Below are 118297 nucleotides of genomic sequence, written 5' to 3'. Positions count from 1 at the left end.
CAGCAGCCAGGACACAATATAACGTGCAGACAAGAGAAACAGATACTTAAGAGAAGTGATCGATTAGTTGAAGAATTCTACTCTATTCCTTTCCTATAGTAGTTGCTCACTATGCCTAAAATACACCACGCATGTACCATTTACCTGCCCTGTTTCAAAGGAGATACAATCAATGCAATGAGTGAAATACAAGCATTTTACATGTTATTTGTGCTGCTTTCTCACTGGCAATCATGTTATCAAGCAGTAAAGGTTGGATTAGACGCAGTGAAGGCTGCTTCATGTTATCAGTCGGTAGTGATTGTGGACTATTGTGGTGCTACTGTATTACCACAACATTATATATTACTGTTGTGGTTATCTGCATCTGAAGACTAATTTGAAGTCTAATTTAAATGCTAATTATATGTGATGTGTTCTAATCGGAGCACAAGGGTAAATTATAAACGAACCAATAAAAAGATTTAAGGCCATTTTGGAATGACCTTTCGTGCGCTAGGGTTATTAGTGTTATTAGGGATTCAGTTGCTCATTCTCAATAATGAACTGAAATTTTAAACACCTTTAGTTTAGTATGGGGTGGTGTAAGACATTTTTATTGTGTAATTGTGGTGCAAACATTTGCCAGATGTGGGAGAAGTTTTCTTTTGCTGTTGCAGTTGTTGATCTGGTTTAGCGCTGTGAAGAAACCAAAAGTTCAAAAAGTGAAAACCAATTAGGCTATTTGATAAAAAAAAAAAAGTACTTTCCTTAATTCAATTATAAGAATGACAGTATTATCAAGTAGTACAGAACACAACCTTATGTTGACCTTATGGTGATGTCTTCAAAAGGAATCAGTTCTCAATAGAAGATCAACAGATTTGTACAAAAGCAACATGTCATTCTGGTTGTAAGTGTAACGGATGCACACCAGCATCCAATCACCCATGCACATCAGTTGGTGTCAAAAGAGAGATTTTATTTCTGTGGGAACACAGCAGGGTACAGTCAGTGGCTAACGATCACACGCGTCACGGCCCTCCTCTCATCCCCTCTCTGCTCCCGCAGCACACTGAGGTAACTGCCCGTCAATACAACTTGTAAAATATGATTAAATAAAAAACCAAAAAATAAATAAATAAACCCACCACATGAATTCAACCAGTAACTCAGTCATTAAATGACATATATTAAACTATTTACAGGTGAGCCAACAGTGACATTAAACAACAGTAAAACAACAGTAAAATACAAAAATACAATTTAAAAAAAGAAAATGACGATCGTATAGTGGCTACGTTACATACATTTCACATTTAACATACCTGTGGGAACACAGCAGGGTACAGTCAGTGGCTAACGATCACACGCGTCACGGCCCTCCTCTCATCCTACGAAACACATGCTTCTGCTAACACGTGGCGGCAAATAAAATTTCTTTTTTTTCTTTTTTAGAACCGCGCGTGTGGCACAACGCCGCACGCGCTTATAATACACAGCATAATACCAACAACATGACATAACTTTAATAACTTTAATACACCTATATACAACACATGATATGGAGAACACTGCACGCGCGTCTCACCCCTCTCTGCTCCCGCAGCACACTGAGGTAACTGCACGTGAACGTGAGCTATAGAGTGCGCCATTAATGTAACCCTGACCACACAAACAATGTGGAACCAAAATTTTCGTTCCCACCCACAAATACACAGAAAAAAACACATGAACACCGTAACTTACAATTACAATAAGTTTTGTTGGAGTTCACGACATACATACAATTATCTTACATAACATCCCGGCCACATAAGCAGTAGGAAGCTTTGGACAAATTGATTTAATAAAATGAACAGTATGAAGGTCTAAAGAATCCCTTGTCAGTGTAAAAACATTGTTGCTTTGAATGTAATGTGCTGTAAAAGTAAAACAGTTAAAAACACAAAAATAATGAATGCCCTTTGACCTTTAGCTCTGGCCAAATTGAACCCTTCAACAAAAAGTGGAAGAAGTGCAGGCCTATTTGGCCGTCAAAAACTTAAAAGGGGGTCTTCCGTCCTGACTTGTTGCAGAGGGGTCAGCCGTGCCAACGCACAATCTCCGTGTCATCCAATAGAGGGTGGTGTTTAGTTTCCTAGGGCTGGACTAACGCGATTAGCCTTCCCTGAAATGGAGACGCCGACTGTCTGCCTGGAGCGGCTGATACGAGGCGCGGGGATTTTTCATGGCCCTCTGCGCCCTTCGGCGCGAGCCCGCACCGCTGCTTCTTCGGCGAAGTCATTTTAAATGAAGTTTAGGAATGAAGAGTATTGGAGTCACAGACTGGCTTTGGTCTCATTGTATTGATTCGTTCAGTACTTTTAATTAAAGAGACTGATAAGGCAGAGTGGGCCTTTTTTTCACCTTCTTTATTTTTATTTTTATGATGTTATATTATCTCAACCAAAAGAGACTTTTGAGTTAAATCATGTCCACCATTAGAACATACAACCATTTAACAGTCAGGGACTGGGATAAGGTTGCAGACATGGGTTACAAATTGATGTAACAAATGGTGTTAACGCACTAATAAAAACAAAATAGAATCTTCTACAACTAGCAGATAGACAAAGACGTCATCACCATCTTCAACTCTTAGCCACGCCCTTGCTTGCCATGGAAACAGAAATGAAGGATTAACCCATCAAATGTGAGAGTTGGCCAGTGGTGGCCTAGCGGTTAAGGAAGCGGCTTCATAATCAGAAGGGCGCCGGATCGAATCACAATCCGCCGAGGTGCCACTGAACAAAAGCACCGTCCCCACACACTGCTCCCCGGGCACCTGTCATGGCCACCCACTGCTCACCGAGGGTGATGGTTAAAAGCAGAGGACACATTTCGTTGTGTCACCGTGTGCTGTGCTGTGTATCACAATAACAAGCACTTCATTTATTCACTTTTTCGTAAGGCATCTTGGTGCTGTTAGCACGGGTGTGTGGCATGTTTGTCCAAATGAAACGATTACCAATTGTAACTAATTAATCTGACATGAAATGAATTCATCAGAAAAATCCACACAAACAACATGGATTAGCACGCGAGATGTCTGCATGCCAGACTGGTCTCAGATCAGAACAGTTGCCTGGTTTCTGGGTCAATGTCAAGTTTTATTGTCCAGGCAAACAGGGGACTGTTGGACGCCATGTACTATCCGTAAAGAAACCAGACGGGGTGGGACGTCTAGTTTTGAGCCAGCGCACGCTAATGGTTACGGGGTGGGCCTGTGCGGGATCTCGGGCCCCGGGGTTCGTTGTATTCCGACTGCTGCGGGGGTGAGAAGTGGCGCCGTTCTCACATAACTGTTGTTTGAACTGCCACTAACCTGTCAGACTGGCATCAAACGTGAGAGTGGGCGTCGAGTTTCCTCTACCCGCCCGTCATTATGTGGACATTACGAGCGAAAAATCCGTCCCTGCCGTGTACCTTTCCCACTTTTTTGAACATGAAAGACAGACACACACGGCGGCGCTGCTAGACGAAGCGATAGGAAAATGATCGCTTTCGTGTCGTAAATCAGGACGACACCTGTTCTCGCTGTGTTAGCGGGTGACGGGGAGTAAACAAGGAGGCCGACTCGTAGACGTGCCCGTCCGGCTCTCCGGCCCAATCCCAGCTGAACTCACGCCCACGAACCTGAACCGTCTTCAAAGTCTCGCAGGCTCCTGGACGGCTCCCGTGTTTTACGCGCATATTTTCAGCAGCCGTGCCCACAGCCATGACTCTTTCGACGTGCTTCAACAGTCCCTGAGACGCCAGAGCCGGCTAATTGTTGAGTGAGTGAGTGGCGTCATCAGGCCCACCGTAAAAAAGAAACAACAAGGTCACTTGAGCAATTTAAAGCCTGAACTGTTTATATCCGACAGGGCCACATTACTTTTTTTTTTTTTTTTACACCTTTTGATCTTATCAACTTCAAGATCTGGCACCTGTTTTACACAGGTTTACATGACATAATTTTTAAAAAACTTTTTTACCTTCACCCCCTACCTGTTACACATATTTTATGTTATGTTATTTGGTTATGTTTGCAATATTTGCATGTTGGTTCATTGTGTACTTGCAATATTTGCAATACTGCGGTCTGTAGCGGTCGCTAAAGCATTTCACTGTGTATCATACCGTGTATGACTGTGCATGTGACAAATAAAATTAGAATTTGAGTTAAAAAAAAACATTGAAAAGGAGAACTGAGCACAGGCGAGTGAACGGCAGATGTGGCCCGCCATTTGTCACATGCGTAGTTATAGCAGTGAAATACATCGGCGTGGCAGTTCTGGCAGGTCTTTTGTTGATGTTCCTGAAAACATAGCCATTCTAAAGCCACATTTTATTTTTATTATCGCTATTATATTACTATTATGGTTGTTAGTGAAATATTGTGCTCCTACACATGATCATCCAAGAAGCAGTATAATGAACTGCTATAATGAAAAATTTGATTTCCTTTCCTTTGTGTTTACTTCCCTTCTCGTTTTTATTGGCGTGAAAAAGGTTAAATGCTCTTGTGATTCCTAGCTTCATCAACACCTCTGTTGCAAAAGCAATCAGAGAATGTAGAATAGTTTGGGCTGTTGTTGTGTCACAGTTAGCACTGGGGGAGGAGAAGCAGAAGAGAGAAAAATCGCCTGCAGAAAGGCATCTGACGGGACGGTTTTATGACCGTCAGGATCTACAAAGTTACGAAACCCTATGTGTCATGGAACGTTGGCTGGAATTCACAGTGGGAGGATCATGCTCTGTAAATTATATTTTTCGACTGAAGCGGCGATGAGGCTGCGTGGTCCTCGTGGTAACGTCCAGTCCTGGTAGTGTTGCGATGACTGTTATTTGAAGCTGTTGTTGCTACTGCATGGTGAGAATTATCGAGAATTAGGCTGTTGTGTTCAACGTGGCTGTTTGCAAATGCTCAGACGTTGCGTGAAGGGAAGCGCAAGACAATTTTGTTTTATTACCAGCGTCTCGAGGGCTAAGACAGAACTTACATGCACAAGCAACACTCGCACAAGCTTCACCTTGTGGAGACAGGATATAAGCCAGGCTTATATACACAGGAACACAGGAAATCGCTGAAGACAGGGGTGACCGTCATCTTGCTATTTATCTGAAGAAGGAGATACAGGCATGATGAAATTAAAACGTCATTTTGGGTTTGTGACCACAGATAAATATAGATACGATTAAAATGCATAAGGAAAGTGCTTGAGTATTTCTAGGCATGTGTTACCTAACGGTTTACCCCAAGTAGATTCAGAAAAGCGTGGCAGCATTTGAAGTAATGCACGGATTTCAATGACAGAGTTGGCTACGTAGGTTGCAGCCTCCCTGAGAGCCTGATGAAGTGCGTATAATTGACTGTAGAAGCTCCTGGGGTCCTGGCTCTTCCACACAGCCTCCGCGGTTAATAACAGTTTAGGGCTGATGTTTCCACGGTGAAGGCTTTTAGTGAGCATTTCGTGCAAGAGGAAGGCCGCACTTTGCACCAGGCCGTAAAGAAGTGTGAATAAAGACCCTTTTGTGCCATTTCATCACTGAAAGCCAGCGTTTGCGGCCAAAAAAGCTCAGCCAGGCTGTTTGCTGAGGCAGAGCTTGTTAGGCTGGCAAGGCAGCAGTGCTGTTGGAGAAAAACATCAGGAGCGTGTTGTGTCTGGGTTTGGAAATGGCCAGCAAGAACCAGACCATACAAGCAAACATCCCCTCAAATATCCAAGTTAACAGCACCCGTGGGTTTCTATCATACAATCAGCTTGACATGGCGAAAGCCAGGCATACCAGGGCACAGGCCATCCTGCCCACAGTAATGTTGTTGTACTCGTATAATTCAGAGTTAATGAAAACATCCACTAGTGCACAATGGCTGTAATTACATTAGAAATAATGGATTTTTAATAGTACTTTGTCCCTTGAACCTGTATCCTGCCTGGTACACTACAGCAAAACAATCCCAAAGGAAACTACATCATGCTGAGTCTACTAAGAAATTTGCTGTGCGAAATATTCTTCTTAATGTATGTTTACATATAGGGTACTACTTTAAAAGTGGTGCAGTGTTAAATGTGCGGCTTGTTTGCTAGTCAAAGGTGTCCTCGGGATTTACCAAAAAGTACACAAAAAACAAGAATCTTTGATCTTTAATGATGGTTCATCAAGATGCCGATATTTATTTTTGTAAATCATGAAGACGCCTTTAAGTGAAGTGATTGAACACAGCAGCACATCACACGGTGACACAACGAACCGTGTCCTCTGCTTTTAACCATCACCCAGGGAGCAGTGTGTGGGGATGGTGCTTTGCTCAGTGGCACCTCAGTGTCATCTTGGCAGACCGGGATTTAAACCAGCAACCTTCTGATTATTGGTCAGTTTCCTTATCTGCTAGGCCACCACTGCCTTTAGCTTGCCCAAGCAATCAAGCCCCCACACATACTGGCATTTTTAAAATAGTTCCCATTGGGTCGGAGACAAAATGATGGGTGACCATCTAAAGGAGATACATGATTACATAATGCATAACAGAATAGTTAGGGTTGAGACCACAAAGTCAGATTTTTACTACAATGACAACACATAGAAACAGAAAAAAATATATATAAGTTCATAACAAAAGGTTCTTAAGTATTTCTAGGCATGTGTTACCAAAGACTAACCGCAAGATTCAGAAAAGCATGGTAGCATTTGAAGTAATGCACATCTGTCACACTGGTTTGACATGGCAAGGCAGTAGATCTGGAACAATGGCTGGACATGGCGATGAAGAAGGACTCATACGCACAACGTCACGAAACAGGGTTTTAATACATGGTGAACATCCAGTAACAAGTAACAATGACCCGACGGCAAACAGACACGAACAGGGCAGCTTTATACAATCACATACAGGTGAACACGACCAGGAAACTTTACACAGGACCAACATAAAGTAACCCTTTCCGGAGTAACCCTTTCTATGCATCCTTCTTAAATGATTGCCATGTCACATGGGAAGTGCTTACAAGCGGGTGTACTATCCAGTCAATTTTAGTAAACTGTCATGCCCTTCTCTCACTTAATCACACATAAACATCTCACCCCCAGAGATGGCACTCAATGCATTATCGATCTCAGCCCATTCACAAGCAATGACGGGTTCTTCATTGCCGTGCGCAGGGGGCATTCAGGAGCACGGGAGGTATATGGTAAATCAATGAGGGCTAAAGACGGTGCCTAGTGTGGGATTTAGAATAGGCAGAGGCTCTTCAAATCAGCATTTAACCCTTTTGCTGACTCCCCTGCTCTGCTGGAAGCTTCACGTTATCTCCCATGGGAGACACTGTTTCTTCTGACTGTCAATAAACCTACTCTGTTGTCTACATTGTTTTGAGTGAAATACTATGGAATGCACCAACCCCCACATCAGGTTTGTTGTTTGTTCGGCTGGATTTGCCTGAATTTTGTGGCACTTTCTGGCCCATGTCGAGAAGTCAATTTTCTGAATCGGCAGGTTGACTGAAGAGGATAATTAGCAGCAACGTTTGTCTTCTTGGTGGATGGTAGCTCTTTTCTTTCACGCTTTTGCTTGTTTTTGCCATGGAATATTGGAACGTTATGTGAAAACAGGACCCTGTTTGCTCATTGTAAAGAATCAGACATGTAAACCTTTCTTGGATTAACATTTGAATTCTCCTTTTGAATAGAGGCCTGGTATCAGTCCCGCCCGGCATCAGTCAAGTTAAGGACCTGCAATAAATTTAACAAGACATTAAAGCAGCCATTGTGAATATGTTAAAAGACCATCAATGGCATGACACACAGGCAATGTTTGGAAGATCACAAACATTTGAAAGCATGCTGAAAGTCAGTTCATCTGAACTCTGGCATTAAAGCAGAAGTGCCGTCTTTGTTGTCCCACATATTATTGTAAATTGCCAGTTGCAATTTATGAATATTGCCAAAGATGCTCAATTTTGACCAGATATCTAGCCTGCTGTGGCAGTCAATTTCTTGACCCATATTAGCTTATTAGCAACAGATCAGTTGAGGGTGTAGAATCGTGTAGTGTATGAACCTCGCCATCACCAAACAGTAGTGTAATATGAACCCTCTTAAAATTGACCAAATACTTATTTTATGCACCATTATAGCAATAAATTCTTTAAAAGTCATACTGATGTGATTCCCTGGATTCTGTATCTCACAGTTGAAGTGTACCTATGATGAAGTGTACCTCTCTCATCTTATTAAAATTGGACAACTTGCACAATTGGCCCACTTTGTTTTGCCCCACTGTATAGGTTTAAAAGGATCTCTGCCATCTCTTCTGTTTCTGGTCTTCCCAAAGGAACTCATATCGCACCCCTCTGAAAGAGGCTGGTCTTTTGATGGTGGCTGCTTCAGTATTCTTTTTCTGCATTGAGGCCTTGCTGGTGGGGGGGTGCTTGTGCTCCTGGTTGGAGGAATAGTTCGAACCCTGCGGCAAAAGAGAGAGAGTGAAGACAGTGGAGGCGGCCCAGGAGGTGCTGCTAGAAGCATCTGCTGAAACCTCAAACCTTCTCACCCTCACGTCAGATCTATCACAACACCACCCCAGGCACAGATGCTTGGCTCATATTAAAAATCTCTTAAATCAGTCATCTTTTTCCCTTTAAAGCTAAATATTTGAACAGTAAGCCATGTTCATCACTGTGGTCAATGGTGAACGGAAGATCTGAAACGCACACGGGCAGCAAATGAGCTGTGGCCCAGTAAAGTTCATATGCATTAGAGGTCCCATATAGGGGGTCTCCTTTATGTGAGCACCCTGGTGAGAATCACGGAACACTCCCCGCCCCCACAATGCACTAAAGGGAGGGCTCTGACCAGCCATGAGTTAATGCTCTTCCAAGCAGTAAACTACGCCAGCAGGGAGGACCTTTGACCTTAACATGTCTATGCGAAGTTCAAGGGTCAAATAGCTACGGAGTGCAATTGATGTTCCTGGGGCTTCTTCTCGTTATTTATTTATTTGCTGCTGCAGTAAACCTGGAGGTCTTTTATTTCTGAAGCTGAATGTGATATTGGACTAAAATCCATCTTTTGCAAAGAGCAGATTCAACCTTACTGGAGGCAAGCGGATGATGATGGTTATGTGGAATATGAAATGGAGAGGCACATGTTAATGTATTTATTGATTATTGCACATGGACTCCTGTTTGCAAAGAGCTCAGATTTCAGACCTATAAAGTCACTTGATGATTATAATATTCTGATTCTAGAATGCGTTGTAATGTGGAACCGTGACCATTCATTTCTGTTTGTGAGCACTGACAAATTTTAGAACGGACCACTGCACTTATCTTTTTTTTTTTAATACCACGCAATCATTATAATATTGTGTAGTGTTGTAAATATGTTGCAATGAGCTGCTAGAGGCTTCAAAAGGTGTATTTTCCCAGTTCCCTGGTGGTTCACAACACTCAAGTCCACATTTCCAAGTCTTTTAAGAACATAATGTCTATTGCTACTGATCTTGAGCTCTTCTGCACCCCTTCCAAGAAAACTGGCTTGTTGTGCGGTGGATAGCACGGTTGCAACACACTGGAAAAGAATCTGTTCCAGTGCCGACACATCCCTCTGATTCCCTTCCAGCCGTGTCCTTTCTTGCCTCTTTTTCCCATTTCCCTCCAGCCCTGTCCCTGCTTGGCCTCCATGAATCTCCCAGAGCTCCTCTGCGTGGGCGTTGGCAGCCGAAGGGTCCAGCTCGGGGTCGTCCGAAAGCCCAGGGGAACACGAGTGGAGCGAGGCGAGCAGCACCAGCTACGCTTTTCTGCTTGGACATGAGCAGGGTCAGAGAAACTGTTGAGTTTGGCTTTTTTATTGCCAGAGCTAAGTGCTCCGTGCGATGATGGAGCGGCGTCTGCACATGACCTCCCAGTTCGTTTACGAGTTAGGAACTGGGATGTTTTTTTTTTTTTTTCCTATTCAAGTCGTGCCAAGCAAACAGTTTATTAGCTGCAGCTCCGCTTTACTGCGGTGCAATGATGCTTCATGGAACAGCAATAAAGCAAACAGGGAAAATTGGATGGATAACGTCTGCAAGGCAGTGCCGTTTCCAAACGAACATACAAGCAAAGAATAAACGAATGAAAACACAATATGAGCCCATCCCTTCCAATACATTCATGCGAGCGGGGAAAGGAGCCTGCTCGTTACTAAAATAATGGGGAAATGTGCTACTTCGTGGTGAAATGTGTTTGTCAGTTAGTAAGTTTGCTCAATTTTACGTCACTGTGCACATTCCCTGATGGACAACACAATGATTTTATTTCCGCTCTGAGCTTACGAGGGCCCTACTTTTAAGGTGATTGAAATGTGGCTCTATAATAGAGACACGCTGGCTTAAGTATATTGAAATGCCAGCAACCTGTAATTCATGGGTCGGCAGTCCTTTCATGTAGTTATTTGACTAATACTTTACGATTCTGATGCACATATTTAGCACATTTAATCAAGTAAATGTGCATTTTTAAAAATGATTTCTACTGTCCATCTTATTTATGTCTGCTGGCACTGGTGCAAATTTCCCAGATTTCCCTTCCATTCCACTGAGAGCCAGTAAAAACTGAGCCACAGGTTAAATGCAGTTGTTGAAACCTGAAAAATTCTGTTAAAATATACTTTATTTAGCATCATGGGATGTCATGGGATGTATGTGCGTTAGCTGCACAAGAAATATACATGTTTATACACGTTTTCCTGGGTAGGTGGTACAGACACGGGTTCAAGTGAATTTTCTCCGTGTGTAGCTATGGGCATCCTTTCACCCCCTGATGTTCCAAAGAACAGGGTATGATGGTGGGTCGTGTGCATGTGTTCAAAGATGATGGCCCTTCAATACAATGCAATTTAATTCCATATTAGTATGTAAAGCAGGGGCTCTTCAGTATAATATGTAGTATATAAGTTGGCCTCTGTTAAACAGAGAGTTGTTCATTTAAATCTAGCTACAGAGGTATGAAGGTCCGATATGGTCTACAGAGCACCGATGTGCATCTCTCTGGCCGGAGATGTAAATCAAGGGGAAAAAAACAGTGGGTGGTGCTGAGACTTTTGCTCTGTTTCCTTTGCCCTAAGTCAAGGTTGGAATCACAGTTCTGTTCATGTAAATGAGAGAAAGGAGGTCAGTCAAAGTGTGAGTCAAGCACTATTAAAGCAGTCACCGGGACAAGGTCATTACAAGGTGTCACTCTCCAGATCCGTGTTCTCTGGTGTTGTCTGATGTCTGCCCAAATTGTTCTCGCTTGTGTCTAAGGAGTCCTATCTAGTCCTGCCTAGTTGCCACCGAGTCATTGAATGTTTTTATGTCTGTAGATGTATTTGCCCGCTGAGCTGTATGCTGTGCTTTTGTTAAAAGTAAATGTGTCCGTTCCCTGCCATGGCCGTCACCTTCCTGACACAAGGACTCAGACAGAGTCTGGGATGTCCTATAGATCCTGCTGGAAAAATGCCATTTTAAGATGGGAAGGGACTCGGATGTTCTGATGTCCGGAGGAAGTTGGTTCCACTACTGAGGACTGCATTAGACAGGACAGAAAGGAAGAGTTTAATTTCATAAAAAAACAAAGCCAAGCGTGTGATTCACTTTAACTTCCCCATAAGAAGAGCGACAAGGAGAGTTCCCTCCGTCCCCACCCTCTTTTTTTTTGTTTGCCATGGTGTTATCTGGCATTAAACGAGTGTGTACGCAGGATTGAGCATGGACATAAATCACCGCGGCGCTGCTTTCAGCCAGGCCCACAAAGGAGCAATCAATTACCTCCGAGCGGACGGGGAGGACGCGTCTAAGCAGCGCATCCCTACCTTCTCTTCTACTATAATTATTCCGCTCTGCAGCGCCGACTGAAGAAGCCACGTACAGGTGCCGGGTCACCAAGACGACTGAGAGTATCGGGCTAGCAGCCTATGTGTTATAAATGGTTTTTTACCCTATTCCAGGTTCCGCTACCATTCACAAATCTACAGCACTGCCACAGCAACATCGTCATTTTCACTCTTTTCTCAACGGCTGGACATGTCTGAGATTGAGGTCTCTCAAATCTTTGCATGTTTGGTGAGATCTGGCTTATCGGATCATCTAATTAACTAATAATTAATAAGGAATGGCTGTCAAAGAAATAGAAACAAAGCTTTTTCATTTAGGCTGTTTTCATTTTTAGTATTCATATTTCTAATGAGCTCTAGACAGTTTTGGGATCATTTATACTAAAATATACACCAATGCACAAATTCACAGATTTGTACCTTGAAGTCCGAATGTCATGTGTAGAATAAATGTGTAACTAAGTATGTCACACAACTGTCTAAGCCTTGAACCAACCTTACCCCTAAATGTTAACCTCGGTATCCAAAAAGTAAATGTTTGCCTTTTTTATCCATTATCCTTAATGAGGACCAACAAATTGCCTCATTTTCATTTGTTTGTGAGAAACAGATACTGTTGTGAGGATGGAAGAATTTGCTTCCTTCTGTCCTAACTTTGGCTAAATATTGGCTACAAATCGTACTCTAGATTTTTATATATAATTTAATGACTTTGCAAGGTGCTCCGTTTACATGTTGGCTGTTGACTGTGTGTGCACCTAATGTTAAGTGTATAAATGTAGCCTCCTTCAATTGTGACATTTAAGTACTTCAGAATTATATGACAGCATGGTGTGCGATGCTTTTTACTAGGGATGCCCTGCCATCCACGAATCCATCCAGTGGGTTTAAAGCTCAAAATCACAAATCAATGCAGATTTTATAAGTACTGAGTTTTTTTTTATGTTGGATGGTAGATCCTGAGGAACAGAGATGGATGCCCCTGCTGTCCACCTTAAAATTTCACATCATAGCCAGAGTGACCCACAATGATGTGTGGCAGAAAGCAATCGCTGCACCTCGGTTTTATGGGTTTCTGAGACCTTCTCAAGTGTGAGATCACATGACATGCTTCGACCCCGGCGACCTGTCACACTTGAATTGGGAGCGATGAGAAGAAGCCAAGGGTCAGCGTTAGTAACCTCTGGGTCAAGTGGTCAGTGGAGTGCTGATGGTACCAACCCAGACCTCCAGCAGAAAGGAGACTCCATTATGGCTTTGTTAAACACTGCTCACTGCTCACACCAATGCAGTCAAAACACAAATTGTGCATTTAAAGGTGTAGATGAACAGATGCCTCTTAAACGTCATAGCCAGTTACTGGAACTTTCTTCCAGTAATGTCCACTGGTTTACTCACCTGCGGTTTTGCACTGTCGTATGCTGTATGTTTTCGCTATGTGTATTCGGGGTCATCGTATCCTTGCAGTTTCTTTTCTCTGTGTACCTGCATCTATCTGAGATGACAAAGTTCCCGAGACATAATTAGCTGTTAAAGGAGCCTTCTGCTGCCTTAACGCTTCAGCCTACCAATATCTACAGCAAGATCCAGGATGAGGTCTGCTCAATGTCATTAGCAAGCTACCGATATTGTGCAGGTATTGGCACCAGTTGACTGGAAGGACGCAGGCGAGCGTGAACTGACCCACGAGAGCAGCGGAGCATTGCTGCTTGCAGCATGCCTGGGCTAAGCCACACATTTATCTGCATGTACGACGCCTTCAGCAACTCATCAAAGAGTGAGGTTGAAAGGAAGGGTGGCGGAAAATAGGGGGGAATGGGGCAGTGGTGGTCTAGAGGTTAAGTAAGCGGCCCCGTAATCAGAAGGTTGCCGGTTCGAATCCCGAACCGCCAAGGTGCCACTGAGCAAAGCACCGTCCCCACACACTGCTCCCCGGGCGCCTGTCATGGCTGCCCACTGCTCACCAAGGGCGATGGTTAAAAGCAGAGGACACATTTCGTTGTGTGCACCATGTGCTGTGCTGTGTATCACAATGACAATCACTTCAATTAATGAAAAAAAGAGTAGACCACAGAGCAGAAGGAAATCGGTGAGAAAAACGCAGAACCTCACAGAACAATGGAAAACACTGACTTAACCAGTACATCCGGGCTACTTTACCTCATTTAACTGGGAAAGTGGGAATAAAAAGACTTCAGATGGGATTACTTTTATTACGTGTAATTAGGATATTAGACAAATGGCAATTTTCTGAAGGGACCCATCTGTAAAGTGCAAGCATTAGCATTGTTCACCAAACGGAAACACGATTGCGCTTGTATAAAGTGATTTGCCAAAAGGTGTTACCTAATACACACAACACATTAGTCATTCATCCGACCTGAAGCAAAAGAATTAGCCAAATGGCGCGAGGATCTTAGCAGCTCGTTTCAAAACGGAGCCGCCACCTCTAAGTCGGCAGCCAGACGCCCCGACAGAATCCATAATGAAGTGATGAAATCTACGACGCAATGCAGGAAACAGGCCAAGGAAAACACGCAAGCCAAGATTTTGAAAGCTCATCAAATATAAAACAATAATTTATTATTTCTTTCATTTTACAAGACATCAAATTCCGTTTTCTAGCTAAAGATTCGTTAGGCTCGTGTTACTCCTACAAAGTCCTACAAAGACTCGCTGGCTATAATGAACAATAATAACCCAGATTTTAGACGCGGGAGACGTTCATCCTCTCTATCCAAAAAAAAAAAAAAAGATCTGAGCGGCAGTTGGTGTTTGTACATGGACAGAAAATATCCAAAAGGTAGCACCATGTCATTTATTTATGTCGTTTTTCTTTATTGCAGTAAATCCAACGGAATTACCAGAGCCGATGAAAAAGGGTCGTATGCTGTTGATGAAGCAGTTGTACAGTTTTGCACTTCGTTTTAATAGGTAAAATGTACGTACCAACAGTAATATACCGATAAAAGTTATTTGTAGAAAAATAAACCAAAAAAACCCATAAATGTTTGTAACTGTTAAGTTAGGACACACGGATTCGTCTTTTAAAAAATGGAGCGATGGTGTAAAGCCCGGCGGTGAAAGTCAAGCGGAATTATTCAGCGGCGGAACACGCGTAGAGGTGAAGGGTGGTGGTGGGCCGATGGGTGGAGGTGGCTGTACGCCCACCCTCCTGAAAACGTTCAGTGGGACGCTCGCTAAGGCCGTCCTCCGTCCTCCGACTGGGGACTCTCACGTTCCTTCGAGGTAAAAAAAAAAAAAAGTCTCATCTTATCTACAAAAAGTTGCCGCATTGAACGAGGCAGGAATCCGGACCCCGACCGGTAGCGTCTTATTTACACCGTGGTGACGGACAGCAGGGAGTTGTAGACGCGCGTGCCGTCGGGCGACTTGGTGCCGTGCGTCAGCAGTTCCTGGATGGTCATCCAGTTGTCGAAGATCTTCTTGTTGCGCTTCTTCATCATCTTCTTGTGGCTGAGCTCCAGGATGTTGGGCTCCTTCCTCTCGTCGCCGCTGGCGACGGCCGCCTGCTCCTTCAGGCAGTCCATCCGGCTCTGCTTCATGAACTCGCGGCGCTGCCGCTGCTCCTTGGCGCGCACGGCGTGCTGCTTGCGCTCCTCCTTGCTCCAGTAGCGTCCCATCTTCATCTCGCTGACGGCGTCGTCGTCGGTGGTCATGCCGCTGCGCTCCTCGCGGATGCGCATGGCGCGCTCCTTCAGCAGCTTGTCGCGGACGGGCCGCTTGGTGATGTAGCGCGTGCCGTCGCTGCGGATCTTCACCTTCCACTCCATCTTGGGCCCCTGGTCGGCCGCGGTGGAGGAAGGGGGCACCGGGTCGCGGCACATGCTGACCAGGCTCATCTGGCTCTGCGCGTACTCCACGGCCGACTTCTGCTGGATCAGCTGCATGTAGCTCTGGTAGTGCTGGGCGTGGGCCGGGATGTGGGCGTGTTTATACGGCGAGCGGGGGCCCCGGCCGGCTTTGCCGGGGGCCTCCGGCTTCTGCTCCTGTCCGTCCGTGGGCGCGGCGCATTCCGGAGATCTTCCGGGCCCGCAGGCCTCCTGCGCCGGCGACGGCAGGGGCTTCGGCGGCCGCGGCGCGCCGGCCTGGCCCTGGGGCTCCGCCCCCCGGCGGAGGGAGTTGTCCGGGGAGAGCTCCAGCGTGAGCGGGGTGCTGCGGCAGCTCTCGCCCGTGTTGTAGGCGCTGGAGCTGTCCTTGTCGGACTTCTCGGGCAGCTCGGTGATGTCGGAGAGCTCGTGGCGGCGCGCGTCGATGCTGGTGTTGTAGTTGCGGAAGCCGCTGTTGTGCAGCATCCAGGACTCGCGGTACTGCTCGCGCAGCTGCTGCATCTTGTGCGCCCGCACGATGCTCAGGCACTCCAGCTCGATGCTCCGCAACTCGTCGTTCAACAGCTCCAGCTCTTGATCGACTCCGCCCTCATCGGCCGCGGCGGCGCTGGGGCAGTAAAGGCCTCCGGTGCTGCGCACCTGGCACTTCAGCTCCAGCAGTTCGCGGAAACGCTCGCACTCGTCGGCTGGGATGCCCAGAAAGTCGACGTCCGCGCAGTCGGCCGAGATGAAGGACTCGCTGCTGAAGGGCAGGTCCCCGCTGCCGAGGGTGTCCTGGCTGTAGGTCAGCTTTCGCCGGCTCCCCAGCGTGTTGGAGAAGCTGGTGGTCTGGTCGTCGGCCAGGTTCTCCTGCTCCGAGCTCTCGTCGTTGCGCGTGCTGTCGTCGGTGCGACCCACCCCACTGTCCTTCTCGTGGTGGTTAGACAGGAGTGTGGCCGTGTCTGTGGTCCCACCATCTTCCTCAAGCTTCTTCTGCAGAGGCCAAAACAGAGATGCTCATTTACTTTATGAAGAAAAAAAAAAAAGTTAAGAACATTTTTTTTCCAGCATTTGAATCTATTAAAAACACTTATTAAGAACCTGAATGCTGAACTGTCCCTATAAATACACATTTTTATATGGTTAAATGTATTTGCGGCTACAGAACTATCGTTTCATTCAAGCGGCCCTGTAGGACACTTGGTACGCCAGTGAGGGACGGAGGTACCTGATGCAGCATGCTGGCAGTGAACTGCATGGCCTGGTGATGCTGCTGCTCCAGCATATCCATGTGCAGGTCGTCCAGGAAATCATTCCTGTCATCGTCCATCCAGCCCTCATCCAGCTGCAAAAACAAGGCAGGAGAAGCAATCAATCTCTGACCATTACCGCGAGAGTGTCTCCTTCCACACTGGCCTCACACGTGATATAAGACCAGATGGGGGAGATTGCATCAACCAGGACTGCTGCACTATATACAACCTCAGTAAAAAGCCATACTGACAAATCAGATCAGTGGGAAAGCCTAACCCATACACGCGTAACAGTAACACAAAGAGAAAGACATGTTGGAGGTGGATGAAGAGGGAGGGGCTTGAATGAAGGTCAAAATGTTCAAGTGCCTTAGAAGGCACTGTTACCGTAGGGCTGAGTGTATTAGAAAGTGGAATGGTCCAACGGCCAAAGGTGCCTTTCAGCTGGTTAAAAACAGCCCGATGATAAAAGGCAGAACAGACAGATACGTGGAGGTCAAGGGAAGGGCAATATATTGCTGAATATTGTTAATTCTATGCCCATTCATATTATCATCATGCTGATTAATGCAATGTGATACTGTGGAGATACAAAAGTTTCTCATGAAATTAAGACTGCAATGACATTACCCCAGTTTTCTGAATGCAAATCAGGGTTTGAGATCATTTTAGCTTAACATTTTCTTTGAACTACATACATAAATGCATAATACATGCATTATGCATTTGTCATGCATTATGTTGTGAATGCATATATAATTATTTATGTACATAAAATAATGTGAAAACAGCCTTGTTAAAGAAACAATAATGAAGTGAAACACTATAATTCAGATTTTACTCAAATTGAGTAACCCGTACCTGGATCTCAGGGCGGGCCACAAGCAGGCAGACATTCTGGTTCTCCTCACTGGTTAACAGGGCCACGGCCTCCTCTCGGTTCTGGATCTCAACACCATTTATCTCCACCACACAACATTAAACGTTTAGTCACTTATTCTTCAACAGGAGAAGGTGGTCTTTATGAATTTCATATCCCAGTACCTGGATTATTCTGTCTCCCTCTCGGATCCTGCCATCCTTTGCTGCAATGCTGTTTGGATCAATCTAGAGCCACAACATTTAATGCCATTTTAGTTTATGTTCCGTGACATCACAAGCCATCTGATATCCCACTTCAATTACCATTAGTAGTCGCTAAATTACAATAACTGTCATAAAACAATTGAGAGGAGAAAGAATATCAAATAACATTCATCCAAAAGATGAATTTAGAAACAGAACAGGGGTGGTAATAATTTATGGTTATGGTATATTCAATGTTATGTATATAGATGACTATCATTCTCAAATACACTCACCTCGCTGACATAGATTCCAGTTTCATCCTCATCATCAGTCCTGTAGCAGACAGTCAGTCCCAGTTTGTCCTGAATGTTGCTCCTGTACAAATCCACTTCCTGAAGAAAATGATATTATATATCTGGTGAAATGACCACAGCAGTGAGTAAAGTTCAATAAACTACATCACATGAGCAACTTGTAATTTGACACTACATTAGGAAAGTTGGGAGAACTGAAATTGTATCTTGTTAACGCTGACAATTACAGTCAGGAAGCATATTTCCCATGTACTCAAAACAAGGGTGAACCTGAGTGTGTCGGCACACGTGTGCGCATTTTTGTTTGTGTCTGTGTGTGTGTTTGTGTGTGCCTCAGGGGCTGCTGAGACTGTTAACCCTTCCTTAATCCAATGGATTCCGTCTCCAGTAGCTGTATGCTGAAATCTCACTTAATCTCTCACAGCCCCAAACATGCCTTGGGTTGTAATGGGGTCTCTGAAAGGGCACTTTCAAAAAACGAAAATGTTAAACGCCTGAAAATGTTAAACTTCCCGTGAACCAGCATCCTGGCTGGTTCACGCCTTTGTTGAGGAACTGCACTGTAAGGAGTTTATTATGTAACATTATTAAGAGATTGTGCTTTTAGCTGGAATGTTGAAATGGATTCTGGGCAGAAACGTCAGTGTGAAGTCTGATATTTCGATAGGTATTTTTGAACATTACGATAATTTGCGATAAAACTTTTAATTTTACTTTAATTAACTTTTTTTCTTAATCAGTCAAAGACCTACATAACACATTCAGACAGGTTTAATCCACAAAAAGGAAGATGCCCCTTTGTCTCCTTACCTGGAATTCTCATCAATTCCCACCCCTATATAGGAGGCCACTTCAGCATACTTGAGCAATGTTAAAATAAAATTCATTCCCATTTAGCTTTTAATTTTTAATTCATGCTGATCCCAACACCCCACAATTATCAAAATGGCTGAGAAGAGGTCCCATGGAATGCTTTTTTCAGGAGTTCACTGTTGTTTGATTGTGTGTTAATGTATTATAATGTATAATACATTGCTGATGGCTTGAAAATTAAATGAAGAAATGTCTGCTCTAGTTGTTACGGGCACCTAAAGCGAGAATGTCCAGACGGTCTGTCCTATTGTCCTTGCGGCCGGGAAGATAAACATTAATCAGTATAAACAGAGCCAGCATCCAGGGGTGACTGCGGTATTGTCTGGGGCTGATCATTGATCTCCGTCTCTTTCGGGGCAGGTTGGAGGCAGAAGCTCTGGTTTAAAGTGGAGGTCAAGGAGGTGGTGGTTGTGTACATCTGTCCTAGTGCTAGATGCTAATGCTGAAAATGCTTAGATCAGGCATCCAAATGTAATTTTTTGAAGAGGCAGTGAACAAGCATTGAGAACTTCACCTTTCTACAGGTCTCGCTCTCTTTCTTTCCCCTCACACGTTTCTGGTAAGTCATTAATGCAGGGAAGCACCCTGCAACCCCCTGGCTCCTATCTCCTCCCTGCACACTCTGGCCCATCCATCATTACACCACCCATCACTCTTCCGCCATCATCCCTCCCATCTCATTTCTTTCCTCTCCCCTTATCTTTCTGTTTCCCTTCTTTCGTGATTCGTCTCCCCCAAACCCCCCAAGGGCCAAGAGAGAGAGGGAAGTCGCCACTGTCCCAAATAAATAATGATGTCGCCGTCTGGCGTCTGCTCAGTGCATGGAAGAAACGTGCTGCCCGGTAATGGCCTGGCCAGCGCTGTGGTCGAGCAGAAGGTGACGCCGTATTGGCGCTCTGGGTTTACCTCGTACTCCAGCTCCTCACGGTCCATCTCTTGCTGCATGCCCTCCAGAAACTCTGTAGGGTCGAAGTACTCATGTCCAGGGGAATGCCTACACACACACACACGCACACCACCCAATTAGAAACGTTCATCATGTTCACTGCAAATAAAGGGATCAACGTGCAAGATGTTGGCACCACAGGATTTACAGGCTAAAATATATTTTAAAAAGTGCATCCTCTTCCTTTAAGCTTATGTGAGTTAAAGTGTGTCCAAAAAGCAATCTACCTCCTGCAATTGAACATGCCTGTGGTTAACTGTGAACTTGACTGCTACTTTTAATTTAGAAATTAACATTATCAGCCGTTATGACCATTAAAAGCAAAAGCTGTCACTGTGTGCCCAAGCAGGCCCTCGGCATCACAGAAATGAATTCTGCTCCCTGCCCCAGGCCTTACTTGTCCTTAATTAAAAGGTGATTTCAAACCAGACCAGACCAGTGGGCTCAGCATATTGTATTATTTGATATACAGCAATTAATGCAATAATGCCATATGTAACACTCTACACAACGTACACAACCTTTTATCATAACATATATTTCCTGTGGTCTCCAAGTGGTCTCCAAGGCTCCAAGGATGCAATGAATGGCATCCTAGAGCCACACAGGATGATTTGGGCCCTTGTTAAAATACATAATTTTTTAACTTTGGCCATATGGTTAGAATACATACATCCGGTTAGACTTTAACACAATGCAACTTCACGGTACTGGAAGAGTGTGTGGGCACGGGTATGCGGCCGGGGTAAATGATTGACCGTCTGCTTTCACTGCACGCAAGTTTGTTGAGAGCAAAACAACCCCAGATATGAGGTCCTATAGGAGGTCAACAGGTTCAAGGTAAGGAACCCAGTAAGGTGCTCATGGGCTTCATTCCTTCCAACCTTCCTTGAGAATATCACACCTTTAACATACTTTTACACAAACTATCTTCTATTCGGTTCTGTTTTGCTCTCTTCTATTATGATGCATGCATTATATCAAAACATACATTTTTAAATACGGTTAAATATGAGTCTTTCAATTTTAAAGCATTTTATGTCATGTTCAGGCAATGACACAAAATTCTGTTTACCATCTATCTCTTTATAGTTATTTATATGTAAAGAGTTGTATAATAGCCAAACTCTAACACCCACCTCCATTTCATGTCAATAGATTAGTTCAATGGCAACACGTTGAGGTGATTTTCAGAAAAAAATGACAGTGTCTAGTTGCTTACGGGTCATTTTTGTATTTACCGCTGAAGTGAAATTATGAGCGGTACTGTAACTCATTCACGTTCAGGGCTGTAATACGTAATGCATTAGACTTCGCAGTAATGACCTGCATATGTTACAGTTCAAGGAGTGAAGTGTGTTTATTACCCATAAGTGACCCACATTGCTCCACACAGCACTTCCACCCAGTCTAGGCTCTTATGAAAATCACGCCATTCCACATCAACTAGGACATGAGACACTCACTCATCTGGCAGGAGGTACTGCTCCAGCACTTCCACTGGCGGAGTGGAGGCCGGCAGCTTGCTGAGAGCCATAATGTGCTGGAAGGTGATGTCCGTCTGGGTGCTGATGTCCACGACCTGGGCATCTCCGGGCGCTCTGACGGGTTTGGGACGCGGAGCCCTGCGCAGGACCTGCACCACGATGGGCTCCTTGGCGGTGCGGAAGGCCTCCACTGCTTGCTCATGAGTGGCTTTTGACAGGTCCTTCCCATTGACCTACGCAAAGAAGGACAAGTGATTGTTAAGTTTAACTTGTCTGCAGATCAATTAACGGCCAGCCCTGAATTCACTGGGCCTTGTGTTAGATGCCCTTTACAATGACCATAATTATACATGATTTATAATAATAAATAGTTGCACTGGGCCCATATTTCAGAAAATGCTTTACAAGAACATTAAAACTGAAAATATAGAAAGTAACAGGCCAACATGCACCAGTTTCTAAAAATAAATACCCAACAGGGTGCAATTAGAGAGCTTTGATTAAAACAGTGGCAGCATTCTGGTCCGGCCTTTTTGAGTTTTGCTGAATAGGCAAGACGAATATCTGGGGGCCCACAGAACCATCATGAATAGACCCACACATGCACACACACGAACACACACACACACACACACACACACACACACACACTCTGTCTCCTCGCAAACTTGGCATCACTAGTGTTTTACAAATGGCCTGGTCAATGAACAAGTAAATCAGCACCTGTCTATTTTCATTGGCAGCTGGGGAAGATGTGTGTGTGTGTGTGTGTGCACGCATGCAAGTGCTGCTCCTCTTCCAGCTCAATGAGCAACTCCCCTTCAGATACTGACAGATCAACAAACGGCTCTGCTGCGCTTACGTGAGCCTCTTCCCTGGGGAGTCCCTGCTCATAACAGGAGCATTTATCACCCCACTGAAGGGGAAAAACGGGACTTTCAACAGAACATGCTGTTTTAAAAAAACAAGCCCCCGTCCCAACCCCCCCCAGCTTCTAACGTCTGATAGCTTATTAACGTCTGAATGATTAAACGGGGGGTCAGAGCCCTGTTCAGCAGAACGAGGGACGTTAATTAGAATGAGCCCCCCTGTTAATTAATCAGGCTCGTTAGGCAGGCTGGATCCAGTTTCTCTTGTTTAGCTAAATAAATCATATCATGGTGAAGAATAGACCCTCTCTGTCGGAGATGATCGCAGCCCGATCATCTTTTTCGAGTGTGGTGTGGTGATGGGGGTCCTTTTCCGATTCCTCTCATCATGAATAGCAATTAGAGATGTTATGATTATTCAAGGAAGCACAATGAGTGTAAGCAGATTCTCACTGCATGAGCCACTACGTTGGGGTGGAGGCCCCCCAACATTTAGAAAAAAAGAACCTGAGAAGTAAAAGCACTTCTTCAGCTCTCCGACTCTTTTCTGTTACCTAAGGTATACTCTGCAAACCAGGTTCTTCAGCTCTGGACCTCAAATACAAATGCAAACCTTATCTTCAGCTCTCCCAGGTAGCTACTGACTTCACACCTGACTCACTAATATAGGACGGTTTGAAGCCCTGCTCTACAAGAATCACCCATACCCTGTCTGTGGAGCCTTTGATTCTATTTAGTAAAAAAGTACTATATATTATTAAGAGTAACCCAAAACTGATAACCAGAAATTGATAAGATTATATAACATTAATACGAGTTCCTCTAGCCTGTCTATGGTCCTTCAGTGGCTAGAAATGGCGATATGTAGAAAGAGTCCTTTGGCCATTTTACTTCACCATTCAGAGAGAAGCAGCTCAGATATGACATCATAAGGGGAAAGGTGACCTCCCGTTTCTCATGTTTTTTCCATCCAGAGAATTTCCCACCGCTCCCCTAAAAAAGTAACTCCATCAACCATCACGGCTTCCAAATGTGTGATGCATTGCATTTGCTCAGTGATTGGATGTAAAAAGAGCACAAATGTATTTCTGTGGGAGAAAAAAGTATTTCCTGGATTTGGATTCAAGGTCCAGAATTAAGCAAAATTAATATTAAGCAACAAAGGAGGACGCATACGTACGACGTCATGAGACAGGGGATTTATTACATGGAGCACGCGACAGGGGAAACATCACCTGACGGTGAACAGAAACCAAAAGGGCAGCTTTATACAGGCAGATACAGGTGAGAACATTCAGGAAACAAAAAATCATAGGACAACCACAAAACTCTGGTCCAGAAGGGCTGAAAATGTGAAGTTCCTCAGATCTCTACCACATAGTCAATGCATTCAGCAACATTTAATGTGCTTTCCTTAAACCACAGTGTTTTCCTTAATGTCTCCATGTGTGCTCAGAGCATTTCTAATTTGTGTGTCTGTAACTCCCTGCCTTAAGTAATCTCTGGAATCATATTTAGACAGAAAGAAGCCAGACAAGGAAGATGAGAAACTGTACGGCTCGGTTCCTCACTAATAACAGAAAAGGATTACTCCTAATCCGCACCCCCAAGGATAATTGGATCATCTAAAATGAGCTTGACTTCCACTTTTGAACCATCAAAACTCTGAAGAGGCATAGTAGCTCGTAAGATTTAAGAAATTTGCATCAAGTAATTGGAACATTTGGGAGGGGAGCGTCGGTAGCACCACAATCCCTTCAGAAACGCTGCTAAATGGGACGTTCAAATAAAGTTAGCTGAAGTCAAAAGAACACTTCATGTCGTCTCAGAGGACAGGGGTTTTTCCTCTATATTGTTTCAAGCTCAACTGATCATTTGGTGGAGTCATGAAGTGAATATCTTCTCTACTTTTAGACCTTCTAGATTGTCTCTGGTATTTATTAATCATTGTGAAGGCTCACCATTTCTCCATCAGACGGGACAGTGACTTATGTGTTCCCCTCCGCCTCCGAATTTCTCAGACTTCATTGGGGGAAAAGTGCCGGTTGTGCTTTTCTGCCTCTGTCTCCCTCATTCACTCAGCCCCAGCCCCCACAACGTCCAGAGAGTTCCAGCTCAGTGCGTTCCGCCGGGGGTCCAGCGCGCCCCCATTCAACCCGCTCACCTCTGACATCGCGCGAGAGCTATGACCACTGCGCTTTCACAGCGGGACGTCACCCTCCACCGGACCCTGCAAAAAACCCACCCGGCAGGAGTGGGGCTTACCAAAGAATCGCCTTTCTCTGCAGCCAGAGATGGGAAATCTTTAAGACAAGAGTTTCTTTCAAAGAACGCGACAATAACGGTGACATCAACATTTGGTGCGCTGTCAATGGGATGTGTTATTTCTGCCGTAGAAGCGGCAGGCTTCTAGCCAGGACAGCCCAGGGCCTGTGAAGCAGTGCGTCAAAATGGGTTCAGTTCACCCAGGGCTTTATCCTGCAGATCCTGTAATAGAGACGCGGCATGCACGCCTCATTACGTCTACGTCAGGCCCTGAATCCCGTCCTTCTGAAGACCCGTGCATGAACCGTCCTGACAGATGGCAACAAGGCTGAGAACTTAATAAAGAAAAAACAAACATGCATGCTCACACACACACAGAAATTAATCCATCACCTAAGCTCCTTCTCAAGCCTGTGCATGAAAACAGGTCCAGATTGAACTGTCCAGGGCACAAGTGTTATGTGACCTCCAGCCAAAGAAGCTTAGCTGCCAGGTTCAGCGGAACAGTCTTTTTTTTTTTTTTTTTAATACATATGATGCAGAGTTGCAGAGTTCAGCCGTGGGACAGCGTTCCCAAGCGATGCCCTGTCTGGGGACCCTGGAAATCAGCAGGACCGAAGGCTGCTCAATGATTTTAAATCAATGGCTCGAATTAAATAAAAGTGAACACATCAGGAGAGACTGAGTGGAGGGAAAAAAAAAGGAGTGAAAGTGCATCCCTTTCATTTGTGGATCGGCTGGGGAATCCTGGGGATAAAAAAAAACAGTCTACAAATGTCCATTCTGCAGGCCGCAAATGTGACAGGCCGGACTCTGCCGTCCCTTCTTGCTTTATGGTCCAGTGCACTTCTTAAAGCTTATTCTTCAAAGAGTTCCTCTTTTAAACTGGAGGAGAATGGAGGTGGAAGAGTGAAAAGCCCCTCGGCAGCTCGAGTCGGCGGAAGCTTGAAGGCTTATTTCCAGGCGGCTGAGTGGTAGAACTGTGCTCCTGAATGTGGGTAGGAGCGGTATGGCTAATCTGCCTTTTATTTTCGCATTTACCAGCTTCTCCGGCGGACTCTGTGCATGCCGCTTTTCCGTTCCGATTTTCACGAGGATCACCTATTCAGAATCAGGATGAAGAGGCTCCTCGATTGACTTGAGGTGCGAGACCCACAGGCGCTCACTGCTACACTGCCTCATCCGGGGTTGCAGGGCGTTGAGGGGAAATGTGGCTGCAGGAGATGCTTCCGCTCACATTAGCATAATCTCCTCTGAGCGTTGTGCGCCTGGGTGTTCATGAAAAGTCAATAAAAACGGCTCATTCTGCTCAAAGCGCTTCATTAAGGTTTGTTTTAACGAGAACGCCTTCAGATGTCTGTCTACGCAGAGGCCTTCACTTTCCCACAGTTAATATCGGGAAGAAGGGCTGTATTATGAGAGAGTGGTATCAGATAAGGAGTCAAACTAGAAGACACTGGGGGCTTTGTTTTCATTCAAAATGTTGCCAGTTAGTCAGTACATTTATACAACGTCAGACAAAATGTTAGACAAATTTGAACTCTAACTAACTATCCCATTCACTGAAAGTGAAAAGTGAAGTGATTGTCATTGTGAAACACAGTAAACAACATTGTGAAACATGGTGCACACAACAAAATGTGTCCTCTGCTTTTAACCCATCACCCTTGGGCAGCTATGAACCCAGGGAGTAGAGTTTGGGGGACGGTGCTTTGCTCAGTGGCACCTCGGAGGTTCGGGATTCGAACCGGCAACCTTCTGATTACGGGTCCGTTTCCTTACCCGCTAGGCCACCGCTGCCCCAACTGTCCTGACTGTGAGTCAAGCATCTCGTGCATGTATACACTCAGTTGGACCCAAACAGGCTTGGGTGCTCTGCACAGGCTCATATAAAAAATGTACAGAACTGCACAGTTCAGCTTGTCATCATACAAATCTCATAAATAGGTTGTCTAATGTTCTGGCCTTTGATGTGAAAAAGTGCTAACTTGCTGAAAGGGGGCATAATAACCACATATTGTAGCACAGCCATATTTACATCTGTCAATCAATCAGTTTGTACATGGACAGTAATCCGATTCAATGGCCTGACTGAGGTGTAAGTGGTTGAATAAAATGTCCATGGAATAATATTGAGTGTATTGCCCACTTGTTACGTACAATTATGAGTTCAGGAAACTTATAGCCAAAGAATAATGGATAATGGGTCTCGCATAATGTTAATGTCCCATTTTAATAGTTTGTTGATTTGCAGAGTCCCAGTATTTCTCACCAACCTGCTCGACTTGCACAGGCTTGTTCATGCTAAGGGAACTTCTGGTCACATCTGGGCTACGTGGATCTAAATTGGTGAAAATGATGCACTTCCTTTATCCTGAGTGAAGAACGCCGGTAACTCTAGCCCGGATCAGACCGGGCCATACAAAACAAAGTGACTTCAATATCACAAGACTCTTCACAAGGCAGATTCATTTACATTTACAGCATTTATCAGACGCCCTTATCCAGAGCGACTTACAATCAGTAGTTACAGGGACACTCAAGGTTAAGTGTCTTGCTCAGGGACACAATGGTAGTAAGCGGGATTTGAACCCGGGTCTTCTGGTTCATAGGCGAGTGTGTTACCCACTAGGCTACTACCACCCCTATTCAATATTTCATCAGGACAGAAATCCAATGAACTTTGGAAAAAAAAAACAGTCCTCTCAGCCCTGTCACCATGACGCACGTGTATATCATGCAGACGGAAGACTGCTAGCAACTGTACGTCGGTTCTGATGACTCACTGACACGGAAAACCTGTCGTCTTGTTATCGTATTTCAAACTCGTGCCCACAAACCCATCCTTCACTTGCAAGGACACGTCGGGCATGATTTACTCACAGGGCCCCATTGCATGTCGCAACGGCAACATCTGCTGTGCATGTTCCACGCCACGCTGCGTTGCCTCAATATGTCTCTAGTCAGGGAACAAAGGGGGCCAGTCAAACGGACACCGTAATGCCGCCAAGGGAGAGGAACTGCCAGGGGACTTCATGCAAAAAGCTGAGTGACACCGGGCGACCCCGGGGCAGACAGCAGGGACACCTGGTACCGGTCATTACGGAGCACGCCTCAGCACCGGCATCGTCCCCTCACGCTGTGCAGGGTTACGGCGGGGGGCGATAACGAGAGGTAATGACTCCGCGTCAGGACGGGCCTGTGGCGTCGCAGAGCTCTAATACGAGGCCATGCTTTGTTCATGCACAGCATTCACAGGGAACATGTCATGTAATAGGAATCACCCAAACCTTTCAGTAGGGGGACATTTTAGAGTCGACCTGCAATAGACATTTATGCAGTTTAAAAAATAAAAAGAAGCACACGGTGCGACTAATGCTGCTCTTCATCATCCTTAAAGCTCCGGGGTCTGTGAAGGACGACGCAGGCTGCATCGTCCGTGTGGGGACACCTGCGCCTAACTGTCACATCTGCCACATCAGTTTCCACGAACACCGTTCAGAGACCTTTGGAAATGATGAAATCACTGAGCTCTTCTGAAATTACATATTCAACATCTACGTTTGATAAGACCCTGTTTTAGAACAGACCAATTCACAATATCCATACTGACCACAATGAAGAAAATATATAGTTTCAACTGAAGAAAATATTTAGTACGATATGCTTTTTTTTTTGTGCAAATAGACCACAGCAACACAGGAAAAGCGTGAGAGCATTTAAGTGTCTGTGCACAACATTTGTTGAGCTGGGCCTGCACACTGCAGTGTGTTCTGGTCGTGTTCACTTGCTACACGTTGAATTACGGTGTTTGGTCTATTGTGACGGTGGTGTTGTGTCTGTGCGCCCGTTATGTGGCGTCTGGGTAAGTGTTGTATAAACGGTGGTGAATGGCTCCCTTGTGGCCGCTCACCACCTGCTCTGGAGTTGAACAGATGTGCTGCCGCACCAGGATGAACCTGGATCTTAATAGACCAGTGCCCTCCTTGCCTCGACCGCAAGCTGCTTTGTTTTGTACACCACGCCTCTGTCAAACCTCATTAGGGGGTCAAAGTCAAAGCGGAGGGTTCCCACTTCTGAGATCTAGGAATAGAACCATTTAAAGGAGCAAAATTGTTGGTCTCCATCACATGAATCGAGCCCTTTACTTGACAACCCGACTGTCAAATCACAAACCATAATTATAAATTAGGGTTTATGATGCTTTTTATAGTCAAATCATCCCTGTGGTGATTAATGCACTTCCTACTTTGACCCTTTGAACCACCTGTGGTATAAATGCACTTGGGCACATTAAAAATGCATCCCGTTAACTTGCCATTTACACAGTAACTTTATTAACTTTACAAACTCTGGCAGCCCAAATACATACACAGAGGTGAAAATCATGCAGGCACCTACACAGCTTCACTGGGTCAAAGTCGAAAGTGGGATATTCATGTGAAGTCATTATAACTCATTGCATTAATATGTTATTACAGTGTTTACTATATTATTGTGGTAGCACTGACATCCCTCTTATTCTTTCATCCCCTAATGCAAAATCAAATGATCTCTTATCATTTATGTTTTAAACCATTTATGACATTGTGTAACAAACTTCAATAGCCTTCAATAAACTACTTTAATGAAGCAAATGGTCTTTGCGGAGGCAGAGACAGGCGCCACAGTCATTATCGGTGGGACTTGAGGAGAGATTAGGAGCCTAAGGACCGTCAAACCGTGTTCCCAGCACTCCACCTACGCCGCCGCGAACAAAGCCAGAGGAGCCCGCCTCGCAGCGTGGTGCATACCTTCCTGCCTTTGAAGCGCGGTCCGCACCGTTCAGGCCAGCCAGGCGGGTCAGGTTTACACGGGATACTGAAACGGTCGTGCTGTGCACCTTCGCTGGGATTTATCAGGGCAAATGGAGGGGAAAAAGTGGCTTTCTCCCGTGTAAAAGCTTACTGCGGTGCTGTGTATAAGCTTTCCCTACGAGTGGCTTTTAGAAAGGGTTCCTGTCCCTGGAAAACGCCTAAACAGACGCTTTGAGGAGAAAGGCTGGTCCATTTATACACAAAACAGAAGTGTCTGTAATGAGGGAACAGAATGATAATGAGAAATGCTCAAGGTTGTTCAAGTGAAGAGTTGAGACTGCACCTGTTCGTAATACAGCAGGCACGTGCACGACGCCTATGGCCCCCGAAATGTACCTTTCTGACCCCTCCTAATCAGCCGTGTGTGTAGCCGCACCATGTCCGGCCCTGAGCGCGTGAACACACTCAGATGCACTCTACTCACACACACTAGGCAGGGGAATTGGCCCGAAACCTGGGATCTAAGAGGCTTGGACAAGTCGAGCCAGCGGATTACGTTCACGCGTCAAAATGGACCCCCCTCCGATCAGTTCATTAAAACCCAGGCGCCACGACACGGCAAGACCTGCTTTAATTGGATGTGACCCCAGTGCTGGTTGAATGGAAGCTCATTGTCCCTTCCTCTCTCACTCTCTGGAAGCAAAATAAAGCTGGCTGAAGCCTGTACTGCAACAACATGCAACATGCTCACGTTCAACAAGCCACCCTCTCAATCCAACATTTCTGCAATACTTTGTTGATAACATCACAGAAATACTGAGCACATAATTTACAATGGTCAAATAGAGAAAAATTGCTTTTTTGAACGAATTAAGCGTATTTTCAAGTCACATTTTCACAGATTATAAGTTAATAGAACCATTAGAAATCACTCAAAGAATCCTGTACACAGTCATATTTTTAATTGGTTGAGAGAAAACCAACCTCATAGCTCTGTCAGAAGACATCAGGTGAATGACACAAGATCAGAGCCCCTGCTGGATTGTACGGAATAGGAACTATTTATTTAGTAAAATTCGGTGGTTAATACGAGTTTGATGTTTAACAAGCTGGACCATTTTTGTCTGGTCAGGTAATACTCCTGTTTGGTCTAATAGGCAGTGGTCACAACGCGCACACTGCGGGTCCATCATCCAGCCAGCCTGCCAATCAGCGTTGGGTACCAGGCAGCATGACAAACTTCAAGTGGCTGAACAAAGGCCTCCGCTGGCGGCCTCCATTGTCCGGAATGCATCAGACAGACAGACAGCGTTTAGCATCTGACACACACGCTTGCTTCCCTCAACAGAAACGTCCCTCGCATGATCAAAGGCTGGTCCTCAGCAGACACGATGGCGCAAGTGTCCTGTCATCATGGGCTAATGTAATGTGGGGAAAGAGCTCTGCTGCCGTAATGAGGAGGACGGACGGCGTCTGCTCATTAGCTTTGCTTTAAGTCAGACGGCACCAGTAATGGCTGGCTCTGTGGGCACAGCACCGGGCTGCTGGTGCCTTTCATGGCTGGCAAAAGGAAGAAAGGCAAACATCTTCAAGTCCTTCCTTTCATCTGGGAGAGTACAAAAAAAAAAAAAAAAAAAAAAAGGAGACACAAATTCGTTCCTCCGCCAGACAGACGAGATCAACAGCAATTTCATCTCATTAAAACAAGAACGGCCCGCGCTGGTTAATCCATTCACATTAAAGAAGATAATGCAGATGCTTTTGAGCAATGAATGAGTAAGGAATGAGCAGCGGTTGAGAAAAATCTTACTCTCACGATCTCCTGGCAGCCCTCTTTTGGATTGGAACCCATAAATATACCGCAAACCCCTGAAAATATGCCCATCGGTGTATGGTCCGTTACTACTAATACATTCGTAACTGATTATGATCTGACCTCAAATAAAACCCACTTTTACAGATGCAAAAACGACCCCAGCGTGAGGTTCACCTGAGGACACGGCAGAAGGAGATTTAAGGAAACGCATCTGCAGGCACTTCAGACTGCGCAAGTTTCACTGTGTAAAAAACAGAGACTGAAATCGACCTGCCTCTGCAAACGCAGCTCCAAGAAGACCAAAGAAGAGGGACTACACATACACGTATAAGAGTGTAACTAGGAACTAGGAAAAGTCTGTCAGATGGCCATCAATGTACCACGCGACAATTCATTAGAGTCGTTTGCGAAAACAACATGTGTCGGGTTCACTCAACACGTGTCCATCCATCTATTCTCTCTACTCCACAGAACGCGTCTAAACGTGGCACAGGACAGATCGCCGGCAGAAAACACAGCTAGTGATGGTACCTGGCACACTTCGTAGAGCAGTTTGTACTGTTCCTCGGGCTTCTGCAGAGTACAGAGGCTGCACCCCATGGTGCAGAAGTCTCAGCATCCAGTCTTTCCCTCAGGACAGTCAGAGGAAGGAAGGAAGGAAGGAACGTAGGAAGAAGAAGAACAAAAAAAACCCTCCTTCCTTGCGATGTCTTCACCTCTCTAGCTCACATGTAGTTACTTTGGACAGTGCATAGAGCTCGTCCACTTATGGGTTTATCTCAGTGGATTTACAGCCCTCCTCTCTCTGTGTGTGTGTGTGTGTGTGTGTGCACTCCTACTTTCTCTTCTCCTCCCTCAGACAAGCTACCTTCTCCCAGCTCAAGCTGCCCGAGCCAGCCACACTGCGGGCTTATATACGCTCGCTCGAGCACATTAAGCACGCCTTCCCCCTGCTGAATATTCATGAGGGGGATTCCTCATAGGCACGAGGGAGAGGGAGCATGAGAGAGAGAAATAAATCAATTCCCCAATCACCCCATTGTGACTTCTGTCCACTGACAGAATAATAAAATAATAAAAGGAAACTACAAGAAGATGTGCTGACGCCTCAGGGGAGACGGTGTATACCTTGACTCACCGAAAAAAAGGCTAAACACGTTCTTAATGGCTGGTCTTCTGATGATTTAAATGCAACCAAGCCAAGCCAAGACAGAGCCTCACGACCCAGGCGAGCCAAGTGGGTGATGGGAACTGACGTGGAATTCTCTGACATGTTGTCCTCGCAGCATCCCTGACCCCCAGTCAGAAGATGCGCCTTTCCAGCACCACGCTCGACAGGCAAAGACCTGGCATCAGACGGCCGTCCACTCTGGTGCCACGCAGCCAACCAAACATAAATGGCAATTAGTACAGGCAAAGGCCGGGTGGCCTTCCTTATTATGCTCAGAAATGACAAAGCATTGTTTCCAAAATAGCACGCACCAAACTGTGTCACTGTCCCCGACCATGCTCTTCTCAGACTGACACAATCACTCAAATCAAGTGTCACAAGATCAGAAGGTGAGAGACTGAAAGCGTCTATGACCTCAACAACAGCAATTGAGGTAACACCATATCCTAGCAGGGGTTTCATGACTGCTTTCCAATTCATTCAGATGGCCTTTAAGACTAATTTCACAAACAAAATTTCAAATTTGGCAACATCTACATCAGTATAGACCTTTTTGGAGACTATTTAAGCAAACAAAGTCTTATGCGCTCACATTACGACTCATTTGCATGTTAAAAATCCGGCAGTCTAGTGGTGTTTAGTTACAGGACACTAAATACAAACCAATAAGCCTTCGTAGCTGAGAGTTGGACTTTGTTGAAGTGTATTTATGTCTATTTGTGAAAAAAAGGCCATTGACCACACAGCTACTTCATACTAGTATATGGTACTAGTATGTGGTTCAATATCTGAACATGGATCACAGATGCATATAAGTAAGTATGTTGTCCACAATAACGAAGATTGCATAATTCTGCAGATAATGCAACACTCTGTCTACAATATTACCACGTGGAAAAAGCCCTCGAAAAATCCCTCAGATCCTCCCTTTCTTTTCCCTACACACAGGTGTAAGCATTGACACATCGCTCAATTGCTTTTAATGCATATGTCAGTGTGGCAATTCAAGCAAAGTGAAAGACCAGCGAGTCTGGGTGATAATCTATGGATGATCCACGATACTTCAGAATATCAAACCTAGTATTAATATATTGAGCAACTCTCCCAACTCTCTAGCATGGCAAACTGATCACTACAATTCCAACGACGCTGACCCCTGCCGACCTGACCTCCACACATGGCTGCTAAAGTCATCATCATTTGGTTCCAACTGCCGAATGGGTTAATCACTTGAGGAAATATTATTTGTGATGCTTGGTTTAAGGATCGTCTGGTCTCTCAGACAGGGTTGGGAGGGAAGTCTGGACTACCTGTATGCGTGCACTGCCTGATGGTTCCCATGGGTGCAGGTCTGTTGGTGGCAGACTAGAGTGAGTCGTCCTCCCTCGACCAGATGTTTCCACATTGATTTTTATCTGTGGTGAGCTTTCCGCCATGACAGGAAACGAGGAAATTATAATCTGCTTTGCCGGAGCCCTACTAATCCTCGATTTTTCACAATTTTCTCTTAAAATCCATCACACAAAGGAGTTTTATGAGACCTGTGAACCCTGGTGTCATATACTGTGGTAAAAGCAGCAAGCAGAATATCTAATTACAGTCAGGATATGGAAATATAGGTGTTTGCTGTGCCAACAGAAATTCCACTTCAGGTTAAATGCAGCCCAGACCTGGCAAGATCAGAGGTCTCTACTCACATCATGGAGATTACCCCAACAGACCCATATGTTCAATAGGATTTCATCTAATCTGATATTTAAAAAAGTCTGCATGTGTGTCTAGACTATAATAAAATATTACTGCACAGACACACACCACATGCACATGAATGCATTATATGTACATAAAGTGTATTGAGTTATCTTTTCAGGAGACGTTCACCCTATGCTTTTGAGAAAATAATTAGATGTATGAATATACAAAATTGAGATTTGAAATATGGTGTGTCTTGACGTTCTACATGCAAAAAAATGATAACTGCATCACTGGCTCAAAAAATGAAAGACAAATCAGTTAAATATACATTAACACACACAGTGTCTTGCATATGCGCCTGGCTTTTTTTTATATTATAAAACAAATCTGAAGACACAGAACACAACAATAAAACCAAATAAAATAGCAAATGATGCAAACAGTTGAACATTTGAGTCGCTCCAAAGCAGGAGGCTTTTGCTGTGATGGCGGCTTTTCACATTCTTTGCTTCTCTCCAAAACCACTCTCTCCACAATGGGGATGGTTTCCTACAGTCCTGAATGTTTATGCTGAACACTTTAGCTGAAGTCATATTAAAGATTAATTAGGTGCAGGTCCTGGCCTTCATTATCAAACGGAGCTCTAAGCATCCATTCAGATCAGCATGTTATTCATATTCACCCAGTTATGTACCCACATGACATGATTTAACACAAACTTCTGCAGGACTAGCAGTTCCCTCTCTCTCCAAGAAGCCAAGGTTCTTCACCACACAGAAGCCAGAACAGAGATTGTATTTAAAACTCCAAACTGTGCTGAACATCACTGGAACCAGATGAAGAGGGTGAAAGGGGACATTTCTGTTTGTCCCAAAGACAAAAAAAAGCCACAAGAAGAAAGTGTATCTCTTCGACATTCTGGCTGACCTGGGGTCGGTCTTGGTGAGGCTCATTGTTAATAGAGGGGTGACCCTGGGCTTTCAGTGGGCTGCTGGTGAAAATGTCACAGCCTCGGTCTCTCCCGTGGAGTCAGAGGCCACTAGCAAGCTGGACACAAGAGTACTGGCCTGGTTATGCTGGGGCAAACAAAGAGGTGATGACAGGAAGGCACTGAAGAGGATACGGCCGACCGACTGGATGATAAAATCAGAAATTGGCTGATGATGGCTTTTTCATTAAAACTTATTGCTGTATAAAATACCTCAATCAAAAGTTAGCTACTGAGGATTGTGAGAATGCTTACATACCTGCCTGTGTGTGTATGTACAATGCATTAGGAAAGTATTCTAAATTTTGTTAAGTTGTAGACAATATAGATTAAATTAATTCCACACACAACAAGAACTACATGAAAAAAAGTTTACTTGAGATTTTGGCAAATTAATTAAAAATGAAAAGCTGAGGAATCACATGCACAAGTATTCACAGCCTTTGTCATGAAGCTCAAAATCGAGCTAAAGTACATCCTGATTCTACTGATCATCCTTGAGATGTTTCTGCAGCTTAATTGGAGTCAACCTATGGAAAAACCAGTTGATTGACGCCCCTATATATGGTCCCACAGTTGACAGTTCATTTCAGAGCACAAACCAAACAAAAATTCAAAGAAATGGTCTGTAGATCTCCAGGACAGTAATATCTCAAAAATCTGGGGAAGGTTACAGAAAATATTCTGCTGCTTTAAAGGTCCTACAGAGTACAGTGGAATCCATTATCCATAAGTGGAAGTTCAAAACCACCAGGATTCCAAGAGTTGGCTGGCCACCTAGACTGAGGGAATCAGGGAAGAAGGACCTTATTCAGGAAGATTACCAAGAACCTGATGGCCACTCTATCAGAGCTCCAGAGGTCCTCTGTGGACCGAGGAGAACCATCTCTGCAGCAATCCACCAAGTCAGGTCTGTACGGCAGAGTGGTCAGACAGACGCCACTCCTTAGTAAAAGGCACATGGCGTTTGCCAAAGAGCACCTGAAGAACTTTCAGACCATGAGAAACAAAAATCTCTGGTCTGATGAGACAAAAATTTTACTCTTTGGTGTGGAGAGTGGGGGGAAAATGGGGGGAAAATATATATATAGATTATCTGCATTATCATCAAGCACACAGGCAGTCTAAAAATGTTCATCCAGGTCAATACGGGGGAAAAGTTTTTCCATCTGCGGTGCTTGACACGCTACTCTCTGACACAGGAAGCGGATCCCTCTGACCTCTCCAGCCAATACCTGAAGAGTTTACGTACCGGTTTGATCACTACCAGTCCAACCTACAGAGGAAAGAATTAGACGAGGATCAGGGGCTAGAGAGGCAGACAGCGACACAAGATGCTAAAAATGGGACCCCTGCCTCCATCCCCACACCTCCACCACAGAGCCCTGTGTTCACAGGAACACAATTCACTGCATAATTTATCAGGACAGCTGTCAGATACAAGGCAGTGTTTATCTGCATGTACTGACACCCTGTAACACCCCCACACAGGGCCGGCAAAGAGACGCCCACAAAGAACGTCTTCATTATCTCTTTTTAAAACCGGCTCTAATGAGCCTGTCGGTGTGTACAACTCCATTTAGACCCCGTAGTGGATAATCACACATGTGCATTTATAACAGCGATTCAATTCACGGAAATCAGAACGCCACGCCACGGAGGGGGGTGGGGTGGAGATGAGACCCAAGGGGTTTAGCAGAGGGCACTGTGGCACAGAAATGTAAATATATATATAGAAATAGAGACAGAAACATGAATATGTTCCTTTTTTAACGATAACAGATGATCACTATAATTCACAAATATCATGTCCTCAAAATTATACAGGTCGCAATCATAAAATTTCAGACGACAATTAATTTTCACAAAATATTTTTCCCATCCGTTTTCCATTCAAGCCATTTTCCTCTTTTTCTCCATTTATTTGATCAGTCTATTCAAAGTTTAATAATAAACACATGGGCCTATTCATTTCTTAAAACCGATGAAATACAAACATTTTTTTTGTAAAATTGTGTTAAAATGATAAAAAATTGTGTTAATTATAATAAAACTGTCTGCCTTTCTGCTCTGCTAACAAATCATGGTACAGGGTAAAATCCCCCAGTATGCTGCAAAACCACAGCTGATCATGCTTCTAACATTTTTCATTTGGAACTGTGGCCTTTGCAAGTTCAGCACATTTGGTGGGCGAATTTATTTATTTATTTTTTGTAGATTTGTTATATTAGCTCTTTTAACCAACACATTACGTCCACAAATTCTCCAAATCGGTCCCTCCAAGTTATTAAGCTCTAATAACTTTTTTTTAAAAAAAGGGGATCTGACTGACATATATAATCACCTTGGGTCGTGGGCCCTCTGTTTGTGGATGAACGAAGCAAGGAGGGCACTCAAGTGGAGACCTAACCTTTGCTTGGCCATTGGTGCACCGAGCGAACGCACGCAGGCAGGCATAATAAAAATCTATTTACAGTTAATTAGTCAAATGCCACTGCATTCCAGTGGCAGGTTACTCACCGGCTTGTCAACGCTGTTATTAGGTGGGATAATGAGGTGGCTCGGGTTTCAACAGGGGGGGCATGTTTTATGAGTTGGGAAGAAATAGGCAGGGGTGGACCACATAATTAATGATGGAGTAGAGATGATATCTCCTGGCTGACCACAAGCCACACACACACATACACACGCACAACACATCTATAAAGTAATATTTCTTTAGGTAAGGATGGGAAAAATATTTCAAAAACAGAAAAATGTGAGATATGAAGTTGCTTAGGAATAGTTGGATTGAATACACTTCAGCTTGCAATGTGGCCTTTGAGTCTCCTGTCTCCACACTAGGTGGATTGGTGACAATGAATTTTTCTTCTGTGTGAAAGTATAATGAAATTGTATGTGTGTGCACCCTGTGGTGGGTGTAGGACTAAACTGTCATATAAAAAAGTGAGGGTGTCAGGATTGCCTGCAGCTGGGCTCCACACCGGAAGCCAATCCTGACGCCCCATAAATGCCGGAAGTTTCTGCCCGTTCGGGGTCGCTGGCATTTTCGTGAACTTTAGTTGGTAACACTGTTCGTAATTTGAGTTCTGGCAATCGCCACACGCCTACGGGTTAGTTTCAGTTCCTTATTTAAGTTAAATCGTTTTCGGCCACCGCGCCAGTCTTTATTTGTGTTTCTTTATTGTTTATTTGTTAATAAAACCCCCTTCCCAACATGTCAAACCTCTGCGCTTCCTTCCCCCGTAAGTCCGTAGTCGTGACAGAATGCCAGCGACCCCCCCAAAAGCGCAGAGGTGGAAAGCAGAGGAGAAGAAACGCCGCGAAGGACGCAGCCCGGCGCGGCGAACGCGGACGGCAGGGGAGAGACGCGCCGCCCGTTCTGGTGGAGCGTTTTCTCCCCGAGAAGCCGTGGTACGCGGCGCCGCGTGATGACGTCACCCCCGGGAAACTCCGCGAAACCCGGAAGCGACAACGTCGGCGGGTGAGTGGGCGGAGCGAGGACGTTGGCGTCGGCAGCAGCGAGGAAGTGACGTGGGCAGCGAGCGCAGAAGATGCGACCCCCACGATCTTCGGCATGTCGAGCCAAGAACTCTGCGCTCTGCTGGCAAGGCTCCCCGTGGACTGGGACGACACGGACGACGACGAGAGCACGGGAGACGAGAGTTGGGCTCCGCCCATCGCGCCAGTCTGCGATCGTCGCAAGGTCCGTGGGGACCCACGTCACTTCCAGGGGGGTGAGAAGCGGCAACAACAACGGCGGCGTTCCTCCAGCGAGGAGGTGGGCAGCCTCCAGCCCGAATGGCCAGAGTACTGCCCATGGGAGCTTATCGCGCCATGGGTCCAGGATGTCCGCAGGGTGGACGACCCTTGGAGTCACCGGTGGGAGGACACGGATGACGAAAGCGATGATGACGTGGATTTTCGGTGGGCGGTCGTTGCCGGGATGGCTCCGCCCAGCGTGCGCGTCCGAGATCATCGCGGCGTCCGTGATGACCCATGTGACTTCCGGGGGTACGAGGTGGACACGGACGACGACCAGGATGACGCCGTTTGGGCAGTCGGTGCCGGGATGGCTCCGCCCATCGCGCCCATCCAGGATCGTCACGAGGTCCGTGGAAACCCACGTCCCTCCCAGCAGTGTGAGGAAAGCTGGTGGAAGAGGGCGACGGGAGGTCGCCAGCCAGCAACTGCGCTGCCGGGACTGCCTCGCAGGGAATCCTCCATTCCTGCTCCAGTCGCCGACCCGCCTTCCCTCTGCCCGGACGTTCCCCAGCGAAATGGCAGCGCAGCACCAGCGCCCACACCTGCTGGAGAAGACGTCCACCCCCCTCCACACCACACACCTACCACCATCTCCAGCGACGTGCCCAGCCCCGTGTGGGACAGCCCAATTGTCCCGGGACCCTTCAGTGGGGCAGCAGACACTGATAAGACCACCACCATCCTATCGTGTCTGCTTGGGTCAGCATGGGGCTGGAGCGCAGCCCTCTGGCAGCAGGGAGAGACAGACAGCAGTTTTCGGGACTTCCAGCAGAGACTGAGGGCGGAGTTTGATCGGCCTGAGCCAGGGATCGAACTCTGCCCCTCCACCACATCCAGCGCCAGTCAGGATCCGGGGCAAGAAGACCAAGCACTGGCGGGCGACGAGAAGGTCGCGCCTCCCGAGATCCTGGCTGTGCCCCCTGAGGAGGTCCCGGAGTGCTCAGAGAGGGAACTAGACGACCCTCTCTTCTGTCTGTCTCTGTCTGTGTGTGTCTGTGTGGCATATGTGTCCGTATGTCGCCCCCACTTCCCCTCTTTGTGTCCACCAGATGGCGACCCAGCCGCGAAGCCGAACCCCAGGGAGGAGGTTCCTGACCCGAATGTGCTGGTCCAAGGTGAGGTGGACAAGCCCCAAGGTACCCCTAAGTCCAGCCGGGGGGGGTGCTCCCCCAAAGAATTTTTTGGGGGGGTGCAGTTCGGGTTGGGGACTCCTCCTGAGGGGAGGGGAGGTGGGGAAGCGATGGAGCTGGGTCCTCCGGTAGCCAGTGAGGAGGGCGGGCCAGGCATGGGCCTGCGTCTGCCTCCAGAGGGGTGGAGCGCCATAGAGCCCCCGGGTAGGCATGAGGACCCAGCTGGGACAGGCAGGAAGAGGGCCTGCTTGTCCCAACGGACGCAGAAGGGGCTAGCCGGATGGTCTGGCAATGCCCCCCCCTTGGCACCAGGGCCGTGCAGCGAGAGGGGCTGCATAGTCCCAGAAGGCACCAGCCTGGGGTGCCTGGAACAGTCGCCGGAGGCTCTGGGACAATCTCCCTGCGCGGTGCAGGGGGTGACACAAGACGTGTCAGAGGGGACATGTGGAGACAGGGCCCACACGTACCCAGATGGATCGGCCCTGATTATTGTGTGCAGGTACGGGAGTCCGGGGCCGCCATGCGGGACCACGCCGGGGAGCCAGGCCGAGGGTCCGGGGCCGCCATGCGGGACCACGCCGGGGAGCCAGGCCGAGGGTCCGGGGCCGCCATGCGGGACCACGCCGGGGAGCCAGGCCGAGGGTCCGGGGCCACCAAGCGGGACCACGCCGGGGAGCCAGGCCGAGGGTCCGGGGCCGCCAAGCGGGACCACGCCGGGGAGCCAGGCCGAGGGTCCGGGGCCGCCAAGCGGGACCACGCCGGGGAGCCAGGCCGAGGGTCCGGGGCCGCCAAGCGGGACCACGCCGGGGAGCCAGCCCGAGGCACCGGGGCCGCCACGCCGGACCACGCCGGGGAGCCAGCCCGAGGCACCGGGGCCGCCACGCCTGACCACGCCGGGGAGCCAGCCCGAGGGACCGGGGCCGCCACGCCTGACCACGCCGGGGAGCCAGCCCGAGGGACCGGGTCCTCCAAGGGGAGGATGCAGCAGGGCAGGAGCCCTGTGGTTGCCGCCGTCCGCCCCGCCGCCTCCACTGATGGTACTGTTGGGGCTCCGAGGACGTAGCCCTTGGAGGGGGGGCTCTGTCAGCGACCCCGTTCGGGGTCGCTGGCATTTTCGTGAACTTTAGTTGGTAACACTGTTCGTAATTTGAGTTCTGGCAATCGCCACACGCCTACGGGTTAGTTTCAGTTCCTTATTTAAGTTAAATCGTTTTCGGCCACCGCGCCAGTCTTTATTTGTGTTTCTTTATTGTTTATTTGTTAATAAAAACCCCTTCCCAACATGTCAAACCTTTGCGCTTCCTTCCCCCGTAAGTCCGTAGTCGTGACAGAGGGAGTAATAATGTCTTTTAATGTTTATTAATGCCAACAATGGAATTACTGTGTAAGTAACATCACAATTTAAATCAACGGTGCAAGAATAACGGTACATAATGTATATTACACCTGTCAGAATATTTATAGTGCTGATGATTAAGCAATGCTAATATATAAAATATATCTCCCAGCACATCGTTCGCAGTTGAATTTTTTTTTGTACATTTTTTTTTTGTCAAAATCTCTGCTTCTTGTTAGCATTTGATTTTGCTTCTACAATATTCTGCATTATTACTATGGGCATAATATACAATAGAAATCCCTGCAAGTGTGAGCGATACTGGTGAGGCAGGTTGTGACTGTGTGGCCGGCAGCTTTGTGTATATGTGGATGTAGGTGAAAGGCGGGTAAAACCCAGGTTATACCAGTTTCTACACAATTTTACATTTTCAGTTTTTCTACCTCCTATGTAAACAATGCTGCGTAAATTGGACCACAGGGAACATTCTGACACGAGTAATTGACTTAATATGAGCCAGAACAGCAAACAGCAAGGCATGAAAGGATCAACTGAAATCAGGTCTACACACAGAAGGTTAAAAACAAATCTCATCTTTGTCAGAACATTGGATTGCAAGCTCAGAGGCAGGTGGAGGAAAAAAATCTGTTTACTCCTCAAATCATTTATTCATGGTTTGGCCTCCAGATATGTAAAACCATCAAAGTTGCATTGATGTGTCTCGTACTGGAGGCGCTCTGTGGATTACCAATGACATGGCACTTACATCCCCCTGCTGTGATTACACAGATATTGGATTATGAAGAGCAGGGCAATGCCCTGCAACATTCCATCAATCATACCGGCAAAATATTTTACTTGTGAATTTCTACAGGAATTCTATCAAACCCACCTTTCATCTGATGACCATGGGTTAAAAAAGGCACCTTGAATATGAACATTTTGGTATTGTTTAAAATGCATAAACACATACTGCATAAATACAAAATGCAAAGTACAAGAGATTTCTGAGTTGGACAAGACAGATTTTGACAGATTCACATTTTAGTCCGTATTTAATCTGACGTCCTGCTTGGCCATCATAAATGATATTGCTGAAAACTTGTCTATTATTTGTAAGTCATATGGTTTAGTTAGTAAAAAGTTAAATATACATAAACAAATATTTACAAAAGATTTTCACAAATGGGTCACATAATAGCCGGATTTTTGTTGTAATAAGACAAAAGTTTCATTTAATAGCATGTGCAACATTTTAATAATGCTCTAACCACCTATAATTGCCTGTCTCTAATAACCACAGGCTATTATTGGAATTCTGGGTACTTTTAGGATGTTTATATAGCTGCTCTTAACATGGTTGTTAAGAGTCGAGCTTCTCTAATGTTCCATTAGCAACATCTCTTTAACGGGACTTGACTATCCCTCCCCTCCCCAAAAAAAAGCCCCCATCTGCTGAGGACAATGCAAACCTCATTAAGAGATAAGCAAAATTCAATCAGTGCTGTTCCACGCATCAAAGTCCAATTCATCACCTCCTCACGCTCCCTGCCAGCGTCCTGCTCGCCTACATAAAAGGTTTCTGCTTTTTAGCCTGGAGAGGCTAATCTTGTTAGTGCATATGAGAAATACATTTGTCACAGTTGGCTGTATTGAGCCGCCCAATCTCCACCCTGGAAATGCCTTTGGTCAGTCTGTCAGTCAGGCCAATCAGATCAATGTGAGCTGGGCTCCAGGGAACCAAAACGAGCATTTTAATGGTTTCAAGTGTTTGGTTATTATCAGAGCCAATAATACTATGAATATGTCATTTTTGTGCTATGTTAATATTAAATGGTCAAGTGGCATTTTAAAACTCAAATAAGACATTTTACAACTCAAAAATTGGATGACATGTTTTGCCTGTGCAGCAGCGCTCGCTGTGAACATTTAAAAGCACCTTTGGGAACAAAATGGCAGCAGAGTGCAGGTTCCGCCATTAGGAAGCCATTGAGTTCCGCTCTCCCTGTGCTATTAGCAGGAATTCAGTAGCCTGAGAGCTCGTTCTCTGTTGCCGAACAGCTAAGTGTTTGTTTGAAGATCACGTTCCCCTCATTTCTCTTGTGCCCCCCAACCCACCCCTCCAGATGGAGAGTAGGAAAATGGGGGCCTGTCATTTTCATCCAAATTCAAACTTCATTTGCACCGAGCTACTCAGCAAATGCTGTCATTATGGAGCACAATGCAATGGCATAATGACAAGGATCTGAGTCCATTAGCAGTGAGGGGATTGAGAGAGAGTAGAAGAGGGGGATATTTACCCTTAAACAAAAGGAAAAAGACACATAATAATGGCTTATTTTCAGACAGAGTATTTTGTTTCTATAGTGCGAATCCCAGAGAAAATAAAATACATACTACGAACCTTTTGTGGGCCGGTGTGTAATGTGCAATACACCAAAACACTATTGCTTCAAAAACAGGGTCACAACGGAAGAAGTGGAACAAGTGTGTATAAGCACCGATAAAACTATATGTCACGGTTCTGACTGTGGCGGGCGCTCCGGTTCCGTGTGCCGGTCTAGAGTTTCATGGTCCCGATTTCCTGATTGTCTGCACCTGACGTTCAGTGCATAAATACTGCCTCATGTCATCTAGTCTGCGTTGGTTCGTTATACGTATGTTTGTAGCGTTTTTTAAAGTAAATCCACTGTCTGTTTCAAAGTCCCGCCATGCTTCACCATGGAATCCACGTTCTGCAGGTGAAATCAAAATGTTACATGCAACAGAAATAATAATTCTGGCATTTTTGTTAAAAAAAACACAACACTTTCAGGACCAGGGGCGGTCCTGTGCCAGCCAGGTGTCGCCCAGTCACATTTATGCTGCTAGTTAGGTAGGTCATTTCATTGCGGCATTTATTACAATCAATCACTCTTTCCCAATATGTTGAGTGGTTGCACTGCTCCCTTCACTACCCACCGTGGCATGACACCACTACTGAGACAATGTTTTAAGCCAACTTTTTGGGGAGAAAACAAAAAAGCACAATTGAAGTACACAAAGGTAATGGTCATTCACCTACTAACCTGGTAAAAGGCTTAAAAGGCCCAGAGTTACCCGGACGTTTCCAACAGAGGCTCCCTGTGGGCCGCCAGCAGGGTCTCAGCCGTGCTCTCCCACTGTTTACCCTAAAGTCCCATGTTTTCCATCACTCCCCAAGGAGCTGCCATGGCCAAACACTGCTGTAATTCAATAAAGACACAAAGGAAGAGTTGTGGGCGTGGACCATTGTTGCAGGGCCTGATGAGTGACAGCAGAGACTGGCCATCTCCCTATGGGACCCATGAACGGCCAATGTTTTATTTTGTAGCCGTCACTCAAAGGCTGACAGTGGGACCCTACAGGCACTGGGGCCGATGTGGGAGGGGATCCCAGTAAGGTGAGGGGTCCCAGACACATATACAGCAAGGCAAACCTCAACAACATCCCAGTTATGTTTCCTAAATTGTTAAATGAACAAACGAGCAATTAAATTACGCTGCACACACACACACACACACACACACACAATACAAAGAACAACAAGATCACCAATATCAAACATACCAAAATCTAAATTAAAGAGAATATTGGATTAGAGAAAATAATGCCTTGCATCTTGCATCATTCAATATAAAGCATACTGTTTACATACAAATATTTCAAGGAACCTCAAAATACTCCCAATTATAATAAATATGTGCAATGACTGGACTTGCTGAATGCATCAAAAGCAGAAAGGTACAAAATATCTCAGTTCACCATGTCCCAGTGGTGTTGAGCCAAAATGGCATTCTTTCAACAATTCATCAATTCTACCTGTCACTTGCCTACTCTTCATCTCCAAGCTTAGGAAGGTTAAGGGAGGCTTACACCAGATTGGCATCACCAATCAGGTCAGGACCGCAGATCCTGTACCATCTGTGCTTCCTGTCACCACACTCTCCAGGGAACTATGAACTTCTTGGGCAATGAGATCAAACGTATGAGGCTTATTATGGTTCCGAAATAGCATCATAAGTTCAATTTTACCATGTGGTTCAACCAAACACAGTTACAGTATGAAATGTAAGTTGTTCTGGGTTCTGTGCGTTCTGTGCACAGTATAAGGCTTTCTGATGAATAACTGCCTAATGAAACTGAAGAGAAATGTCCAGTATCACCCAAAGCCCATGAGAGTAAATGAGGACTTTAATGGCACTGCAAAGATATAAAACTGAAAAATTACTGTAGGCAAAACAAGACAATCAAGCTCGCATCATAAACATCTCCTTTAGGCCCATGTAGCACTTGGAGGTTCCACAAGGTTCCACCTATGCTCCAAATCAGATACTAAGTTAAATAACTGAAAAATTCTACTAGTAATCATATAGCTTTTATGTGAATAAACAGCAGCAGAATAGGAGGATGAGCAATATTGGTGTCTAAGCTTAACTAAAATTTTTTTTACAGCTGCTTGAGTATGAGTCTGCTCTAAGATGAACTATGGGCAGAAGGCATTAGACGACTGGGGGGCTCTGACGCAGTGAAGGAGAAAACTGCAAGCAGGCCTCAATAGGCACAGACTATTTAAATCCTAGCAAAGGGAATCAATAGGTTATGTCAACGGTACCATTCAATACTCTTTGTACTTTTTAAAACTGCAAAAAAAAAAGGGTTCCCTCTGTAGAACATGCTGTACACACATTGATTTACAATTTGTGTGGTCGTAAGGCTAAAAGTCTTTGAACCAGGCGTGTGTGTGTGTGTGTGTGTGTATGAGCAGAGAATGGCATCCCACCATGAGTTAGTCACATGTCTTCAGATGGTGAGCAGGAATGAAGTGAGGAGAAACTTTGCTTTAGGATGAGCAACTGTCTCTCTCTTTAGGTGTGAAACGGTCTGTGTTGACCCCAGGGGTGTCATTATGCCTCTGGGTGGAGGGGGGAGAAAGTCAGGCTCATGCCCGATCTCCTGTAATTGTAAGAGCCCCGGTCTGATGGGGTCTTATTACTGCTGGCTCCTCAGTGCTTCGATGCGTAGGCGGACGCTGGACTCAATTATGTCCCGACCACATCGTCTGAGCTACGCATTCATGGACAGTAACGCTCTGCTAATAATCAGACAACGGCAATAAAACAAAACAAAGATCTGAATCTTGATTGGCGACTCTAAAATGACTGTAGGTGTGAGTGATAGGTGTGTAAGCGCACTGTGGTGGGTTTGTGGTCCATGGCCCCGACTAGAGTGACAGAACTAAGCGGTTAAGGACAATGAGAAAGTGGGGTGGAACCTGAAGTGATCAATTAAAACTGAAAATTTTTAGTCTACAATAGTCCTCAATGGAAACTAATGGCTTTATAAAGTATAATAAAGTATAGCTACCTTTCAAGATTACATAGGGGAAGCGCTTTTTTGACTAAATGTAATGTAGTTACTGTGTTTTTATAACTGTATGACTTCTGAGTCAGTCATCTTGTCCATATGAGCCCTCTGCATAGGGAACATTTCCATTACAAAGACCGTAATGTTGCATTGCTATGGTTCCACAGTAATATGCTGCGTTTTTGCTTGAAGTGGCAGCTTGACACCAGCACTGGCGGAATGTAGCTGAGATACCTGTCGTCTACCTTGGACATTTAAATGGTTGCAATCTGCAGCACCATGAGATGTTACCAGCTGCATCTCTTCAAGAGATTCAGTGGGTACTTTGTTGAGCAGAGAGAATGAGAGAAATCACAAACAAAAAAATTGGCTAAACTTGCTATCACTAGTGTCTGGGTTAGATAAGTTATGAAAAATAAAGATTGAGGTAATTGAGGAACTGAGGATATCACCTTCCAACATCTGTGATGATCACACTCGTTTGTAACGATGTCGTATGTAAAGAGGTCCGAAAATGTTAACCAGGCTATCACCCTGGACAGTTGCCTTGGAAACATATGCGGCCATTGTCTTGTTTCTATGGCACCCGGTATTCCCCATCTTACTTAAGATTTTTGCCTTCATTCAGGGCAAAATAAAATCTTTCAAAACTTTATAAAAGGTCAATGTTGAGAGATGCTGAAAGAATTTTTAAGAAGATTTTAAGAGGCTCTTGGATTTAAGGGAATAAATACCTGGATTGAGGCCAGAAACATCTCCAGCAGATCTGTAAATGCTGTTTGCTGCTGCCCTAAATCATGTAGGATTTGATAGGTCCTCTATGTGTGACATCCATCTGTCCTCAGTTCAGAAACATCCAAGCTGAGTGTTATAACTTGCAGATGGGCAGCTGTAATGGTCTAGCGGGAGATGTGGATGCGTAAAAAGAAGATGCAGTTTAGCGCAAACAAGAAGCTGTTCCAAATGTTTCCTGCTACAGAGCTTCCATCTGAAGAGTCACGGCTGAGTCATGGCCGCCACTGCTGAATTACGTAGTGAGCTGCGTGAAGTTTAGGAGGCCTGTGAGATAAGGGTTGTGCTGGAGGACATGGAGAAAGGACAGCAGTTAGTGGACAGTCACTGCATAACCCGGCAAGCACACACATACTCAGAAAACAAACTCTCTCTCTCAAAAAAGGCTGGACCCTCACTTTAAACATGGTTCCTTCTACAATGGTCACTTTACAATTACACTCACTTTAAATGACCTTTTGTACATGTGCTGGAATGTAAACAGTTAAATGTGTGTGTTAAAACTACAGGCAACCGTCCGAAATGATAGAATATGAACCAAGTGTGTAGAACCACTGTGCCAATAAGTGAAGTGATTGTCACATGTGATACACAGCAGCACAGCACACGGTGCACACTGTGAAATTTGTCCTTTGCATTTATCCCATCACCCTGAGTGAGCAGTGGGCAGCCATGACAGGCGCCCGGGGAGCAGTGTGTGGGGACGGTGCTTTGCTCAGTGGCACCTCAGTGGCACCTCGAACCGGCAACCTCCTGATTATAGGGCCGTTTCCTTAACCTCTAGGCCACCACTGCCCCAATGGCTACAAAGTGACAGATGTGCTTCTTTGCCACATTTTAAAGACGTATTAAAACTCTTCAAAAGGGGGTGAGGATATGCACCAGTAAAGCAATGCTTCTTATAGGCTGGTAGTAGCCTAGAAGACCCAGGTTCAAATCCCCCTTACTACCATTGTGTCCCTGAGCAAGACACTTAACCCTAAGTTGCTCCAGGGATGGACTGTCCCTGTAACTACTGATTGTAAGTCCCTCTGGATAAGGGCGTCTGGTAAATGCCGTAAATGTATGTTTTCTTCCTCCTCTTGAAAATACAGCCAAGTGTTTGTAAAATGACATATGGCATTTTGAAAAATATTAACCAGATAAATATGATGTGCTGGAGAAAAGAGGGATGTTCTCCGAAGGCCCGGGCTTCCGCATCATTAACCGATTTGTGAGGAGGCAGTGCCACCTACTGTTGAAATGAAACGAAATCTAATAAAACAATGCAGAACACCGGCATGCATCGAGTAATGTCATCGTGACCGACTTGTCGATTTCATACAAGATAGAGGTAAACCTTAAAAAGTAAACCCAAAGATGCGCGTTGCATTGCCACTATCATATCGGACACCTGCGAGTTTGCATCAAAGTGTCACCTGTGTGAGCAAAGCAAACACGGCGAAATCGCACGAAATCCCGCAGACTTGTGTGCATGTGCTTGTGTAGAGGGGGCGGGAGGAGAGGCGCAGGCCCCCCGGGAGTTTGTAGCGAACCTCCAATCTCTGCAAACAGACTGAAGGGGAGGTTAATCCCCGGCCAGTGTGCCGTGTCGGAGCGCGGGCCCGGCTGCTGTTTGCCTGCTACATTCTTTGGCAGCTCATAAATCTGCCCACATGCATCTCCGTACGCCGGAGTGACGAAAAAGGCGACAGTGATATTTGATCTTTTTTTTTTTTTTTTTTTTTTTTTTTTAACAACGCAAGCCAGTTCAATAAGACCTAAACTCCCCATTTAACAACTCATCCATCATTCCAAGCCGTTCAGGTAGCGCAAGGTCCCCGGGGAATCTGGAGCCTATACCAACAATCTATGACTGTCAGACAGGAACAACCCCGTCCACATACACACACGAACACACGCACACACCCACAGAGAACATACAAATGCCATGCAGGGAGTCTCCTTGACAACAGTGCTACCCGCTGTGCCACAGCGTCTGCAGAAACAAAATCTCTCTAATAAATGCACCTTCAGGAAAATGAATTGGGAGAGACGCTAGGTTGTGAAAGGTCAGAGACAAACGGCCCGAAAGGTCATATACAATTTTGGGAAATTCTGACATTTCACATCACCAAATTTTTCGGTTGAAAATACGGAGCCATTTTAATGCTGCCAAGCAACAGTGATTTAATGAAGTCACCCCGCTAGTTTGTGTTGAAACGGCCACCTCCTTCTGTCTTGTCTCACTTCTGTGAGCCCAGCCGGTCTGGACGGAAAGCAGCTGAGTGTGTGCACGCGAGCTGTACGGGGATCTGACTCAGGCTGTGTGCATCTGTACCCGGGGGGGAACAGCAGGGTTCTGTTGTTATGCATTCAGACACTCGCCCCCTCTGTTAGCCACCATGAGCGGATTTGCCGTGATTCTTCTCCAGTGTGGAGTGTGGGTTGGACTTTCTGACAATCTGTTGGGTGACCTGGGCCGTGCACAAGGGATCTTGAAGGGAGATTTGCATGGAAATGTGGGAAATATTGCCCAGATATTCCTTTAAGGGTCTGCACACTTATTTTATTCCTCATGATTAATCTGACTTATAACCTGTACAATTAAACCGAAAAAAAAAAAAAATGCAATAAGGTGGTTGACTTTTTTAACAGCTTTTTATATACCCTGCTGCTTGATTCATGTATCGACCTGAATGGTGTGAATAGCAGATACATTATGCAGAGGTGTGTGAATCCGACGGCGAGTGCATGCAGGGCCAGCGCTGCTGGATCCAGCGTGTTCGCAGCCCCGGGGGGAGGCAGCACCTGTTCAAACAGCCACATCGATCCCAAGGAAATGAGAACTTCCATCCTCGGCCGGCCCCAGCACCCCAAATCCTGCTCCCGCTGCCTGGCAAGATAACGGGAGACGGGCAAGCGCGGTCCTCCTAACAAGGGTATTTGCCTTCTCAGTGTTGCGTGAACTGCTATCTACAGCTCCCTAAAACCTCATTCCATTCTTTGGCTTTCCAGAAACTCGTGTTTGGAGCTCATGTTGACAGGCATACTGATTCACAAGGTTCAAAATTTCTAGGACTGTGGACCAGCAGGAAAATCTTAAAATTGCCAGTCAAATGTCTAGATGCACCTACTCATTAATTATGGATCAAATCTACTAAATATGTCCTCAAAACTGCCACAGAGTAGGTAGTTGTATTTTTAAGAGGTTTAGTCAAGGAGCCATGTTTATTTGAAGTAATTAAAAATGTGTAAGACATATCAGACATCTGATATCAGGCATCTGATTTGCCTGTATTATCTCTTAAATGTGTGAAAGCATTAAATTTTTAAAGGCATTGGAGAAAATGGAGCTCCATCACACATGGCGTCTATCCACCACACTTGTTGCTGTCACGGTGTTGAAAAATGCAATATATCAAGGTTTAGTCTTAATTCATTCAAATTAATTTGTTGCAAAATGTGCGGTTAGTCAAACATTTTTAAACGATTGGCAGGCCCAGTTAAAAATGTAACCTAATAGGCAGGTTAAGGTCATGCACTAAAGAAAATGCAGACAGATAATGAATAAGAGGCACTTTAAGCCTGCCCTAAAGGCAATAGACAGGGCTAACAAAGAGGCCATGCTTGCATCTGGAGTCTCAGACCTTCTGCTCTACATCTGACAGAAATGACAAACCTGCTCAGGCACTCTGCAGACCAAACATTCAGACCAAAAAAAAATTTTAAATTAAAAATGCTTCAGAAATCTCAGAAAGTCAGTCAGTGAGAAGCCATCTGGACCTCCTGGAGGAGCGACTTAAACCACTGACTGTAAAATAACCCCTGTCCATCCTCCATTGCCATGGCGATAACCCCTGGAGGCCCAGCGTTAACGTTGAAAACTGCTGGGCATAAAATTGCGCTGGCCCCGGGCGGCTGGTACGAAGAGGCTGACACGATAATGCATCTTTCTATCAGTCTTTAACCCGGTGGTTGTGCGCATCAACATGCGTCAAGCCACAGTTTACACTTCATCTCTCTCTCTTTTCCCCCAAGACAGCGCAAAGGCAGACGGAAGGAGGGAAAGCGGTGGGAGGCGTGATGCTAATGAACACATCTGCTCTCACATCACCATTGTTCTGCACTTCATGCTGATGGAGTTGTGATGCATTGCAACATGGGCGCCACAGTGAAACCTTCTGGCCGTCAGCGTGATGGGGCAGATAGGGAGGTGGGGTACTGAATTAGATAAGGCTTTCCATTTTTTTCCTTTCATCTTAAAGTGTAAGAACTTTAAGAATAGCTCCATGTGATGAGATATGTGATACCAAATGGTAATTGGAGTTCTACTGAGACCACATTTTTGCTGAAAATCTCTGAATGGAAGCTGTAGTTCAAATGATGAACTACAGCATATTTATATACTGTCATATTAGGTACTGTTGCAGACAATATAGATAAAGTTATGGGCTGTAGCCTTAATTGCTATGAACTACAGCATATAAAAAAATATATATACTTTTATATACTTATATATAATTATCATATATATACTTTTCAGAAACTGGGATTTTTTTTAGCGTGGAGGTCTCCCCTTTACAGAAATTTGCACATAATGTGCAGTTTTTAATGCGCAATATTCTTATGTCTGAAAGATTAGCAGTCAGTGTAATACATGTCCAGCACCCACAGCCAGCATCAGAAATGGATGCCTGAAGACATAAACTGACCATTTGTCCTACGATTCCTCATCTGCACCCATACAATGCATTTCTCAACGTGCAGTGTCTCTAATTAAATGGCCAGTCACGTGCATTAATGACCCATAGTAGGAACCCCAACAGCTATGCAGTCCCTGTAGCATCCGCTAGGAGGCGCTGGACCCCACCGCTTGCTCCCCCGCATTTTTCATCTTTTTAAAGCCCTTGCTTTTCCTCACTGCCTACATCTGGCCAGCGTGTTGGCAGGAGATAGAAACCCAAGCCTCGGCTCTAGCAGGTCAACTAAATGCTTTACCAACGCCTCAAAAATCGCAGGATTCTCAGATCCAATATACTTTAAAGAGCCACCACAGCTGCCTAAGCTAAGAAAAATAAAGTTCACATCGTTCGGCTGTGGAAATGTTTGTCCTGGAGACGCCTGCAGTGGACTGATAGGCTGGACGAGGCTGTCGCGGGCAGAAACTCCGGGAAGAGCAGACCAAGCCAAAAGGAGCAGAGGGACATGCAGCCAGTACCACGCTTGTCATGCATCAGTTTCTCCTTACCATCATGTCACGGCAACGCTGGGGTGGGAGCGGGAGGCCACAGGCAAAACACAGCAGAACAAAATCAAACTAACGAACGTCCTCCTCCGCCCGCTACAACCCTCAATGGCCAATTTAAACAGGCAAAAGGGAATAAGAACGAGAGAGAAAGTGAGAGAGAGAGAATGTGTGTAATTGTATGTATGTATGTATGCATGTGTGTGTGTGAGAACCATATTGGGGGGGGGTTGTGCAGCAGCAGCATCATCTAGGCCGGCATCATCTCCACAGCTGAGTGGACCAATCACGGGTCTACTCAGCCTCAGCCGAACTATACAGACAGGAAGCACCTGGGCCCTGGGGGCTTTCAACCTACACAGGACACACTCTGCTGCCTGTTCGGCTGGACTGAGCGCGAGTGTGTGAGTCCCGCCGCCGCTGCTTGAGGGTGTGTGCGTGTGTGTGTGTGTGTGGTTACACATAAACATTCTTTCCACACCCCTAGCACAGAGCAGCACTGTGAACATTTTTATCAGCCTGCAGTTGCTAGGAGTATGAGATGGGCTTACATTTCATATGCCTACACAGACACACACAAACTCCATTATAAATTGAGATTTCCTTGTGTGTGTGTGTGTGTGTGTGTGTTTGTGTGTGTGTACAACAGATCCTACATGTGTTTTTGCTGTAATGTCTTGGGTGTTCGGCATGTGTGTTTTTTTGTACAGTGCATCCAGAAAGTATTCACTTCATTTTTTCCACATTTTATCTTGTTACGGCCTTATTCCAAAATGGATTCAATTAAATTCTACTCCATAATGACAAAGTGTCCTTCTTTGTCCTTCACAGCCTTTGCCAGGGCTGTTGGCATGGGTTTCCTCTAGGTTCTCCAGTTTCCTCCTGCCTACCAAAGTCCTGCACACATGTCGGTGAGGGTAGAAGGAAAGATGAATGTACAGCAATGTACAGACATATCTTTGATGATAACCAGCTCTGGACGTCAGACTGGTTCATCTTCAACAGGACCACTACCCTAAGCACACAGTCAAGATAACTAGGGAGTGGCTTTGGGACAACTCTCCAAATGTCCTCAAGCGCCCCAGCAAGAGCACAGACGTGAACTTGACGGAACATCTGAGAGATCCAATGCTCCCCATCCAACCTGATGAAGCTTGAGAGATTCCGAGAAGAAGAATGGGAGAAACTGTCCAAAAATAAGTGTGCCAATGTGTGGCGCTGCCAAAAGTGCTTCTACAAAGTATTGAGAAAAGGCTGCAAATACTTATGTATTTATGTTTCATTTTCAATAAACTTTCAAGCAAACCGTAACATGACAAAATGGAAAAGAGCTATGAATATTTTCCAGACCGGCTTTACATGTCTGGCCGGCTGTCCCCACTGGACGCTGCTGGGACTGCAATGAGTCCAGAGCGAACGCGAGAAAAGTAAACGGCTTGTTTTTGGAGTACTGCATTAAATTACACTTCATTAATTAGATTACACTCTAATCAATAAGTAGAACGCGAGAGTGAAACAGAGAGAAGGAGTGACATATCTGGTCATTTGCGGAGTCTGACGAGACCAACTGCAGGAGGTGTGTATGCATTTGTGTACCTGGGTGTGCAAGAGTGTTTGTTTGTGCAAGGAATGGACTTGAGGCTGTTCTTTCTCTCTCTCTGGCACACGCTGTCCTGCATTTTTGGACGAGTTGTCAGCTGCACCCGAGGCCTGTTGAAAATTATGCTCAGATGCTCAGCGTTTGTGTGTGTTTTCACTGTGCACCTTGGCGAGCACCACGCTTACTAAAAGTGGGGACATTATGCCTGGAAAAACATTTAAAATAAGATCAAATTTAATCAAAATACCTTGGTAGGAGTAGAGGTTTTACATAGCAGTGTAAATTGCATATTTCGTGTCCACAGTGGCCTAGCGGTTAAGGAAGCGGCCCCGTAATCAGGAGGTTGCCGGTTCGAATCCCGATCCACCAAAGTGACACTGAGGTGCCACTGATCAAAGAACCCCACACGTCCCCACACACTGCTCCCCGGGCGCCTGTCAAGGGTGATGGTTAAATGCAGAGGACACATTTCACTGTGTCACCGTGTGCTGTGCTGCAGTGCATCACAATGACAATCACTTCACTTTAAACAAGTAAATGTAAATGTGAGACCTCCTCAGTCCAGAAAAAGAAAAAAAAAAAACGAATCCTTGTTTTTTTATAATTATTATTCACAAGCTAGTGTGTTTGGCCTGTCCAGAATGCCCCGGTTCCACATGGCTGCGCTTTAAAATAACACGCTCTGTTTAGCGCCCGCCTCGGTAGCATGCGATTCCAAACCACTCTGACACAACGATAAGCATTTTTTCCCCTCTCTTTCACCCTCTCTTTCAATCCCCGGCCCAGCCCCAACAGACCAGTCTGCTTCTGCAGGCAATCAGCACCATTCATAACTACATTCATAACTACAATAGACGTCTGCAAACGTGGCAAAAACCTGACACAGACGTAATATATAAATACGTGTTGCGGATAACGCTGAGACTGCAGGCGTATACTGATGGCGGGGAGAAGAAGGTCGGGTTCGTTGAGGCTGAAACAGTGTTGGGCTGGCATGGAGCTCAATACTGGCTACAGTGAATTAAGCAGCCATGCCGAAGTTACTGGTTAACCGGAAATGGCAGCTTCTGCAGACAGTAGCGCTCTCATGTTAGCCATTTCATTGATCTGGTGGAGTCGCCTCAAGTGGGTAAACAGTCGCGCAGTCTGACAGACCGGGTTCAAGGTTGATACGCGCAAACATCAAAGGCTTAAATTAAGAACGCTGCTGCGAACTGATTTCTACCTCTGGGCGTGACCGGCCTGTCTGAAAACACTGACAAACCACAGACATGATGGAGGCCACGCTGACTGATCAGAATCTTCTTTGGTCTCACATACCTTAAGTACGTTCACCGGTGTTTCTGCATGGATATGCCTCCTTTATACATCTTTTTCTCCCATTTGTTACCTTTACACCGTCCATGTACTAGTCATGTTTTGTCAGGGTCTACGATGCTATTAACCAAACTTAGAAAAAAACATTTCTTCATGCTACTGTGCATCATGCCACAGAGCTGTGATTTTGGGAATAAATTACATTATGATCATTTAGTAGATGCTTTGATCCACTAATGACTAATGTTCAAGCATGGGACTTAAAAGGAGACATACAAAGTGCCACAAGAACAGAGATTGGGAACAGGACTGGGAGTACAGGAGTACTCCAGACGCAGGTCTATAAGCTGAGTTCAGATACATGGGTTCAGACCAGGAAGTCATTCTGCGGACAAGTGACAAGATGTTGATTCAAATGGGAAAGTCTAACGAGTTTAGATCTATGAAACAAGCAGTGGTGGCTTGGTGGGTACGGAAGTGGACTCATAATCAAAGGGTAGCATGCTCAAATCCCTAATACAGAGGCCACATTTCGCTGTGTGCACCGTGTGCTGTGACAATGACACTTTCACTTTCTTTCAAAACTTTTTCCTCTCCTGCCCTTTCCATTACCACACCAACAAGTTCTTGTTGTCGCAACAACCAGAAAAGAAAGGCTTAACTGTGATATATTCATAATAATATATCATAACAATCTGATACATATTACTATTATTTATTAATGTTTCTTTCATATTACATTTACATTTAGAGCATTTATAAGACGCCCTTATCCAGAGCGACTTACAATCAGGAGTTGCAGGGACAGTCCCCCCCTGGAGACACTCAGGGTTAAGTGTCTTGCTCTGGGACACAATGGTAGTAAGTAGGGTTTGAACCTGGGTCTTCTGGTTCATAGGTGAGAGTGTTACCCACTAGGCTACTACCACCCTATAAATTAAGTATTTAGAATTACTAATAAAGGTCAAAGGGTCATCAGACACAGGAGGGGGTTATTTGGAGAGCCGCTGTCAACTGTCAGATAAGATGCTGGTGCCAGTTTCTCAGCCCCTTTAAAGCCATTAGAATGTACGTTATCACCCAGGCCACATAACTTTCCTCCTGCCCTCTGCTTTGACACCCTCTGACCTCGGAGTCTCAGATGGGCTCTGTTTAACAAATGCCCGGCTCGTCTGCTGATCCAGGATCAGGTCGCCGCAGCAGCGGAGCGGAGCAGACCTCAGTGTGGGGATTAAAGCTGGGGTCTTTCACGACCCAGATTAGCACACCGCTCCTAGAGCCGAGGGTCATCAGGTGTGCCCCTAAAGATTAGCGGAAAAAACTCTCGATAATGAGAGGGTGTGTGTGTGTGTGTGTGTGTGTTACCCCAGAACCCCACAGCTGCCTTTGAAGTCAAACCAGTGAAGCTGAAATAAAGGCATTTCCATGCAGGACCTGGAGGAGACCCACCGGAGACACAGTAAGACTCTCGCTCCCGAATGATAAGAGTGGTTGGGACCAGACAATCCTAATGCCCCCCAATAGCTCTCTCAGGTTTAATTAAATTAAATTCCAGATGGTGTGTAACACCAGCTCCGACAGGTCGAGGTGAGGAAAGCAGAAAAGGAGGTGTCTGTAATCTAATTGAACTCACTCTTCTGGAAGGGCTCCAGATCTTTTATAAGGTCACCCACAGACAGCAGCAGAGCGGCGGGGAGAGAGAGCAAACAGGTTGTGAATGCATTAGTCTGACTCGAGAGGACTGAGGAGCTCTGCCCCCCCCCCCTCTGAAAAGGCCACTTGGCAGAAACACAGGGGCAAGGCCGACCGAGACTTCACCCCTTTACCATCAAAGCCAAATGAAGCTCTGACTTCAATGGGAGCACGTGGACGGAGCCGACTAAAGCCTCACAGGGAGAGAGGAAAGGGCAGTGAAAGAATTAGAAGCAGTAATAACAATATTATAATAGAAAGTAGAACTGATCATGAAGAGGAACAAAATTATATTAGATTAAAAAAAAAAGATGATAATTTTGTGCATCACAAATCACACAATGTGACTGATGCTTTAAAAGGTGGTCTTGTTTCCATTATTGATTAAAAAACACAATTTCAGTAAAAAAACTAAATTGCAAAATGACAGCATCTCCATCCAGTGATGTGACGCAACAACAACAACAACAAAAAAAACCCCAAAGAGAAATCCTAGCGACAAACACCAAGCATGCAGAAGGTCAATTACAAGTCTCTCACCACGATTTTTATAAATCTTCATTGTCACAGCAGAATGAAAAAAATAAAGTTGCAGTGCTACATAAGGTCTTACGCACGGGGAGCGTTCGGTAAAGCCACATGCATTTCACACCTTCAGTTACGGCCGCATTCACTTGGAACTTTGAATATCTATCTGCGTGTTTGGTCACAAGCCGTCTACAGCAGACGTCGACATTTTTAGTCTTACGCTTCTAATAATCATTTTTATTATGAATACAAAGATCTCTTTTCGATTGGGCAATTTGAAATATTAATGGCACAACAGGCTCTGTGAGATCAAGTGAAAGACAAATGCCCTGGTTGAGCCAACAGTATAACTGTGGTAACCCAGTCATCTACAGGTCCGGGCTACGGACCTCTCCTCTCTCTTCGTGTTGTCTTCCCCTCGACTAGACAGGAAAAGCGAGATGTGGAGGGGAGGTGGAGGAGAGGCTCGTTCTGTTTTCGTTTCTGGCTATCAGGGAAGCAGATGGTCCTGTCTGGGGGAGGCTAATTATCCGGACTATCGGCTCCGCCCGGCACATCATTTCTCCCGTTCGCCGCTGATAACACAGGCTCTTGTCTTGTCTGCCTCCTCCTCTACGGCTACTCCTTCACTCCACTCATGGCCTGGGGAGCGGCCACTGCCGCTATACCCTCCCTCACACTTCTCCACATGCTCCTGTTAAGTGGGGCTGGGAAAGTAATCAATAAAATTGCATTATTGAATTTCTGAGGATCTGTCTCCATGTGGCTCTGAACTGTGCAATACAGCACAACAACGCTAATAACAATAAATTGATAAGTAAACCATTTAGAAATTCTAGAGATTATATATTATGTATATATCTTTGAATATCATTACACTTACAGTTAATAGACCCAACGTAACATGACATACAGTGGACATTAAAGGTGTAGGCACCCCTGTTAAAAGGGCAGGTTGTTGTGATACCATTACACTGCTGCATACTCCTGTGGTTCAAGTTGGTTGCCCACTGATGGTATCATCTCCTGGGGCAGTGGTGGCCTAGCGGTTAAGGAAGCGGCCCCGTAATCAGAAGGTTGCTGGTTCGAATCCCGATCTGCCAAGGTACCACTGAGGTGCCACTGAGCAAAGCACCGTCCCCACACACTGCTCCCCGGGCGCCTGTCATGGCTGCCCACTGCTCACTCAGGGTGATGGGATAAATGCAGAGGACAAATTTCACTGTGTGCACTGTGTGTTGTGTATCACATGAGACAATCGCTTCACTTTACTTTTTGAAAGCTTCAGCTGATACCTTCAGATGATGGCAACTTGGGCGTCCAACCTGAACCACAACGCCCTCCAGTCGGCGGGTCGGCAGTGATGGCCAGTCACTGCCCATCTTATCCTAGCTTCCAGCTTAATTCACCCCTAATGTTCCATAACCAGCACGGGGCTTTCTCTGCTGCCTCATCCAGCCTGCGAGCAGCCGACTGCCTCTGCTTCCTTTCCATTCCCAGCACTGTAAGGACCCTCCCCACCGACTGTGCAGGAAAGCCCCTACCTCCAACCTCAACTGGGAAAAGCCAGGATTGCCACCCTTTCACCTTACATTGCTGGATCAAGTCCTGGTTTTTAGTGGTCTTTTGTTCTGAGGTCTCAATCCCTCCATCCTCCCATGGGACTGTTAATTCTATCAGGAAATATGGATATATGGGTGGTTGTAGCTGACCTGACCTAACGTAAAGCCCCACTGACATGAAGCTTGGTGGAATTCCAAGCCATTTATGGAGGTGTTTATTGGCTCGCCGCTCAATTCCCCCACAATTGTCAAAGATACTTCATTGTCAGCACCAACAAAAATTAGAGTACCAACAGTCCTCACATAAGATCTGCAAAGCACCTTCATCACATTTATGAAGTACTAATGAAGTGCATTTTTAATCAAGGCGTTTGAGACGTTACATTCTCAATCCAAAACAGAAGCCAGACATGCCTTTGATGGTGATGCAATGAACACACTTGCCTATGAAACCCCACTTTACTACCACTGTGTCCCTGAGCAAGACACTTAACCCTGAGTGTCTCCGGGGGGGACTGTCCGTGTAACAAATAAAAAAAATAATGGAATTATTGGAATTCGTGTGCTCTGAGAATTTTTCTCTGCACACATAAAAAAAAGAACAACTGGCATCTGCCCACGTTGTAACAAAGTTCACTAGACTCAGTCGGATTTGCAATGATCTTATAAGACCCCCGGAATTGTGCTGTCTGTAGAAGGCATTAAAGACGTAGTGTGTGTGTGTGTGTGTGTGTGTGTGCAGACTGGATACAGCCGAGGGAGCGACACACTCCTGACTCCCACTCACTCATTTCCACGCTGCGGCCGCGACCGGCCCCCTTTTCTCTCACAATGCAAACGTTTCGATGACACGTGTGCCAAAGTGGTGAGAGCGGGTGTACTTTCCCCTTCTAGTTCCGAGGCCTACGATAAACATTGACTCTCTTTTGGCCACCATTTTGATCGTTCTCTCCAGTTGCCCATGCAGGTTTCTATTTAGGATAGCTCGTCGTAAACTCCAGCGGTGCCACAAAGGCGCACCCCAGCGCAAGGTTCTCTCGGGCGACCGGGCGCACCGGAGCCAGCGGCCCAGTTAAATACATCCTTTTCCAGCAGAACAAACAAGCACACGCTCCCAGTGTTTATAAAAAAAAAGGAAAAGGCAGCGCAGTTGGCGAGCAGGACGGGCCGCCCCCGGGCTCTTTATTTTTACCTTGTCAGCCAGCACACCCAGCCCCGCTTAAATTCCGGTCGCTTGACAAGGATGGTTCTGCATCAGCCTTGGCAAAAAGAATTCATTTTCAGAACATTTAGTTAAACAAATATGACAGGAGGGGTTTATATAAACTGGGAAAATAAAAGGGTGGGTCTGCGATGACGTCCCCGAAGCAGCGGTTCTGGGGACGTCTTCACTTGACAAAGTGCGAGTGACGCGTTCCACGTTCCACGTTAGCGGCCCGTGTTTTCCAGAAAAAAAAAAAAGAAAAGTACCCCGATAAACGCTGTCCTGGCCTTTCATTAACACCGGCGTCTAAAAATACTCCTCCTCTCGGTCGAACAGTTGTGGTCGGCTCCTCTTGCCGAGCGAATATTAATCACAGGGGGAAAAGCCCCACTGACGTCAAGGCGCGACTGAATGGAGCAGAAGCGGAGGTGGGCGGGGCTTGGTTGGTGATAAGAGCGTGAATGAATGGGAGGGGGGGTCTGAGAGCTGTCAGCCTCCGGTCCTCCTCTTGTCAAAAGGAGGGGGGGGGGGGGGGGGTCGTGCTTGATTTGTTATGTAGCCCTCCCAACTCCTCTGCCTTCCTAGCCAAGGGTGACCCTCCACCCATCACCCATTTATTAGAAACTCCTACGCTTTAGCTTCACACGGTATATGCACGGTATATTACAACCCAGCTGTGTTCTGGACGGCCTGCGTCCGCCATCTCCAATCGCTCCAGTCACTGGTTTCTGACCGCGGGACGTCTACTTCAACGCCACCGATGTGCTAATGGCGATAACTATCTGGACAGCAGCCCGATAAAGTTGTCAAAGGGCAGGCCTGGTGTTTCTAAAGAGGTGGCATGTGGGGATCAACGCGGTCACAGCGTGTCTCCCCGTACCGCCGCAGCTGTTGCGCCCGTGCTGGCTGACTGCGGCACAGTTGCAGCACATTTCCATCACGCAAAACTCAAGCAGCTTGTTTTAAAATGTCCATAAAATGCCAATGCTGTACCCAAAACTGCTTTGTGATGTGTGGGATTTAATTGACATTTCTAGTAGAGGTTTTATATTAAAACTGACAAGATCCATACGGTATCGTATTGGAGGTATATTTAATAACGCTGGAATGCAACACGTGGTGGGCCGCCATCAACCCTCCTCTGTGCTGCACCAGCGCGCCAGTCCCCGTTTGAAAAAGGTGCCTCGGTGTTTGGGTACAGAGCGGGATCAGCGGGCCTCTGCTCCCGCGTTCGCCCTCGAAACAAAACCGCCGCCTCTTCATCCCTGAAAGAAAACATGCCGCTAAGCCCCCTCCACGAACGCGAAGGAGCTGCCCGTCCGCGGCCCTCGCGGCCCTCGCGCGGCTCTTAGCCGGATTAAAGTATTCCCCCCGCCTGTCTTGCCGCGCCGCTGCGGCTCCCGCGGTAATTACGCTCGCTCGGGAAGTTACTCTCTGCCGGGGATTATGCAAAGGATCCAGCCAACGCGGGTTAAGTCTCCATTATCGCCGAGCCAACACCGCAGGAAGAAAATAAATCGCTGAATAACTGAACACGGCGGACGGAAGCCTCCTCGCTTTTGTCACGCCGGCGTAGCGCTGACGAGATAGCATCGCCCTGCGCCGGCAATCGGCCGCAATTGTTTGACTGACAAGAGGATTACAATGCGGCGGGGCGCTGAGAGAACAAGGGCTTCGCTCGGCCCGCCGCGCCCCGCGCCATCGCCGAACGGGCCGCCGGCTCACGTCCCTGTCAAAACAAGCGCTATTCAGGTGGGATATCATATCCCGGGCTTACGCTGGGAGGGGCCCGGAGCTCCTGCCTCTCAGGGGCACTTACAGCAGATCATGGGCTCAATGGTGAGTGAAATCTTACCTGCGGAGAGGGAGAGAGAGAGAGAGAATCTTTTAGGCATAATAACAGTTTCCTGTTTCATCAAACAGATCTCAAGAACATTACCTAGCATATTAGCACGTTAGCACGTTAGCCTAGCGGTTGAGGAAGCGGCCCCGAAATCAGAAGGTTGCCGGTTCGAATCCTGATCCGCTAAAATGCCACTGAGCATTTTAGCATGTCATGGCCGCCCACTGCTCACCAAGGGCGATGGATTAAATGCAGAGGACACATTTCACTGCGTGCACCGTGTGCTGTGCATACCAATGACAATCACTTCACTTTCTTTCTTCATTACTCCCATATCTAATGGAATGATTAATCACAACGGATAGAAAAATCCTAATTTCTGGATGCATTGGATTTTATTTGCGTCAGGACAAACACGTCGAACAACGCGCATTTAAACATAGACAGGATCAGCCCAGCCTCATGGCTGAACAACGTTCAACGTGAAGATGCACACCTCTAGTAATTAGCCCTATAGCCCAGGGTTCTTATACATTTGCACTAAACAATTGCCAGGACTTTATATTTACTCCAAGGCAAAACATTTTTTAATGACTAGATTCTCTCTGAAATTTCTGTGCAAAGAAAAAAGAAATCCGCACAAAGTCAAATTGACCTGAATATTGCTAAACTATATTTATGGCAACAAATGGACCCCACCAGGTTTGGGCACAGGCCATCATCTGTAATTTACAGATATGGAATATGGACGCAACGTATGCAGCACCACCTGAAAAGATAGTTTTTTAAAAGCTTCACTGGCCAGCTTCTGCATTGTGTTTGATGTTGTTTGAAGTTTACGGTCATCCCTAGTGAGACGTAAGCTAAACTAAACAGCGGGCAATTCACTAATTGTAAATGTAAATGAAGATGAATAATGCAAAATGAGCCTAGATCAGGGTCGTGGCACCTTCTCTCACACCTACAAACTATTTAGAGAATTATTGCCACCTCACACAAATATGGAGCCACTATTTACACTAATAATTACACTAAAGAGAAAGTTTCTTAATTAATTTTGAAAGAAAGATAATTAATGTGAATTATCTGAAAATCGCGTTTGCCTATTGATAGATGAACCACATTTGATTTCTGACTCTACAACAGAACTTTTTCGTGTGAAGTTTTTTGGTCCGTGATTTTGGTCAGATTGCTGCAGGTCTGCAGATTAATAATGGGACTGAAACCATGATTGAAACGGCACTGGTCTACCACAGGGCCATCTTGTTCTCATCCTGGTCTTGTTGAACGGTGCGATTCCTTCGTATGTTTTGCAGTCTGAAGCAGGGGCTGCAGAGGGGCTACGGCTGTCTGTCTGTCCACTGGTTTAAATTTAGACAGAATGAGCCCAGTCGTATGGCTGACCTCTCTCTCTCTCTCTCTCTCTCTCTCTCTCTCTCAAACACACAGTGTCCATAACTGTACCCCACAGTTCAGCACAACACGATTTATTATTCTGCTGCATTGTTTATCCCTATGTACACCTCACTGTAACGTCACATGACCCAGTTATCAAGCATCATTTGTAAAAAAAATAAAATAAAATAAAAATACACACATACACACCAATGTAAAGTGAGCCTCCGATTGCTGGTTTTACAAGATATTCTGGTCTATTCATCCAAGAATTTTTATCTGTAAGCTTGGGCTCATTTTTCATGCTCTGACCAGGTTACTTTATCAGGTCTGTAATTGACCATGGCTTATTCCCATTAAGTATGTACTGTCAGCATGCCACCATTTTCCAGAGTTAGAATACACTGGCAGGGACTCAGTGACACACAGAGGGGGTGCCGGCAGGGGGGGGGACAATGTGGACGCAAAGGCATGTCACCAAAATGACAGCTGCTGCTGTTCGCTGCGAAACATGTCAATCGCGACAAAAAAACGATGGCATATTTGCCACGGTCGACTATATTTGGTCATGGCTCCGGCACATCGGTCCTATGTCTTAATGTGGGAGAAGTTGAAAGGTCACCATTGTCATGGTCTAATGTGTGTTCTGTGTCTACTGACTTGCTAATAAAAATGCAACGTGGTTACGAGGGCCACAAATACCCAGATAGCAGTGCGGTAAAATGAAGGAAGTCCAGTATGTAGGACAGCAATAAATAAGAAATCCTTGTATAATATGTGGAAGCAGATGCTCACTGCCTTTCCTTCACATTGTCCTCTACACATCAGCGCTTCATCAATCTTTGTTCAGTGTATGCTTGATGGTGACAAATAGGTGTCATCATCGTAAAATCGACACACCTTCTGTTTATAAGATCCACGTCACACGGTGTGATTTGTAATTTGATCGCACAGTCTGTGGTGGGCATTACTGTGTCCTCAGAATCAGAGAGGGGCGTCGGGGGGTCGGAAGTAAATCTGTGTAATGACAGAGGAAACAATTTGATTTTTTTTTTAGTGCAACGTTCCTCCCTGAGGTGGAGCCATGTGACTAAAGTGACTCCCCCCCCCCCCCCCCCCCCCCCCCCTCCAAGTAAAGCAAACCCCGTGATGCCCGACCCCTCCAACCAGCTCCCCGATGGCAAACGTCACACTTGCAAAACAATGGAAAACATTGCATGCGTAGAGAGACTGGAAAGCTGAGTGCCGGCTAATTTCTCGTTTCGGTAAGGCTGGCCAATAGTCATATGGAGTTCATTTCAGCTCTGCTGTAGGTAAGAGCGAGAAGTCCAGATTTAAGGGGGGGGGGTTTAAACCCAGCTTCGTCTCGGTTTAGTGTCTCTGTGGTGCAGTGAAAGGTAGTCTCTGAGAGGGCTCGACAGCCCGTAATCTTAATAAGTAAATGGCCGATGTGGGCAACACACAACACAAGTACACAGACTTGTAGACACGAAAGAGTCGATGTTTTTCTCCCAGTCGGAGCTGAGCTTTATCATTTCTGTTATTGGGAAACAGAGAGTCCACTTGGCGTGCAGATATAGAAAAAAAACCAGAACAAACATGCATTTTTGCCTCTGACTCTTCTCCAACAGTCACATCACAAAGGCTGCAGTTGTGCGCACCGTCACAATACCCCCCCACCCCCCACCCCAATAAATAAATAGGCCATAGCTTGCAGGAATGTAATTCTGCCATCCAATTATTACTCTTATTGGGCAGAGGCTAGACGCTGAAAATCCGAGACGAAAAATGTCATTATCTTAATCCCATGTGGTTGACGTGGATGGCAACGCGTTATAACTACGAGTGACCAAATAGTTTATTAATGGTTTGTGCTCTGCAGCCAGTCAGCTGGGGCTTCCTCAGCAAAAGCCCCGCGCACGTTGCCATTTTGTTTTTTTGAACTGCATCTGGAGATATTTAAATGTCATTAAAATATGTGCTGGGTGAAGCACCGTCTCAGATTACTGCCAAAAATGGCCTGAAAAATTCACGGCTGTCGTGTCCTGGAGCAGCTCGGTCAGCGCTCTCTCATTGTCCCCGCTCTGATCGTGCCAAATAATCCTCTCACACAAACACAGCTGGAATGACCTGATAAATGCAGAAACCAAAAAATGAAATTAATGAAAAATATCCCCCGAACGGACTGAAGAGGCACAAGAAAGAAGAAAAAAAAAAGTGGTGGAAGGAGAAGATGAAGACGCTATTGGGGGGCAAGGTTTGGGGGGGGGGGGAGAGAAGTGCTCCACGCTCTCCTGCCAGAGTCTGTGGACGGGCGGTGCCAAAAAAAACAGGGCCTGAGCAGGCCAGGGATCTGATTACAGCGCCGGGGCCGAGCAGGAAACCCGGCCCCTCCAGGGGGGGAGGGGAAGGGGTCCCGGACCTCTCAAAACATCGCATGGCAAAAGCTCGTCCTCCTGCTCCACAAGGACGCCAGAAAACGTCCTTCTGCGCTGCGGTCCCCCCGTTACCAACGAACGAATGCGGACGGTCGTTAATGCTACGGAGACACCAGCACCCTCGTTTCGTGTAATCTCCCCATTGGCGAGGTGAGGGCGCCGCTCCTCTGTGGATGGGAACGTCGGTGGGCTCGGTGCCGTGTCATGCTGAGGTCGCGACCCCTCCCCCCCGTAGGCATACAGCAGGCCGCCGTCTGCTTGCGTAATGCCCGATAATAAGGCCGGCGGTGTCCGTCCAAACGTCGCTCTCTCTCTCTCTCTCCAAAAAAAAAAAACTTGCACGCAAACGTGCACTCAGTGACCGGAGTGCGGCCATCATGCCTCCAGATGTGACCGGCTGGGCCGGCAGGTCTCCGGCAGCTGCCAGCTCTGGCCCGACCCTGCTCCTTTTCTCTCTCATTCTGGCGGCGGCTTTAAGCGAAATGTGGGTCATTACGAAGAGTAATGGCCTTCGGCAGAGCGAGGGATTCCTGAACGCCGCCGTAATGCGTATTGCGTCTCTGGAGGTTTAAACGGCACCGATTTGGGGTGCTAACTGCAAATCTCGATCCTAGGGTTTATCCCCCAAGCGCTCCGAGGAAGGTGAGGCTAAACGGGCCTTTATCCAGCCCTGGGAACCTCCTGAGCCTCGGCGGGTGTGGCTTTTACCGCGGGCCGTCCTTGACTAGATGGGGGGGGGATGCAGGACGCGGTTTATATCCGCGATCCGATCAAAGGAAGATCATATCCAGGCGCACTCGTCCTGCCTCCCCGTGATTGATCGGTACGCCGGTGGGATCCGGGCTCTCGCCCCGGACAACGTCCCTTCGCTGTTTCCCCTCAACATTTCTCACATTTTTCTCCCACGGGGGGGGCGGCTCGCGCTGCTGCGTTCCGGCAGCACAACAGCACCCCTGTTCCCGACCCGGAGAGCCCTGAGGTACAGCCGGCCTGAATGAATGTGGACGTTTAACAGCTCTCGCGCACACACACACACACACACACACACACACACAAGGCCTTGGCATAATTAAAACCCCATGTCTCACACACACAGGATGTTTGGACTTGGAGCGGCACGCCACTGGTAAGGAACGCATGCGGTAAACAAACAAAGGAACCAAATGTGCGGCCGGGCGAGCTGGGGGTCACCGCATGCTCTCGTCTGGCTTTTACACGTCGGTGTCAAGCTAACGGGGACACTTGAACCCGTCAGATTGGAGCGGCTCCCTGAGCTTCGCCATGTTCCCGCGAGCTGAGATGTTCTTCTGCCGCGGGGACGCGTGCGCAGATGGCGTGCCAGCGCCCACGGTCGCCCGGCGATAAATTCCGCTAACGAGGAGAAGTCGCCAGGCCTCTCCGACCAGATCTGGCCGCCGGCATTCTTCTTGGATGAGGTTTCATTGCATGTCAGCGCATCTTCTACGAGGCTATTGGTTTCCCAGGCGGCGCCGATTGATTCGGAAGTACACAGGGATGTGCCGCCGTGGATTGCTATTCCGTGCCAAATGAAATCCCGGTAGACGATGAAACCCTCGAATATATACAGCAGGACGTTGCTCCATCGTTCATTTCCTTTGGTCCGAACGTGAGTAATCAGGCTTGGCTGTTACGTACGTCACCACACGGTCGCGGCAGGACAAGCTTCAGCTGGCTGCTCTGGGGAACATCTCGGCACGCCTGGTCATCGTCAGTGGCCTGGCCTCCAGCGTCCAGTCCAACTGCTGACAAGTCGTTTCTCAATCCCCTAATTACACCGTCCAACATTTGCTGTGGGTGGGAGACAAGAGTCTCTGAGAGACAGCAGCTTGCGGTAAGAGAGAGCGAGTTTACAACAAAAAGAAAAGGGAAGGAAGAAGGACACCCACAGAGTCTCGCAGAGGGAACTCCATTCTGTAAATACGAGCAAAACAAACCATGGTGGCTCCATAGAGACACTTCAAACCTGCCTGTGTGGGGTGGAGAAATATGATTTTTCATTTTTAAAAAATATATTCATAATACATGGGAGCCCCCCTATGACAAGATGTCCCAACGTGCTTCTGAATGAACGGACGTGTTGTAAATCTGTACCAAAACGCTGCTTTAATTATATAGTAATTTTTTGGTGTTAATGGACACTTCTTGCCCGAGTTCAGCTGGAGATAAAAGCTGGCAGATGCCTACTGTCATGTGGACGAGGGAGAAAGTATTGAACATGTTAACAGAAGGTAGGGAGAGTTAAGTGGTGATCTCAGCAACATACCAAAACCTGAGATCGCACCAGCCCACAAAAATATATCGGCCCAAAATTCTTTGGCACCCAAGTGCTTATCATGTGAATTTAGACACAACCTTTCTACCACATGCTGCCAGATATAGTTCGTTCAAACACCGTGACCACCCAGGTGAACGAAAAATGAATGATATAAGCGGCATAAAGTAGGTATAGGGACGGTAGGGTTTTCTTAGATCTCCGAGAAAAAGATCCTCCACAGCGCCTCTTCAAGCTTAACTTTGTTTATGGAGATGAACGCAACTCCAGCTGGACATGAAGCAAAGAAAACCTCAGGCCATAACTCTGTCCTGGAACACACGGCCCAGCCGCAGTGCAGTTCGGTCAGAGCGTACGTAAATCATGACTCAGGGGAAAAAAAAAAAATAGAATTCATTTCGCAGGTCGTGTTTCCGTCCAAAAATTGCAGAGTGGCGTGCCAGAGCGCGTGCACTTTTTTGCCTGTTAATGAAATTAGAAGCCGGGCGCTGGAGAGTTCCAGCGTCGGTGCGCTTCAGTCCTCGTGCTGAGGTTGAACTAGGCAGAAGATTTATTAACTGGGTAGGTGGGAGGGCAGTGGGGAGATTTTTGGCCACCCTTAAATCATAGCTGTAACTATGAGTTCCCTAATTGGGAGAACAGAAATGCTGTCGACCCTGAAACGATAAGTAGTGCTACATCATTCGGTACTGGAACAAAGATAAAAAAACTTCCGCAATTGGAAATGATCTTAGTTTCCAAGTCACTTGTGTTTTGCTAATTCATATAGGTAGGTAGGTAAACTGTGTGTCACCTTACATTTGTATGATTTTCGGTCATTCCAAGCAAAATATGAGAATCATGAAACAACGGTCTCTCTCTCTCTCTCTCTCTCTCTCTATATATATATATATATACACACACAGAAACACACATACATATACATATACCTATATGTGTGGTGTGTGTGTGTGTGTGTGTGTGTGTGAGATATATATATATATATATATATATATATATGCAGAACCCAAAAAGAATATTTGCGAAAATAAAAAATTATTTTTCACTAGCCATGACCAGGTCAACCTTCTCCTGCTCCACCACCACTTTTTCCCGGCACACATTAAAATAACTGTTGTCAGTGCATAGCCTGCGTCACAGTCTACACACCTTTGTACATACCAGTGTACACAAGGTTTGGTAGAATGTTATTTGAAATCACAGTCTATTGATGTCATAAAACTAGGAAGAATTGTTGTAGGTTCTTAACACCGTTTTAACAGATTAAAAGATATACATTGATATAGGCTACAAGGACTGAAAAGTGGCAGTATTTCTGTTGATCTGGGGTCTGGGTGTGGTTACTTCCTCTATTTGACCTATATTGGTAGCTATTTACGCGGCTCTTTGTAGTAGTGCAATGGGAACCTTATCAGTGATGTTATCTGGACATGACTATCCGCTATAATCCATTTTTATACGTGAACCGGTCCTCCATCGGTAATCAGGCAGCATGTTCTCATGTGAAAAAGGATGTCATGATGTTTTTTTCAGCATCTTAATTTCTCTATGAATAAAGGGATAAAAAAAAAAGAATTACTTAAAATAATACATTTTTTTACTTTATTCCTAAAGAATAAAGTACCAAAAAAATTTTCTGCTTGCAGTAAAAGAAATGATTACTTATTTAAAAATGTGGGAAAATATACCAATAAAAATGCACAGCAATAAAACGCAACAAAAATAAAGGAAATAAAAAGACCTCAAACCAACATTCAGCAGAACATGCTGCATTTTACAAGACGTGAGTCACGGAGTCCAGAAATAACTCGAGAGGCGATCGTTTCATGTTGGGCCATAAATCTCCCACCCAAAAAAAAAAAAAACTGCTCTTTTCCAGCTCTGTGGAACCAGGCCTTCACTGGGAGCCAGTCCACCCCGTGACAAGTGGCCAGCATGTGCTGCTAATTTGCAGGCAGTTGATATTGATTAAGGTGGACATGGTGTGACTGACCCTCAGCTGTGTCAAAGCACACAGCGGAGGAGGCTTTCTCTAATTAGGACGAGGGCCCTAAAAAAAAAAAAAAAAAAAGACGATAATTCAGGGGATGGGCAGGTGCAGCGATGACCATTGACAATAGCTGTAAAAAGCATCAGTACTGGAGATGAGAGGTGATAAAGCGAGCCAAATTAAATATAAAGCATTTTGGAAACCCAATTGAATCCCAACAAAGATTCAATATGAGAATAATCAAATAAAGATAAGGGTGAGATAACAATAAAGATGAAGAAAGGAGATCAGAAGAGTCAGTCGGTGTCATTGCACATAAGGACTGTCTTATAAGTGAATTTCTTTTCCCCTGACATTTTGAGGGCCGTGGTGAACAGTTTTATTGCAAGAAAGTGCAGGATTTTATACTGCTGCCTCTGTTTCCAGCCCAGCTGTGTGTGCGTGAGCGTGGGCCAGCAGCTGCGATCTTGAAAACCTGTTCCATGGCTGCACATCAACAGTCCACCGAAAGAGCTGGACCTCGCTAGCGACGGGTGTGTGTACTTCCTCCCTGGCTAGTGGGGCTTTACTTTTCTCACGATTTGATTAAGATTCTAAGGGTTACAATTTTAGAGGCATTCAAATTATTGTCATTTTTCAAGTAATTGCGACAATATTTTCAGCTTTTTGTTTTTGTTAAAAGCTTTTTTTTTGCCTTAATTATATTTCATATTACAAGAATACAACCTTTAAGGCCAGTCACTGGGGTATTTCTTGGTGTCCTAAGCCTGGGTAAATGGGGAGGGTTGCGTCAGGAGGATAATCTTGACTTGTCAATCAGGAACCATTCATTTAGCAAGGTTGGACCTGTATTAGGCCTCACCAGTGCAGATGGTTTTCCATTTAAAAAAAGGTCTGATGTGCTGGTTGAACAACAGTTTGGAAAAATGTAGAATGTTATGTGCAATGAGGCACTTCTGATAAAGCAGTCATACTAGATAAAAATTCTACACTAGACAGGATAAATATGTATTAATATATGTATTAATATATATATGTAGTTAATATATGCTACTTTATGCAAATGCAGCAGATACAAATGAATGTTTTTTTCTTTTATTTTTTTATCTACATAACATAACACCCTGGGCATAGGTCTCCCAACAGACAACATTTCTCCTTGAACTTTGGCCCTTTTTCAGATGCCAGCCGCCCCTCTCCACACCAATCCTGTCTAGATAACACAAAAATGCATTTTACTTTAAATTTATATACATTTAAGCTATTTACCAGACGCCCTTTTCCAGAGCGACTTGCAATCAGTAGTTACATGGACAGTCCCCCCCTGGAGACACTCAGATGTAAGCCTCTTGCTCAGGATCACAATGCTAGTAAGTGGGGTTTGAACCTGTGACTGTGGTCTTCTGGCTCGTAGGCATGACTGTTACCCACTAGGCCGCTACCACCATGTCTCTGTCCACCATTTCCCTTTCAGACATGAACTAATGAAGAGTTACAGCAAAGGTCATCATCAGGCAGGCAGCTCACACTTTTCGTCACACTTCATCTTTCTTTGGCCCAAGCAGTTTTTTTTGAGCGAATTATTATAATTAAGGATCAATGGCACCAGTTCCCACGAGCCTGTTTCATAATGCAAATCCAGCTGAGAGCAACGGAGAACCAACACTGAGAAAACACAGCCCATGATCGCCGGAAGTTCGCCCGGATCTCAACTTCATTCTCCAGCAAGATGCTAAACGAAACAACAACGGCAAAAGGGGGGGATAATCAGTTCAGTTTAGCTGGAAGAAAGGCTCCAGCAAGCTTATTTAAATGGAGGTGGATTTGCTTTGGTGTGCAAAACAGGCTGGGGAGTAACAGTCCTCTCCATATCCTTTCTACTCCGTCTCATTATTCCCAAAGCCAAGCACATCAAACACCGATATCAAATATCACAGTAACAAGGACCTCCATTGGCAGCACCTCACAATAACACATAATAAATGGAAAGCCCGTCATGTGAGACACACAGATGTGTTTGGTATAACCCTCATGGAGACAGCTGTACCGGAGCCAGCTCGCAGCGGGAGGTACCGCCTTACTGCAGCCGTCCAGACCAACGGATAAGGACGCACAGTCCTTGTCTGAAAACACACAGAGGACGTATAGAGTATCATCTGGACAGGGGACAGTCACTGTGGGGTGGCACCATGGACATGTGGAGTCATCTTTTTCACATTTTTCAACATATCAGCCAGCTCGGGAAGTTTAAATGTGTGTACATATTACATAAATGGGGGAAGAAGTAATGAAGAAATGCACATATTGGTTAATACATGACTGTTATTGGACAGACTGGGGGCTTTTCCAAATGGAGAAAGGTCTAATGCAGGGACACACAGTAGCAACGTGGCCTCACACCTCCAAAGTTGTGAGTTTGAATCCATACTCAGCCCTTGTGTGTGTGTGTTTGTGAGTTTGCATGCTTTACCCGTGTTGGTTTCTTCCTGCCACCCAAAGGTACACTGGGTGAACACCCACGTACACCAGGTGAACAGGCAACTCTGCATTGTCCATCGTTGTCCGTGCGTCTGAGCCGGGACCCTGAGAAGGACTAAGCGGTTATGGAATGTGAGGAGGGCAATATTGATATGCCTATAATGCCCGGTATACACTGGAGCAGTGGTGGCCCTATGTCTTGTGACCAGTGATAGACTGTGGCTGTGAGGCCAAACAAAAGTAATGAAACAATATCTCAGCGCACAAATTGTTCTTCTATGTTAAATTGCGTCATGGCCACCAAATCAGTTTACATACCTGTTGCACCCACGTACCACAGTGTGACTTTACCATCTTACAAGGAAGAAGATGTCCTGAGTGTTTGCATCATATGTATGTTCTCTTGTTCTTCTACTGAAAAAAAAATACTGAAGAAAAGAAAAAGAAGACAAGAAAAAGAACCGAGACGGATCCACCAGTGTGAAGTCTTGCCTTGACACCCCTTGTGTTATTTGCACTGTTTAAACACGGACCCTTGTGTCAAAATTTGTTAAATATTCAGAGCCACAGTTGGGGCAGTATCTCATTTGGAGTTGATCCGGTAAAGGATTACAGACTAAAGAGAGAAAAAAAAACCGAGTCAAATAAGTATCAAATAAGCCATTTAAATGCACCAAATAAATGTCCAGACAAGTTGTGTGATAAGGATGCACATACGTTCAGCCAACCACATCATTACTACACAACTGGGGGCTTTGAGTCACATAGAGAATAGTGATGTTCCATATTTGGAAAAGATCAATATGTTACCATTACGGATGGATAAGGACGTCTTATAAAAAGAAAGTCTGTGTTGGTTACACAATATTAAGACAGGGGCAGGAGTGTGCACCGCTTCGCTTCCTGGTCCATTTTCCTTTTCTGCGCCACACAAAGGTCTTTTCAGAGCAAGCGCGCAACCTTCAGGAGGAGTTGACAACCCCGCGATCTCACACTTGCTAATCACCCTCCTCATTCTGAAGATGGCAGACGGTGACGCGACTGAAGGCGGCTCGAGACGCCGGTCCATGACTATTCCGTACCGAACACTCGCGCTATTCATACTTTAAAAATGTATTTTAAACACTTTCGATACCACAGACACTACACAAACTGTGCCGTCGTGATGTGTGTCCACTGCGGTTTTTCATTCTGTAGCAAAAACAATAATGACGAAAACCATCGAAATTAAATCACACCGCATGCATTTTTTTTTTTTTGAGCTGAAAAATGCAGTTCCTTTCCCCAAATATTGTGCTAACTCCGCTGTTGGACTGTTTACACCAGAGAACCAGACTGAGCTTCTAGTTTTCAGCTCCACCATTCCACAGCAACTATTCCACAGCCAAGAGGACGTCTTCGAGCAAAGTCATGGAACCGGCTCACTAATCATGGACATGTGCAGAACCTACACAAGAACATAAACTGCACATGATTTTAATGCAGCCACAGGCGCAAATTAATGATCATGTTTAATATGTTCAGGGGATTGGAAGTTCTTTTTTTTTAAATTATTATTAAGCTGGAAAGCGCAATGCATCATTAGACAAAAGGCCTTGACAAAAGGTTCGCGGGTATGTTTGAGAACTCCGTATGACTCTGCGTTTCTTGCCCCCACCCACACGCTCGTCCTCGCTCTCATTCCTTCTCTGCCCCTGGCCGTTCTGGCAGAGGCAGTGGCTGCGAGGCCGGCTTGTTAATCAATTAGTGATAAGTCTCTGGAATGAACAGCGGGGGGGTGGCATCTTTAGAGGAGATCTTAAAAAGCAGCTGAGAGGAGGAGGGCCCTAACTGAGTTAGTGAGTCATGTGTTCAGAGGCTGGATCTGTGTGTGCTATTGTTCAGATGAGGTGCGTGGAGGAAGCTATTCTATAGCAATAAAATCATCGGATCAGATTACTTGCAAAATATGGTCTCCCTCAATAAAACTAACTATTAAGCTACATGCTAGGAAATACCCAGACACCCACCCAAATGGAGCAGCCTATTGCAATAAATAAATACAGAAGAATAAATCTTCGTAATTTCAGTGGATTACTGAAATTAATTCATTAATTACAATTTACAATTTGCACAATTTACAGTTTGCTCTTTTGAATCACTGTCACGTACATAAAAGGGCATGTTCATAATGACACAAAGAGACAAAATTGGTAGCAAAAATTTGTCCAACAGGTCATATCAGATCAACTTATTGAAACATTTTTGTAACTTTATCCCCAAAAATTTGTACGTATATTAAATAACCATCTTTATCTAGAAAATCCACCCTGCAGGAACTTATAATAAAAGTCCATTGTCATGTTTTGCCCATTAAAATGTATAAAATGGTTCAAAAATTCTTCCCATACATGATTAATGTAGTAAATGAAAGTAAAGCAATGAAACTGGTCAACTTCAGACTATTATCCAGTATCTAGTGACTTAACACATGTGGGGTCGACTACATTATTTCTCACTTTTTTCAGCGTCGTATTAATTTTGAGTTAATTTCTATTAAAACGAATTTAATTGACTTCTAATTTAACATAAAAATATGTAGTGAAGGTTTTTTGTGACAATTGTTTGAGAAGCATATATTATGTGCTTCATGTTCTATACCATTGTTCAGCTCAGCCAAGTTTACTCTATTATGGAGTTGAGTGAGAGTGAGAAACAGAGGGATAAAGTAAGAAACGGAGAGAAAGACATTTGAAGGGAAAGTTAGCAGAAGAAATGTCCGGGGGGCTAAATGTGGTCAGTCAGCTGCTACAGAAGCAACATCGCATCATAAAACAGCAGCTCAGCCCCCAGCCTGGACTAATGCGGCTCACGTCCGGCCTGTTTCACCCATTAGCCCTCGACCGCAGTGGACGCTTCGCTGCCCAGCCCCCCTCCCAAAACATCCAACCGCCCACAACTCAATCATCCAGGGCCCGATGCCCCCGTTCCCCCTGTTGCCCGGTGCGTGGCCGCTGTGCCTGTTTAACACAAAAGTCATGTGAAAGAGTCCGATGCGTAACCAGCAATGATCTACGCCACAGTCCGTTCTTGGCCTGAGCTACAGATGTCTCTGGAGCACACACACATGCACGCTGCGAACGCGGGATGCCATCCTGAGAGGCCAGTGGAAATTCGCCGTTGTCAGCTTTTCCAACTCCAGCCTCAATATTTAGCTCCGACACTTTGCCCTCGGACACATCAACTTTGAGGAGGTGCTTTAAAGAACCGCGAAGCTGCATTTTTTCCTTTTGGAGTCATACCTCATTACTCATTACAGACAGCGTGTCCAGGAGAGACAAAAAAAACAAAAACAGAGGTTTCATAAAAAAAAAGCTCCTTTAAAGCAAGCCACTTGACGACGTGAGCTTCAATACATCAATAAAGTCAATACCCATCACCACACCTCACACCCCGACCATCAGAATGTTCACCCTTGTCTGTTCATTTCATCACGGCCCTGTCATCTGCTACACTGGTTAATGCACAATCAATGTACAATGCCGGTGAAGTCGAAATCTCTGCACTGTATTTTATTTTATTCCATTTTAGGGGGCAGCGGTTAAGGAAGCGGCCCCGTAATCAGAAGGTTGCCGGTTCGACTCCCGAGCCGCCAAGTTGCCACTGAGCAAAGCACCGTCCCCACACGCTGCTCCCGGGCGCCTGTCATGGCTGCCCACCGCTCACCAAGGGTGATGGTCAAAAGCAGAGGACACAGTGCAGTGTATCACAATGACAATCACTTCACTTTCACTTTACTTATCATTCACATCCTGCTACATACCATGTCAGTGCTGTATCCAGAGCCACCACCCAGTGATGCCTGTTTCTTATGTTCTACTTCAACATATATATTTGCTTGCATTTTAGCTTGCTCAGGCCTCTTCTCACCTCTCTCCACTGGCTCCCGGTAGCTGCTCGCATTGAGTTTGAATCCTTGATGCTCGCCTACAGGGCTGTAATGGAAATGCAGACTCTTATATCAAGACGCTATTAGTTAGCTACACTCATGCACGCCCTCTCAGATCTGCAAACGAAATGCGACTTAAAATTCCCTCTTCACGGGGTCTCCGATCCCAATCGAATCTATTCTCCTTTGTTGTCCCTGGCTGGTGGAACTTGCCCTGGAGCTTGCCCTGCTCCATTCGACTAGCCGAGGCTACCACCACCTTTAAAAAACATTTGAAAACTCATTTGTTTAAAAAGTATTTCAAACGAGTCGAACTGTAACACACGCACACACACTGACCAAAAAAAAAAATAATTGTCTAGCACTTAACAATTCCCGAGCATGTTCTTGAAAAGTTTTGGAACTTACAATCTATGGAAACCAAATGAGAATAGCTGGTGTCTCCTTGTAAGTCGCTTTGGATAAGTAAAGTAAAGTAAATGCTTAATTTTTACTAGCCTTATTCCAGTTTTGTTCTATTTTCTTTACCTTTATAATTTTATGTTTTTTTAAGTATGCACAGCCAAAACCGAGTGGTTCAGGATGCATTTCACTGTTATACCGCTATAACTATGCACTTCCCTTGAAGCTCTTGAATCATTTGTCTCCCAGATAGATTGACCTTGCTGACCCGTGAAGGTCTGGAGTGGAGGACGTCAGCCGCAGAGCACGGTCAACGTCCACCAACAGGTGGCGCTGAGCAAGGCTAGCTAAACACGCAGCCACTATGGCAACAGCCGCCACTCCAGGCCTCTCGGAACCGGCCACGGCGCTTTTCCTCCTGTGATGTATGGCAGTGATTCGGTGACAAACGGCTTTTGCAAAACCTCAGCGAAAAACGTTTCCAGCGCGCCGCGGAGAAGCGCGTTGCTGCTCGGTGCGACTGCCAGACACGTCGTGGGCCCTCGCCGACGTTTCCTGTGAAAATATATGGCCCACAGAATGAAACGTTCCTGAGTGATGCCTCCCCCCGCAGTGGTCTGAGTTATTGGCTCCTGATTCCAGCCTCTTTCAGACATAACTCCACTAATCGCAGTGCTTGTGCGATTCTGGGTTAAAAATAAATGGACGCGTGGTTCCTGCAACAGTTCTGGAAGGTTCAACAATGGGTCACAATCTACGTCCAAACGGCACCACAAACCTGCACACTTTATTGAGAACACTGTAAAAGCATATATATCTACTGCATAATCAATACAATAACATAATAGAATGCATATAACGATGGGCTACCGTATAATCCAGATCCCAACGCAGATACAGAATCACTTTTAAAATCCCTGCCATTTCGTGCATTAGGGAAGATTCCGGTCCGCAGCTAACAAGTCACTAAAAACAACCGGAGGCGTGTTGTTCTGCATGCCAACCCAAACACAAAGTCTACTGATGCTGAAGCATAATTGAAGTGCTTGGACAGAGGCACAGTCAGACAAACACAAAAATGAAAGCCACTTCTGGATCTCGGAGACAACGATGGACTCCCTGATGCGTGTCCTCTAATTAGTCGGGTTCAATGAAAGGCCCGTCTGTTCTTCAAATGCCTCTTTACAATTACAAATGGTTCGGAGACAGACAAGCTCCATGTTGAATGTACATTTGAGTTGATTCATTGTAAATCATCACCACTTCATAAACCGGATAAACAAGTTCTGGATGAAGTAGGAGCGAAAGCTTTCAACTGTGTGGACCAATGAAAATGCAGTTGTCACAGATGCAATTAAATTCTACTTCTTGGTTTACAGCTTGGTTAAACTTGCTGATCTTCTTACTTCCATGTAATTTTTTTAGCTTTTTTTTTTAGCTTTTTTCAGCCCACACCCACTTCTTCATTGCTGGTTCCAATCCGATCTAGTGGTCCATTCTCCACTACAGTAACATCTATACCACCACTTACCAGTTTTTCCATACATCCTCTCAAAGTGTATCAGGAATAGGTTCATAAAATCAAAGCTACATATTTAATCCATTTTTAAAGATTGAAAAATGGACCAAAATGGACTTTATGGTCTGTGAGTACTCTTGATTAGATATGGACAAAGCATTGTAGTAACTGCAAATGTAATTCAGTTATTTAGCATTTAACCACTGTGGCCAACATTCCTTTCTCAGTCCATCTTCAGCGACTCCCAAACATTCAGACGCCGACATTACTCAGCACCACACACTTATGTAACACGTAACCCGAATTTTTAGTCTTATAACCCAATGGCAACAATTCATCATATCCTCATGACTAAGCACAGCCTGCTCTCTAGCTGAGGGCTTTAATGAAAATACACCACAGGCAGGACAGCTCCAGTCGTAGAATAACAGACGTCTTACAGGGGGAGAAGTCTGAAGCAACACAGCAAGGAGGCTTGTAATTGGGGGTAGGGGGAGGGCACTGGTGAAATATCCCTTTGTGTAGGGGCTTGACTCGCTGGGCAAGGTATTACTTTCAGCAAGGTAGGAAAACTCTGCACATTTGGTTCTGATCTGCGAGGGTCATGGCCTGCACAGGGTTTATTTGGACCTTTATACTAAAATAATCACATATCCTGATAACCACATAGGTTCCGTACGGGAAAATGTAATCGCAGTAATAAATAACACTATTTAATATTTGTTGTATCAGGAGAAAGTGAAGAACGTTTGATAAATGTGTTTTTAATAAATGAGTCGCCTCTTTTTACCTTCATGGCTGCATTGTTCACTAATATCATCAAAAGCCGCTTTATGAGACGCTAATTAACATGAGTGAATGATAAGAAAGTGTTCAGCATAATAATCCTTCAGGACTGTTGGAAACCGTCCCCGTTGTCCAACTTAAGGTGGTGGAGAGAAGTATCATCACAGCAAAATGTTCTTTTACTTTTTGCCTTGTTTTTTTTTACTTTATTACATAACTTTATTACATTACATAACGTAAATGTGTCATCTTCAGTTTTCTTTTAAGAAATTCAAGACCCATAAATGAGTAGGTGTGTCCAGACGTTTGACTGGAAGTGTATGAGACCTTTTCAGTTCTAGTCAGCAAAAAAAAAAAAAGACATTCTAGAAACATTTCTACAATATTTCAAAAGATTTTCCACAAGGATGCGTTTGGCTGTGAGGAAAAATCCAGAGGTCAAGGGAACATCCGCATACCTTTACACACAAAAAGTGTCCAAACATGTGGTTCTCATTTTCATACTTCATATTATCACAGGCATTTGGACCAAATCAAGAAAAAAAAATTATACACACACACACACACACACACACACACACACACAAACAGAATTCTGTTATGTGTGTGTTTAATAATCATCTCCTCAACAGAAGCACTGCTGAGTCTGGCCCGGCTACAGCCACATGCAAACAAATGGATGTTCCACTTGGTGGACTGCTCTTATTTGGAGAGAGATCTCCAGGCCGCTCCTGGCCTCTGGGGGTTGCGGGGGGATGGGGGGGGCGGTGTTAAAGCCCCGCTACATAAACTCAAGACTCCCACGAGCTGATAGAGGCCACGCCGGGATGTGCCGGGGGACAGCTGGGAGACGGCCCGCATTTGCTCTGGCTCCGTGTCAGGGAATTTTGGAGAGCGGGCGGGCTGCTGCCGACCCAGTCAGCCGGAGAGGGCCGGCGGACCACCGGCCTCACCTGAGGCACCCTCCAGGCCGTCTTTTGATGAGAGTTCTCGAAAGAAACACGCAGAGAGAGAGAAGTTTGTTCTGAGACGGTACACCAAATATCCCAGGTTCTAGGCACTGCAAACCAAGACCAGACATCTAACATGCCATTGCAGAGACACAGCAGCTGTTGGCCGGATATAGCCGGCCGGGAGAGGAACGGACTCTTAAAATCAGCCTCTGTTCCCTGGTATGCCCCCTCTCTCTCTCTCTCTCCCTCGCTCACTCTCCCACCGAACCTCGGTCTTCTGTTTGGCCCATCTGTCTCCATTTCTCTCAGCGTTTCAAGAAGACTTGGCACGGGTCCGCTGTTTGTTCCAGACATCTCGCAGTGACTAAGCGCTGGTACCAAATCATCCGAAAACCACATTCCTGCACCGCGCAGGCCTCTTTCTCCACGACACCGGTCGCGAGAGAACAAAGGCGAGAACAGGGGCGTAAATCGCAGCAGACGTGATCCTCACTTCGTTCTCCCGTTTCATAAAAAATGGATTTCGGCCGAGCGCGCGGCGATGACATTAACAGTTGTCACCGTCTGGTTGATCTACATCAGAGCTTCAGGTGGCTGTGCTTTCCTCCCCTTCGCGGTCTTATCGTAGATAAAACGTGTCCAGACGGAACAGGGGAGAAGGGCGGGACAGTCAGTGTCTAGGTGACGCTAGAGAGATGGAGACCCCGCCAGTTGGAAAAGGATTGAAAACGCGAGACGGAGCAAATATTCCCCACATGCAGCAGGACAGAGACAAGGATAGATGAGGGGTTGATTCGGAGAAGAAAAGGGAGACGACGTGGGTGCAGAGAAATGGGGGAAGAAAAGATTGAGGACCAGATAGAAGTACGAAAAAATGCAGTCGGGAGCCAGACGGATATACAGCAGTAAGATGGCAGGAGAAAAAAAAAAGAAGAGCATATGAGAGAAAGAGAGACAGAAAATAAAGACAGGTATGGCTAGGGGACTCCAAAACGGTCCCACAAAGGAGCAGTTGTCAGGCTGCCATGGCCGGCGGTAACCCGACGCCCGCTGCATATGTGGGGAGGTTTATTTAACATGGGCTGCCTTGTCCAACAGGACCCGAGCCGACGTGGCTCCGCCCCGGGCATCCCTCGGACACGGCCCGTGACCCTCGTGCCCCCGATCGTAGCCTGGGACTTGGGCCGGGACTTGGGCGAGCCCCTTACCGAGACCCTCGTGCGGCTGAAGCAACGCGACTGCGCTCATATCGCCCATCAGGCAGCAACCTATGACAGTAAATTCGAACGATTTGAAACTTTTGATAGCCGAGGTCATGTGCAGTCCTGCCAAGACTTAATGAGAACCTGAGGAGAGCCATGCTTTTAGCTCTAGAGGCTGACTTTACATTATTTTATAAGCCTACAATGGATCATTTGTCCAGGGAGGACAAAGGAGGAGTTTAAACAGTGTGCTTGGATTACGCAGTATTTTAATTTCCTAGACAATCCCTCATTTTCAGTTGAAATACTCCCTCTTTTAAAGGGGGTCAAAAGAAGGGGAAAATGATCTCCCCGAAGCTTGAAAGGAACACACACTCCTGAGGATATCCTCAAACACGTGTGCACATCAATCACAGTTTTGGACAAACGTTGCTGCTCTGCAAAGAATAAAAATAAAAAAAAAATGTTTTTTTTTTTGTAAAAGGGAAGAAGCAACTCGACTTGAAATGGACTTGGAAGCTGCTGCTGCGCACAGTAAACTGCGTTCCACTGGAGCACTAATGAAATGTAAACAGCGGGCGGGGGGGGGTCGAGGCGGTGACCTTGACGTTCGGAGTCTGAGCGCTCAGCCGGTGGTCTTTTCCTGGCCTCGGCACTAGTGTGCGGCGTGATCAATGGCATTTGTTAAGGTAACCTTCCCTGGCTGTGTGTAAATTGCACTGTTCATGAGGTGGATGCAACCATCGCTGTGCTGATTCCAGTGACATTATATGATATTGTATTATATGACTCTAGTTAAGGGGGTGGTTGAACATACACATTTATGGCATTTATCAGACGCCCTTATCCAGAGCAACTTACAATACGCAGTGACACGGACATTCACCCTTTAAATGGTGGTAGTGGCCTAGTGGGTAACACACTCGACTATGAACCAGAAGAGCCAGGTTCAAACCCCACTTACTACCATCGTGTCCCTGAGCAAGACACTTAACCCTGAGTGTCTCCAGGGGGGGACTGTCCCTGTAAATACTGATTGTAAGTCGATCTGGATAAAAGCGTCTGATAAATGCTGCGAATGTCTTAGGTAGATCCCCCTTGTGCCCCCAGAAGTGCGCTGAGCCATCAGGGCATGGACTGTACAAGACCCCTGAAGACGTCCTGTGGCATCTGACACAAACATGTTACAAGCAGATTCTTTAAGTTGTAAAGTGATGCCTCTATGATTGTTCTGGCAAAACCAAAATCATGCTTTGATTCAGATCAGGCCATGAATATTCAGGCCATGAACACTCAGGTGTGGTGGAACGTGGAAAGAAGGTTGGTGGCCCCAGGTTTCAGTAGTTAAGTGTCAAAGTAACATCAACTTGAACACCAGGACCCAACGTTTCCAGGATTTATTTGCTCACTTGCTTGCCTTGTTCCCAATTGATCTTCGTCAATTGAACAATGCATGCACAGCCTGTCTTCCACCTCACCCAAAAATAAAGTGACATTCATTAGGCCACAATCCGTGCCAGTTTTGTCACTCACATTGCTGGTGCTTCTTCGATCAGCAGACAATGGTGTCCACATGCACAAGACTGCACCTACATATCCTCAAAGGCAACATGAAGTAAGGCACTGCGCATGCTGTCCATGTGCATCAAACAAGGGGCAGTGGTGGCCAATTCACAACCAATGGGTTGTGGGTTCAAATTTCATCACCATTCATCATTTTCAGGGAGTGGATGGATAACCAGTTTGGAAACTATCAACACGGTCATAACAAAAAAAAATCCATAAATCCGTGTATTTTAATGTAGATTGCGCAAAGTTTTGATGTGCCTTGCTTTGCTCAGTGGCACCTCCATTGCGCCTTGGCGGTTTGGGATTTGACCCGGCACACCTCTTATTACGGGTCCGCTACCTTGCCTGCTAGCATAACATAACATTTAGCGTAACTGTTAAATAATTCCATAATTTCAACAGCTAAAAATGAACCGTTTCTATGCTAATGAGCGCAGTCGACTGGGATGTGTGCTTACACGTTTCTTGACCACATATTGCTGCTCTTTTTAAAGAAACAGGAAGTCTTGAATCAAGCAGAGAGACTAAGTCTTGAAAGGGAACATCTTTGCTTAGGAGCCGCGCAAAGGGCACAAACGGTCCGGTTCCAACAATGCCCCGTCCGACAGACAACGCTGCGCTATTTGCACACATTAGCATCAGAAGAGAAGGCGGCGGTTGCGTCCACTTTGTGTCCACTTTGTCGGGGCGTGAACGGGGTGGGGTCCAGGGCTTATTCAGACACCTCTCTGAGAAAAGCAGCGGGAAGACTGCGCAGCGTGGCCTGATGCTGGGATTAGCCAGGGACGATGAGAAGAGGCTGTACAATGGAGACCAGGCCCGCAGCCACAAAGCTCTAAAACACCATGGCCCTCGGGCCTACCCATGGGGCCTTTGTGCCAACCCAGTGCAGCCTGGGATACCACTTCAAACCAAACTGACCTAAGACCCATCACTTAGCTCAAGACAGATATTCCGTGGACGTGTTCTTCAGAAAGCTGACGGCTGTAAGAGTACGAAAAAAATCCCCCACAATTCTAGCCTATAGCCATTTATTTTAAAACCCTGACATGTGCTATATGAATGCAACTTTATTAAGTACATTAACAGTTTGCCGTTTGTTTGCAGCTTTGTGCAAATTTGATTTATGGAAGGAAATGAGGTTGCTGCACCAGAAGCATGAACACAGCCTGCTGGATCGTGAAATGGCTGTTGAAATACTGTATAAACACTGTTTTAAATGACCACTGAGCCATGTCTAGGAGAACGTTTACAAGATCAGTGCAGCTATGAGTGGCCAAGGAGGGGGGGGAAAGATGAGATCAGAGCATTAAAGGTAAAGAATAAGGTTATGCATCACTATAAATCTAGACAGCACCATAAACGATTGGAACTCGAATTGAAAATAATGGGCCAACTGTTAAATCCCTTGTCTGAAATTTCAAGAATCTATGATCATGTTTGCATAAACCTTTTAAACATTTGTGTAGCCTTTTAAAGCGGTCCACCGACTGGCGCTTAGTAATTGATTTCTGCAAGTTCCACATCCATAACAAGACAATCCAAGGCACCGTGCGGCCGAGCGAATCTGTTTTCGGCCTTCTCTAGCGGCCGAATCGGTCACACTGGAGTCCCTGGCCCTCCCGACCCCGCCCATGAGCACTCGAAAGCAGGCAGTTATTAAGATGCCGAGGACCTTCGCGGGGAACCGGGAGGAAACGACAGACCATTACGCTGCGCGCAGGGGCCTGCTAATCAGCCTATTAGCGCTTAACTGAGGAGAGTTTAATTAGAGAGGCTGTCGGCCGGCCACGAGGGGGGCGTGGGTGGTACGGAGGGGGTCTTCACGGAGGAGCAGCTGGTCAGGCAACCTGAGACCATTGTTGCTGATGTGTTTACCCAAGGTCTGTGATTGATTGGGGAGACAATTAGCCTTAATTACGCCTCTCTATTTCTGCCTCCTAAAACCTTCCAGAGCTCATAAATTATCCAGGTTTGCTCTAGAAATAAAGCATGCTGAGAAATGCAGCAACAATTGCAGCGGGTCTGTACGTGGAACCACATGCAACATGGCAATGTGAGCTGTGAACAAGCAAGTCCTATTCTGTGACTATGAAGACACAAAGATCTTCTTCTCCAGATCCCAGGTTGAGTGCTGCTATGGCCACAAGTTGATTAAGGTTCCTTTGAGAGCTCTACGCTATTCAATTGCAGAGTTGGAACGTAGTCAATTCCAAAGTACTCAAATCTCAATTAGCCGCCTTTCGCATGTTACTTTAGTTACAATAAAAACAACTCTTAACCTTCTACCACCCCGTAAAAAACACTACAAAAAAAAAAATAGAATAGAAAATAGACTAGAAAGTGAAGTGATTGTCACACATGATACACAGCAGCACAGCACACAGTGCACACAGTGAAATTTGTCCTCTGCATTTAACCCATCACCCTTGGTGAGCAGTGGGCAGCCATGACAGGCGCCCGGGGAGCAGTGTGTGGGGACGGTGCTTTGCTCAGTGGCACCTCAGTGGTACCTTGGCAGATCGGGATTCGAACCAGCAACCTTCTGATTACGGGGCCGCTTCCTTAACCGCTAGGCCACCACTGCCCTACATGGCACTACATGGACTACAAGCACTACATGGCCACCGATCGCCAAAGCTCAGCAAATCAGATGATCTAAAGGCTCCTGTGTCAATGGCATGAATGCTGATCCACTCACTTCTGGAATATTACAAACCAGCGCCATTCTTTTGATGCCTATTTTGAACTGCCTTTGGGCTTCTCCCGTATCTGAACTTGCCTCTTCCGTTTTTGCCTTCTCCGTCTTTGTCTCCCTTAACCCTTTCTTCAGTCTCTCGGTTCAATTCAATCAAAGCATTCCACGGTATCAGACCGAGCCAAAGGGCACAATTCAATCAATTTGTATCAAAAGCGTCAGCCCTTCTAATGCCATTTCACAGCACTTCAGAGCTCAGAGCTTCCCCCATGAGCACCGGCGTCACGTCCGGAGAGGAATAGAGAAAGGCCGACTGCCCTGGGACCCAAATCCAATAAAGTCCACCACAAAAGCCTGCTTCTTGCCTTGGGACACCAAACAACATGTGATCCCCTTGAGGGGATGACTGCCATCTCTGTTCTCCTTTTCCAACGCCAGGGTCAAGAATAACGCTGGGACCTTGTGACACATGCCCCCACTGAAGATGCCCATGTGCTGTAACAACTCATTTGCGGCAGAGGAGAGTTCATACCGTTGAGGAAAAAGTAACGTGACTTGCTGTCCCAGCTCTCCAAATTGTAAATAATAAGTGTAAGGCTCATTAAAATACCCATAATTAGCAGGAATAATGTTTAATTAGGCCTTTTAAAAAAATGGGAGTGATGAAATGGGGTGTATGAGTCCTCCTCTCTGTGCATTTGGAATTTGTGGCTTTAAATTGAACAGACACGTTTGCCACGGCTGCCACGGACGTTTACTGAAAAGGGTCACGTGTCATGTTAAATCACCCAGCGGTGGTGGCATGCGCCACAGATCCAGACCCATCCAGACTGCTCTACGTGCCTGTTGAGTGCAAAAGTGAAGAAATGTTCCCTCCTGTCCCCGATTCCCCAAAAGTATAACACTGTAAATTCACTACACAGTAATGTTGTTATTATTATTACTAGTACATTCATAGAAGCTACGTACATTAAATAAAAATTGATTTCCAATTCGTATTACATGTTACCCCCCTCATATGGAATATCCCTTCCTTGAAAATATCTAACAGGAAAAGAACAAGATCCCAGAGGGAATTGGCTGTATGGCCTCACACACACACACACACACACACACGATCCTGGCCATAAATGGGTTTTCCATTTTCTTTCATTTTAAACCTTGCAGCTGGCACGTTCTGGCGCTGGGCGTGGAAGGAATGCTAACACTCTTTCTTCAGAAGGAGTGGAGGACTCGTCGGTGTACGTACACCACCCATCTCCCTGCTGCAGACACCTCCACCCCCCTCCGGAACAATCTCTTACTCTCCTGCCCGCGGTTTAGTACCAGGTCCAGTAGCGACATGTCACTAAAATAACTCTGGGGGGGGGGGTGTTAAGTGCTTCATTGCTGATAACCTTTTTAGCTCTGGTCCATTTCAGATTTACTTGACTTTCTCAAGGAATCCTGCTCCTACAAGTAAGGATCTGGTCTGAAAACCGCTGCCTTCTCGCAAAAAAAAACCTTCAAATTCGCTGCTTTCTCTCCATTCTTTCCTACCGTGGTTGTTGCATGCCCTCTGCGACCTCGGAGTGTTTGCACAACTTTTACAAGGTGACATTTACAATGACCTCCTATGTCTCTCCAGTCTCGTCCCACTTTGCATCTGAGTGCCCTCAGGACTTGGTTCCTGGTGGGCGCCCCTGTCACATATATCATACAGTCGAGACAGGGTGTGAGCGCAACGTATGGCAGACCGGCGCTGGGAGAGAGGATGAATGGGCGTTTTTATCGTCGTTTTCACTTTCTCAGACTGTCACACCGCTATGTACAGACACAGCGACACACACACACTCTCTTACTCCGAGCTGCACAACCGGCAAAACCAATACAATGCAAAAACAAAAAAAACATATTCATTCTAAAGACTTCAGCTTCTTATAATGCCTTATTCAAAACTCTGACTAAATAAAACAGAAATAACATTTAATGCAAATGATTGGTTTTCCCAACTATCCAACGCTTGCTTCAGACCACTGAGATGAATTTCCATGTCATGGGTCAGACCCCCCACAGGAAAATGAACAAAACGCAGCTGCATTAAACGTGTTTACTTTAAAGCATTAAAATTGTATTAACAAATCACAGCAATTAACACATTAATTTGAACACCCCTAAAATAAAAAAAATAAAAAAAAGTCAACCCCCCCAGTGTACGGAGTTCGTACTCAAACTCCTGTCTCCCTTATTGACGAAATGTTCATGAGCAAACATTTCCACCTAGGTTCTTCTGCTCATGGAGAAGGAGCGAAAAGCAAACACCGCTACGGATTTCTTTTTTTTTTTTTTCATGAGTAAGGTCAGTGCTGGACAAGGAATCTATTCATGCCCCCATGCATCCCAGAATGCACTGCTGCGAAGGGCATCGGCCGCTGCGGTCCTCCATTTAGACGCTGCTCTGTTATTTGCGTTCACGTAACCTTGCTGCGGCCAGACTCGATCAGCAGACAGAGGGTACAGGCCTCTATTTAGGACGTGCCGTTTCCGGCCTGTCCATGGGGGGGTGGGGGGGGTTCTATTTCCTGCTCGAGTGAAGCGCCGCCTGGGTCTCTCAACGCAAGTTCACGCACGTGGGCCGAATGACCCCTGCAGCGGGGCGAAGCTGAATGGGGCATGAACGGAGCGGAGCATTACATAATCGCCATGTTCGCTTTTTCAAAAACTCGCATCAGGAATCGCAGATGAGCCACAAAGTAACAAAAAGTCTGAAGCTTGTCGATGGAAGTGGCGCACGGTGGTTCAAACCTGACATTGTGGAGATGAAACCCTAACAAAGTGAAGATCATTTATAAAAAAAAAAAAGAAAAAAAAAAGAAAATTCCGTCCGGTGGGTCGTGCCGATTTTACTCCTCTTAACACCAGCGAACGTGACAACATGTCAGAAACCGGATCCGCCGAGGACGCCTGTTCCTCACATGCGGTCACGTGAGGCGGCAAAGCGTCAACGCGCACAACCGCACTGACAGGCGAAGGAAGGCGGCTTAATCAAATCTCGAGGCACAAAGACGTCCGCGCAACGCGATACTTGGCGCCCCCGCACCCCCGGTTTTTGCAAGGAAAGTGCTGACGGAGATCCCGCCCGCGTGCCGCAGAAGGGGAACAGGGCGAGGCCGCTGGTGAGGATACTCCAGGCTGCTGCCGGCGGGCCTCCGGTGTTGCTTCATTAAACCCCCGCCAAAAATAGCTTTCCGGGGTCGGTAATTAGGGTGCGCCGGGGGTGTCGCTAAACCGACCAACAAGGCCGTACGAGCGGTAATTTGGCTCAAATGTGGGAATGAGACGTTTAATAACCCACCTTTGGAGAAACTCAGATCGCATCTGAAAGTGCGCAGCTCAGTGCAGTTTTGCAGCTTTTTTTACTCGTCTCCCTTTGGAAGTCGCTCAGAAAGGCTTTCATGTTGCTTCCTGGGGCTCCGTGTGTTGTACGGCCATGCCGAACATTTTTTCAACATCTTACATCCTTGCTTTTTCCAAAGAGAGAACAATGGCGTTTTGGTATCAAGTTTAAAGTAAAATATGTTTCTTCTTGAAGGATAATGAATGCTCAATAAAAAAAAATTTACTGGAACAGTAACAGTGGCCATCCCCACCAAGCACCCAAGTCGTTCTTTCTTATTCTTATCATAAGTGTGCTAATCTGGACTGGCCGCAAGATCCGAGAGTCTGGTGGTCTTAAGTCGCCAGGCGCCAAGGCGAATAGCTGTCGGTCTTGGCAGCTCAATCTGCCCATTGTCAGCCCAGCTTATGGTACCACTGAATGAGCAGCAGGGACTCTGGCCCCTTGTTACCATCTCTTTGTGCCGCCGGTATCGTTCCTTGCTCCTGGGGTGTCATATTTTACAGCTATGCAAGGAAGGCTCATCGTAAAAACCGACGCTGCCGACGGTAGCTCGCTGAATTAAATTCTAAGCGTGGTTACGGAAATGGAACTGAATAACCCAGACCGGTCGGTCACAGACGTTTTCATTACATTCATAAAATATATAAATCCTGCGAGCGAGGACCACCAACAACATCCATCGTATGCAATGTCCAAAATCAATAGAATCATTGTTGGCTTTTCCACTTCAAGCAACTCTAAAAGCGACCTTTGTGAAGTTGACTTTCTAAGTGCCTCTGAAAATTGACCTCCTGGAACATATGGCCTTCACATAGAGGGATTTTGTTTAAGGGCATGTGAGCGCCTGCTGCTAGGTGTCCATCACTTGGTTGAGAACCAAAGGCATCTTTAGTGTCTCCACAGCATAACAAAAACCCGCGTCCTGCCAAATTCCTCACGGTCTCAAATGACCTGCCTGATCGATCTTAAACCCTAGGCATAAAACATATCTAAATGGCAAATTTCAGACAGTATGGTATTATCTTAAGTACCTTGTAACAGGCATGATGGGCTCGCTTCGACTGAAATCTGACAATTACTCACATACCTCCATTATCCTGTCGTGGATCTGAAGGCCGCCTTCTTTGTCCGCCGGGCCGTTGTCAATGATCTTGGACACAAAGATTCCTTCGTTTGAAGTTCCATCCGAATTGTCCTGAAAATGAACAATTTGTTAACAAGCTCAACATAAAAAGACGCGATTGATCCTAAACTAATTAAGCAACAAAACTAAAGGCTTTTTTTGTTTTTTTTTCAAACAGCCCTGCCACATAATTAGTTTCAGATTAACACAAATAAAAAAAATTTACGAGCATCCCTACCGCATTAAAATTAAACGACGGTGACGAAGTCTCACGACCATCAAATTAAAAAGTCGTAACCTTGTTAAAAGCAGGGGTTCTGAGGACGGAGCAGACCATGCAGATAGTTTTAAGATGCGTCTGCTTTATCATCAGTCCGACGCCACGTCACCGTCGGAGTCGGGTTAGACAATCTGGTCCGAAAGCCACTCGAAAGGGGGCCTTATGAAATTGCTGGTCGCCCCCATCTGATGGACAACTTGTCTTTCACTGGCCACGGAAGGGAGAGGTGGCTACGAGACAGACCGCGGGGGGGTTTGTGGGCGTGGTCTGTTGTGAAACCCGCCCCGCCAGCTCCTCCCGGACTTCACGTGCGCCACATCAAAACCGGCCGCGCTCGCGCCATCCGCCAGAGCTGCGCCGTTTTTTTAATGGGATACTCGAGAAACCGCGGAAGTCAAGCTGCGAACGCTTTAATTAATTGCCGCAGGTTTCGCTTCCTCTCCTCCCCCTTGCACAAAAGCATTTTGTTTACTAGGGGATACTTCAAGCCTCGAAGGCATCAGGAATGTCACAACACTGTGCCATAAAGTGTGCGGTGTTGCCATGCGCCTGCATGCCTGCTCTGCAACACTGACGAACATAACAAAACAGACCACGCCCACAAGGGCAAGTCTATAATCTTCAGAACATCTAGCTCGCATAAGCTTTCATAAAATATATATATAAAAAACGTGGTTTGCCGACCACATCATGTGAAACTGATGCAGAAAGCCAATAAACGCTTCCCGTAGGCCAAACGGCAGGCCTAGCATGTCAATACGCAGCATACAAATTGGCTTTTTTTTTATTTTGTGGTGTAGTTCACAGCTTCCTCCAGCAGTTGCCATCTCCCGCACCATAATAAAGTGCGTCAGCAAGGCATGTAAAATGAACCGCAGAAAATAGGGGCTTGCAAAGTTTGCACCTTCCCACTTATAGTGACATTACTTGTGCTACTTCAGAGGCGTCTTCATGAGTCTCATTAAAATGAGCACTTTTTTAATCAGACCTCAGTCTCAAAGAACCCTACTAGTTTACCTAAACCGATCCATCCATCAATCACTTGTTAAACTTAACTGGCTGAAATAGGCTGGTAGTAGCCTAGTGGGTAACACACTCGCCTATGAACCAGAAGATCCAGGTTCGAATCCCACTTACTACCATTGTGTCCCTGAGCAAGACACTTAACCCTAAGTTGCTCCAGAGAGACTGTCCCTGTAACTACTGATTATAAGTCGCTCTGGATAAGGGCGTCTGGTAAATGCTGTAAATGTAAATGTAAAAAATTGGACAATCTGAGACATTATTTCCATTTGTGGCCCGCCAAAAGGACATCATTAATATGGGATTGTTGGACAAAGGAAAGCCCAAAAAGGATTAGTAGATTTAGCTAATGGTACATGCCTTTTCCCACACCAACCCACAAAATAATAATATTAAAATTAATAATAAACCTGCAAAATGTGTCAAAACCAAAATGCAATATAAACACTAATAAAAATCACATTGGAAATATTTGATGTTTTTTCAAATAAATAGAAAACAAAATGTGACGATTACATCACCAAAGTGGCAAAATGCTCAAAATACACAAGATGTATATTTAGCACCTACCACGCAGGGTCTTCCGCCAACAATGTTGAAACCCAGAGATCCTGCTTCCCTGCGCAGGGCTACTGTGACGCTTTTGGCCTCTCCCCCCTAAATTCAATAGAATAACATTTTAAAGGGTGGCGATTTCAACATAGAAATGGGATAGATAATAAGCACACAGATATCAATACGATCCGCCCGTTATTTCATCACCACAATTTGAGACATTTCAGTGTTTGACATCAGCTACACAGACACCAGTTAATGAATCTGACGTTCACAGTCAGGCAGCTCTGCTTCCTTCTGTGACGGTGAATGTCAATCGGCTTCATCATTCTGTCTCAACGCAATAAAAAAATATTCAGATAACAGAAGGACATCCAGACAATTATCAATGCATTGAGAGCAGCATAGATCCCAATCCAAGTGGAAAGATGTGTCATTCGGCAAACGGTCAAGTGTGACCGACATGTGACGGTCCAATGCGGGAGGAGGTGGTGGCTGAAATTCTCAAAGCGGCCCGGCTTTACAGCTTCTTTACGGCTTAACCGGGCCTGAGTGGAAGAGCTGCTGAGTGACCAAACGGCCTTGTTATATTAATAACCCGGCTGCGGCGGCGTCGTTCCGTACGGCGTGCCCATGTTCAGCCTCGGAAACATGATTTCAGCCGCAGGGCCGTGGCTGCTATAGAATACAGTGACTAAATATACAGCGCGACATTAATGGCGCCCACAGAGTCCTGCCAGGCACCTAGGTCTCCGTGTCACTCGGTAAGGAACGTTCACGGCCGGACAGGAATAAGAAGTCACGAGTCTCCGAACTTTATGGCATCACGCAGAATAAGCCATTTAAATTCTTTCATTCTTGCGTTGACCACGTTCACAACTAGCGTAGCATTTCCGAATATAACACGGAAACATGAATGTACCGGCCAATGGAACGACCAGATTTTGATGAGATTTTGTGCCAACGTAGGCGAATTGGTTCAAATTGGTGATGGCGAACGGTGTCCAAGCCTGACCCAGCGGAATGTTTTGAGCATTCGAGAGCAGTAAAGTGAAGTTATTGTCACATGTGATACACAGCAGCACAGCACACAGTGCACACAGTGAAATTTGTCCTCTGCATTTAACCCATCACCCTGAGTGAGCAGTGGGCAGCCATGACAGGCGCCCGGGGAGCAGTGTGTGGGGACGGTGCTTTGCTCAGTGGCACCTCAGTGGCACCTTGGCGGATCGGGATTCGAACCGGCAACCTTCTGATTACGGGGCCACTTCCTTAACCGCTAGGCCACCACTGCCCCAAGAGGTGTGGGGTCGGAGGCCTGGCCAAACGCCGGCGTGCAGTTGGGGACCCGTCGCCCATGCGCGATGGACCCAGTTCGCCCGGGAGAGTTGGCCCGTCGCCGGTCCTGCCGGTGGCCTGAGGAGTAGACGCGCTGGGCGCTAGAGCGAGCGTAACGCGGAAACGGCACGAGCCCCCCGATCACGTGACCGCTTTTTTGGCCCCTGGGCCTCTCCATTCCGCCACATGTGCGCCCAAGCTGCTCGCAGACCAATCCGATTCCGACTGCCTGGCTGAACCCGAAAAAAGAATTTGGTTATTTTACATATCGGTCTGAATATTACCACAGCGCTGATTCTGGCGTTCTGCCATGATTGGATCATTTAGCCGCCACCCCACTTGCCTGGCGTCTCGACAGCAAAGTAGCGGCGGGAAACGCGAGGGCCCAGTTCAGTAAACACACGGTAAAGTCAGCGCTGTCACATCAGATACCCGGCAAAACTCGCTTGGAACCACGCAGCTGCAGCGAAACGCTGTCCCGCATGCTGTGCGCGGTGACGCGGTGGCCCTGCCAACCTTTCTGAGTCACTCAGCATGGGGACAAATATCACAAGTACACCGAAGAGCCACGCCGCGCTGCCAGCTCACGGGAAACCGGAGACCGGAGGCGCGCAAGTCCACAGTGGCGTGGGAACATGAGAACATGGGCGGCCATAACCAGAAATTACTGCCGGTACCGTAGTTAATATTACAATAATAAAAAGTAAAGTACAGTAAAGTGCAACACACACACACACACACCGCCGGTACACCTAGTTTACGCGCCTCTGGACGGCGGGAGGAAACCGGAGAACCTGGAGGAAACCCGCAAAGAAAATAGTACCTTAAAAAAATTGCGAGTGGGGACCGACGCCAACAAAACAAATATTTCTGCCGATGTTTTATTCATGTTGCCTGCATGTCACTTGTCAACTGCGGCTTATTAGTCCCGCACGGGACTTCCCTTCGCATATTTTGACTGAGACTCTTCTATTAGGTTTCATTCCTTCGTTCCTCCGCGCGCATGAGGGTGACACGACCCTCCACCGCGCACTCAAATACGGGTGACAAGTCAATAATGCCGGCTGTACGTTTTTTGATCATATATGGACGTTGAAGTAAAAGTGGTCCCGCCCAGAAATAACAGTAATAATAATATTATGAGATGTCTTTATTGCGGTTGCAACACGCCGTGTCACTAGACACAAGTACCGGCGAAAAAACTGGCCACCAACCCGACCGTACATATACACAAACATTACACATGGGGGTAGACGGGTCAGGAAGACAGGGGACATGGGAAAACTGAGACAACGGAACCACATGGGGACAGAGGAGAGTAAAAAAAATGTTTATAGTGATCATAGTAATAATAATAATTCCCTGGTAGGTTATTAAAGTGTTTCGCACGCTTTATGTTGTTATGTGACAGTTGTAACAGTGTAACGAGAAAACACCGTGAACTGGCGTGGAGAAGGTGGCCCTCGTGGGTGACGCACCAGGGCCGGAGGAGTCTGGGTTTGCAGAGGGGCCGTAAACACTTCGCCCCTCCCCCCACCTGAACCGCCAGCTGGGCTAAAACTGCCAGCTGACAGACATTTCTCAGGACAGCGCACACACACAACACACACACACACACACACACACAACACACACACACCAGCCAGAGGAGGCAGGCTGTACTGTCCTACAAAAAATAAAATGTAGAATAAATAACTCCATGTATTTCACTGCAAAAAGTTTAAAAATCAACCAAGGGGTAGGGTTAGGTGCAACTTTTGTCAGGTCACAGTCAATAAAATGGTGGAGTTACTGGTGTCCAGTGAAGATTTGATGATTCGCCTAGACTCGTCCAGTGAAGCTTTATTCATTATGATTGTGATTATGTATGATGATAAAAACCAGTTCACCTGATCATGGCCTCATCCAGTGAGGCTTTATTCATTATGATTGTGATTATTTATGATGATAAACGCCAGCTCACCTGATCATGGCCTCAGTGAAGCTTCATTCATTTTGATTAGGATTATCTATGATGATAAAAACCAGTTCACCTGATCATGGCCTCATCCAGTGAAGCTTTATTCATGATGATTATGATTTTTTATGATGATAAACGCCAGCTCACCTGATCATGACCTCATCCAGTGAGGCTTTATTCATTATGATTATGATTGTTTATGATGATAAACGCCAGCTCACCTGATCATGGCCTCATCCAGTGAAGCTTCATTCATTTTTATTATGATTATTTATGATGATAAAAACCAGTTCACCTGATCATGGACTCGCCAGTGAAGCTTCATTCATTATAATTATGATTATTTATGATGATAAACGCCATCTCACGTGATCATGGCCTCATCCAGTGAAGCTTCATTCATTTTGATTAGGATTATCTATGATGATAAAAACCAGTTCACCTGATCATGGCCTCATCCAGTGAGGCTTTATTCATTATGATTATTTATGATGATAAACGCCAGCTCACCTGATCATGGCCTCATCCAGTGAGGCTTTATTCATTATGATTATTTATGATGATAAACGCCATCTCACCTGATCATGGACTCTCCAGTGAAGCTTCCTTCATTATGATTATGATTATTTAAGATGATAAACGCCAGCTCACCTGATCATGGCCTCGTCCAGCGAAGCTTCATTCATTATGATTATTTATGATGATAAACGCCATCTCACGTGATCATGGCCTCGTCCAGCGAAGCTTTATTCATTCTGATTATTTATGATGATAAACGCCAGCTCACCTGATCATGGCCTCATCCAGTGAAGCTTCATTCATTTTTATTATGATTATTTATGATGATAAAAACCAGTTCACCTGATCATGGACTCGCCAGTGAAGCTTCCTTCATTATGATTATGATTATTTATAATGATAAACGCCAGCTCACCTGATCATGGCCTCATCCAGTGAAGCTTCATTCATTATGATTATTTATGATGATAAACGCCATCTCACGTGATCATGGCCTCGTCCAGCGAAGCTTCATTCATTATGATTATTTATGATGATAAACGTCAGCTCACCTGATCATGGCCTCATCCAGTGAAGCTTCATTCATTATGATTATGATTATTTAAGATGATAAACGCCAGCTCACCTGATCATGGCCTCGTCCAGTGAAGCTTCATTCATTATGATTATTTAAGATGATAAACACCAGCTCACCTGATCATGGCCTCGTCCAGTGAAGCTTCATTCATTCTGATTATTTATGATGATAAAAACCAGCTCACCTGATCATGGCTTCGTCCAGCGAAGCTTTATTCATTATGATTATTTAAGATGATAAACGCCATCTCACGTGATCATGGCCTCGTCCAGCGAAGCTTCATTCATTCTGATTATTTATGATGATAAAAACCAGCTCACCTGATCATGGCCTCGTCCAGCGAAGCTTTATTCATTATGATTCCGAGCATTTCTGCTTATTGGGCTTATTTAGGACGCTCACGCTCACCTTGCACGGCGGCGCCAGGCTCCGGGTCAGCGACTCGATCCGCGCGCTGTACTCGGTGAACTTCTTCTGGTACTTGAGCGCCGTCACCTGCAGCTCGCTGTGCATGGCGGAGAGCTGCGCCAGCAGCGACTTCTCGCGCTTGCTGGACCTCAGCGAGCGCTTCTTGAACTCCTTGTCCAGGCTGAGCACTTTGCTGTGCAGCGCGCCGTTGTGCGCCTTCAGCGCCCGCAGGCAGCAGTGGCCGTGGACCTCCTGCTCCCGGTGGGTGAGCATCAGCCCGCAGCCGCCCTCGCAGATGCCCACGGGCCGGTGGTCGCACGTCTCGCGCATGTGGGCGTCCATGTCCTTCAGGTTGAGCACCTCCCTGCAGCCCTTGTTCCTGCACTTGGCCGGCGAGAAGTCGCACATCTCGGCGTGCTCGGCCAGATGCTGCAGCTTCACCACCTTGTCGCAGCCCCGCGCGTGGTTGTCGCACTTTATGTCCAGCTTGAGGATCAGGCTCTTCAGGGGCAGGACGTGGTTCAGCTCCTTGGCGGAGATCCGCTGGCAGTTGACGGGGCAGCTGCTCCGCTGGACGACCCAGGGCAGCACGCAGCCCGCGCAGAAGACGTGGCCGCACGGGGTGGTGAGCGGGTCCTCCAGAACTTTGTTGCACAAGTTGCATTTGAAGTCGGGGTCCACGGCCCCCTTGAAGCGGTCCAGCTCGAATCCCATGTCTGAAGAAGGAGGTCCGGCCGTGGACGCGGTGAGCGGCGAGCTCTCCTTGCCGACTAAAGTAATTGCCCCAGACTTCCTTGGGAAAAGTGCGGAGGAATGCGCGCTACCGTAACTTTCCTAAGAGGCGCGCACAGCCGTGCAAAAATTCCAGGAGTAGAATGTAATAAAAAATAAAAAAAATAATAATGAAAAACAAACAGTGGCAAGTCTCGCAAAGTTTACAATAATGACGTCTGAACTAGTTTTGCAACTAGTTTCCAACTCCGCTAATGTCATTACTAATAATCAATTAGGCTTTTAAAGTGACAGACGTGGGTTAAAGAACACAGCATTCCACTGGACCTCAAGACTAATTCTTGCTGATCAAGTTCCCCTCTGCATCTACGAACCAGAAGACCACAAAGTCACAGGTTCAAATCCCACTTACTACCATTGTGTCCCTGAGCGAGACGCTTAACCCTAAGTGTCTCCAGGGGGGGACTGTCCCTGTAACTACTGATTGTAAGTCGCTCTGGATAAGGGCGCCCTGATAAATGCTGTAAATGTAAATGTAGCAGATATTCCATCATTAACAGACATTCCCAAGGTAATTTTTTAACACGAACAATGCCTGGACTGGAATTTTCCATCATTTTTATGTATTTGTTATGCCCAAAACAATTGTTTCAAATCCAAAAAAATGTTTAATTAACCCTAAACTTTTAAATAGTAGTGTAGCTTTTGTAGTTCAAAACCATGCACTAGTAAAACTTACAAAAAGAACAAATAAAGTTTTGTTGTTGATGTTTTCTGTTGTTATGCATGTTTATTTTTCTGCTTGGAACAAAATGAACACTTTTTTATTTTTTTAGCCCTGTTGTAAAAGTCCAATACAAGATGTAGCAGTTGGGGCATGTTTACTAATGTCACATCAAGTGTGTCCTCAAGATCTACAAAAATATACAGATACAAACAAATAGAGACTGTACAATTTATCTCCATCATGGAGTAGAAGAATAATTATTTCTGACACAATGTAATGATAGCTGGATGTGGCGAGGAAGGAAGACACACACAAACACACGTCATCACGAGACAGGGGTTTATTACAATAACACAGGACAGGGGAAACTTCACCAAACAACGACTGGGCGGAGAACAGACACAAACAGGGCAGCGTTATACAGGCAGACACAGGTGAAAACAATCAGGAAACATAGCACAGAACAAACATAAAACTCCGGTCCAAACTCCGAATCTGGAGTAGCCCATTCCAGACTGGATCCTGACAGGCACAAATAAGGTTTTCATGATCTTGGTTTAAACCCGCCTCCCATCCCATCAATTTGTCAAACAATGTGTTGTCAGATATTGATTGTCCAGATTTGTTTCCCTTTGTGCTATGTCTTATGTACAGAAATATGCTACTTGTTAAATGAGAGACATTTTAAACTTGTAATTGTAATAGGTTGCACAGACCCCCTCAGAAGTTGTGTGAGTTCAAATAAGAGAAGGAAGAAATTAAAATATGTTATTTGCCATAGAACAACTAAGACTGAGTGTATGAGTGAATGGTGTGTATGTGTACTCTCAGGTGGGTTGGTGCCCCGCCCTGTGCCCCATGCCCCGTGCCTCAGGATGAGAGATTATGGCAAGTGAGTGATTTACTTCAGCCTTAATATAGGCTGTTTGGGGGAAATTTGAATTGTAAATTATGGCCACCAGTGGCTGGATTCAGTAGAGTGAAATGAGAATGGCCACTGTTCAGCCATCTTAACTGGCCAGTCCAGCTGTGTTCACAAACTGCTCTGCTCCTGATTGAAAGCAGACTTATTTTCAGACTCCCAATTTTTGCCATCTAAGCTATGAAATTGCATGAGGCTTGAGCCATAGCAATTTGAGGAATAATCCATGATAGGAGATGCATCTGTGTGTGTGTGTGATAGAAAGAGAAAAAAAATAGCCTCTTTATGTTCCAATGTTCCAGAGACACCATTCAATTGAAATATAGCTTTGTATAGCTAATTGCAATTGAAAGAAAAACAGATAATTATTAGGATTTTTTTATTATTCAATTAAACTGTTAGCTCAGTATTAAATACTGAATTTGTTTCTGAATTTGGCCTGTAAATAGTTGTAGAATTTAGAATTTTGTATTTTAATTCAACCATTTTTAATGATACAAGACATCTGCAGAGCACTAGTATCTGCTGTTAGTCCCCTGTTTGTTACTTAGCATGGTAATTCCACAATGAAGAAAAACTGTGTTACTGAACATGTGACACAAATGGTGTCAAAATGAGAACCAGCTGAGTCGTGTTCTACCTCTGATGTCATCATATAGTTTGCATCTTACACGTGAGTTCGCTTCCCATTTATGGAGATTCACAACAATTGTAAATAAATATTATTCACAATTACACAATTACAAATAAATACCATTTACAAATATATTTCTTGATTCAGCAACAAATGTAACAAGATTTATAAATGTATCACCGTTCACAAAATGCATTTCTCAACAACAAAAATATTAAGTGATGCAAAAAAACGACAATCCTGCATTTACCTGCGCTCTCAGGGGGAAATAAATGTAAGGGTATTCACAAATATATACCGGGGTTTGTAAATGCAGGATTATTGGTTTGTGAATAAATGTAACTATACTGACATTTGTGCATTACATAATTTTTTTGTGAGTCAAAAAATGCCTTTTTTTTTAATGCTGTTCCGTTTATTTGTAAGTGCTAAATTATATTTGTAAATCTTGTTACATTTGTAGCTGAATCAAGAAATATATTTGTTAATGGTGTGATATTTATTTGTGAATTTTGAAACTAAACTATCTCCATAGGTCTAGAAAGTCTTCAGAGGTCAGACCCCCAGGTCGTGTTTTACATTTAATGCAGTTGACTTGTTTGTCATCTTGTCAGCAGATTCAATAATTTTTTATTGATCTGACATCATTGCAAAAGTTAACCTCAACACTGCGGCTGTTGCGCAACAATAACCTTTCACAGAGAACAGCCTCAAAACCTAAATGATTACTCTTCCCCCACCCAGAGTAGTTATTAGTGTTAAACGCACAGGGCTCGAAAGCAGGTGTCTGAAGCTGCATATTTCAACCCACTGTCATTGTAAATCATTTTACTCTATGGACCAGTGTCACACAGGAGAATGCCACAAAGAAAACACTGGTTATTGTCACAGAGGGACAATATGCTCTCAACCTAGTATCAACACAAATAGACTCTATACAGTGAAAAATTTTTAAACCATTCGAGACTTCCAGGGGGGAATTCGGTTATGATGCCTAGTCAACATAACACTAAAATGTCCTGCATATTACAAATGTCTCACACATAAATATTGGCATAAATGAGATTCAGTATGAAACTCGACAACAATGTAAATTATAAACATACACAGAATGTTCTGCAGTTCACAAATCACTTTGCTTCTTTATGATTTTCCTTAGATGTTAGATGGTCTGGAAAAAAGTTATACACTCATGATTGACTTAAGATACTCAGTCCATTAGGCAGTGTAGAGAAGTCCCTAAAGCACATGCTTTAGAGTATGAGATACACATATTTCCCAATTATGAGACCCAATTATGAGACGGTATGATTCGGTGATTTTGACATTCAATAAGACAATTCGTCAGAGCATAAAAGATCCGGGTCTTGAGTTCACCTCAGCCCCCCATTTCACCTAATCAAACAGTCACAGTGTCCCACTGCAGATGTGGTGACGTGCTTTCACATGTACTGTAGCGGACAGCAGCTCCAGTAATGTGGAGCTCTGGAGCATGGCCATGTAGTAATAATCACGTCTGGCTTTTTAGGCTAGGATACAGCAGGAACATCAGGGCCATATGGGAGAGACGATGAAGATGAGAGGTTTCCTTGGCATTTTATCTCACTGGGTTGTGTGCTCCCATATCAAAAATAATGGTTGGCCATGAGATAACGACTTATTTTGATGTGATTTTGATGGACTCTTGATTAGGTGGTTTATTGATTCTGCAGTCGTAACCTGGTGGATATTTTTTGCATATTTACATTCATTACACCTTGAGCAAGATACTAAATTTATGTTTAAAGGTTTTTCTCTTAAGATTTAGGAACTCTCTGTATGTGTAACAATGAAGCTGTGAGTTTTAGTCCTGGCTCCTGTCCGGGAGTCCAGTTAGCGCTGGTGGATTCTGGGTAGGAGACGTGTCCGTACGGATCTGCAGACGACCTTGTGATCTTGCCACTGGAGAAGGAGTGGCCCAAACAAGGAAAAAAAGGCAAGGCCACACTTGTCTTCCAGTGGATGTTGATGACAGACAATGTGAACAAAACAAGCAGCTAGCCATCTCATTCCCGCCATCCAGCTAGGGACCTCGCTGCCTCCTCTCATAATCTTGACTCAGTATGTAGTATGATATAAAGACTGTGTGAGGGCTTCCAGGGATGAGAACACAGTGTGGGGTGGGTGATCTCTTTATAAAATAAATAACGCATGTGAATCATAGGACACAATTTGACCCATTTCCACAGTCGCACGCACAGCAGCCACGTAATTCTTACAGAGAAAGCAAGGGTGGCTGAACGTACGTAATACTTATGTTCTCCATACAACCATCCACGCTTAAAATTGACAGATTTTTTTTTTCTAATATGAAAATTGGGGCATTTCTTAACTTCTAGCACTCTGTCACATATGGTGGCCGACAAATGCAAAACAAACTAACATTTCACAAATCAAATTTACAAACATGCAAAACACTTTTACCAATCAAAAAAAAATGTACGAATGTGAAAGCGAATTTACAAACATGCGAAACCCTTTTACTAATTACAAAAACAAATTGCAAATGTGAAAGCGAATTTACAAACGTGAAAAACTTTTACTAATTACAGAAACAATTTTACAAAGTCGAAAGCGAATTTACAAACATGTGAATCTCTTTTACTAATTACAGAAACAAATTGCAAATGTGAAAGCAAATTTACAAACGTGAAAAACTTTTACTAATTACAGAAACAATTTTACAAAGTCGAAAGCGAATTTACAAACATGCGAATCTCTTTTACTAATTACAGAAACAAATTGCAAATGTGAAAGCGAATTTACAAATGTGAAAAACTTTTACTAATTACAGAAACAATTTTACGAATGCGAAAGCGAATTTACAAACATGCGAAACACTTTTACTAATCAAAGAAACAAATTTACGAATGTGAAAGCGAATTTACAAACATGCGAAACACTTTTGTGGGGAACCGCCCATGTCGCCCATATCAAAAACCACAACTTGGAGTGTTCCCTTTTGGAGTGTTCCTTGGCCTGAATGTCTTTTGAAGAGCAGCCATATGGCATTTAGATCTATTTCCCGCTATTTTTTAAGCGGAATTCTGTGACACATTAAACCACAGGCATAAATGGTATCAGTCAACCAAAACAGAGCATTTCTTTGGAAGTGATGGAAAATAAATCTACCTGAAACTCTCTGTCCAAAGTAAGCATTACCTGCAGAAATGTGCTCTGCACTAGATCTTATTTAAAACTCTCAGGATTTTGGCAGGTGGACTAAAGTGATGCATTAGCCACTAATGTTTCCTAGGGACAAGTGTGTAATATTGGAAACAGATGATGCCTTTAGCAGAGGGACACCCAAGACCAAGGAAAAACAAAAAGGGAGGGGAAGAAAAAGAGAAGAAAAGAGAAAAATAGGCCGCATACTTCACAAGAGTAGCTGGGGACATCACACAAACCTCAAAACATTACTCTGCAACAATTTAGAACTGATGGTTACTGTTAAAGTAATTCAAATATTTATTTATTTATTAATTACATATGTGCCAATGGATACTTGATCAAATCAAATAAATCTGCATCTGGAGCCTGACTGCCTTGAGATTTCGATACTCTTACTGTCATCCCATAATAGTTTCACTGAACGAAGAAAGAAAGAAAACTAATAATGCAAGTTGTAGCTTGAATAAATGGCAATGTGCAAGTGGTCAGTTTTAAGAGGACCTCCCCTCGCCATTTGGATATAAATAGGCGAGAGAGGGCCTACACAGGCTGAGACACTGATGCTCCATTTGCTGGCAAAGAGGCGGACGCCCTCTTTACTTTTGAAACCTACATAGATTATTAATCAGCAGTTAAAAAGGAGGTTTCAGTGACGGGAGCAGCCAAGGTCCAGAGATATGACCCCTGGAGGGAAGTGACAGTGAGGACAGAATGAAAATATAATAACAAACCTATTTTTTAAATGACTGTTTATTCGGACATATTTCAATATAATAACAAAAATAAAAAAATACAAAATATTTAACTAATATAGATTTTTGGATATTTTGTTTATGCACATTTTTGCTCATTTCTGAGGCACATTTTTGTAATTCAGGTTGCTGCCCCTGTGAATATTCAGAAATCACTCACATTTCTGTCTACTTCATTCGTATGCAAATATATACTTCCCAGTGTTGGGTGCCAAGCAAACCACATTCTTCAGAATAAATTTTTTTTTTAACATTTGGCACTAAGGTGACCTGAAGGTTATCAGTTCTTCTTCTTGGTTTGCAAATCAAATCGTTATTGCCACCGTGTGATTTTAGCAACATGAGTTTAAATCCTAGCACGGACCTTGTGTGCAGTGTTCCCGCATTGGCATGGGTTTCTGATTTCCTCCCATCATTCAAACAAATATACACTAGGTGAATAGATGACTCTGAATTGTCCGTAGGTGTGAGTGTGAATGAATGAATGGATTTCTTCACTTCACTTTCTTTTTTTTTCTTTCTTTCATTTGTGGTGAATGATGGGTGAGTCCCTGCCCTATGCGCATTGTCCCGGGTTGGGCTCCTGCAGCCACGAACCTGAGTAACAGGACTAAGCAATTATGGAAAGTGAGTCAATGAGTCAATCAATATAAATTTTATGAGTGCACAACTCATATGACTCATGATTCGTTTTCACTTCACATACTCAACTTTCATTTTTACTCTCCTGCTACTTTTTATCTGCAACTTCTATTTGAACTACAGAAATAAACTATAATGTACTCCCCAAATGTTTTCATCATCATCCACTACTGTTTAAATTCAGTGTTTAAAACTACTTTGGAAATTTCCCAGTTAAAAATAGAGATATTTTATGTACAGACTCATGTCCCGACTTCTGCCTTTCAGCAGGAAAAAATAGATGTCAGGGCAAAAGTGTCAAAATCCAAGCACAACATCTTCTGACACATCACAAAAACCCCTAAAAAAAGGTCTGCAAATGTTTCAGCTGCCCACTGTCGACGTTGGTTGATGAAGTTAGTGAACTGTGGTGGCTCTTCAATTCCTAAGTACATAGCCATAATATTGGAAGTGGACTTGTGTCAACATTTTCTGAATCAACAGCATTGCCTGTTATTTTATTTGGATGTGGGCTTGGCAATTAAACTCTGTGAGCTCATCAATCACAGTCGTGACTGGCTACTTGCTCGGTTCCCCAGTTCCCCTAATCAGCAAATATTTCTTACAGAAGTTGCCCAATTTCTTAAAATGTCAAATGTGTCTTTAGAATGACAAAGCCGATTATGAACCTCACAAGGGTGTCATTTCTCAGTAAGTCACATTAGTAAGCTGTATTCCTATATTTACCAAGTCGTCACAACCCAGCAGGAAAGCAGGCAATTGCCAAGGGCCCTGAGCTGAAAGTAAACTGCATTTTTGCATTTAAGTTAAGAAAGGGCAAACTCAAAATCAGAATCATGATTATTTGCCAAGTGTGTGTGCAACCACGTGCGTGGAATTTGATTCCAATCGATGGACTCAAAGCACAACAGCGTATATACAACAATATACCATATAGTCAACATCGTATATACAGAAAAATACACTGTTTACAGAAAATACAGTGTAAATAAAGTGCAGTTGCAATGCTGTAGGTATTTAGCCATGTGACAGTTCAGCAGTTTTGGAGCGTGAAACATCTTCCATAAGGGCTTCATAGCTCAGTGGCAAGCGCACTGGTCTAGTAAACCAGGGGTCGTGAGTTCGAGCCTCACTGAAGCCTTCAAATACTCACTGGGGCAGTGGTGGCCTAGCGGTTAAGGAAGCGGCCCCGTAATCAGAAGGTTGCCGGGTCGAATCCCGATCTGCCAAGGTGCCACTGAGGTGCCACTGAGCAAAGCACCGTCCCCACACACTGCTCCCCGGGCGCCTGTCATGGCTGCCCACTGCTCACTCAGGGTGATGGGTTAAATGCAGAGGACAAATTTCACCGTGTGCTGTGCTGCTGTGTATCACATGTGACAATCACTTCACTTTTTCACTTTATTATTATTTTTATTGTATCGGCTGGACCTGGTCTGCAGGCTTTTGTATCGTCTGTCAGAGGGCAGCAGGACAAAAAGTCTGTGTCCAGGGTTCTTGTTTTCTGGGACCTGTTTTTTTTCTGCCTGGGAAGTCCATCCGTCCTATCTATCTTTGTGAGGCAGTTCAATATATAAATTACAGGTTTTTTCTGAATGCTTGAACACTAACAATGATTCTTATAGCATCACTTCTAAAACTATTAAGAGTTATAGCAAAACCACTCCCTGAGTTTGCCAAATTAAAAGCACAAACACTGCTTTGCACTCAGTTTGCACTTTTGTAACACACAATTTTACACACTGTGTAAATACAGTCCACTGCGCACCACTCTTTTGTAGAGCTGTAAACACAACTCACTGCTTTAAAACGCAATGTCCAAAGGATCAACAGACTCTGTGTATAACAATTCACGTTAATGGCTCCTATTTGCGCTATTTTGCCAATTGTCTGGCCACGCTGTCATGTGAGCACTATAAACAAGCCACATGTAAGCTTTCAGTGTGGAGACAATGGAGGTAGAAGTAAGACTGAGAAGAGTGAGAATTAGAGGAGGGAGAGGATGAGGACATAAAGAAGCAGAATCCAGGGGCAGAGGAAGAATGTTCACTGAAGAACAAGAGAAATACAGCAGCACATAATAGAGGATGACACCACCTTCCAAAACATAAATGGTGCAAGCATGTCTGTATTATCTCCTGTACTGACATGCAACAGAATCAGGATGAGACAAAAGTCCCTTGTGAAAGAAAAAGTGGACACATAAAACATGAAACATCTGCAACATAAATATATGTGTGTGTATCATTGGTATTGAACCTTTTTTTATGTGAGTGAAGTGATTGTCATTGTGATACACTACAGCACAGCACATGGTGACACAATGAAATGTGTCCTCTGCTTTTAACCATCACCCTTGGTGAGCAGTGGGCAGCCATGACAGGCACCCGGGGAGCAGTGTGTGGGGACGGTGCTTTGCTCAGTGGCACCTCAGTGGAAACTTGGTGGGCAACCTTCTGATTACGGGGTCGCTTCCTGAACCATTAGCCACAACGGCCCTATGGTGGAAGTGCATACTGTAATGCTGTGCATAGGCCTGCTGTGCTGCATTTGTTTTGTCTTTTCCAGAGACAGATGGAGCTAGAGGCCGATGCCATGGGTCATGAGCTGAATTTTGTGGGTGAGGCAGGTTTTGCAGTTTTTTTTAATCATTTAGTATTTAAAAACCTATAAAACCGGCCTCATCCACAAAAATCAGCAAAACTCTACTTCAAGGAGCTGCCCAGATCTGCACAGCATTACACAGCATTCACACTTTTTGCGAACTCCACACACAGTGGTTTTCAAAAGAATAACAGTTTTTAACCCAATGCTTGAACGCTATAGACACATGCTTAAGCCAAAGAAACACAACTTGTACATTGTTGTTACTACACCTTAAACAAAAGGGCTGCTTAACACTTTAGTTGCAATTCTACAACAAACTTGCTCCTGCACTCTACACACCATTTCATACATGAGACACTTTGTTCAAAAATTATATCTCATTGGGAAAACACAACTATTCAAAATGCAAAACACATCGGGAAATTGAAAATGTTAATGAAGACATTAATCCACATTATGGCCTGCTCCAGCCAGATGGAAACATGATTGGAGTTTTCTACATTTCTGAATAAAATCCAGGGTTTTTTACAAATGTGCTTTGAATTTTTTACAGTGAGGCGTTTTGAAGAAGGAGCCCTGTTGTCAAATTGTGTGTAATCGATTGGAGAAAAAACTAAACTAAAATAGGAAGACATTTTATGGCATGGTGTCCAATAAATGTCCCAGGAAAACCTGGTGGTAACATAGCTATGTGTGCAGCTGTAAGTAAATATGGTATTGTTCACCATAATGCACCCCATGGCAACACGTGCAGAATTTGTTCACCCTCAGAATTGACATATATGGATAGATAAGAGGCATGATCTTTGTTGATGCTTGCGTATGTGACATATCGACAGGTGCAGGTTTGACATCGTCCAGAAAGAGGAAGTGCCATGCATGAAAGCTCTAAATCATCGTTCTCCTCCCATTTCCAACTCATGGAAGATTGTACTGTGGGTGAAAGAAAGAAAGACACCCAAATGTCATTGCACATGTCATGTCTATTTATGTAAATCCTGAAGATGCTTAACGTTACACTGCACATGCTTAGCGCGTAGTGCAGCGCTTAGAACCATGTTGAAAACAGTGCCCATAATCATCACCTTATACTGATTACACTGATAAACAGCTCATCATTTTCAGCTCATCATACCCAGAAGAGGGTAAAAAAAAAAACGAAATCTGAAACTGAGAATGGAAAATCCCGTAAACAACATTACAAGCCAATGGGCAGTTTCAGCTAGAAAATATTGTGCAGCCGAGCCGGAGGAGGAAGGGCCTTGCAGGATAATTTAATACACACGGAAACAAGGCAGTGGTCTGTGTAAGAAACATTAGGAGCTAATCGGAAACAAGCACCCTCTAATTACCCATTACAAAAATAACAGGGTGAAATCATAGCCGCTGCTATCGCTTGCGGGGGCATACCTTGCCGGAAAGTTCTAAATATGACTTGCCTCTGAGAGTAGGACAAAAAAACCGAAACAAATATAATTCATAATGTCATTTCGTTTTTAGACGATTAATGTAGTGATTTGTGAGGTGAGGTGACTGTGTATTATTACAGTGCATCAGACACTTTGGCAAGTGTGCATGTGCGTTTGAAGGGTGTGTCGCTGTGATCTACCAGGGGAGATGAATTTTGGTTTCATTTAATTGGCCTTCCTATTATCAGCATCATGCTGGCGGAGTGGTTATCTGTCCCGGTGATGGATGCAGTACAGAGTCCAGACATAAATAAGATAAGAGAAGGTGTTCCATCAATACCAGTACAGCACAATAGCAGCGTCGGCTCCCCCGGCTGCCATGACAAATGGAAAGAAAATGGAACTGCATCATCAAGTGCCAAACTAAAGGAACGGACGGGGACTCATCGCTCAAGGCATAATCTCGCTGGCCAGCGCACGCCATTCGCTCTCATTCACCTCATGCTTTTAGGGCCTCTTACGGGAGCTTAATCAACCGCAGTGTCCTACTCTGGGAGCGCAACGGCTCGGGGCGAATACCTGAACTCTGTCCCCCGACGGCCTGAGTCTTCTGCTGCCAAACTGCTGGCTCTCGTTTGTTCGAGCAGATGGGGCTGGAGATAACGCTATGGCTTACGCTCTCGACACGAGTGCAAAAACAAACCAAATACCAGAGAAGTGAGCAGAACTTCCTCAAACCGCCCACGTCCTCCCAGAACACGGACTCTTCTTCCACTGTGAAGGTATGCAGGCCATGACAGGTGCCACTGTGAGCATGCTGCAGATAGTAGTGGACAATAATGAAGAATATATCATTCATAAGCATGTTTTACTTGCTTTTGCATATCCCTTTTTATTGGACCAAATCCTTTTTTTTTACTCAAAATATATCTGGAATGGTGGTGCAAACATGAAGCAATGTCAAAAACTATAGTTTTTGGATTAAAGGCAGAAGTGGTGGTGGTGGTGGGGGAGGGTTCAATCTTCAAAATTTATTCTAGAACTCAGTAGGACCACTAGTTACTATAACAGTAAACATTTACGTTCAGGCATAGAAACATACAATATAGTAGCAGATTGAATCTGTGTATGGGCCCAATTTTCAAGGCTCCATAGTGAGCATAGCACCGTGTTTCTGCATTTGCAACAACTAGAAAACTAGAATAAAACAGAAAAAAACTTCCATTGATGAACATGCAGGTGGATTACATGCACTTTTAAGAATTATGACTAGTGAAAACTAGAGTAAATAATACATTTGTGAATGTTCCCAATGTGTTACTTCAATCCTGTTCGTTCATATACACTTGAAAATGAAAAATGTTTGTCTTCAGTGTTTTGTGCCATTGATAATTGTAGTAGCCATCAGTGTCAGAAAAAAAAATCAAGGGTAAGGCTGGAGTCTTTTCAGATAAAATTAGTTGATTAAGCAGGAGTCTGTTACAAACATTTTAATGTAATTACAGCCATGATAAATCACACTAAGGAACTACAACAACAACATTGGAAAGCAAATACTTTTGTGCTTTGACTTAAGTGGATGGACCTTTACTTCAACTGGGGTAAAATTTCACCTTGTGTATCTCTACTTGAACTCATGGCTTGTGTACTTCATTTCTGACTGGTAACTAAAGGAATTAGCGTCCAGGCCTGCTGCATGTGTACATTCACATTAAACAATTCAGAGTTTTAGGGTTTGGCCTTTGTTTGTACTTTGTTGTGATCCGGTCTTTGACCCGAATGTGTGACACAGATTAGAATTAGTTCTAGCGTTGCTATGGCACTTGACTGAAGCCAGGCACGCTAGCCGTGAGCCCGTCGTGAGATGATTGCATGTGACTTGCAATCCTCCTCACCTCCCCTGTGACCTGCTGCAGCAACACAACCAAACATGTCTGTTCCATGAATAAATCACCCATATATACAGAAGATCCTTTGTCTGTCTCACATCACCCATTGACGCTTCACGCTTATGGTTCCACCAATTCCAGTGGACCATCAATGTTACTACGGCACTTTTTTACGTTCAGCCTGTCTTTTGGGTTCTGGAACCTTTTTGGGAAATGCTCATCAGTCTGGGCGCATCTTGCTCATTCCAAAAAGTATTTTGGCCATTTAAAAAGATTCGCTGCTTAAACTGTCAAATGTTGAAGTGAATAATGAATAAGAAAGAAATAAGTAAATGAAATGCACGTAAACACCACATACAGAATGGGAATATACTCATTCAATTGAAAAAAAAATTATTGTCATTATATGTGCACAGCAAGCTCAGCACACGGTGACACAACAAAATGTGTCCTCTGTATTTAACCTTCACCCTTGGTGAGCAGTGGGCAGCCATGACAGGTGCTCGGGGAGCAATGTGTGGGGACGGTGCCTTGCTTTGCTAAATATAGGAAGGCAAATTGAGCCTCCAATTTTCCTAAATGAGCCTACAAGGTTTCTTTGGGATAACCTTTAGGACAGCGGTTTGAACGCAAGTTTGAGGATTATTCAGCAATTCATGATAATAACATTGGCCACTCCTGATGTATGCTGTACCTAATTCTTTGCTATTGTGACCATGATCAGTTTCTCTTTATTGATTAGCAGCCCTGCTATGGATTCTATGCCAGTCATCTTATGGCATGAGAAGAAAAATCTATTCTGACTGTGCCTTCAGTGTCTTTTTTGTTATTGCTAGTTCATGTAACATGCATGGTTTTTGGTTGTGGGGCGACAGTAGAGCACCAACAGAAAACCCATGTAAGCATTACACAGCAAGCAGCTGGGCTGGGAGCTTTTGACTCTCTTTTTTTATGCAATTGCAGAAGGAACTGTCACTGTGCAACGCCATTATGTTGAGTCAACTTTTAATTAAAAAACACGATTTAAAAAAGAGCATTTTCTTGACTGGCGGCTGAATTACCCCGAACAGAAGATCTCCTCCCTGGAGGAGGACAACATCTAATTTAACTTTCTTTATTACAGAGTTTTTAGTCCCACCCTTACAAATCTCTTCAAAATCTTTCCCATGGTCTTTTAAACACAACAGCACACAACCATATGGGGCACTTACTGAAGCATGACATCTGTGGTGGATTCAAACTGTTCAGCCTTCAGATGTTAAATTGCAAATGATTAAATAAGACTAATTAAGAGATTAAAGACTTTAAAAGATCCACTCCAATGAAGCCTTGAGATTGTGATATAACTTTCACACTACAATGACAATGGGGTCATGGTGGCCTGTCTGTGCTCATGTAATCCAGTATGAGTTAGTTCTACATGTTATCTGCACAGACAGAAACTGAGACTGTGTTTGTCGTGGATGTTATTTTGGACGTTGTGCATTGGAAGTGTTCAGGAAAGATTTTTTTCAGAAAGTCTTGTTATGAGAACAGAAAATGGGGTAAACAGGTGGGAGGAGACAGAATCGTATATTTAGTGTTGCCAGATTTGCCATTTTAGGGTACAAGACATGCTATTGTCACAATGATACCTACAAATAAGACAAATCACCAAATAAGAAAATAAATAAAACAATGGGTTTGTATTATGGACAATATATCGGAGCAGTGGTTGCCTAGCGGTTAAGGAAGTGGCCCCATAATCAGAAGGTTGTCGGTTCGAATCCCAATCCGCCTAGGTGCCACTGAGCTGCCACTGATCCCACACATGTTGTTGTGTCACCGTGTGCCGTGCTGCAGTGTTTCACAATCACTTCACTGTTCTTTTCTTAATTTCGAAGATTTAAGTTACTGATTCTGCATATTCTACCAGCCTGTTCCCATCCATCAATAATAATTAATAATAATAAACAAATTTGAAAATCACACATACAAAAGCGGTTTAATTTAAACTAAACGGTTGCTAAAAGTTACATTTTAAGGAAGTTAAAAAATGTACATCCAGGTCAAGCAAGGCAGATGGTTGGTGTAATTTCGGAATTAGTCTGGTTTTAACTGATATCTCTTATCGAAAAACCTGGCCATGGATGCGCTAGTGTGTTTGCCCACAAAATTCAGCAATAAAAATAATGCGGGGCTCATCCCTTTAATGACACGTTGGGTTTGGCCACTTGAACAGATGGCAGAAATAAAGTACACGCAGCTGTATTTTGATAGATTGCACATTTGGTAAGCAAACATTTGGGTAAGGATGTAAGCAGCAGTTATTTTAAGGCTCGGGAGTTAGCAATGTCAGAAAACCTTTGATTATTATTTTACAATTAAGCGTGTAGGCTTGCGGTGGAACCATGTCTCTTTCGAGGGGAGGGCTGCCATAATTCACCACCAAAGCCAATTTTCAGTGTAATCGCCTCATGGCAAGCTGCTTATATAAATAATATTTATTAATTTGAGCCAGACGTAAACTTATTCTGCGGCGTACTTGCCCCAAATATGTGGAATAACCCAACGTCTGCTTTGTGGCAGAAGCTGTGTATACTGGAAGAAAGGTACTTAAAGATTGGCCTTGTACAACTGGTGGGATTTAACATGCATAACTAGGTCACTGGTGCTCTTTCAGCCTTGCACGGCTCGCATCTGGAAAAATGAAATGAACTTATGTGTTGGCTTAAAGAGGTTAGTGGGATGCAGAGATCAAGGAAAAACGGAGAGGCAGTGATCAGTAATGGTTAAGACCTTTAATGTTTTCCACTTACCTACGCTAAGCATACAATCAATGCGGAAAGTGAAATAAATATTAATAAAGAAGAAGCACAGTGACATGGTCCTGTGGGACCAGACTAAGCACAAGGCTGAGCTTTGTGGATTTTGCCCTGCAATTAGTGCATGACAATTTGACCATGCTATCTTTTTTTTCCCCTGTCTTTAATCTGTAGCTGCATGCTGAAACCACTTCAGCATTAAACCACTGAAGACATGCAGGACAGTCTGTCCCAGTCCCAGTGGTCAAAGCCTCATCATTAACCTTCTGGAACCTTCCGTTGCTTAGCGGAAGACAATCATCTCCACAAACGTACGTAATTCTTTTTTATTTTTTTACTTTTTCTTTGCAGATAAAGGTCAATGGATGACACTTGGGGGAAAAAACTAGTCAGCATGGGAGGTGGTGCATGACTGTAATTGCTTTCTGCTTGCTGTGTGAAGATAAGGCTTCGTATCCTGCATGCTGTAATAATTACTGTAAAGCTGTTTCTCTTGAGTACTCATTGAATGCATGAAATTTATCGCAACCTACTTTGCTGTCAGAGGCGCTTTTCATGTGCGCAAAAGGCAGCGTAATTGAGACAACCGTCCACCAAGTTTCCATCTCTTCCCCCAACTGAAGGAGGTGCTCCACTAAGGGCTTGTACCCTCAAGACAACGTCCCCTTTATGCCACACATGCACAACAGACCCCAGGACGTTGAAGGAGCTTGTTGTTTGAAAGTGCCTGGATGTGGCTCGGGTGTCTGTTGAGTTTGTGCCAAACTGGTTTATCCACCCTTTGTTTGTTTTTTTTGTTTTTTTTACTCTAACCAGGTTGGTGAACCTCGCAGCAGACAGTTTGTGACTATCCAGAGCTACTTACAATCAGTAGTTACAGGGACAGTCCCCCCCTGGAGACACTTAGGGTCAGGTGTGTTGCTCAGGGACACAATGGTAGTAAGTGGGGTTTGAACCTGTGTCTTCTGGTTTATAGGCGAGTACATGTGTGGCACTTCAGTGGGTGGCTACACAGCTGCCAGGGTTCACGCCATCGCTATATCGTGCCATCAGAGTCATACGTGGTCACTGCTGACTTTTACAAGCTTGGAGAGTAAGATACTGTGGAAATGGATTGATGCTAAAAGGATGAGAAATATCAGTACCTCACCCCAACTCATCTTTTTAAACTTTCCACAATCCAGCACCATGCACTCCAGGCTACAAGACTCCCAGAGGCTCTGGTTGCACGCCATATGTGATCCATTACAGGCCATTTCTAGCTTTTCTGCAGGACCTGCGGCTCCACAGTCTGCTTCATATGAGGATTAGGGCCATTCTGAAATTGATTTATAACTGTTTATTAAACATAATTGGCCATCAAAGTTGTCACAGAAAGAAAGAAATCACCGCAGAATTGAGTGTTTTTAAAAAAAAAAAAATAAAATATATATATATATATATTTATCACTAGCATGCCTAAGAAGAACTGAGACTAAGCAACGTCTCATATTTCGACCACAGATGATTTGAAGCCCTGATCTATCTTCTCTTTATTAGTTGGCCAAGACAGATCAACAATGAGGAACTACTCATTACTTCTTACTGATATTAATAAATACTAATAAATGTATATACATCATTATTATGTGGAAAGGCTGTTTAATTATTTGGACTTATTGAAGACAGAAGCAAAATAAATGCTGTAAATGTAAAATAACTACTATGTAATTATTAATTATTGCAATGAGGATTAAAAGTCTCCTTCATGTGTATTTCTCACATGTTTGGATTATCAAGGTGGAACCAGACAGTCTGTAGATTTTATAACAGCCCAACTTGTGCTCGTCTCCAACACAACACATGCTACCTCATTGCCATTTTCTATTGTATATGCTGGATCTATTCAAGTTTCCTGATAATTATAGACCTTCATTTTTTGCATGGTACATTATCTTCATAACATTATCTTCATGTAAAATAGCATTTATGTGAGTTTATGTGAGTGTCTCTGCAGTACACTTTATCCTCTAATCCAGATATTAGAGGATAAAGTCCTACCATTATGCTGCTGAGCAAGACACATAACCTTTAGGTGTTCCTGGGGACTGTTCCTGAATCTCTGGTTGCTGTGATCAAGAGCGTCACAGTGCTTAAATATAGTTGCCAAAATGCAATGTGTTTCCAACTGTTAAATCTGGAATGAAAATGAAGGCCTTTAACCTCACATCACCTCAGCTCAGACGGGTCGGTCGGTGTCGCAGGCTTTTCAGCAGACAGCATTTACTCAAGAGCAGCCTTCCAGACTGCATGCGGCCACGGCCTTTCTGGCATCAGGCGTTTCAGCAAACAGAGCGTGTCAAAGCCAGGGTGGTCCGAGCTTAACAAAGACGGGTCTGGAGTAGTTAACTGGCGTCGGCTCTTCCTCATCAAGGGGACAGCCTTTCTTTGGTTAATTAACATTAGTCCATATTTAGTCCATAATCAGTCCATATTTAAAGGTACAGAAAGCAATGGTGGACTGTTTTAAGTCAGGGTGACCATAATCCCCAGCAGAAATGACACCAGACACACCCGACCAGCTGGACGACTGGTGAAATACGAGCCTCAATATCTGCGAAATGATAATAACAATAAAAGATGTCCCACAAATCCGTCGCCGAGCCCATTTCGCCGCGACGCCTGGCTTCTTCTTGTTTATGTGATGACAGGCGTGATGTGACACAGTAGCAGGCGGGGCCGTAACGATCTGTGTTATTGATGAAGGCTTCCCACATGACTGCGCCGCGAGCGATGTCTCAGAACGCTGACTTTTAATCATCTACAACATCTGGAGCGACTGCGGGGCGCATAAGCACAAGCACCTTGCCGGGGGTGGGGGGGGGCAGAACGTAATAGAAAGCGCGAGAGATGGTCCGGAATGTAAACGCTGGCGGGGAGACGCGTCAACAAAGTGGACCTTGAGGAAATAACAGCGGGGATCAGTCCCAGACCCTCGGAGCGCTTAGCGCGGATCTGTCACATCCGAGCGCTCCCCCCGACGAGGGGTGTCCTCATGCTCGCTGTCCCCCGCTGACTATCTCGCCGTGTCTTTTGCGTGTTCGAGAGGAGCGAGGTTAAAGCGGGCCGCATTCCTCCGTCCCTGGACGGCCGCAGGTCCACTCGGCGCGGCAGGCCGGAAAATCGACGCCGTTGCTGGAGTGTCTTGCGTGAGCGTCCCGTCGATTTGTTTCGCGGCCTCCGGCATCGATCCCTGATACGTGCGCCGTTGAATGAACTAATGGCTGGTTTCATCTCTGCCCAACGAGCAAGTGACACTCGTGACACTGTGGCCATACGCCAGTGGGTTGTAATGACAGACGCATGAAAATCCAAAAAAAGAGGTTTTGGTGTCTTCAAAGCCGGGAGAGTGGGACGGAGGGGACGTCCCCCTTCGCCACAAATGCTGGAATGTTATCAGTCTGTCTTATCCTTTTTTGGAGAAACATCATCGTCTGCTTGTTCCCGTCCCCGTATCTCTTCTGACTGCGCGCTGCATGCACCGGCGAAGCATGCGGGCCAAACGCAACACGTCCTCTCATGCAGCCAGGCGGCCGTCCCTCAGCTCCCCCGCATTCTCGCGACACGGGAGACGGCTGTCAGGTTTGGACCCGTCGCCGGGGACGAGGCTGGCGGAGGCACAGGGTCGAGTGTTTCCCAGCAGCAGAGTCCACCGACTGCCCGTCAGTTTGATGGGTCAGATCTTGTCAGGCAAATTTTGAGCTTAAGCCTGTCAGGCAGACAGTTTCTGAACAAGGAAGAGCTGAGTCAGATTAAACCACACACACACACACACACACACACACACACACACACACACACACACACACACACACCACACACACACACACACACAAAAACTCTATAGTTTTAATAAAGCATGATGGAGTGTTGGTAGCAATCATGCAGCCTTCACATGATTTGCCATAACACTTATGTATGCTGGAAAGGTCTTTCCAATTTAAAAAGCACTGACGAATTTCCCATCTCAAACACTTGGCAGTAGATTGATTTGGAATGAGCCGCTGAAAGAAAAGGACCATTAAATACTGCAGAGGTCTGATACTAAGGAAGGAACTTTGTGCTCTACTGCACAGAAGTTGGATTAAGACAGTTCTTTAAAAATGAGCTGCTCTTTAAAGTGACATCTGAACACGTCTGGAGAAACTCACTCGCTCACTTGGTCCTACACAGAATCATGGCTTGGTAACTCGTGATTTAATGGATTTTTTGTCAGTAATTGGTTCTTTCACGTCATCTCCAGTGTGGACATTCTTATTTCATTCACAAAGTCCTTCAATTAGATCTTAGAAAGTCTTCGATTTAACCGGCAGAATCCCGGCCTTACAGTCTTCATAATATCTGTACTGTGAAGAATCAAATCACATTGGAACACGTTGAGATAATTATTCTGCATGACTAAATTTACTACATCAGTGGTCCATAAACCTGCATCAGGCTGTGGGTCTGACCTCCATTTCCGGACTTCACCTTCATATTTCCATCTGTGCAAAAGCAGCATCACGGCAC

The 118297-nt window shown here is 45.2% G+C and overlaps 1 protein-coding gene across 4 annotated transcripts; it reads right to left on the bottom strand.

Annotated features, from left to right (window-relative positions):
• Positions 1-14404: 14404 nt before the first annotated feature.
• On the bottom strand, positions 14405-98209 carry pdzrn3b (PDZ domain containing RING finger 3b). 4 transcript variants are annotated; one of them, XM_028999283.1, is made up of 10 exons: positions 97422-98209; positions 92635-92721; positions 90726-90833; positions 21607-21860; positions 20101-20188; positions 18301-18399; positions 17984-18046; positions 17801-17902; positions 16915-17031; positions 14405-16679 (listed from the first exon to the last, which is right to left on the bottom strand). In XM_028999283.1, the coding sequence occupies exons 1-10, from the start codon at positions 98133-98135 to the stop codon at positions 15195-15197; spliced, it is 3117 nt and encodes a 1038-aa protein (XP_028855116.1). In that variant the 5' UTR covers positions 98136-98209; the 3' UTR covers positions 14405-15194. The 4 variants fall into 4 exon arrangements, with proteins under 4 accessions (XP_028855116.1, XP_028855117.1, XP_028855120.1 ...); XM_028999284.1 differs by lacking the exons at positions 90726-90833; positions 92635-92721; XM_028999287.1 differs by lacking the exons at positions 90726-90833; positions 92635-92721; positions 97422-98209 and adding an exon at positions 52866-52981.
• Between the last annotated feature and the right edge of the window lie 20088 nt (positions 98210-118297).

The sequence above is a fragment of the Denticeps clupeoides genome, chromosome 12 (assembly GCF_900700375.1).
Source record: "Denticeps clupeoides chromosome 12, fDenClu1.1, whole genome shotgun sequence".
Lineage (NCBI taxonomy): Eukaryota > Metazoa > Chordata > Actinopteri > Clupeiformes > Denticipitidae > Denticeps > Denticeps clupeoides.
Note: the sequence above shows the minus strand (reverse complement) of the source record. Positions and strands in the feature narration are given on the sequence as shown.

Excerpts from the sequence above, each read along its gene's own strand:
- pdzrn3b (XM_028999283.1), bottom strand. The coding sequence starts at position 98,135 with ATGGGATTCGAGCTGGACCGCTTCAAGGGGGCCGTGGACCCCGACTTC. Across the intron at positions 21,861-90,725 it reads TCCACGACAGGATAATGGAG|GTCAATGGGAAGGACCTGTC; the intron begins GTATGTGAGTAA and ends TTCTTTGCGTAG. Across the intron at positions 17,032-17,800 it reads TGGCCCGCCCTGAGATCCAG|CTGGATGAGGGCTGGATGGA; the intron begins GTACGGGTTACT and ends TTGTTTTTGCAG.